We start from the raw sequence: 144,179 nt of genomic DNA, 5'->3' as shown, positions 1-144,179 counted from the left end.
GTGACTCTCAAGTACTGGGATTAAAGGTGTGTGCTACCACTGCCTGGCTATATTTCTCTTTTAAACTGGATTAATCTCATGTAGTCCAGGGTGCCTTTGAACTCATAGAAATCCAGATGGATCTCTGCCTCCCTCCCAAGCTCTAGGATTAAAGTTGTGTGCCACCACTGCCTGGCCTCTATGTTTAATCTAGTGGCTGGTTCTGTTCTTTGATCTTCAGGCAAATTTTATTTGTTAATGAGTACAAACAAAACATCACCACAGTGGCACATGCCTTTAATCCCATCACTCCGGAGGCAGAGGCAAGTGTATCTCTCTGAGTTTGAAGCCAGCCAGGAGTACATAGTGGGTTCTAGGATGGTCAGGGCAACATAGAGAGTCCTTGTCTCAAAACAGCAATAACACCACCACCAAAATCTGATCAAATAAAAAAGTAGTATTGTTACACCTAGCTTTCTTTAATTGAGGCCTACAATAAATTCCCTTTTTAAGATTTATTTTTAATTATGTGTATGTCTATGTGTTGGTGTGTAGGTATGTGCACATAGGTCAGGTGCCAGCAGACTCCAGAGACAGTGAGGACTCCTGAAGGTGGAGTTACAAGCAGTTATCATTATCAAATGTGGGTGCTAAGAACCAAACTCGGGGCCTTCACAAAATCTCTTTTAACTGCTGAGCCGTCTCTCCAGCCTCATAAAGAAAATTTTGATTTCCACACTAAATTGAGTAAAATCCCTGAACAGGCTTCTCATCCTGAATAAGGATGACGGCTGCTTATTTAAAGGTCTAAAGAGGCTTCACAGTGTGTGCAAAAGCCAGCTAAACTTGGATACGATACTGATAATGGGACCAAAGGAAAATTGGAGGTAATTGTCCATAGAGCAAACCAGAAGACATCAGCATAATCTGGAGGTGACATCTCTCTTGCTTTTCAAACTAGCTGTGTTAAGTAAGGCTCCTTACCCACTGAAAAGGGCATGAAAGCGTCTCTTTTGACAAACCTCCCCTCAGAACTGAGGAAATGAGCAGGATTGAAAGTGTCTGGTGTTTCCCACTGCGTCTGATCCCGAAGTACTGACGTCAGCAAGGTGATGACCTCTGTGCCCTAGAAATAAAAGTGCTGTTAATGAAAAAGATTCAATTTCTTTCTAAGAGGATTCTCTCCAGTGTGTTATAACCATGGTTGGCAAATTTCCAGGTAAGGTGTGTTCTCGAAGGAATACAGTACTCAGGAAAGGCTTTAAGTTCAGTAATAGGATGCTCATTTTAGTTACCAAAGTTTTCTTTAGTTCCTAGCTGAGAGCAGGACCTGAAAATGAGCCTTTAGTGTGTATCGGTCATGTGATAACAGCATGCTATTTAACAAGTCCCTCTTTGTGGCCCAAGATGGTCTTGAACTCACTATGTAGCTCAGGCCAGCCTCAGACTCATGATCTCCAGCTTCTCGTGTGCTGGATTTACAGTATGAGCCACCACACTCAGCTTGTTAACTTTTAATAAATTCATTTCTAAGTCTGCATGGGGGGAGTTAAATGGTCCTCACTGGCATTGCAAATTGTAGGTGAAAAAATACAAATGAAAGAACCTGGTAGAATTTCTGGAAGGTTCAATGGCTGGGTGAAGATTTGCTCTTTTATCCCCAAGTTTCATGATAGTGGATGGCAAATCAAGGAAGATTATATGGACAGATTCTAAAACATAAGCTTCTCTGATTTTATGGTGCCACATGCTGTAAAACAGCTTTCTATAAATAAAGGGGGAGATTTTAATTGTATAGGAAAAGACATTCTGAGAATGAGAGCACCCAAACAAGGTAAAATAATGACTAAACACAAAACTCTGAGCAAGAGGCATGGTTCAGACACAGGAAAGCTTGCCTTGGATATACAACATTCAAGCATAGTCATCAGGAAATAATTAAATCAATTGAAGAAAATATTCACTACTTTATCTTGATAGCTACATCTTTAATGAGGCTTTGGATTATAATCTTCTGGTTAACTATTTTATCTAAAGTCTTTGTGATTTTTTTATTCAAGTAGACAATTTTGTTTTAAAACTTGTGTACTATCATTATCTATCTCTATCTATTTACTATAATTCATCTATATATCTATTTATATAGGTTATATGATTATGTACTTTCTCTGCCTCATAGCAAACATGTTATTTATGTTCATTTCTCCAAAGAGCTGACTGAGATGTACCAAGACTGAGGCTATCTCTTAGTAGCACAGCACATTAATTAGATCTCTCTGTACCTGCAAAGTCCTCTTGACAACACTGTTTTACATGGATTTTAGCAGAATAGGTGGCTAAAACCAAAATCCTACCACTATTACTGTTTCTTGTGGATTACATTTAATATTATTTTTCTGTTTTCACTTTTGCTATGGTTTGAAGATGGGAAGGATCTTCCAAAGGTCCTATGTTCACAGCTTGTCCAAAGGATGTGGTAGAACTTTAGGAGATGAGGACCATGGGGATGTTCATCCTTATACCAGTGGAGACATTCCCTTCTAGGGGACTGTGGGACTCTGTCCATCAATCTTTCTCTGTCCTCTGGCTTCTCCATACATTCCCCTCAACGTCATCTATTGTCCCCACCAGTTCAATTTAGATGGGGCTGGTATGCCTGATCTTGGATGTGAACTGGCAAAACTCTAAGCCGAACGGACTGTTTCTCTTTACAAGTCAGCTGCCTTGTATATTTTATTTTATTTTATTTTTTTGGTTTTTCGAGACAGGGTTTCTCTGTGTAGCTTTGCGCCTCTCCTGGATCTCACTTGGTAGCCCAGGCTGGCCTCGAACTCACAGAGATCCGCCTGGCTCTGCCTCCCGAGTGCTAGGATTAAAGGCGTGCGCCACCACCGCCCGGCTGTATATTTTATTATAGTAATGTAAAGCTGACCACGGCCATGTTGCTTGCATTTTTTTTTTCTGTTTCACTGTTAATCGGGTTAACTCAGCTCAATAGTATACCTAACATAGGCTGAGAAGCTCCTAAGGCGAGCATAGTCCTGTTCAGAGAGTGTTATCAGAGTAGGGTGCAGTAATGTAGGGAAAAGAACTCCACATAATCAGTAGCTTCATGGCTTTATGCAGACATGGGCCCACCAGCAGTGCTCAGACCAGGTATTGAGGAAAAGAATTGGTGCCATATGTGTATGATAACCTTCTGCTCACGCTTGCCTTCAGTCTAGTTTTTAGGAAGTTATACATACATCTCTTCAACTGTCCATAGGAGCAAAAAGGTTTGCATGAAGAAGGTGCCTGGGAATCAGAGTGCATGATTCCATGGGAGGATGGGATTGAAGCATGGAAATGTGGATGAAAGAGCCTGCCTGGAAAAAGCTCAGAGCTCTGATCCTGACAGCTTATCTGGAATCCTGGCTCCTTCAAGGAGCAACCTTTCATCCCAGAAAAGGCTGACATTCTCTGAATCCCATTTCCCGCCTCCTCAGTTATGACATAAAATAGGATAACAGGCCGGGCGGTGGTGGCGCACGCCTTTAATCCCAGCACTCGGGAGGCAGAGCCAGGAGGATCTCTGTGAGTTCGAGGCCAGCCTGGGCTACCAAGTGAGTTCCAGGAAAGGCGCAAAGCTACACAGAGAAACCCTGTCTCGGAAAAACCAAAAAAAAAAAAAAAAAAAAGAAACCAAAAAAAAAAAAATAGGATAACATTTCACAAAGTTTTAGAGAACATTTGTCATCAGTCTCATACGCACGTCCTCTCTCTCTCTCTCTCTCTCTCTCTCTCTCTCACATACATACACACACTCAGTTATCTTATTTTGAATGATGGGGAGGGAGACAAGGGAAGAGATAGTAAAGGAGAGGGAGCAGGGTGGAAGGAGACTTCAATCTCAGTGCTTCCATCATTGTCAGCATCTGGAATACTCCCTCTCCTCTCTCCTGCATGAGCCCTTACCTTTGGAATATAGTAGTTCTTAAATACAAGGTCTGTGGTTGTCTCATGGGGTAAGCTGGTGGGCAGTATGTTAGCAAACCTCTGTATTTCGTGAACGACAGCGTCTGTGTAGGGCATTTGAGTTCGGTGCTCAATCCGAGGCTGAGCCGAGCCCACAACTTTGATGATCTCATCATGGACCTTTTCTGGATACAATGCAATTAGAGTTTAGCGTTCTGCCTGGGCATGGATTCAAATGATTTTACACGTTTTCTTTGTATAGGAAAGTCAAACCCAAATGTTCTCCAAGTTGAGGGCTTTTTTTTTTCAGCATCCTTCTTACTTTCCGCTTCTGTTTCTAAGGCTTCTCTGTGAATGAGCATGGGAAGATTTCAGACTATCTCAGGGGGCTTAAAGAGCAAGCCCTACTTCCTTTTAAAAGGTTTATTTAGTTTTCGTGTGTGTGTGTGTGTGTGTGTGTGTGTGTGTGTGTGTGTATGTGAATGTGAGTTCAGGTGCCCATGGAGTACAGAAGAAAGTGTCTTTGGAGCTAGGGTTTAAAGCAGTTGTGGCTGGGTGGTGGTGGCTCACGCCTTTAATCCCAACACTCGAGAGGCAGAGCCAGGCAGATCTCTGTGAGTTTGAGGCCAGCCTGGTCTAGAGAGCGAGTTCCAGGACAGGCACCAAAACTACACGGAGAAACCCTGTCTCGAAAAACCAAAAAAAAAAAAAAAAAAAAAAAAAAAAAAGCAGGTGTGAAAACTGAGACCTGCCTGAGCTCTCATCCTCTGCAAGAGCAGTATGCACACTTAATTGCTGAGCTATCTCCTCATCCCCAATGCTCCCTTTCTTATTCTCAAAGGAAACTAACCACGCAAGCTTTTGTCAAGGCTACAATTTGTAGGTATCCACTATGACTGTAGAATTCTGCATTTTTGATTCCTAGAGACTTTTGTTTTCCTTCATTTGGGCAATGCTCTCAATCTTAGAGACTTACCCTGAACCTCAGGGTATCTCATCATGAGTATAATTCCCCAGCGCAGTGTGGAGGCTGTGGTCTCAGTTCCTGCTGCAAACAGATTACTAACAAGGGGTAACAAATTTTCTTCATTGAAATAGTCAGCAGATGTATTGTTTTCCTAAAATGGTAAAATACGTCATTAGTCATGGAAGAATTTCACAAAGGTTAATTGTAAAAGATTACCATAAATTAAAAATAACAGGTATTGCATTCTTCAACTTAGAGGAATTCCCCTTTATTATACAAACGTCATACCGAACTTGCAGATGCAGAGTATATCCCAGATGCTGACAATGAACTAAATGAACTAAACATGGTAAATGAACTAAACATAACAAAACCTATTTTTGTTTAGGAAGGTTACAAGTTAGCATTTAATTGAGTTATTAAAACATTTCCCACATTTTATTATAATATTGTGAAATACTATATTAATTCTCTTTAAATTTTTTTCTCTTTAAAAAGTTTATATTTCTCTTTAAAAATTTTAACAAAGTAATCTTTCTTAGATTTATCAGCTGAAATACATTTCAAGATTGTAAAAACAGAATATTTTTAAAAACTAATATAGAAGATCTATATATCTTTTCCCCCAAAGAATACTATGGAAAATGTATGCAAAATGTAATAAATAGCATTTTCAGATTCTTTAGAGTACACACTATTAATCTGAGTCTAGTCGTCTGTCTTTTTTGAAGGAATGTTTTGCTTCTAGAAGTGATTAGTTAAATAGTGAATATTGGCTAAAGAATCCTCTGAGAAAAACACCGTTACCTCCTGCTGTCTGAGAAGAAAGGCATCAATGAGACTTCTGGGATCATTTTTGTCAAGATTATGATGGTGTTCTAGGAAGGTCATCCTTATGAAGGAAAATAATTCATCTCTGTTTCTTATGATCTTCTTGTGGCTTCTTAGGAGAAATCCCAAAACAGGAAACATATTAAAAAGCTAAAGGAATATAAAAAAATACTTTAAATATGAGCATAAACTAGTTGGGATAATGTAAGTGATAATATTATTGAAAAATTACAGAAATAACACTTTCAGTTTTTGCCTCAGCTAACAATGGTAAGCAGGATTATATAATGATGCTTTTTCATTTGTCAGAATTAGGCGATCAACAGTGAATCCTGTTACAGCTCATAATCTCTGTGTGTGCAGAGTATTTTGCATATTGTATCTGTGGGGTAATATAGTTGAAGATGACAAGGTACACCACAATAATATCAGCTTTATGCTAAGAGTGATAGACCCAGCATTTTTCTCAAAAAAAAAAAAAAAAAAAAAATCTTAAGTGAGTCCTGGTAAGCAACTGCATTGTTTTAATCCTAAACAGCACAATAAATTTACTTATGTTTCCTGTAGAATCACAGAAATACTTGGGTTTGTAATAGACATTATCTGTAGATTCTACCAATAAGTACCAGTTAGTCAAGTGATCCCCTACTTTTAAAAATGTTCAGAGAAGATTTGACAGGGACACTTCCTCTGTATTGTGTACTCTAAGGACACTCTTGAATTCCTTGATGTAGAAAAGGTCCACAAGGTACACGATATGACTAACTTAGCTTACACATACTATTACTGGTTGGTTTGTTCTCAGTTAACCACCTCCCGGCCCAGATGCTACTGGAAGAGTCCAAGGGTGATACTGACTGACGACAACTAGATTTCAAGATGTTCTCAGCTCAGATGGCCAGACAACGAGGGAAGAGTGCAAGGATGCTGACAAGAGAAGTCTCAGAACTGTGCCAGATCTCTTGACCAGAGAGGCAAGGCTGAGCACCGGGAGACTGACTGCCTTTGTCTCTCTCCATCCCCTCTTTTCCCTATTTAATCTGCTGGCTGAGGATAAGATCTAAGACAGATTTTTTAGGATGTGAATGGCTCTCTGAATAAAACTAATTTTAAAGATTCAATACTTCTTTTTCTTTTTTTTCTTTTTTTTTTCCAAATCTGCAACTGGTAGGCAGCAGTAAGCTTTGACATTCCAGGTACAACTTTACTGTTTGCTAAAATTTCTCAATATACTTATTTTTAGTTAGGTGAGATCTGATATTTAGCCACCTTCTCAAGGGAGTTCATGACTTCCCCAGATGACTTAATGAACAAAAGAGACAAAAGATCTCATCTAAGGTTGTATGAGCTAGCTACCTGTGCCTGTCCCAAGCACCAGTATTGAGAGCTGATCTGCATTTATAGTAAAAGCCTAAATTGTTCCGAAGTGAAACGATATGATTGGCTGTACTGGTACTATTTAAAATTTTACAAAACTCTTTTTCTTCCCTTGGATCTGGAAGATGAAAGATGTAAATTATATACATATCTCACATGTATGGGTTTTCATCTGCATGTATATCTGTGTACCACTTGCATGCCTTGTGCCTACAAAGGTCAGAAGAGGACATCTGATCCCATGGAATTGGAGTTACAGGTGGCTTGTGTGTCCTGGGAATGGAACTAAGATCTGAAAGAGCAGCCAGTGCTATTATCTGAGTAACCATTTCTCCAGCCCCCAGAAGACGGAACTTACAATGATAAAAGAATTGGATTGCTGAGCCACTGTGAACGTGTGTAGCTCAACATAAATATGGAGATAGTGTTTAGTTGGGCACTTTCTTTCTCTTTAATATGCTTGTTAGTTCTTCTTGTTAAAACTCTCTTTCTTAACTGAATTCTACTATACACTTCTGTTTAATTGATGCTAAGTTCATATCCCATGAGTAGTTGTTGGTGTAGGTAATGACAGATGGCTACAATTATAAGACAGACCAGAGCCATACAACATTAGTGTGAGTCACAATCCATGCATCAAGGTATTTATTGCAGTGTTTTGTGGTGACAGAATCATCAGATATGCTAAACAAACATGTTTGTCATACCATTAAACTTAGAATGCATTAACATCCTTTGCACAGTCTCTTGAACAATCAGGTGTACCTCAGAGGAACTAAATCAAAAAAGGAAAGAAGTTACCACAATTCTCGGGCTTCCAATGAGTTTCACATTTTCACCAATTAAAGATAAGAGTCTCAGGAACTGGGGGTCTTGGTAGTCAAACCGTTTCCCAAGCAGCATGGACACAATGACATTGGCAACAGAAGCATTCAGTACTCTTTTGATCTCAAAGGGTTTTCCTAGAAGGCAATTTATCAAGCAGGTCAGGAATAGTCACACTTACACAGCACTAAGCTACTTCCAGACTGTTGGGGCAGCCTATCCAGTGAAGAGTTTCATTAAAGGATTATTTGTGATTGTGTCTTTCAAGGACATGAAGTTTACAGCTTTGACTAATGCCCGGAATTTGCCACAAATGCTCAGATGGCCACAGGGAAAATTAAATGGAAATGTGAAAGAAAAGTGGGCATTCAGCTCAGCTGAAGAAAGACTAATGAGGCAGAGGCATCTTAATATTTGTATATGTACCTTAGTAGTGTAGTCAGTGTGTGGAGAGAAGGTTGGTAGTGCACAGTATGGAAAAATATCATTCACTATAGTAGGCTGCATTCAAGTTTGGGGTAGAACATTCTATACTACATTCTGATGTTTTCTGCATCACTGAAATCTACACAGCATGAAATCAGACCTGGTTTCATAGATTTGTATCCATGTTACATGGAGGCTGAGGTAGGAAGATTTAATATTCAGGGCTTCCTAGGCTGTAGAATGAGTTCAAGACCAGCCTAGACAACCTAGTGGGCTCCAGTTCTAAAATAAAAAAAATGAAAGGAAGTCTGTAGCTGCAGCTTAGTGATCATGTGTTTGCTTAGTATGCATGGGCTCAAGGTTCATTATCCAGTTACATCCTTAGTACATATATACAAAACTCTACTTGGTTTATGAGGTTATTAAGTATGTGTCAGTAGATAAACATTTATTTATTTATTTGTTTGTTTATTTATTTATTAAGAATAACTTTCAGTGCATTGCAAGAGGGCTTTATCAGGTTGGGCACTAACTAGCATGCCACGTGGGAACAGGCATAATTGTCTATTTATTTATTTTTGAGGCACAATCTCACTATGTAGCCCTGGCTAGCCCAGAACTTGTTATATGGCCAGGCTGGCCTTGAAATCACAGAGATCCACCTGCCTATGCCTCTTGAGTGCTGAGATGAATGGGTCATGACTGACAATCTTAGCTACTTTTCAATTGCTGTGAAAACACCATGAACAAAGAAAGTGTTGAATTGGTTTACAGTTTCGGAAAGATTAAAGTCCATTACCAGGTCAGGCATGGCAGCAGGCAGGCATGGTACTAGAGCAGTGGCTAAGAGCTTACCTTCTTATCCACAACTGGGAATGGTGTGGGCTTTAGAAATCTTAAAGCACACTCCCAGTAACCTTCTCCAACAAGGCCGCACTTCCTAATCCTTCCAAAACAGTTCCCCCAGTGGAGGACCAAGTATTCAAATGTGGGCCATTCACATTTAAAACACCACAAAAGATAAGTTAATGAGAGAATGACAAATTTGTTTGGTCACTGCTCTATATGACATAGGCCCCCTTAGATTGGAGACATGGAAAGAAAGTGTAAAGTATCCATTTTCCACTTTGTTTCCATGAATCAGGAGAGTTAAGTGAAAACATGATTGGTCACAAAGGGTGTGATCTCATCATAATAGACTTAGTGTGGAAACCCAGGGAGGCTACTCAGACTCCTCTTGTCCCTCTTCCTGTTGGTTCCTCCAAGGGACGGAGCAGAACAGCTTCACAAATGGGAGTTTTAGGATCTAATATCATAGCCAACTCCAAGACAGAAAGGCCAGTGAAAGTTAGAATGATATTCCCAGTTTGCCTTGAGCAAAAGGGTTTCCTCGAGAGAATTTTCAGTTTCTGTAGTGTGGCTTTGAGAGGAGACATCAGAGAAAAAAAAAAAAAAAAAAAAAAAAAAAGTGCAAAGAGGTCTGGAGCCTGATTGCCAGGCACCATTTGGTGTCTAGCTTGGCATCTGCTGGCACACCTCTAATGGCTGATAGTTGGTAATCATCTTTTCAAGTGCCTGGATGTGTAATACCTCCCCTTTACTAATGAGTACTTCCTTGTCTGGACAAAGCTGAGGACCTCCTTTGTGACAAGGCACCTTCCTATATTAAAGAAGAGAAAGCATTATAGCCTAAGGAAGATCAGGTGAAGTGCAAAGATAAAGAAGAAATATGATACAGCCGGGCGGTGGTGGCGCACACCTTTAATCCCAGCACTGGGGAGGCAGAGCCAGGCGGATCTCTGTGAGTTTGAGGCCAGCCTGGGCTACCAAGTGAGTTCCAGGAATGGCGCAAAGCTACACAGAGAAACCCTGTCTCGAAAAACAAAACAAAAAAAACCAAAAAAAAAAAAAAAAAAAAAAGAAGAAATATGATGCACTTGAGGATGACCTGGGAATCTCAGCCTTGAGGGGTAGTGGCTCTCAGGCATGTACTACTGAGCCAGCCTTCTTTCTGACTTCTCCTTTCATGAGCATAACTCTGCTACCTCCTCTATCTATCTATCACCCACCATCCTGGCAGCTGCCCAGATGGAAGGCCCATCTGTTCTGTTGCCCAAAGCACCTTTTATCGGTTCTCGAACTCTCCATCATGGGCCAGTTTTTAAATTGCTTTATGTAGGAGACCAAAAACCTGAAAAATGCCACTGTGTGTCCCCAGATGCTATGTATTATGTCAAAGTTAATTTTTTTGACATGTAAAGATTGTATTACTGTTACAAGAACATTATTGTACATTATTTGAGAATAAAAGGACAGCATATTTTCAAAATACTTTCAGTTTAAAATTAATTTTATATAAAGTGATTTTTAATTGATTCATATATGTAGGGAAAATAAGGGAAAGAGGGAGGGGGCAAGGAAGTGAAGGAGGGACAGAGAGAGAGAGAGAGAGAGAGAGAGAGAGAGAGAGAGAGAGAGAGAGAGAGAAACAGAGAGAGAGAGAAACAGAGAGAGATAGAAACAGAGAGAGAGAAACAGAGAGAGAGAGAGGAAGAAGAGGAGGAAGAGGAAGAGGAGAAAGAGGAGGCGGAGGGGGAGGAGGAGGAAGAGGAGAGAATGAGAGCAAATGTTTACTTTTGACATGAACAGTCAAATTGGAGTAGCCAACATTGGGATTTGTGTGTCCTTGGGATTTTTCTACAAGTTAAATTATGTCAAACTAAGTGACTAAATATACCTTTTGTTGATTTCTCTCTCATGAAAAATGAAATGGCTTTATTTGCTCTACACACCTTGGTGAGATTCAAAATTCTGCATGAGATGATGGCATTCCTCTATAATAGTATCTTCTATAATCTGTTTGCCCATGCCAAAGTTCCTTAAGGTGGTCAAGCTGAATCTCCTCATTGTTTTCCAGGTTTCTCCATGAGCAAAGGTGATTCCTTCCAGAGAAAAGAGTGTGTTTAAGCTACCCACAACAGTGTTAAATTTAGTGCTGAAGGACAAGTAAAAATTATAAATGAAAGCTTTGATTTTTTCCGTGCCAGAAATAAGGGAAGAATGGATTGATGGTATAGTCTAATAGTAGTTATCTAGTATATTTCAAACCCTAATTTCATTTCTCAGCAAGCTAAAAAAGAAAACAAATGAGATGCCCCCCCCACCGCCGCCCGCAAAGAGTAGGAAGTCTCCCATTTTCCATTTCCTAGAGGATTTACTGTAGAAAACATTCTAAATACTTTCCCTTCTCTTGGAAACATACACAAATCTTTCTGAAAATCAAGCCATCATTTTGTATAGACGTCCATATGACTAGAATGTCCTTTCTCAAGATCTGAAGACATGCCTTACATGATCAGGGAGGTAAGACCCTTGTTTCTCAGCTCCTATGGGAAGATAGGAGCCTAACTTTAGGGGGAACTTAGCCTAACTTGTAGAACTAGCTTTTGTCATAAATATGTAGTAAATTTACTTTTCTTGGTATGAGTCCAATTAACAAAGACAGTATCTTGAATCTTAGCTTTTTTTTTTTTTTTTTTTTTTAAATCCAGAGAGCATGCAATGTGAACATCTGCTCTAGTATGTAAAAGGCATTCTTTCCTGGTTTTGCAGTTCCTCTCTTGTAATGCTTATTCAGTAAGAAGGTGTTTTCTTTAGTCGTAACAGCAAGGACTTTTGGGTTGGGAAAACATTTGTATTTTTTTTTTGTCAATAAATTCAGTACACAATTTTTTTGGTATTTTATTCTTATATCAAGCTAGATGTGAATGAGGTGTCAATGAACAACTGTAAACAGATTCATTATTTTCCAGGGCGAAAGACTAGTCCAGAGCATAGAAAACCATCGAAGTAAAGAGATAGGAATACATAAATAAAACATAGTTGATTGAATAATTTTAACCAAAGGGATATATTTGAAGTGTAAGGGTCATTACCTTTTTCATTGAAAAGTCTTTCAAATATAGGCACTCGGGAACGCTCCCCAAACTGATTGCCGTAATTAATTAGGGCGTCTTTCACTGTCTCATAGCCAGAAAGCACCACCACCTTTCTCAGCCCCATGTGAATGCTGTAAACGGGGCCGTATTTCTTGGAGAGCTTTGGTGTACAAGAAAAAAAAAAGTAGAGAAACAACTCAAACATCACGATCTAATTAAAAGTGAAGTTGATCATGACCTTGGGACTGCTTTACTAGGGTTATGTCTCCAGTCATCAAGACACCTGGAGCTACCCTGATGACCTTCAGTTGGTGGTCCCTGGGCTCTATTTGATTTCAAATTTGAGAGTAAGACTCTTCTTTTACTACAGAAGGACTTGTTGTCTATCCCTATTATGTTTTTGTCTGAAAACAGAAAATGCCCAGGCAGAACTCTAAAAGAACATAAGACTTCTTTGGTACCATACTGATATATTCCAAATAAACATCCTGTTTCTTAGGGTATGCTATGATGTTAGTAGGGCCAAGTTAATTCTCCATTACTGCTAACATTCTTTATTGAAAGAAACATTTCTCTTTTCTTTAATAATTAAGAAGTAGCAGAAACCAATGTATGTGACATTCTGACTTATTCTCAGCTCCGTTACAACCTTGCCTGATGTAGATATGTCATCTCCATTGAATAGAAAGGTTATTCTATCTTCATGAGGTCACACGTAGGTGGTGATGCTCAGCAAGGGCCACACAATCAATAGCACACCGGCTGAGAACCTGTGGTCTTAACCCAACTGAGCTTTGGTGAAGACTGAGATGACAACTTGGAATACTCCTTTAGATAGGAAACTTGACTTATTTACAATTGCAACAGGGATCAAAGGATGGCTCAATGATTTAGAAAATTAGTACAATTAGAATTACTACTTCAGAAATTGAAATTAAAATGGGAATTTGAGAACAGAGTGTCTTATTTGAGAACTACTTTTTCATAGGATAGATTAGCTCATGTCAGAAAAACAATTTAAGGATTAGTTTAATAAAGAAGAGTATAGGTTTTTGTTTTTGTTTTTTTTTTTAAAGATTTATTTATTTATTATGTATACAGTGTTCTGCCTACATGTATGCCTGCAGGCCAGAAGAGGGCACCAGATCTCATTATAGATGGTTGTGAGCCACCATGTGGTTGCTGGGAATTGAACTCAGAACCTCTGGAAGAGCAGCCAGTGAGTGCTCTTAACCTCTGAGCCATCTCTCCAGCCCCAAGAAGAGTATAGGTTATGGAAAAGCATTGAAATCTCCCTTTTTTGTGGGTAGAAATTATTCAGAACAATAGCATATCTGTGGAAATGAGAAAGAAAATGAAAGAATATATTGTAAAGAATTTAGGCTGGTTAATACATAAGCAAAGGACAGGAAGAGTGTAGAAATAAAGGTGAGGAACACATAATTAGATGAAGGGATTTGTTGAAGAAAGATCTCATTCTTATGAGGAACTAACCTGATTTTGGATTGTAGGAGAAGGGGCCACAAAGTTGTTTTAAGTAATGATTTTGTTTCTAGAAAGTGAATTTCTGCGAAGTATACTCGTATGTAAAATGGAGATTAAAAATGCCATTTTATTTTCCCCCAGGTTAGTTAGGAGGAGTATGTTAAATCCCCATGTTGATTTATTAAATAAAAAAGAATACAACAAATTTTAAAGTGTTTTTTACTTTTGTGCTGATTGAGGTAAAATTATAGTCTCTTAAGATTTTAAAATTAAAACGTTACCAATTCTATGAGAACTCAACCCAGAAACACTTTAGAAGTTAAAGTTTAAACTTTATAGTTAATTTTCCAGCTCCAAGAGTTGACACTATCTATCCTTGTAACCAATAACTGTAGAATTTTTCAGTGAAAAACAGGAGGAATTTAGTCCAGTTCTTGCATCAGCTCTGTAAGCTGGAAGACAGTGACACAAAGGGGACAGAATCTCAACTCATTTATCACATTAATAGAAGACCTGGATCTAACTGTTGGATCAGTAATACAGATTCCCATCTTATTTATAATAGAGTTTTGAGTAGTTAACTTGAAGTTTGCAGATAAACCAATAATCAAAACTTAGATGTTTTGTCATATATGAAAAAAATCTAGATCAAAACATTTGATGTGAAGATTATATGCCACAAATACTTCAGAATAAAATTGCCACTTAACTCTTTGAATCATGTTGGCTCATCTATACACACACACACACACACACACACACACACACACACAAATTTCAATGTGTATATGCATTTTTAAGCAGCTCTGCTAATTTTGAAATCTGATGACCTCAAAACATATATATGAACTATTGTTAGCACATGTAAGCTATTAAACATCTCAGTTCAAGAATGATGTAGCAACACACACACACACACACACACACACACACACACACACACACCCAAGTGAATGATCATGTATGCCTTCATGTCTTACCTCTAGCATGGTTTGATATGGCCTCTTGAGGTTGAGGATGTGTAGATTTCCAATAACTGGCCAAGGTTTGGGTCCTGGAGGAGACTGTAGTTTGGATGATTTAGCCTTAAAGACTTTACTATTTAAAATAAAAATGAGTATGAGTCCCAGAAGTGCAAGTATAGCAGAAGAATCAAACCCACTCATTATCTTAAGCTGATATAATTACTGAAGAATTAGAGATCTTCCCGATTACAATCAGATAGACTCAACACTTCTGATGCTAATCAAAGACTTCAAGGTGTTTCAAAGTTTGCTGTAGCCATTGTCTTTCACCCATTTTATAATTAAGCCAAGATAAACCCTGTTCTGCATCCTTGCCCTGTTTTGATCTTTTACCTTTCTCCTTTGACCTTCCGGTTCAACTTGTTCTGTCCAATGAAACCTGGAAGGATTTTCTTTTCATGTAAAACTGGGTTTAATCTTATATTTCCTGATAGATAATACACACTTAATCCCGAACACAAAATCCACACTTCCACAGTGAGATCAATTGCATTGTTTGGTAAGTAGAGTGCAGCACGATCTCTGAATGGGTGGATAGATGTGACAGCCACATCGAGAGCTTCAGGTTTCTTAGACTGTTATGTGAGCTTATGTGTTCTTCCCTTTAATGCCCTGGACAGGGCACTTATTTGAAGCTTAGTAGGCACTGAGCACAGACTCTCGTTCAAGTCTTCAATAATCTCTTCTAAAAATATTTGAGAGGTTGGGGCCACTAGAAGGAAATGGAGGAAAGTAATGGTGTGTGGGTATACTCAATTTATATTATACAATGATACAGAACTTTTAAAGAATATTATTAAATATTTTATTAGTGTGTTCTAATTCTAATAATTGGCATTACTTTGATAGTACACACATAGAATACAGTTTGATCATATTCTTTTTCCCAATTGCCCGCTCTTCTTCTTCCCACCTCCTACTGGTCCCCTCCTCTTTTTAAATAGTCCCCCTTTTACTTCATGTCTTAAAAAAAAATTCAGATTCTGTATACAAAAGAAAGCATATATGATTTCCTTCAAGTCTTGTTTATTTTGATTAACATTATGACATTTTATTCCATTCACATAATAATTTTATTCTTTGTATCTAAATAATACTTTATTGTATATGCGTATTGCATTTCTTCCTTCCTTTCTTCCTTCTTTCCTTCCTCCTGCCATCCCTCCTCTCTCTTTTTTCTCTCAATCTCTCTTCTTCCCTCACCCCCTCTCTCTTTGTCTGTTTGCTTTTGCATTTTATTTATCGTGTGTGTGTGTGTGTGTGTGTGTGTGTGTGTGTGTGTGTGTGTGTAGACTGTGTGAAGATCAGAGTACTGCTAGTGGCAGGTGATTTCCTCCTATATGTGGGTCATCAGATTTGGCAGTAGGCCCTTTTACCTCCTGAGTCCTCTCACTGACCTCCATTCCATATTTTCTTTATCTATTTACATATTTGTGGTGCCTAGGGTGATTTTACAACTCAGTTATTATGAATAATGACAACAAACGTGGGAGGGATGGTAACTATTACATTCTGACATTTGTTCCTTTAGGTGTGCATCCAGGAGTGGGTAGCTGTATCATATGATCTTGCTATAGAGCCCACACTGGACTTAAGCTGGCAACCTTCCCGTCTCAGCCTCCGGAGTGCTGGGATTACAGGTGTGCACTACTTGTCTGTTTGCATAAACTTTATTGAGCCTTTACTTCTCAGCTGACACAGAAAAACATGATAACAGCACAGCATATAAGTAGTTGAATCACTTGACGGATACTGAGTATGCAGCCCCTGGTGTACATTGAAGGTCCAGTATCTGCCATCCATCCTTTTCCTTTCACTGACCAGCTCTCTGGTTTGTGTCTTCATTCTTTTCTGAAGAGGACCCTGTCTTGTTGTTACCCCATTTGTTAGCTTTCTTTGTACTTTCAACCAGAGAGAAGCTCTCTCTAGCTCAGTTGCTCAAGAAAGAAATGCACATTTTTTTCCTTTCTACATCAGAACTATGAAAAGGAAATTGGTTATCAGGCTGCAGTGACTAATCTTCTGCACATTGTTTCCTTGATGGCATTTCCTCTCATTTGCTCACTTGGTACTGCCATGGTTCATGTTGAGTTTATCATTTTGTCTTTGTATCAAACCAAAATTCTTGAAAGTGAGTATGTTTCCTTTTTTCTTTCTTTCTTTCTATCGGGGACTGGGGGGGTCCAGCCCCTTGATAGTCCCCTCCCAGGGTCCGGGAAGAATCTACAACCAGCTGATAATTAATCTTTGATGAAAAGAAATGAATCTATGTACATGAGACTCCTTAGTTCATACACTTTATTATTCTGTGATAGTTCTCTCTCTACACAGCTTCTATTCTGCTCTCATGTCTAGCTCCTTTCTTGCCTGATTTCTCTGTATTTATCTACTGTCCCCTCTAGGTTCTATCTTAATTCCTTCATCTAGTTCTGACCCTTCTAGGTTCTCATCTATCTAGTTCTTACCCCTATCAGCTCCTCTCTCATCTGGCTCTTCCTCATCTTGTTCTTCTCCATCTGGCTCTTCCTCATCTTCCATCTCGTTCCTCTAGTCCTCTCTTCTAGCCCTTCAATCTAGTTCTTCTCCATCTCAGTTTGTTCCTCTCAAGTTCTTACCCATCTAGTTTTTCCATTCTCTTTTCTCTTCTCCCTCTTGTGCCCTGGAAGTCCCGGTATATAAAGGGAGGGTCCAAGCTAAATTGTGTAAAGCTATTACTTAATGTCCACCTCTCCTAGGTGGTGTCTCCTTGTGGATTTTACCTTAAGTCAGGAGACTTGCCTGTGGGCTGCTATCATTGTTAGTCCTCTGAAGTTGGGCGCCCCCCTGGGTGGTGTCTCCCTGTGGAATTTAAGTCAGGAGACTTGAAGGTGGGCTGTTATCATTGTTGTCCTCGGAAGTTGGGCGCCCACCTGGGTGGTGTTTTTTGGAGTCCTTGAAAGTGGCTAAGGGAGATAATCTGATTCTAGAGAAAGTCTTTCCTGATGCTGTTCTCCAAATACTTGGAATGTGTATGTCCAGAGAGTGATCAGTCCACACTGTTAGCCCTTCTTAGGGAAAAGTCAATTGGGAAAACTATGAAGGCACACATGATTTTCATAACAAAATACAGCTGATATATAACAAGTCAAGTAACACCAAAAACTCCTTGGGATTTGGCTTCCTCTGGAGGAATTCCCTGATCCCTCCAGGCAGTGATTTTGCCATAACCAGCTGAGTTCTTGTGATATATTCCTGCGGCCTGCAGCATCTTTCTTTCTTTCTTTCTTTTTTTTTTTTTTGAGACAGAGTTTCTCTGTGTAGTTTTGGTGCCTGTCCTGGATCTTGCTCTGTAGACCAGGTTGGCCTCGAACTCACAGAGATCTGCCTCCCGAGTGCTGGGATTAAAGGCGTGTGCCAGCACCACCTGGCTCCTTTTTACTTTTCATTTTATTTATTTTTTGTTTTTGAGAAAGGATTTCACTTTGTGTCCCTCGATGGCCTGGAACTCACTGTGTAGACCAGGTTGGCCTGGAACTCACAGAAATCTTCCTGTCTCTGCCTCTTGAGTTCTAAGTACCGTGACTAAAGACATGCACCATCTAGGATGTTGATACATACCAGGCAGAAAATACCTTTGTTACTGGTCTCTGGCAAAATTCTGGAGCACCACAGCCATAACAATTTTGGCGGTAGACTGCATATCACAATGTTACACTTCAGTTGCTATACTAGTTCACAGCTGTGAGTGTGATGACACTAAGTCTTATGTATCCTCCTAGCAGATCACTGAACCTGGTTGTGTTCTCAGGAGTACCTGGGAAACAAATGCTGAGGATGTGTGCTGGCAGCCTTAGGGCAGGGGAAGAAGAAAGATGAGTGGGGAGGGGGGAAGGCATGTTGTGATGAAATTTTTGTTTTGATACTTCTTATATGTAGCCAAGGCAGAACTTGAACTTACTATGTAGCCCAGGCTGGTCTCAAACACATGATCCTTCTTGCCTCAGCCTTCCAAGTGCAGGAATCACAGACATGTGCCATCATATATGACTAAAGCTTAGAGATTTGTATTGGAAATATGATGTATTTTTACCTACCTAGGGCTATTCATAAAATAGACACTAGTATACTTAGAGTAGAGACACAACAACTGCTTTAAGCTGTTCTTGTTTACATTGGTATTGTAATTTATATTTAAACCGGGGTTCTGTTTTCCTTTAAAAATTGTGCATCAGTATTTCCATACTGTTACATTCTGTGTCATGGGAGTTTAGCAAACCTTTTGTTCATCACATTCTCAATACAAGACTTCACCTGTTAGATAGTAAAGTAGATGTTCATAAAACACAGGATCCTTACTCTCCATTTCCCCCCAAACCCTATTAAAACAACAGATCATTGTTTTGAAAAAGTCTACAGCTTTTATAAATATGCCATACAAGAGTGGTGTTGAGATTTTGAACATCACCCAGACAACTCATCAAAATCCTTATTTGTATTTCCTCTCAAATTTCTTTTAATATCTAGTCATTTTCCTTGTATGATTTCTTGTGTAATATATATATATATATATATATATATATATATATATATTCATTATCATGTTACCACTATTAATATCCCTGGTGGTTTTGTATTTTTATTTCCTGTTAATGCCTCACAATGTAAAAATAAACTAATTTCAACTAAAACTAAAAAGACATGCACCACTGTGCACAGCTACTTTCTATTTTAATGTTTAATGCCTCCACCCAAAGTGCTTAGCACAGGACTCAGCTCTTAATGAATATTTATCAAATTAGTAGTTAGATTAAAATTGAATGAATGATTGATGCATTTCATACTTTTTGAAGAGTCAATCTTAGTAATATTGAGTTGAGAGGAATCATGTGACTACATAAAACAAATTCTGCCATTGTATGGGTAAAGACAGTGAGCACAAAGAGATCAAGAGACTTGCTAAAAATATGGTTAGCTATTTATTTTAGCACGGCTGCAAAACCATGGTTTAGTGGCAGGATACTAAATATTTCTCACACATAGCTGCAAGTCCCTCTAATTGGGAAGACTTTGGACTGCTAGATCTCAGTCTCAGATAACCTCATTTGTCAAGCAGTGATGAAAATCTCAATCAAGTCTTGAACATTTGGACAGTTTAAAAGAGGCAGCTATAGCCACAAAACAAAGAATAGCACTTCTTTGTACAAAATATACTTTGTACACACAATATTGTTATTTATTGTGGCCATACTATGATTATTCAATGTTACACGTGAGGAAATGGAGACTTGAAGGAATTGAGTGATCTGATCAAGGTCAGTGAGAGGATTCAAGTTCACCTGATTTGAATGCTCCAGATCTCTATGACACTTTGCTAGATCCCACTCCTAATGATGAACACATCTGGCTCACATCTGGCCATGATTAATGTAGCACCTGGAGACTGGTTGTGACAAATAACAAAGAAACATGGCCATAACTGTTTCTTATTGTTACTCTGAATGTGTAGGCTAATTGCTGTATATTATCGGTATTATTTCCTGGCATATATGTATGTCAGTTAAGGAAGCTAGGTGTTTCATGTTTTGACTATTATTAACTCTCCAAAAAGAGGAATGAAATCTCTGACCATAACTTTGTATGTATTCTCAAGCCTCTGAGTCAGACAGGGTAAATGTTAGCTGCCAAGAACTGGCATATAAAGTGACAGGGACTGGTAGGAAGAAACATAGGGACATCTTGTCCATGCCTTCATGGATTCTTCCTCCATGTGTGACTGTATCCTAACCTTGTAACTCCAGCCACACTGAAATCCATAAGAGGTAGTCACAAGACACGGTCAAGCATGGAGTCATGGGAGGTCACAGAACTGCCTGGACATAAACTGGTGGACTGAAAAGTTTCAGGGCTAAATGTGGTGACTTAAGTAAAGTTGTCCAACTGTTGTTTTCATATTTTTTCTTTTTTCATTAAAAAATGTATGCAAGTGATCCCAAAATTCTTCTTGCACTTCCTTTTTATGCTTTAAAATGATGTCATACTGCTATGGAAGTCATTTTGATTATTTATTAACATGTATAATGTCTACTCACTACCATCTCTCAAACACTGTTTTCTGTATCATGAGGTATGTCCAGAAGCTTTTCTTCCTCCAAATATTATGCTTTGGTAATGGTGTTTTGGGTGTAGAAAAAGTCTGATGCAGCAGAGAGACTAAAATGTGACTTTTGACAGACTTGAATTTGAATTCAAATTCTGCTTTTTCTTAGGTCACTTGTGATAAAGTACTCAACCTGTCTGTGGCTCAATTATATAATATGATTTGTCCTTAATCATAGTTATCAAAACTGAAATATATAAAGATAATGTGATTAACTGGCCAGTTGTCAGCCTGTGTTAAGGTCTGGAAGTGTTCTATAGTTTCAGGGCATTGAGTAAACAAATTCCCAATTTAAAACATTTTTGACTCTGCATTGATTCTTAAAACAGCATTGAATCTGCATCTTGGTAGGTTGTATATTACATGTTAATTCAAATGTGCTGTAATTATTATTTTTATTTTTATTTTTTGCTTTAATTATTATTAATCTCTCTCTTTCACTACATCTAAGACTGTATAAGTCATAGAACTCTTACTTTTTCATTTAATGAACTACTTCTGTAAATTTCCTATATTATTTGTCTTACTGTGATTTTTGTAGCTAACTTAGAGACATGTACATGGTAAGCAAGCACTTTTAACTGAGCTGTATCTGAGGCAGGCTATCTGTAGGGGACTAGGATGTCAAATATTGTTAAGACTGGCAAGTGTAATTAAAGTTTGGGTTTTCCAGTAATTTTTAAATGTGAAGAATATACCCTGTTACTCACAAAAGTCAATTATCAATAAGCTGGACTTCTGTATATATTTGTTTAGCCTTGATGAAATACCTACAAGTGTAAAGGTTTTCTTTCTTTCTTTAACCTAATTCCATTAATATAAGTACACTGCATAGTCTATATAAGCTCGACATTCAACTGCATCTATCAAATTAAAAACAGATCAATATAGTAAAGTGAGATTTTAATTATAGTGATTATTATAAAGAAAAGAGAGGGATTATTGCTGCAATAAGAGGAGGGACTATTGAAATAGGAAGAATGCTTTGACTAATGGTGTACAGATGTTAAGTAACCAGGCCAGAAAGAGTTGGGTGTATAGGATAAACCAATAGAAAGATTGAAAAGTGGGTCAGAATGTTTGTTTGCTACCATGTGCCAGAATATTCTCTGGAGAGGTTTTATGTTAGAACTGCATGAGGAGGAGCCACAGTTTGGAGGAAGGACAGGGGGATTATTCTGATCGATCAGTGACTTAGCAGTTCAGCTATTCATTTGTGTGGAGGGAAATTTGGTGGGTATGTGCCTGGCCTTGTCATAGGCCAGCAAAGGGACATCTATGAAGATTATATAAGTCACGAAGGGAGAGATTTAAAACAGAAAGAAGCCATTATCTGGAACACAAAGGGTGAAGTGTTCTCCTTTATCCTCACTGTTCTCATGTGGCAATCTGTAAAATTGAGATTCAAGTCCCTGCTATCTAACCTGGGGCATGTGAGAAGCATGTTTAAAAAAAACACACAAAACAATAAAAAGTAAGTAGGGAATGAAGATCCATGTGTGGGTGGGTGTTTATTTACTAATCTTGTGTACTGACTGGAATAGTCTATCTTCTGTCATCTAAAACTTTGTAAAAGAGGCGTTATTTGAAGGCAATGCCTTGTTTCAAACCTTTAAAATCTTTAAAGGTGATAAAGAAATCTGACTAGAAATCTAAATTAGATGCCTTGTGTGATTACTGTCTTAGCTAAGAGTTTCTAATGCTGTGACAAAACATCATGACCAAAAGCAACCTGGGGAGGACAGGGATTATTTCAGCTTACAACTCTCAGGTCCAACGCCATCACTGAGGAAAGTGGATCTCCAAGGCAGGAGCTCCAAGCAGGAGCTGAAGCAGAGTCTGTAGTGGAATGCTGCTTACTGGCTCGATTCCTATAGCTTGCTCAGCCTGCTTTCTTAAATGATCTAGGACCAGCTACCACAGTGGGCTGGACTTTTCAACATCAATAATTAATGAAGACAATACTCCACAGACTTGCCAGCAGGCCAAGTTTATAGAGTTATTTTCTCAATTAAGATGCCTTCTTTCAAAATATGTGTAGGTTTGTATAATGCCACAAATCATTGATAAGAGTAAGTCCTGTTTGACTGACTCCATGAAGTCCAAATAACTGCGAGCCTGTGCCTGGGTTTCTCTTGGCTTTATCCTGAGAACATACACCCCTGTCCAAGTATTATTTAATTTGTATCCTTTTGCAATAACAAAATATGGCTGCCAATACATTATCTTTTCCACACTGTGTGTCTTTCTAACAACTTAATTGAATGCTAGAATGATCTGGACGACCCTTAAACTTAGTATTTTCTGGTGCATGCAACATAGCAGTTCTCATTCTTCTTAACTACACTAATAGAATGTAAGCATTGTATTGACTTTTGAATTTTGTACAATTCATTTTGATCATACTTACCATCCCCCAACTCTTCTAAGAATTCTTCTAAGATCCACTCCCCCATTTTCTTCCCACCCAACTTTGACACAAAAATCTTAAGTAATCATTATTTAAGAATGCATAATGATGCCTGAAAATCCCTCCTTTCCTTCCTTCCTTCCTTCCTTCCTTCCTTCCTTCCTTCCTTCCTTTCTTCCTTCCTTTCTCTCTGTATCTCTCTCTTTCTCTCCTTCCTTCCTTCCTTCCTTCCTTCCTTCCTTTCTTTCTTTCTTTCTTTCTTTCTTTTCTTTCTTGCTCTCTCTCTCTCCTTCCTTCCTTCTTTCCTCTCTGTACCCAGGACTTTTTGAAGACATTGGAGAGTCTGTTTGGAATGTCAAAATCTACAAACTAAAAATTTACATACCAGCTGCTCTAATTCAATATAGCAATTTTCACATCCACTCTGAAGGGAACAAATATACACAAACCTGTTCCATAATGCAAATGCAAGAGAAAATATCCCATGGTAATGTCACTACCTTCTATTCTTCTGCCCCAAACTGTAGTTGTTTAGCTTTCTTCACCCCTTTTCATTTCTTCATTTAACAAGACACTCATTTACATATCCAGCAATTGGGCAGGGAGGATATAGGCACAAGCCTGGTTGGTGTTGTGTGTGCCAAAGCCTGCCAAAGTATAAAGTGGCATTCACACAGGGGAAGCCTGATGCAGATGGTGAGGATCCATCTTTACTGAGAATGAGGCAGTATTAGTGATGAACGATCTGTCTTGATCAAATAATTATAATCAGAACAGTAGGAGCCATGTTTATATTGAAGATATGAGCTTCATTATAGAAAACACTAGAATGAATTCTACAGTGCTGGACTTAATTGAGACATATTTGCATGCACTTATAGTTTTTAATAGTATTAGCTCTGTTGTGACATATGCCTTAGTAAAAACCATTGTGTCATGGAAAAATCACACAAGACAATGAAGAGTTTATGGAAGAACAAAATTGGAACACAAAACGCAAATATTTCATCAGGGACACACACACACTCAAACATCCAAAATAGAGACCTAATAAAGGTGGTCATATAATTTATAAATAACATGGATAACAGATTCAAGAATTAGAAAATGTAGACCTTTACCTTACAAAGGGCCTAAAATTTTTTTGCATAAGTAAGCATCAGAAAGATTGCAAATTTGGAGTCATTTTGAGGTTGATGTCACAAAACACCTGACAAATGCCACTCAAAGAAGGAAGGCCTAATCTGGTTCATGGTTTGGGAGGATATAGCCTGGCATAGAACTGCAAGCTTGGTGGTGGGAATGTGAGGCAACAGGTCATATTGTGCCAGCATTCTGGAAGCAGAGGGATGAATGCTGGTGATCAGTTTGTTTCCTTATTTCCCCTTTGTGTTCTAGGCACCTTGGCCATTGAATGGTGCCGCTCACATTCTGGGTGGGATTCCTACAAGCAAATCTTCTCTGAAAGTACCATATCAGATAAGCCTAGAGGTGTGTCTTCCAGGCGATTCTAAATCAAGTCAAGCTGACAATGAAGATGAACCATCACAGAGGGTGGCTTGAAGGTAAGAGGTGAGCATCAGATGAGGTACGTGTGGACATGCTTCTCTCCCACACACCAGTTCTCAAATAACCACTCAGAGGCTTAATGTTACTTATAAATGCTCAGGCTTATTACTAACTAGTTCTTACACTAAAATTAACTCATAATTCTTATCTATGTTTAGCCACACAGCTTGGTACCTTTTCTCAGCACATCATTCTCATCTTGCTTCCTTTGTATCTGGTTGGTGACTCCTGACTCTGACCTTCCTCTTCCCAGCATCCTTTCTTTTTTCATTTTTCTTTATTAAGAAATTTTCTACTCACTCCACATACCATCCACAGATCTCCCCTCCTCCCTTCTCCCACCCCCAGCCCTCTTTCCCAAGCCACCCCGCATTCCCACATCCCCCAAATTGAGGTCTCCCATGGGGAGTCAGCAGAACCCAGCACACTGAGCCTAGGCAGGTCCAAGCTCCTTCCCACTGCACCAAGGCTGTGCAAGGCATCACACCACAGGCACCAGATTCCCAGAAGCCTGCTCATAGACTAGGGACAGATCCCGATCCCCCTGCCTGGGTGCCCCTCAAACAGTTCAAGCCAAACAACCGTCTTCCATGTCCAGAGGGCTTAGTACAGTCCCATGGGGGCTCCACAGCCACCAGACCACAGTTCATGGGCTTCCACTAGTGTGGCCAGTCATCTCTGCACGTCCTCCCATCATGATCTTGATGTTCCTCACCTGCAGAATCCCTCCTCTCTCTCTTCAATTGGATTCCTGGAGCTCAGCCTGGTGCCTGGCCATGGATCTCTGCATCTGCCTCCATCAGTCGCTGGACAAAGGCTCTATGATGACAGCTAGGTTATTTGCTAGACCAGTCACCAGAGTAGATCAGTCCAGGCACCCTCTGAACCACTGCCAGCAGACCAAAGTGGGGTCATCCTTGTGGATTCCTGAGAGCCTCCCCAGCACCCAGCCTCTTCCTATTCCCATGATGTCCTCATCTATCATGGTATCTTCCTCCCTGCCCTCCCACTCTGTCCCTGTTCCAGCTTGACCCTCCCATTTCCCTATGTTCTCATTCCCCACTCCTCGTCCTCTGCCACCCCCCCCCCCCAAACCCAGTCCGCTCATGTAGATCTCATCTACTTCTCCTTTGCAGGGTCATCAATGTGTCCCTCTAGGGTCTTTCCCTGTTAGCTAGCCTCTCTGGAGTTGTGGGTTGCAGTCTGGCTATCCCTTCCCTCACATTTGGTATCCACTTATGAGTGAGTACATACTATGTTTATCCTTCTGAGTCTGGGTTACCTCACTCAAGATGATATTTTCTTTTTTTTTAAAAATATTTATTTATTTATTATGTATATAGTGTTCTGTCTGCATGTTTGCCTACAGGCCAGAAGAGGGCACCAGATCTCAATACAGATGGTTGTGAACCACCATGTGGTTGCTGGGAATTGAACTCAGGACCTCTGGAAGAGCAACCAGTGCCCTTAACTGTTGAGCCATCTCTCCAGCCCAAGATGATATTTTCTAGTTCCATCCATTTGCCTGCAAATTTCATGATATCATTGTTTTTTTACTACTGAGTAGTACTCCATTGTGTATATGTGCCACATTTTATTTATCCATTCTTCAGTTGAGGGGCATCTAGGTTGTTTCCAGGTTCTGGCTATTATGAATAATGCTGATATGAACATAGTTGAGCATGTGTCCTTGTGGTAAGATCGAGCATCCCTTGGGTATATGCCCAAGAGTGGTATAACTGGGTCTTGAGGAAGACTTATCCTCAATTTTCAGAGAAACTGCCATACTGATTTCCACAGTGGCTGTACAAGTTTGCATTCCCACCAACAGTGGAGGAATGTTCCTCTTGCTCCATAGCCTCTCTAACATAAGCTGTCTTTAGTGTTTTTGATCTTAGCCATTCTGACAGATGTAAGATGGTATCTCAGAGTCGTTTTGATTTGCATTTCCCTGATGACTAAGGATGTTGAGAAATTCCTTAAATGCCTTTCAGCCATTTGAGATTCTTCTGTTGAGAATTCTCTGTTAAGCTCTGTACCCCATTTTTAAATTGCATTCAGTATTTTGAAGTCTAGCTTTTTGAGTTCATTATATATCTTGGAGATCAGCCCTCTGTCAGATGTGGGGTTGGTGAAGAACTTTTCCCATTCTGTAGGCTGTCGTTTTGTCTTATTGACCGTGTCTTTTCCTCTACAAAAGCTTCTCAGTTTCAGGAGGTCCCATTTATTAATTGTTGCTCTCAGTGTCTGTGTTACTGGTGTTATGTTTAGGAAGTGGTCTCCTGTGCCAATGCATTCCGGACTACTTCCTACTTTCTCTTCTATCAGGTTCAGTGTAACTGGATTTATGTTGAGGTCTTTGATCCACTTGGACTTGAGTTTTGTGCATGGCGACAGACATGGATCTATTTGCAATCTTCTGCATGTTGACATCCAGTTATGCCAGCACAATTTGTTGAAGATGCTTTCTTTTTTCCATGGTACAGTTTTGGCTTCTTTGTCAAAAATCATATGTTCATAGGTGTGTGGATTAATGTTAGAATTTTCAGTTTGATTCCATTGGTCCACATGTTGGTTTTTTGTCAGTACCAAACTGTTTTTTTTTATTACTATAGCTCTATAGTAGAGCTTGAGGTCAGGGATCATGATGCCTCCAGAGGTTGTTTTATTGTACAGGATTCTTTTAGCTATCCTAGGTTTTTTGTTTCTTCATATAAAATTTATGTATTGTTCTTTCCAAGTCTGTGAAGAATTGTGTTGGTATTTTGATGGGGATTGCATTGAATCTGTAGATTGCTTTTGGTAAGATTGCTATTTTTACTATGTTGATTCTACCTATCCATGAGCATGGGAGATCTTTCCATTTTCTGATATCTTCTTTGATTTCTGTCTTCAGAGACAAAGTTTTTATCATACAGGTCTTTCACTTGCTTAGTTAGAGTTACCCCAAGGTATTTTTATATTATTTGTGGCTATTGTAAAGGGTGATGTTTCTCTGATTTCTTTCTCAGCCCATTTATCATTTGTATATAGGAGGGCTACTGATTTTTTTGAGTTAATCTTGTATCCTGCCACCTTACTGAAGGAGTTTATCAACTGTAGGAGTTCCCTGGTAGAATTTTTGGGGTCACTTATGTATACCATCATATCGTCTTCCAATAATGAAAGTTTGACTTCTTCCTTTCCAATTTGTATCCCCATTGATCTCCTTTTGTTGTCTTATTGCTCTAGCTAGAACTTCAAGTACTATGTTGAATAAGTATGGGGAGAGTGGACAGCCTTGTCTTGTTCCTTATTTTGGTGGAATTGCTTTGAGTTTCTCCCCATTTAATTTGATGTTGGCTGTCAGCATGCTGTAAATTGCCTTTATTGTGTTTAGGTATGTTCCTTGTATTCCTGATCTCTCTAGAACCTTTATCATGAAGGGATGTTGGATTTTGTCAAAGGCTTTTTCAGTATCCAGTGAGATGATCATGTGTTTTTTTTTTCTTTCAGTTTGTTTATATGGTGCATTACATTGACAGATTTTCATATGTTGAACCATCCTTGCATCTCTGGGATGAAGCCTACTTAGTCACGGTGGATAATTTTTTTGATGTGTTCCCGGATTCGGTTAGCCAGTATTTTACTGAGTATTTTTGCATCAATGTTCATGAGGGAGATTGGTCTGTAATTCTCTTTCTTTGTTGTATCTTTGTGTGGTTTGGGTATCAGGGTAACGGTAGCCTCATAAAAAGAATTTGGTAATGTTCCTTCTGTTTCTATTGGGTGGAACAATTTGAAAAGTATTGGTATTAGTTCTTTGAAAATCTGGTAGAATTCTGTGCTGAAACCATCTGGTCCTGGGCTTTTTTTTTTTTTTTTTTTTTTTTTGGTTGGGAGACTTTTAATGACCATTTCTATTTCCTTAGGTGTTGTTGGTCTATTTAAATAGTTTATCTGGTCTTGATTTAACTTTGGTATGAGGTACCTATCCAGAAAATTGTCCATTTTTTTCAGATTTTCCAATTTTGTGGAGTACAATTTTTTGAAGTATGACCTGTTGATTCTCTGGATTTCCTTGTTGTCTGTTGTTATATCTCCCTTTTCATTTCTGATTTTGTTAATTTGGATGCTCTCTCTCTGCTTTTGGTTAATTTGGATAAGGACTTGTCTATCTTGTTGATTTTCTCAAAGAACCAACTCTTTATTTCATTGGTTCTTTGTATTGTTCTCTTTGTTTCTATTTTATTGATTTCAACCCTCAATTTGATTATTTCCAGGCATCTGTTTCTCCTGTGTGAGTTTGCTTCTTCTTGTTCTAGAGCTTTCAGTTGTGCTGTTAAGTTGCTAGTGTGAGATTTCTCCAACTTCTTCATGTGGGCATTTAGAGCTGTGAATTTTACTCCTAGCACTGTTTTCATGGTGTCCCATAAGTTTGGGTATGTTGTACATTCATTTTCATTGAATTCTAGGAAATCTTTAATTTCTTTCTTTATTTCTTCCTTGACCCATTGATGATTCAGTTGAGCATTATTCAGTTTCCATGAGATTGTAGGCTTTCTATAATTTTTGTTATTGTTGAGATCTAACCTTAAGCCATGGTGGTCTGATAAGATACAGGAGATTATTTCAATTTTTTTTCAACGATTTATTTATTATGTATACAGCATGTATGTCTGCAGGCCAGAAGAGGGCACCAGATCTCATTACAGATGGTTGTGAGCCACCATGTGGGTGCTGGGAATTGAACTCAGGACCTCTGGAAGAACAGCCAGTGTTCTTAACCTCTGAGCCATCTCTCCAGCCCTCAATTTTTTTTATATCTGTTGAGATTTGCTTTGTGACCAAGCATGTGGTCGATTTTGGAGAAGGTTCTATGGGGTGCTGAAAAGAAAGTATATTCTTTTGTGTTAGGGTGGAATATTCTGTAGATATCTATTAAGTCTATTTGAATCATAATGTCTGTTATTTCCCTTATTTCTCTGTTAAGTTTCTGTCTGGCAGACCTGTCCATTGGTGAGAGTGGGGTGTTGAAGTCTCCCACTACTAGTGTATGGAGTTTGATGTGCAATTTAAGCTTTAGCAAAGTTTCTTTTACAAAGTTTGGTGCCCTTGTATTTGGGGCATAAATATTCAGAATTGAGACAACATCTTGTTGGATTTTCCCTGTGATAAATATGTAGTATCCTTCCCGATCTCTTTCGAGTGATTTTAGTATGAAGTCTATTTTATTAGATATTAGGATAGCTACACCAGCTTGCTTCTTAAATCCATTTGATTGGAAAGTCTTTTCCTAGCCTTTTATTCTGAGGTAGTATCTGTCTTTGAAGTTGAGGTGTGTTTCTTGTATGCAGCAAATGGATGGATCTTGTTTTTGTATCCATTCTGTTAGCCTGTGTCTTTTTATAGGTAATTGAGACCATTGATATTGATGAATATTAATGACTAGTTATTGTTAATTCCTGTTATTTTTTTGGTGGTAGTGTTGTATGTTTCCCTTCTTTGGTATTTGTTCGTATGGGACTATCTATTGCTTATGTTTTCATGGGTGTATCTAACTTCCTTAGGTTGGATTTTTCCTTCAAGTGCTTTCTGTAGGGCTGCATTTGTGGAGAGATATTGTTTATATCTGGTTTTATCATGGAATATTTTGTTTACTCCATCGATGTGGATTGAGAGTTTTGTTGGGTATAATAGTCTGGGTTGGCATCCATGGTCTCTTAGCATATGCATAACGTCTGTCCAGGACCTTCTAGCTTTTAGAGTCTCCATTGAGAAGTCAGGTGTTATTTTTATGGGTCTGCCTTTATATGTTACTTGGCCTTTTTCCTTTGCAGCTCTTAATTTTTTTCTTTATTCTGTATATTTAGTGGTTTGATGATTTTTTTCTTTATTCTGTATATTTAGTGGTTTGATGTGGTGGGGGGACTTTTTTTTTTTTTTGATCCTGTCTATTTGGTGTTCTGTAACCTGCTTGTATTTTTATAGACTTTTCCTTCTTTAGGTTAGAAAAGTTTTCTTCTACAATTTTGTTGAATATATTTTCTGTGCCTTTGAGTTGGTATTCTTTTCCTTCTTCTATCCCTATTATTCTTAGGTTTGGTCTTTTCATAGTGTCCCAAATTTCCTGGACATTTTGGGTCATGACTTTGTCAGCTTTAGTGTTTTCTTTGACTGATCAATCTATTTCCTCTACCATATCTTCAATGCCAGAGATCCTCTCTTCCATCTCTTGCATTCTCTTGGTTATACTTGCATCTGTAGTTCCTGTTCATTTACTCAGATTTTCCACTTCCAGCATTACCTCAGTTTCTGTCTTCTTTTTTGTCTCCATTTCAGTTTTGAAATCTTGAACTGTTTTCCTCACTCGTTTAATTGCTTTCTCTTGGCTTTCAAGGGATTTACTGATTGCTTCCCATTTTTTGTTTGACTTTTCCTCAATTTCTTTAAAGGAATTTTTCATTTCCTCTTTTTAAGATCTCTAATATCTTCTTAAAGTCATTTTTATGGTAGATATCTTCTGTGTTGAGATGTTCAGGTCTTGCTGATATAGTTTCTGATGGAGCCATATTGGTTTTTATGTTGTTGACTATATTTTTGCACTGGCATCTACCCATCTCTTTCTCCACTTGGTACAAGCAGTGTCTGTGTCTGAGGGAGCCTCTCTTGGTCTGATTGATACTCTTGATCCAGTAGGAGCTCTTGGTCTAGTCAATGCTGATGGGCTCTTTGTCTCGGGGAGCACTTCTTAGTCCAACTGGCACTAGTGGGCTCTGTTTCAGGGAGTAGCTGCAGTCTTTGCACATGGTAGATGGTGGTAGTCTGACCTGTGTGCAGGAGGTCAGCCTGCCAACTGGCCTGAAACTTGGACTCTTAGTCCAATCTGGTGCTAGTGGGCTCTGTCTCAGGGAACAGTTGCAGTCTCCAAGGGTGGGTGGGATTTGGGGGAGGTGGGGCTTGGGCTACAGGGTCTGATGGGGGACGGTGGTAGTCTGACCTGTGTGCAGGAGGTCTGCCTGCTAACTGGTCTGAAACTGGGACTGCAATGGGTGGTGGTGTAGGGGCGCAGGATTGTACCCCTGGGCCCAAAGCCTAGGGGCTGAAGAGTTCGAGTATGAAGATAAAGACTCACCTCTTAGTCAAGTCAGGTGCAGGCAGGCTCTGTCTCAGGGAACAGTTGCAGTCTCCCCTTCATAGCATTCTTAGTTTGGTTGCCCACCTATACTTCCTGCCTGGCTACTGGCTAAGCAGAATTTTATTAAACCAATTCGAGTGATAAATCTTTACAGTGTACAAGAGGATTATTTCACAGCATTTCCCCCTTTTGTCTAATTAAAAAGAATGGTTTTATCTTTAACATAGTGAGACAATATACAACAAAAACATTTATTAAGTAAGAGTTACAGTAACACTATCTAATCTATTTGTAAAATTCTGGAAAATACTTAATTATCTATCTTATCTTGGTGAGTCCAAAATTTTGTATCTAATTTACTTTCTATTATAACTAAGGAAAACTATTCTGTCTTCAACTCTATTAAAGAACCAAGAAAGGTGAAATGACACGGACCTCAAACTGCCTGGATAGTTACCCAAAGTTCCTCTGCAGCATTGGGGCATCCAACTCTGGCCTACAGGCCTAACATGTCTGGTAGACTTTATTGTGAAGCAGGGAACTTTGAAGGACTGACCTACCTTGTCTTGGAAAGGTTAACAACCATCTTATTAAATAAGAAACACAGAGCCAATACAGAGATAAAAGCCAAGAGGTCAGAGCAATAGCTAAGAGCTATACCCTTCACTATCGTGGTGGTCCTACCTCCCCGAAAGAGAGCTAGTTCCTGTGTGTCTGTCTTTATAAATACTTTCTGTTCTGTCTTCTCATTGGTTGTAAACCCAACCACATGACCACCTCGTCACTGCCTGTCTGTACAGACCTCCAGGTCTTCTTTGGTTAGTATTGAGATTAAAGGCATGTGTCTCCAATGCTGGATGTATCCTTGAACACTCAGAGATCTACCTAGCTCTGCCTACCAAGTGCTGGGATTAAAGGTGTGCGCCACCACCGCCTGACTTTTGCTATGGCTTGCTAATAGCTCTGACCCCTGGACAACTTTATTAACATACAAATAAAATCACATTTCAGTACAAATAAAATATCACCATAGAGGGACCCTGAGAAAATTCATGATTATGGTCAAGTCTTGACTGGAGAATTCTGTGAGGCTGGATTATCTCAACCAGCAGTTTTAAAGCCATTCTGGATGCAGAAGTCAGAGGAAACTGCAACATAAAACTGAGAGGAAACTGCAACAGAAGTGCTTTGAAACGTTGGATCATCTGGGCCATCTGTTCCCATTGAAGACCATTTGGGGTTGATCAAACCTGATTTTTCTTAACAGAGAATAACTCCACAGTCTCTAATTTCCCATGGAAATAAAAGCAGAACCTCTTTCCCAAAGTAACACATCCTTTGACTTAAATTTTGAAGTCAAGATATTTTTAAAATATATAGGTTAGATTAATCCAGCAACATTTATAATCAAATGTCTCTTAGCAGCTCTTGCTCCTTCCTCAGCAGTGAAACAATTAAAAAACAACACAATAACATACGGTATCCAGACTCTCTGTGTATTTTCCATCTTTATTTGGATTATTTTAGCTTTTTATTACTCTATTTTTTAAGGACTTTCTATACCTTTTTTCTTGTTTCTCTCCCAAGCCTATGTATATATTTAAAGACACTGTAACCTGCTTAGATTTTTTTGTTTGATTATTTGTTTTTTGTTTTTTTGTCTGAATCTGTCTTTACTGCATATCTCTATCTTTTTCTGCCCTCATATATATTTAAACTACTAAGTGGGCATGGCTGGGACTAAAGCAGCCACCAAGTGGCATGCTCTGCCCAGCTTCTTGGTCTGTGAGAGCTTAGCTTCATGGCAGAGATACTGGTAGGAGCCACATTTACCACCCCAATTCTGGGGAGTTTTTGGATCCACACTGTCATCAAGTAGAGTGCTACTCGCTGCTCATAAACCCCATTTAAGTGTTTAGTAGCAGGATCTCCTAAAAGAGCTGTCTGCACAAACCAGGAACCTTAATCTTAAAGCTGTGCCTCTGATTACCACCAGCAAACAGAACCCATCCAAAAAAATGCTACTACCAAGAAGCTGTGCTTGACTCTGTTCTTTTGTGTGTTTAGAACCCTTTTTTAAAAGCTTCTCAGATTTTATATGGAAATTCTTGCTAAATGTTTGGGCTCCATGTGTAGACAGATGGTTCCTTCCTGCCCACCAATTCCCAAATAATCACTCAGAGGCTTAATATTACTTATAAATGATCAGCCAGTAGCTCAGGCTTATTACTAACTAGCTCTTACACCTAAAATAACCCATAATTCTTATCTATGTTTAGCCACACAGCTTGGAACATTTTCTCAGTACAGCATTCTCATCTTATTTTCTCTGCATCTGGTTAGTGATTTCTGACTCCACTCTTCCTTTTCCCAGCATTCTTAGTTTGGTCGTCAGCCTATACTTCTTGCCTGGCTACTGGCCAATCAACATTTTATTAAACCAATTCGAGTGACAGATCTTTATAGTGTACAAGAGGATTATTCCATAGCAGGTACATGCAAAATGAATTTAATCAGGGGGTAGAACTTAAAGGTGTGTGTGTATACATGTATACATATATAATATGTTTATATTTTATGTGCCATCTTGTTTGGCTAGATGCAGTTTTCTGTGTTCAGCTTTTCTTTCTTTCTTTCTTCCTTGTTTTTTTTGTTTGTTTTGTGTGTGTGTGTGTGTGTGTGTGTGTGTGTGTGTGTGTGTGTGTTTCAGACATAGTCTCTTTATATAGCCCTGGCTGTCCTGCAATTCACTATGTAGACAAGGCTGGCCTCAAACTCACAGAGATTTGCCTGCCCCTGTCCCTAGTGCTGGGATTAAAGGTGTACACCACCATCACCAGCTATTTTTCTATCTTTTTAAGAAGCTTCTCTAACCTGCATTCATGTACATTATACGGTTATATACCACACTGTCACAAAAGATATAAGCAGTGCTAACAGTTGCCATGAGCAAATCAAAAAAATCTCTCTTCCACAAATCTCTTTTTACAGGAGTCCATTGCCCTCCCAGATGCAACATTTGCCACTCTGTGATTGACTTTCTATGTATTTACTTATACATAGAAATACATAAATATATTTGTATAGATACATCATCGATTTTAATATAAATACTATTACATGATTTAAAAAATTAGTTCTTTGAGATTTTTTTTTCACCAATTTAAAAAAACAAAATCTAGCATGTGTAAACACAAATTTTGTTATACTTTCCCCCCTTAACTTGTCAATTACACTGGGAGAAATTCACATTTTTGAAGCAAATGTTGTCATAGCCTCCATTTTCTGTATGAATATTTAGATAGTCTGAACTAGTTGTAGCTGAAAACATAGGAATATAGGTTCACATGTTTACATCCTCTATTTCTGACAACAGAATAGGACCAGGAAGAACAAACACCACAATGATAATGAGCACATACATCTTTACATCCCCAGAGGTAAGTGCCACTTGAAGAACTGTTAAAGAAATGGCTGATTCCAGAGCTCACCTGGGCAAAACACGAGACAAGCACACAAAGGGAAGATGTAGAAAGTGTCATGAACAGGTGTATATTGGTCAAATCAGGGATAATTTCATCTTCACAACAATTTTATTTTGTTTTGTTAAGAACTGAGTAAGAGCTGGGAATAGGTTTGGAGAGATGGCTCAGAGGTTAAGAGCACTGACTGCTGCTCTTCCAGAGGTTAAGAGTTCAATTCCTCAAAACCACATGATGGCTCACAACCATATATGATGAGGTCTGGTGCCCTCTTCTGGCACGCAGGCATACGTGCAACTAGAATACTGTATACATAATACATAAATCTTAAAAAAAAAAAAGAGCTGGGAATGATTGCACAGGTCTTTAATCTCAGTACTAGGGAGGCAGAGGCAGGTAGATCTCTGTGAGTTCGAGGCCAGCCTGGTCTGTAAAGTGAGTTCAAGGCCAGCCATGGCTGTTACATAGAGAAACCATGCCTTGAAAAACAAATAAACTAAAGCAAGCAAGCAAGCAAGCAAACAAGCAAGCAAGCATAAATTTGTATGGGTACACGTTAACATGTGACCACACTGAGCGACTTGCAAGGGAAGAGGCAGTGACACAGGGACTGTGAGCATTTCTCATTACCTCCCCACAAAGTAATAATTACAAAGACAAAGCAAGAAACTGTTGACTTATTGTGAATGTATGCATGCATGTTTGTGTAGGTGCTAGTGTGGGAATGGGTACATGTGCACAAGTGTGTGCACATCTGTGGAGGCCAGAGTTCAAGACTGGGTAACATTCCTCAAGCAGCATCCTCTTTTTTTTTTTTTTTAAGATTTATTTATTCATTATGTATACAGTGTTCTGTCTGCATATTTGCCTGCAGGCCAGAAGAGGGCGCCAGATCTCATTACAGATGGTTGTGAGCCACCATGTGGTTGCTGGGAATTGAACTCAGGAACCCTGGAAGAGCAGCCAGTGCCCTTAACTGCTGAGTCATCTCTCCAGCCCCTCTTTTTTTTTTTTTTTTTTTTTTTTTGAGATGTGATCTCTCATTAGCCTTGAGCTCAGCAAGCAAGTTAGTCTGGCTGGCCAGTGAGATCCAGGGATCTACCTACCTCTGTCTCCCAGCACTGAGATTACAAGAGTGTGCTACCACACGTGGCTTAGGGGGATAGAACTCAGGTCTTTGTGCTTGTGTGACAAGTATTTTACTATGTTACCTGACCAATCTTCTCCAAACAAGAAACTTTAAGGTAGAGAGAGAAAAAAAAAATCAACTTCATCAGTGTTCAAAGAACAACCATTAATGATGAAACAAGTTCAAAGCCTGTTCCATCCAAGAGGATGCAATTCAGTGCAGAGTCTCACCTTTGCAATATTGGCATTAATGTCGCATAGCGTGAAGGCAGGTTTTGGGGAAACACCAGATAAATCCAAACTGGAGACACTGTAAGTGGCCTGTAGTTTTCAAAAGTTTCAAGATCACGAAAATCAGAAAAATACGGAAGGAACTGTTAGATGTTGAAGGACTGAAAAACTGGATACCTGGGGGAGGTGGAACGGCTTAGTGAATAAAGCCATTTTCTGGACAAGCCTGGGAACCTCAGTTCAACCCTTGATTTCACATAAAGGTGGAGGGAGAGACTCCACAAAACTGCCCCCTGCCCTCCACAAGTGTCCTGTGGCACATGTGCACACCCACATCATATACTACATGCACAATAATGATTACTTGGGATCCATCATGGGAGTGAGATACAGCTCCTCAGTTGTGTTTTTCGGGTGGTAGTGAGAATTTTGATCGTTTGTGAGGCTCGGGAAGGCTAGTCAGGAACATTTATTCAGACTTGCCTTCTATAGGACGCGTACAGTCTTTTGCTATTGAAGAACACAGAGATCTTTTTCTTCAGCTGGTAATCCAGAAGACTTGCACCCTGGGACTGGGCAGATATCTGACTTTTTAGGAAGAGAGTTCTTTTGTTCTTCACATTGTTTTGTGGTTGTAGTTGTTTGAGCGAAGGGTTTGCTTTGTAGCTCAAGCTGGCTGAGAACTCATGATCTTCTCACCTTGTCTCTTGAGTGCTGGGATTGCAAGCATGTGCCACCATCCCAGGTTGCCTCCTTAACTGCCATTCAAGGTACCTCAGTAGTGTGAACTTGACCTCTAGGACATAGTTACATCAATAAACTCTGCCTAAAGCAGGTCCCCCACGACACACCAGGGAAGATAATTAAAATAGGCTAATGTTTATTCTGAGTAAAACTAATTGGAACAAAGTAGAAGTTTTGAGAAAGCCCCCAACCCCAGCTCATTCAGCAGCTCTTTCTCATCTTCTGCAAAACCCAGCTTAAAGGCTATGGAAACAAGAGCTGGGGAACACTGATGATATCTAAAATTTCACAAACTTGTTTGAAATTGCTTCTAATAATAATGGGTCAGTCCTTCAGATTTAGTCAAGAACAAAGAATAACAAAGGTTTCCTGAAACCTAAATAGATCTTGAAATTTTATTCAAATCCATGTACTGGTGCAATAGATTTGATATATTGAATTTTGTTTTGGAGTTGACATGAAAGTGATGTTACTTAAGTATTAAAAAAAAAAACAGGGTTCAGACTTCAAACAAGTTAAAAAACCACTCCTACAAACAAACATCATTAAAGTAATTAAGTTTTCAGTATGTCACATATACACTTGTGCAGAACCAGACTACCTTCACATAAAATTTTGTTGGATCTACGAAAATGGACATCCTTGGGGTAGATGAAGTGAACAAATATGATGAAGATGGGGATGGGAAAGACTGGGAGAGTAGACTTTCTATGTGAATGTCAAGATAAACGCAGAGCAGGGTTACAAAACAGCAAAACTGAATTTACTTGAGTTTTGAGTAGGGAACACAAATGTTCAGAATAAAATAATTTGCTAACTTTCAGAGAAAATAGATTTAAAAGACGTGTACCACAACTTTGATCTCATTTATTAATATGGTAAAGGTTCCCCCCACAAGGTGAGAAAACAATCATTTGTTTCTATGTATTACCCATGCAATCCCATCAAAGACTCAGAAAGTGATGGAACTTAGCTTGTATTGTGCCTTTTCCCCCTCCCTGTAAACTTTACAATGATAAAGGAAAAACTAAACAAATACTAATAAAGTAGTAATTATGAAAGGGATTCACTACAGTAACTTTAAATAAATTTGTTAAAGACTATGCTTTGTTATTTGTTCCCAATAAAAATACTCTGTCTATCAAAAGAAAGGCAATGAACTACTGTGAATAAGAGAATGTTAACTCAGAGTTTAAACAAAGAAAACTTTAGTGTTCTAAGAGCTGTATTGAAGAAAGGTAGCTAAGAGTGTTCACAAGCCAGACCTGGATGCTGTCACAACACGCTTCCAGAGAAGTCAAATCAACTCTCTTATAATTTAGTGTCCCCAGACCCTTCATGATTTTCCTTATGATCTGTAGAGCTTGAAGGAACCTTGAATGCCACTGTAATAAAGATGTTCCTTTGTGAAGGTCATCAGAGGAGGGGACAGTAGATTTTGCTTATATGACACATTTGAAAAGCCTGTTTGAAAGAGAACCTGGTGCAAGAAGTCTCCTGCATGACACAATGTATTTATGACCTAGACACATTTTAACCTGAAATAAAATATTAAGTAATTCACCTTTGTCTGTAGTTTTTAAATGCTAACCATTAATTGTGGCAGGGCTCACAGCCTTTTGGCACCTAGGTGCTTCCTGTTAAGATTTCAGGACTGGGGGATAAAAAAAAAAAAAAAGCAAAAAAAAAAAAAAAAAAAAAAAAAAGCAAAAGATCCCAACACGGAAAAACATTACTTGATTTTTATAAAAATGGTTTAATGTGACTGTGCCAGCCACCATTTCTAAACTCAGTGCTTTAAAAGTAATACTATGCAAAGGCCACTTGATTCTTATAGTGAATATTTAAGTCATATATTTGAATTAGGTATGCATTAAGTATGAGGTGTGTGTATATGTACTCATTATGAAAATGGATTTCAATAATCATATAAAAGCAAGCTAGAGACAAATACCTTATTTAATAACAATATTTAATTATTCAAAATTTTATACAGATAGCTTTTAAGTACTTACTACAAATAATAACCATAAAAAGAAATTAAGAATAAGAACACACAGCAACAGTGTAATATTACTATGACTGTTTTTAGGATTTAAAAAGGCTCTAACTAGAACATTAGTATTATGTTTTATTTACAAAAACTTCATTTTTCTAGTATTGATTCTTTAGTATGTCATTTTATTGACTTCACCTTTATACTTTTTGGCACTGAAGACATGGTATGTACATTAAGAAGCTAAAGGGATGGTGATGGAACACATTTAATAAAACGAGTCATATCTAACTGAGGGAAGAAAGGGACCCAGCTGGAGGGGTAGGGGGAGTAATCACGAGGAGTGCAGCAGGTAATGGAATGAACAAGAGCAAAACAATGACACACGTGCATAAAGACGCAGTGATGAAAACTATTATTTTATGCTAACCTAAAAAGTGGATGAAGGCTTACACGATTAAGGAGTGTTAGTTTCTATGTAAATCTATCTCTTTTGCATAATATCAAGAATGCAAATATTTCCTATGCAACTAGCCACGTGCAAAGTCATTCTTAGAGTCCGGGATAGAACCCAATTGGTGGTCTGTTTTATGGGCAATTTTTTTGTCAATTGAGAAATCATTTGAACATCAAGGAATAATGCCCAATATAAAGGCATTTCTACACTGGCCATTTGGAGCCTGGAATGTATCTATTGATGGCCCTGTGTCTCTGGATACTACATTTTGTTTGTTTCAGCTTGACTCTTCTTGATAATAATGCCGAGGACGCAGAGTTTCAGAACGGAATTTAGACTTCATGCTCCAAGTGATTGTGATTCATGTGTTGAAAGAAGAGATGGTCAAGTTCTCTGAACTTGGGAACCTTGAAAAGCAAAAGCGACAATGTGACAACACTTCGTGGTTCTTTCACTGGGCCTGTCTAAAGTTAGTACTGAAGCAAAGGTGTTTTCTGTAATTATTATCTAAACTTAGAAACACTGAGAATAGAAGTTATTTGAATTAAAGAAAAATATACAAGCAAATAATTTATCTCACCAGCTTTGACTGCATTCCCCGATTCCTGACCCAGTTTCCCTAACAATCTGTTGAAGCACCTATCCCACTCAGAGAGTTCAGGAAATGGTTTGGGAGAAAGCAACCATGGAGTCAAAAGGCAGAATGTGGGGCTGGAAAGAAGCTGGAGTTTGCTACTTATAGGACCTTTGGATGTGTGCTCTCTGAGAGCTATTAGCCTTACACATTACATTTGCCTTTTCCTACTTGTATATCGAATATAATACATCATGTTATTGACCAGTCTTTTTTTTTTTTTAATAAAAATCCTTTAAAAATTGTTATAAACAACATAAGTGGTATTCGCTGGTTAAACTCTATGTTTGTTTAGTTTCTGCTTTGGAAAGTATCTTCCCTTTTGATGTGTATTATTTTTCACTTGTTTACCTTAATTTATGCATATATGTGTGCCCACACACGTTTAGGTGTATCATATACATGCAGGCACCCATGGAGGTCAGAAGAGGGGGATGCCTGGGAACTGGAGGTGGCTGTGAGCCAGCTGACGTGCGTGCTGGAAACTGGACTCAGGTGTTCTGCAAGAGCGTTAGTTAAACTCTCTCAATAGCTGAGCGTCACTTTAGCCCTTAACTTCTTTATTTTTCCCGGCTAGATGCATTGCCTTTCTTCCTATCTGCGAGTAGAGAGTCCATGTAGTTTTAGCACACATATGCTACACAGTGTTGGGTCGTAAACAAAGCTTTCCTCAGTGGAGTTGAGATGGGTGAGTGGAACTCACTTCTTCCTAGGCCCTGGAGAGGTACTAAGCACTGTTTCACATTGTGAAAAAGCTGCTAAAAATTTCTGTTAATGATAAATATTTTAAGGTTATTTTATAAGAATTCCTGGTGTTTACTTTTCTAAGTAAGCAAATACACTAGGGATAATGAATATGAGTCTTAATTGGCAGCTTTTAGGCATCATCATTATTATTATTATTATTATTATTATTATTATTATTCATAGTGTTCTGCCTGTATGTTTGCCTGCAAGGCCAGAAGAGGGCACCAGATCTTATTACAGATGGTTGAGCATCATATGGATGCTGGCTTTCTTTTTTTTTTTTTTTTTTTGGTTTTTCGAGACAGGGTTTCTCTGTGTAGCTTTGCGCCTTTCCTGGGACTCACTTGGTAGCCCAGGCTGGCCTCGAACTCACAGAGATCCGCCTGGCTCTGCCTCCCGAGTGCTGGGATTAAAGGCGTGCGCCACCACCGCCCGGCTGGATGCTGGCTTTCTTAACCACTGAGCCATCTCTCCAGCCTTTTGGGGCTCTCTCTTAACTGGCTAGCTCCCTTAATCAAAAAGACTATCAATCTAACAGGGTTATTAATGAACCTAATTTCTCATGCACCAGCTTTCTCATGCATGCTACAAGGTGCCTTGAAAAAACTACAGAAAGGTTGTTGTGTGGCCCCAGCCAGGGTTATTAGAACCAGTTTGTACCAGGTATTTTGCTACCAAAAGGCACAATAAATTCCTGGTGATTCTGTGCCCACTTCTATGCTGGCCAGAGGGGAAGCCTTCCTTTGGTGTTGGCAGAAGGAACTGTATGGCTGGTGTTAAGACGTAAGGCTATGGTTTGTCCAAAACTCAAGCCTCGGTGAGTGTGACTGTTGCTGGACACAAGGCTGCGTGCGATTGAACAAAAACGGGGCTGTAACTGGTTCAATTACCGCTTTCTCAGGCTGTGTATGTGTGCTGCTCAGCCTCACCCAGGGAGCCTGCTGAGAGACACTGCTGCATTGCCTCTCCTGACATTGTGTATCAGACCAACAAACTGCTTCTCTTGATCCTTCCTTCTTGCAGTTAGTTCAGTGCAAGCTGAACTAATATGAAAGCGGCAGCCGAGCCGGCAGAGGGCACCGACAGCCGAACAGCAGAGGAGCCGTGGCAAGCGGCACGGAGGATTTTTTTTCTTTTCTTTCACTTTTCTTCTCTCTCTCTCTCTCTCTCTCTCTCTCTCTCTCTCTCTCTCTCTCTCTCTCTCTCTCTCTCTCTCTCTCTCTCTTTGAGACAAGGTCTCTCTCTCTCCACAGCCCTGGCTGTCCTGGAACTTACTATGTAGACTAGGCTGGCCTTGATCTCACAAGAGATTCACCCGCCTCTGACTTCTGAGTGCCCGGGTTAAAGATGTGTGCCATCACAGCTGGCATGGCCCTGAGAATTTAACAGCTGGCACTCCAAGCTGTGTAAAAAGCTGCTGGGAGGCTGGAGATGCAGCAGTGGGCCCAGCAGCAGATCCAGAAGTGAACCTGGGGGAAGCGTGGGATTGGTAGTGCTAACCTCTACACGGACCTCAACCCCCTAGAGATGTCTGGATTCTGCCAAGTGACTGGTTCTCAGCACCCAGCTTCCAAGATGCTATTTTGTGTCTGGTGTCTGCTTTCCGAAGCAGCTTTGTTTCCAGAATGACCCTAGCAGGTACCAGAAATGAAATGCCAGAGGATGACACTCTGGGAACTCACTCCAGTGGCAGCCAAGTTGTTGAGAGAGTGTGCCAGCTGATGAAGGAGTTGGATAGTTCAAAAACAGCCACGGTAGAAGAAGGTGGCCACCAGAAGTACAGAGAGAGAGAGAGAGGGGGGGGGGGGGGGGGGGAGAGAATGACCAGAAAACAGAGCTAAGACTAAAGAAGGAGAAAAGACTATGAGGAGCCAGAGAAGGGGATCTAAAATTTCTGGTCATTATAAGAGTGAAAAACAAACAAACAAACAAACAACCACAATCAAGTCTCCTGGGCCAAGGGTCTCAGAGCCCAAAATGAGAACTGGACTGGCCACTGCCAAGGGTAGGTGATTAATCCCAATAAAGGTCTCAAGACTCTAGCCCCACGTAAGGCCTAGAGCACTAGAGGACACTACTTGCCGTTGTTTCTGCCTAGCGGCTGTCCCTGCAGGTGCTACCAACCAGAGCAAAGAGCAGAAATTGCTAGAGACCAGCATTTGAAGAGCTCCTCCTTGCCTATCCATAATTTTGATCTGGAAGAGCGAAGGAGTCCTTGGCCATCGGAGCTGTGACAGAACCATCATTTGTATTCTCTTTTTGAATTCTGTACGTTACCTTCCAATAAACAGAGTCGTCGTAGCAGTCCTCATCAGGGGGCTGATCACCGCTACATAACTTCATAAGTAGACCTGTGAGGGCAGAGGGAACACGAACACTGATGAGGGCAGGCTACTTCCTTACTAAGTATTAAAACGCTGTTATGAAAATATCTCTTTTAGCCAACAGAGCTCATCGCCAGAACCTTAGCCCAGTTTGGAATGTGACCAACAAATTGTGTCTTTTTTTTTTTTTTTTTGGTTTTTCGAGACAGGGTTTCTCTGTGTAGCTTTGCGCCTTTCCTGGATCTCTCTCTGTAGACCAGGCTGGCCTCGAACTCACAAAGATCTACCTGCCTCTGCCTCCCTAGTGCTGGGATTAAAGGCGTGTACCACCACCGCCCCGCGAATTGTGTCTTAATCATCTCTCCGCGAAGTAAATGGAGTGACCGGGCACTGGTAAGAGTTCACATGGCTATTATCCCTACTTTTTCCAGATCATTTTGCAATGATCTGGAAGTCTTAATCTTTCCGTGTTAATCTCCCAAGCAGCCATGGTTAAAAGCATGTACCGCGAAACCCAGCTAAATGTTCACTTTCGAAGCAGACCTGTAACCAAGCCTCCAACAACTGCGGAGCCAACGGAGGAACCCAGTGCTGCTGCCTGCATAGCCACCGCAGACCTAGGGAAAGCAAATGTGTAGCGTCAGTTATGCCTTTTTTCTTTCCCTTTTAAAAACACTTACTTGGTCATTCATTCGTTATGGTTAATAAAGAATTCTTCAGAAGGCATTTAGAATTTTCAAAAAATTGATCCTTGATTTGATTCACTCACTAAATGTTCCTGAACCTCTCTTCCAGATAAGCTAGGTGGGATAACGTCTAAAACAACATGGCTACCATTTCCTCACCACTTTAAATAAAACATTGTAGTGAAATTAGGTTCATCAATAACATCAGAAAAACTAAGTGGGCCTGTATGTTAGGGAGAAGGCAAGGAGGACATTGGAGAATACACGTGTAATGCCAGAGGCAGTCACTTTGAAATAAAGATAATAAAATATCACTGGTTTGGGGAGACGTCTCAGTGCGTAAGGAAGCTTGCTGCCAAGCCCTACGATCTGAGTTGGATCCCTGGCTCCACGTGGAGGAAGGGAAGAATCGATTCCTGCAAGCTGTCTTCTGACTTCCACATGCATACTATGACATGTGTGTGTTCATCTGCACACACACACACACTCACACACACACACGGTAAATAAATAAATGTAAAACTTTAGAGAGGACATTATAAGTTGGGGGTGGAAGCATGTGATAAATGGCTTTGAAATGTGTAAGGCTGCTAACTAAACAGCAGGTGAACTTAGTATGTAGTTGTATCATTAGCACAGTGCTTCTCTCAGAGAAGACAGGCAATAGAGTTTATGAAAGATTAAGGGAGCAAGTCTGTGAAAGGAGGCAACTCAAAAAGATTCATTAATGGTATTCTCTCATTTATGTCTCTTGGAGCCTCTAATGTTAACAACAACAACAGGGTCCCACCCTCATCACTGTGTATTTTCACCAACGCAATTACAAAGCACAGGATCAGAGGCAAGAAACACCCTTTGGTTTTTACTCACAAATTAGACTTTTCCCAGTAAACAACCGCAATGCTGACAAGGCCTCCCAACACACCAGGTAAGCCGTGCAGGTTATGGACTCCACATGTATCTCTGATCATGAGTTTATTAGCTAACAGTGGCTGAGGTTGTAAAAGAGAGAAAGGTCATTATCTTGTAAGGCACACAGAGCTCCATACTGAAGCAAAGAGCTGTGTAGAAGAATATATTCATAAATCCTTATCATGTACATATAAAACACAGTGTGGTATTACACATTACAAATACATGGTTAAGATGTTACTATAGTGAGCCAAATTATCGGCTCCATCATATCCACATTTACTCTATATTCATTTGTTAGCATGAATTCAAAACACAGTGTATTAAAAACCTAGTTCACATACATATTAAACCTCAAAGTTTTTTTCCCCTATAGGTCTGCTCTCTGCTGCCCTGCATTCTTCTACCTCATCTCTCCATTTGCGCCTCTACTCAGAAGAGGCAATTTTATCTAAGGCTCAGTTTTCCTTTGATATCAAAATGCACCCATGTCAAACACTTTAAATACATTGGTTATCATTAGTGGCTGGATTGGGAGGAAGTGACTTCACCTTCTAATAAAATCTCAGATGCCCTGATTAGAACACAAAGTCCACAAATAAACAAACAACAAAAATAAAATATTCTCAGGAACTTCTCTAAAGGAATCAACATAACCCATGCCAAATTACTAATAACGAGTACCAGATTCTCCCCTTTCACACAGACATCAGGAAAGAGGAGAGTCAGTGCACGGCGCAATGTGAGTGGTATTTCTGAAAGGAAGACAAATGGCCTCCAGTGAAAGGTATATAGGGAAGGAAACGCCACTGATCCCACGTGAGAAGACAGTGAGTGATACAGATGTAGGGTTTGCGTCACTGCATTTATCATACATACACTAAGGAACTTGTATCCAAGCACTGAGATGATGCCTGCAACGCTTCCAATAGTCATAGCAGCATAGGGGGGGATTTTCATGTCTGCACATGTGCCCACAGCGACACCTCCTGCCAGAGTAGCGTTCTGAACATGAACCTGAATGGAGGCAGAACCATGAGTGAGGAGTAGGGAATGAGGCAATGTCAAAAAGTCAGGAGGGAGGCAGAGTCCAGTGGACACCTGCGTTAGCCATTAGTTGAAAGACATGCTTGCGCGCGCGTGCGCGCGCACACACACACACACACACACACACCCTTTTTCCCTTTTTCTTTTTTTTTTTTTTGAGACACAGTCTGGCCAGAAATGTTAGAGGCTGGAGAAAGAGAACTAATTTCAGTTTGCAGGAATTCTCAGAAGTCACAATCTGTCTGGTCTACCCAAAGAGTAGGACATCTGTCATTTTAAAAAGTAAACCTGTTGAGTATAACCTTTTTTTTTTTTTTTTTTTTTTTTTTTTTGAGACAGGGTTTCTCTGTGTAGCTTTGCGCCTTTCCTGGAACTTGCTTGGTAGCCCAGGGTGGCCTCGAACTCACAGAGATCCGCCTGCCTCTGCCTCCCGAGTGCTGGGATTAAAGGTGTGCGCCACCACCGCCCGGCCCGAGTATGATCTTTTAAAAAATGTATTTGCAGTTGTCTCTTATGACACAAATTGTAAAGAGCTGAAATATATGGTCTCAACCTTGCTTTAAATATGTACTACAGGGGTTTCAGAGATGGCTTAGTATTTCAGGGCACTGGCTGTTCTACCAGAGGACCCTGGTTCATTTCCCATAACCCACAAAGTGGCTAATAGATATCTGTAACTCCAGTTACAGGGGATCCAATGTCCTCCTCTGGTCTCCATGGGCACTGCATGCATGTAGCACACAGATATGCTTTCAGGCAAGACATCCATAAACATAAAATAAAAACACATAAATCGTGTATACATAAATACAGTACAGCATTCATTTCCTCCATGCATTGGAAAAGAAGAGTGCTTGATCTGAGTTTTTATTTTTTTCCCCATGTGACCATTTCTCTAACTCCCAGGCAAGAAACTCAAGGCAAGCTGGGTTGAACTTAAAAAAAAAAAATGTTATGTTACTTTTTGGGCACATAGAAGTTACAAAAATTACTTCAGAGAATTTCTAGATGTCCCTTGTCTGTACCCCTCCTGCATCAGCATCTCACACAAACAGTAAAATAAAATGATCATTACTTCAATACTACTAAGGATCTCATTTGGATTATTAATACTCAAATTGCCATTTTCTTTTTCTAGAGTTATATTTGGGATTATTGTTTATGTTTTTAAAATCTTCCTTAAAAATCATACATGTCTACAGTGAAATATAATCATAACTACCTCTTGCTCTCCTCCTCCAACTCTCCTATATTCCCCTAACATGCACCCTCCCTACTTCACATTTTTTCAATATCCCACAAAGTCCAGTTGGTGCTGCTCAAACATGCGAGGGTGTGGGGCCATCCTCCAGAGGAATGAACTTTATCAGTGACTACACAGCATAGTTATCACCTTTGAACACTTGCAGTTGCAAAATAGAATCAACACCCACCATCTTACTCCCCTGTCCTACTTTTTGACAAGTTAAGTATTGAGGGAAAATTTCTATGGAGTTAAGAGCAGTTAGTTTTAATATGAAAGAAAAAAAAAAAGCCTTTTATGTCTGAGTTTTACATGACTGCATACCCTACAAACTGCAAATTCCTTGACTTCAACTTAGCAGATTAGATAGTAAGTGAATGAATGAAAATTATTTTCAAAACATTCTTTGAAGTCGGCTGTTTTGTGGTTTGTCCTGGTAGCCCAGCTCTGATGCCTAATTTATTATCCAAGCAACTGTTGATACTTAATGAAGCTTTAATATTGACACTTACCATATCCAGCCTTCCTCGGCGTTCAACAAGGCTGGACAAGGCATAGGCTACGATCACACAGGCAGCAAGGGACAAGTATGTGTTGATAATGGCCCTGTACTGCTTCTCTCCAGGTTCAGCAATGGCTGAATTAAAGCTGGGCCAAAATATCCAAAGGAAAAGTGTTCCTGTAAATCATAAATGGTATTAGTTATTATTAGAGAAGATCATGTTAGAGGGTGTTTTGCTCTGGAAATTGATGTCTGTGATTTTAGACATCATCATCATCAGCCAGGAGAACAGGGAACACTGACCCACCATAAAGCAAAGCGATCACCAAAGAGAGGCCCTCTGAGCATCTTCGGGTACGGACAAGCATCAGGTTAAGTTTATTCTACTCACCAATCATGGCAAACAAGTCAGAGTGATACACAGACTCCTCGTTTTTGTGTTCCCCGCGGAGGCCAGGGCGATATAAGACGCCTGCTACAGCTAAGCCGAAGTAGGCTCCAAAAGCATGGATTGTCATGGACGCCCCAGTGTCAGAGGCCTGCCGGGACAAAGTGAAATTTGCATACATGGAGGTGAAAATGGGTCTCCTTACAGGCAGAAGGACATTGAAATAATTGCTTGGGGGAGATGTTAAAGAAAAGATAAAATGAGGTAGTAAAATAAGAAAAAAAAATACGGCAAGCTCTTGAGACATGCAAAGGTGAAGTACTTCTTGGGATGTGGTGCTAAAATATTACTAAACATCCATGAACTTTAGGTTTTATAAAACTGTAATATATTATCCACTTAATAGAATTGTGTTGGTGCTTAGGTTAGACCATATTCCTATAGAGCTAGGAATTTACTGTGCTAGGCTATTTCAGGTTTAAGAGACATTCAGTGACCTACGATGTATTTGCACCTGATACAAAATAAAAATGATCCACATTTATTTGGCTTTGTAGCTAAAATTCATTTAACTATAACTCAGACTTGAACCTTAAAAAGGCCAGTCCTCACCACATGGTTCTACATTTTGTTATATGCTACATGAAGACTAGCTGAATTCCAATACTGACTTGAAGAGAGGCATTTTGTTCCCTTTTTAGGATCTGATATGAATTTAATCAAGTATTCTCTATTTTATGCTTCTAGAGAGAAAATTCAGAGTGCTAAGCCAGGAGCAAATTCTTATGCAAACTAAGGTAGGAAAACATCACAAATTTATTTAAGATTTTCAAAGTGGTGCAAGTAGAAGAATCTCCTGGTTTGCTCCATATTTGACTAGACAAAAATCCAGTGCCCTTAAAGAGTAACTTCATCCATTTGAGTTCAGTCATCACTGTAGCACATATATGTCTTCAACTTTCAGCCTTGCTGAACACTTCCATATAAAAACCTTTCTTCTCTTTACCATATGTTTCCAGGAGAGAGATAGGTGACCATTAATTATATTTGGACTTTACAAACACTACGTAAGTCTGTGTCCCTCCATAGATGCTCACATATTTGTAGCAAAAGAACCCTTCCCATTTCCTTCTCGGAATCTATCAAATTAGTCTTCACTTAAGCAACACATTGAGCATGCAGGGCTTCTCTCTGTTAATCTCATCTTCTTACCATGGTAGCTACACCAGTGTCTGGCCAACTATGCTCATCTGTTGTAACTCAAGCTCCTCCTGTAGCTGTCCCCTACCAACGAGCCCCTGTTCTTGAGCTTCCTTTGGCATTAAGTGCATGTCCCTTCCTTAGTGATCTGTAAAACTCTAACAAACTAGTGTTGCTATCACTTCCTCAGAGAACTCCTTCCTTGCTTTTCAATCTATACTCAATAGCTTTCTCATAACCCCCATTTCCTACTATTTATTTTCTGTGTCTTTGAGTAAGTGGGCATGTTGCAGTTTAGGTATGCAATGTCTCCCAAAGGCTCATGTGTGGGGGGACTTGGTCCCTAGTGAAGTGGTGTTCAGAGTTGTGGCTTTGGGAAAGTGATTGTAATATGAAGGAGATTTGGTATCTTCAATGAATGTATTGACTGAAGGGTCTATAATTGAGTAGGCAATTTGGACTTGGTGAAAACTGTAGGAAGCATGTCATTAGGAGAATGATTTTATCCCTAGTCTCTTCCTCCTTGTTTCCTACCCACCAGGAAGTGAGCTGCTTCACTCCAGTGCATACCACCAATGTGAGGATCTGCCTCCCTATGGGCCCAGAAGCAACGGAGCCAAGGGCCTATTGATTCTGAGCACATGAACTAAAGTGTATCTTTCTTCCCTTAAGTTTCTCACACAATTTGTCACAAACAGAAAATTAGCATAGAATGAATGTATAATTATTTGATTTTTTTGGTCTAACCCACTATGCTTTAAGCTTTGCAAGGACAGAAACCTTAACTAATTTTGTTTTGTTGGTAAATCATCAATACTTAGAAAGTTAAAATATTAGCTCTTGAATCAAATGTTCAATATAAACAAATGAAAATGTACACCAGTGTAGTCAGAAATAGCCTATTTATTATCTTTGAGGGAATCAGTAACATTTTCATGGAGAAGAAAAGAAAATAGAGCCTATATAAGGGTTTATATGGTGCTATTTACGTAGTCATTTAAATATAAGTGGGAATTAATTATTGATATGCAACACAGCGTAATAAAATGAGTGACAGAGTTAAAAAAATGTGGCTTAAATTCAGACTCAGACTCGGGTGAATCATTTAGCATCTGTGATCATTTGACTGTGGATTAATAGTAGTAACAGTGACGCCTACCTTCCATGGTTTTGTAAAGATAAAATAACATGCTACTCACCCCACCCCATTTTACAATAAGAAATCCAGAAAGAGTGGTTATTTTTTTTTTCACTATTTCTTCTAGTGGCCCTCCTGTAGAGATTTGCCCTTATTTAGAGTGGGCACCCATAGCATGTGGTGGCCAGTACCGATAGTCAGAGCACAGTAGCTCACCCTTACCTCAAATATTTCAGTAACCAGATATTCATTGCCAGCAAAGGCAGCAATTTCTAGAACTGTCATGATCAACATTTGGACGGGGCTTGTCTTTCCGAGGACAGCGCCAAAAGAAATCAGAACCGTGGCTGTACTGAAGTCTGCATTTATCATACTGAGGGTGAAAGAAAGAATAAATTGAATAAAGAACGAATTTCACACTGAAATAGTGCAGTAAGTTGTAGCTTTGAATGGGGCACTAATCCCACAAAATCATGAGATTTTTTTTGCCTTCAGATTTAATTGTCTCTCGATTTAGGAGTTAAGATTTCAACACATGAACTTGAAGGCAAGGGCACAAGCATTCACATTCAAAGATACTCACGTTTTGATTCCAATGTGAAATTTTGTTGCTTTGCTGTGAAGGAATCTTTGCAGAATCGTACCCCACTGAAGGCCCAGAGCAGCAAGAAAAAGATTGAAACCAACACCACTGAAACCATATTTCTTCAGGAAGGTCATGAGGAAACCAAACCCGACAAATATCATGACATGTACATCTTGGAATACTGAAAAAGAGAAGAGGGGGAAAGAAAAAGCTTTGGATAAAAGAGCCCAAAGGGTCCTGTTATAATAGTTAGAAAATGCTGTCATCTTTGTATAAAACTGCAAAAGGACATCACTAACTGTCTTGGTTGGGTTTTTGACAGCTCAACACAAGCTTGAGTTATCTGGGAAGAGGAACCTTTATAGAGAAAATGTCTCCATGAGACTGAGTCAAGTCTGTAGGGCATTTTCTTGATAAATGATCAATGTGGAAGGACCAGCTCACTGTAGGCGGTGCCACCCCTGAGTAGGTAGTCCGGGATGGTATAGAAAGCAGGCTGAGCAAACCATGGAGAGTAAGCCAGTTGGTAGCCATCTCCCAATGGCCTTGGCTTCAGTTCCTGCCTTCAGGTTTCTGCTTTAAGTTCCTGCCATGACTTCCTTCAGTGATGACCTCTGAGATGAAATAAAGCCTTTCCTGCTATTTCTTGACTCAAGGGGTTAGGGTGTCTTTATTCTCTGTTTCCATGAACTTGAAGTAATGACTCCACATATAAGAGACAGAGTAGTAAGAGTCTGATGAAAAAATAATATTTGAATGAGCTAGTCTCCATCTTTTGAATTTATATAATAGTATAACTTTTTGGCAATTTCAGCCAAACAAGAAAATAACTTTGTAGCATTTTTAAGTCCTCTCAAAGCACTGATTCAAGATGCAGGCTTTTGCCTCTTGAAGAACAAATACTTGACTTGTCCGGAGTTCAGAGCTTAGCCCTCCCAGTTCTATTGTGTGGCTGCATGATGTTGCACAGGTTATGTAATGTCTGGGAACTCCAGTGTTTCGTCTGCTAGGTTGAAAGATCCTACTTTACAGGCTTATTTCCAGTGGGATGACTTGTTTTCAGAAGACTCATACAGTTCAAATGAATCATGATCAAATAGAATATAGCCAACATCCAGATTTTTGTCCTCAAGAAGCTTATAGGTGGAAAACATAACATTTGAATGAACCATATAAAATCAATTTTTAGCAATGAAACTAATATTGCTATAGGATTTTTTGTAGACTTTTTGTTCAATATTGCTTTGTTTGGGTATTTTTTTTTTGTCGTACTGGTTTGCTTATATATTATCGTTTCTGATTTTGTGCTTTTGTGGGGTTTGTGTGTGTGTGTGTGTGTGTGTGTGTGTGTGTGTGTGTGTATTTCTTGTGTTTTTTTTTTGGTTTATTTATTGTTTGCCTGTTAGTTTGTTTTCTAAAGAGAGAAAAAGAAAGGGAATGGAGTTGCACGAGAGAGGAGTTGGGGAGAACCTGGAGGAGTTGGGAGAGAGGAAAGTGTGACCAGAATTTATTTTACGATTTTTTTTTTCAAATAAAAGAAGAAATGACATTGATAATGTTAGGAGTATTGGCAATTTCTTACGATTCAATTTTATGTATACAAAATAAATCAATTAGATAAAATAAAAAACATGCAAAAGCAGAAAGAGAAAGTGAAATGTTTAAGTGATGGATGGGCATGAAACATTTCAGCCAAGATTCAAACAGAAATAGGCACACAGAGAAGATGTGTCTAGAAATCATGTCTCAGAGAAAGCTGACATTAGAGACCAATTAACTTACAAAAATGATAGAGCCAATATTCGAATTCAGGTCTGAGTTTTCCCATTGCTTCATTGTTTGAGCAAGGTAGGAGTGTCAAGATACCCAAAGCAGAACACTGGCTTTTTAGGAGTGCAGAGATTCCTCACTGGATGTGTCTCTTTTCCTCCATTCTACAATCAAACTTAGAGACTGACAGTGGGAGAGCCCGGTCTCCATGCAGGCTTGCCTACTCTGTTGAGGTTGCTAAGTGCTGTCAGATTCACCCTTTAGAAAGGCTTTTATCTCCCATTTCCCCTGGCTCCCTTGACAGCAGCCTTACAATCTACATTCACTCTGGAAAATGCTCTTATCTTGTTGGAAGTCACAGCCCTTTCCCAGAGCAGTGTTCCTGAAGACTTATTCAGGAGGACATTCTTTCTTCTTGGGAGGGAGCAGACTACCTGATGCTGTATGAGTCCTATTTTAGAGCCTGCTGTGTGGGATTAGCCAAGGCCCTTTTCTCCCCAAATTTGTCTCCTGTTGTTACTGATCTTTTCTGTACTGATCTCACTCTGTACTTTTCTTAGGAGCACCAGAACCTGGATAAGACAATTACTGCTAACCAGCTGTCAACGAGTATCACTCTGTGAAACATTTGAAATATAAGTGACCGTGTGTATGCATTTTTTAAAAGTTGTCTTACCACCAGTTAACTCTTCTTTATATTTGATCATAGACTCCATTGGAGGGCAATTAGAAAAACAAAATAAATCCAAACCAAACAAACAAATAAAAAACTTGCATGACTCTTCCTAACCATGACTTTGCCAGATCATTCTGGAACTATGTTACCTCCTCTTTTAAAAAGGGTTTCCAAATGGTCTTCTAGTCCTGCACTTTATTTATTATAGTTTGGTTTGTGATTAGGGGTGCAAAGCTCAGTTAGATTACTTGTTTGGAATTGTAGTGCTAGAATGAACCAATCCAGGTTTATTTATTTAAATGGTTCATTGGTAAGTGCAATGTGAATACAACGTATCTAAGCCATATCAGAACTCCCTTCTTTATGTGTTTTTTTTTTCCTCCTCCTTTTTAAATAACCCATTGAGTCCCAATGTTGTAGGGCATTGCCCTCTGGACCATGGACAACCCACTCTGGGTCACAAACAAGAAGAAAACTGACCCTTCCTCTCCCATGTACCATCAACTGTGGGTAGCTCCTCAGCTGGAGGTGGGGGACCCTGGGTCCCCTCCCTTTTATGCTGTAGTGTTGACTGGCTTAATTTTATGTAGGTCTGTGCAGGAAGCCTTAGTCACTCTGAGTTCAAAACTGCAAATGTCATGTCCTGAAGACACTGTTTTGAAGCAATCTTCTCTCCTTTCTGGCTCTTATAATCTTTCAATCCCTTCTTAGGTGATGTTCCCTCTTGGGGAAGAAGGCGTGTGATACAGATGTCCTATTTGGATACTTTACTGGTGTTTTAACTCAGCATTCAATGTTTTTCAACATCTCTTATGTTTTTTTTTTTTCCTTAGAGTTCTTTTGTTCCCTTCTGTAATCTACTAGCTTTAAAGTGTTCAGTAACCAACTCATTAAAAATATTTTATCCAATTTTTTTAATGTCTCCCGTTGGTAAGAATTATCCTGCAGGTTCTATTTTCATTCCCTTCTATGGTAAACTAGACATTTTACGTGTGGCAAAGGATTTCACGTTTGGCCTCGAATTTGTGTTATTACTAGTTCCTGCCACAAGAGGGCAAAAGCACCTTGTCTGATACTGAAATCGCAAAAGTACTAATGGGATCTGAAGACTGTAGACAGTACTTGTTTGATAGGTCCAGATCAAAGCAGGTTAGGTGGTTAGGATTGCATTTAAGAGCTTGAGAATGGAAACTTAGTTTTATGCAGCAAGGTTCTGCCTTTAAAACAATAAAGTGAGCATTCTGTGGCGGCGGATGGGGGTGGGATTTATTTAGGGATTTGCAGGTTGGGGAGATCATTTTCAACACGTTTTAAGTTTCCTAGGTATTTCTCAATCAGTGGCTGTCTGCATAGGTCTGATTTTGCACTGAAAGAGCACTGGTCAGTATTTGGCGACATATTTTGGTTGTAACGATCTAATAGGGTTCAGTGAGGTACAGTGAAGGCGGAGACTGGGATCGCTGCTAATCAAGCTACAAGCACAGGACAGACCCACCACAAGGAATTTTCTAGCTCAAAATTCTAGATTGTGCCATTGTTGAGAAACCCTCATCTGAGTCAAATCAGATAAAGGGTGGTGGTGCTGTAAAATTTTCTTCCTATTTAAAGCGGGGGTGGGGGGGTGGGGAGGTGGGGGGTAGGAACAGGGGGGCAGCACTGAGCAACTGAACAAACTGATTCAAATCTCCCCATTCCCATTTAATAAAAATAATGTTTTAGTTAGTTTACGAAATAATATATATATATATATATATATATATATATATATATATATATATAACTGTACTTTGATTCATAGTCACCCCCACTACCCTCCATCCCTCGCCCCCACACTCTCCTACCCAAATCATCCTTTGGCTTTAAAAAAAGGACCAGATTTCCCCTTGCTCTCTTCCCCCACCGATTCCTGTAACCTGAGACCAAAACACAGTGTTTTGCTTTTAATTTTAAATATTTTCCAGAAACTAAACAGCAGAAAATAGGGAAACTGAAAGCTTATTTGGCTTACACTTCCATATTGCTGGAAGGAAGTCAGGACAGGAACCCAAACGTGGCAGGAACCTGGAGGCAGGAACTGATGCAGAGGCCATGGAAGAGTGTTGCTTACTAGCCTGTGGTGATATATTGTGTACCCTAATAAAGCTTGCCTGAGGATCAGAGGACAGAGCCAGCCACTAGATTAGACATAGAGGCCAGACAGTGGTGGCACACACCCTTAATCCTATCACTCAGGAGGCAGAGATCCGCCTGGATCTCTGTGAGTTCAAGGCCACACTGGAAACAGAGCCAGGCAGTGGTGGCACACGCCTTTAATCCCAGTACTGGGAAGCACACGTGCCTTTAATTCCAGAAAGTGACTGGGGCTGAGAAAAGTATATAAAGCATGAGGAAACAGGAACTAAAGCAGTTCAGCTGAGACCCTTTCGGGTGAGGACTCAGAGGCTTTCAGTCAGAGGATTCGTGGAGTTGGTGAGGTCATAGGTGGTGGCTGTGGTTTGCTCTGTTTCTCTGGTCTTTCAGCTTTTACCCTGATATCCGGCTCTGGATTTTTTATTATAAGACCATCTAAGATTTGAACAACACTGGCCTGCTCCCTGTGGCTTCCCCAGCCCACTGTCTTATAGAACCCAGGACCACCAGCCCAGAGATGGCCATATTCAAAACGGACTGGCTGGGCCCTCCTCATCAATCACTGATTATGAAAATGCCTTACAGCTGGATCTTATGGAAGCATTTTCTCAGTTGAAGGTCTTTCCTTTCAGATAACTCTAGTTTGTCGGTGAAGCTGACATAAGATCAGTCAGCACAGATGCTAATATCTCATGTTACATTTGAATTTCTTACTAGCTGAATGCCCTTGCACATAAATTTTCCTAAGCCCAGGTTTCCTAATCTGTAAAATGGGAATAATCTCAATTTATAAGACTCTGTATGGATCTGGATTTGGCTTTTGCTTATCTCCTGATGTCTCCAGTACTTGAGACACATCCCATGTTAAATACTGAATGAGCAAGTTAAACTCGTGAGTGCATAGGACAATAAGCCTTTACACTTCAACACTGATCTGTATTAAGAAGATACTACTCCAGGGTCATCCTTAAAGGAGACTAGAATATTCAACTATTTTTAAATAATGAAATCTGTTTCTTTGTCCTGATACATATACTGGTGGAGATTTTAATGAGTCAATTCCAGTAGCTGCACTTTTTTCCCCCATTGTTTCTGTGACTTTAAGCTGACAGTGATTTTTTTCATGGGTATCTCCCGCAACTGCTTGAAGCTCTGTTACATTGTTCAGAATAAAGGGAAATAAGACATTTCATCATATTTTCATGGAATAAACTTCTTATGCCATGGAGAACCCCTTAGAAGTTGGTTGACCCCCGGGCTGGAGAAGATAGCACAGTTGACAATGTGCATTCTCTACGAGCACAGAGACTCGAGCTTGCTTCCCCAGAACCCACATCAAAAGCTGGATGGAGCAGAATGTGCCGATAAACCCAGTTCTGGAATGGAGGAGACAGGAGATTCTTGGGGGCTCACTGGATAGCCAGCCTCATCAATGATTCAGGGAGAGACCTTCTCTCAGAACATGAGGTGGAAAGAGACAGGAGCAGGAGGAGACAGCCAATGACAATGCTTGCCCCCAACTCTTCCTTCAAGAGGACGAGGACTGATGCTGGTGGAAACGAACATTTTGTTAATAACTTTGTTGGAGACAGTAGGCTTATGTTGATAGATGAATCCTGCATTCTAAATTGAAAATTAATATTGGGTATATAATGTGGTGGTTTGATCATAAGCTTTAAAGACAAAAGCAAAACAAAACAAAAACCCAGGGTTTGATCCCAATTAACCTTCCTTCTACCAAACATCTGACTTTGGGAAAACTGCTGAATAACTTTAATCTCAATGTTATTAAAGGCGTTTCTTTGTAACATGTATACTAAGGGTCGTTTTGAAGATGAGTGAGTTAAGTGCTAAGTTGGCTCTATACCTTGGCCAAATTCAACTTCGTTCTGGTATTACTATTTGACATTTACTGATTTTTATTTTATGTGTGTGAGTGTTGACCGTCATGTGTGTCTGTGTACCACATGCAGGCCTAGAGTCTGTGGAAGCAAGAGAGGGTATGAGATGCCTTAGAACTGAAGTTGAAGAAAGTTCTACACTGCTCACAGGTAGCTGCTGGGAATCAAACTTGGGCCCTTTGCATGAACAGGTGCTTTTTGAAGTTCTGTTGTGTGGACTTTACAGGTCACTGTTATGACTTAAGCTTTTTCTCTAAGGAAGATGGGACACCATAAGGGGTTCTGAGCAGAAGGAAGAAATGCTCTGGCTTTTGCTTCAGTGGTATTATTCAGGCTTCTGTGAATAGATCTGAGGATTGGAAGGCAGCAGAAAGAGGGAGGCCAATTCAAAGGTTCTTTCTACCAGATACAAGAAGTGATGGCATCTTTGACCAGATCCTAGAGAGACTCAAAGAACTCCTAGGTGGAAACCAGTTGGTGACTATTCCACTCTTACCATGACAAGTGCCTGGAGCATTAAGTCTACTACAGACCATTCATCTGTCACAGCGCCCTTGCTACATCACTCTTCTATTGCATTAAATGCAGTTCTCTTGCCCCACATCATATTTCCTTGACCATCCCATCTATTAAATCCATTAACACCGCTAAGGAAATGAACTCTTCATTATACTGTTTCATATTATGATTTTTTTCATCTATTCATATTTCCAAATCTTGAGTTTTTTATTTAATTTTAAAAATAAGGTTCCAAATGAAACTGTGTTGACATACTAATTGTATCTTGTATCTTTTAATATTTTAATATGTTTTTCATTTAACATCTGTGACTTTCTTCATAAAATTAAACTTTGTCATTTGCATTTAAAAAAGAACAAGTGCTTTTAACCACTGAGCAATCTATCTAGCCTCTATTTACTACTTTTTAATAATTTGAATTTTGGAAGTCTATACATTGCTTTAAATGAAGGGTTTGGCTTTGAGGTTGGCACCAAAACCTGCCAGAATACAGCCGTCATCTTCGTCACCATCATCTCCACCTCCATCCTTCCAACCACAGTCGTCACCATCACTATCACCATCATCCCTATCACTCATCATTAGCATCACCATCATCATCAGCAGCAGGCACAGCAGCCTACCTGTCATTACTATTAATTTAGCAGAGTTCTATTTATTTTGTTAATTTTGTTCTATTTTACTTCCATGTTCCTCTTGCAATAGGATATCTTACAAACCCTGATAATCGAACAATTTAAAAATGGAACTTGTTCTAGCTAAACCTGTACCACCCAAACCAAACAAGATGAACTGAATTCCTCATTTTCCTTAATTTATATGCATTTATTTTTCTTCTCAGAATATCCCCTTTGTTCCACACTAAGCATGTCTTTTCCTGGAAATCTTCTAGATACGACTCAAGAGTTAACCCTTTTCTCAGTGCAAGGGTGCACAGTTATCACCATGTACATATGCTTTTTACTGTATCTGTTTTGTTTATATTATTCCTATTTTTCTGTTCTGTATGTTCATTTATCATTTTTCAAATAGTCAGAGCACATCCAACTACATACTCCTTCAGGAAATGTAAGGCAAGTCTGATTATAAAAACGATGGAGTGAAATCTTAAACAGATACAGAACACCAGGGACATGATATAAAAAAAGAAGCAAAAATTTCTTCTCTAGGGGTGGGGCAAAGGGGACCAACAGAAAGAAGGAGAACGAAAAGGAGACCATGTCCATCCCTGGCCTCACTACCCCACTACACACATGTGAATATGTACTCCATCTATGTGCATATGTGCATACATCCACACAAACATGATTCTCAAAGTACATTATACACTTGTATGAAAATGTTCTTCTGTTGTGGGAATATGCTGAAAATATTTCTTGCCTTCATAATTTGAATTTGCAACCTAGTTAATAATGTGCTTTGGGACTTTTTAAAATATTTACTTAATCTGCTATCCTAGCGTGTTCAGACTATTTAAATTTAATTTGCCTTTAAGGAAACATTGTGGGGCTGTGCACTCAGGAGGTAGAGGTAGGTGGATCTCTGTGAATTTAAGGCCAGCTTGGGCTACAAAAAAAAAAAGACTGCCTTGGTTCCAGGGCAGCCAGAGCTGTTACAGCAGAGAAACCCTCTCTTAAAACAAACAAACACCCAACAAACAAACAAAACAAAACCCTAAAAACAAACAAACAAAGAACATTGTATTCAATTTTCCCTGTAATCAGCTTTAACAACCTAAGTTAAATGCATAGCTTTAATTTAAAAATATTTTTTTCCAGGGGCTGGAGAGAAAGCTCAGAGGTTAAGAGCACCAACTGCTTTTCCAGAGGTCCTGAGTTCAATTCCCAGCACCCATATGGTGGCTCACAACCATCTGTAATGAGATCTGGCACCATCTTCTGTATACATAATGAATAAATAAATCTTTAAAAATATATATATATATATATATATATATATATATATATATATATATATATATATATATATATATTTCCATGCTACTGACCTGAAATAATGTATCTGCGAGTGTTACAATAATCAGTTGCTGTAAGTTCCAACAATTTCAAAGCAACTTTAAACAGATAGCCCATGGATATAGGTTGATAATATCTGTCTGAAGTTTTGAATACTATTCTGAGTCATTTGGGGTCAGTAAGGTAACCTGTTGTTGTGTTGGTTTGAATGAAAATGGCCCCACAGGCTCTTCTATTTGAATGTTTGGTTCCCAGTTGGTGGACTGTTGGGAGAGACAGGAGGTGTGGCCTTGTTGGAGGAGGTGTGAGGCTGCGGGTGGGCTTTAAGATTCAAAAGCCTAGCCTTTCTTTCTCTGTCATCCTGTCTTTGTCTTTGTCTCTCTCTCTCCCTCTTTTCCTCTACCGCCTTTGGATCAGGATGCAGCTCTCAGCTCTTTCTCCAGCACCATGTCTGCCTGCCTGCAGCCATGCTCCCTGCCATGATGATAATGAACTAAACCTCTGAAACTTTTATCAAGGCCCCAATTAAATTAAATGTTTTCTTTTTATAAAAATTGTCTTGATCATGGTGTTTCTTCACAGCAATAAAACACTAAGACATTGGTTAAACCCTGTTAAAGATTTCTGTAAAAAACAAAAAAACGTTTCATTCCCTTCCCATACCATGCTTTCTGCAGACAGACTTCAGACATACACAACAGACAGACAACAGACAGGCTATGAACCATAGAGAACAGAAAGACAAAGGACACAGTGAGAGAAGTAGAGAATTCAAATTTGGGCTTGCTCTTGTTCTAAAGTTTTCCAAGACTTTAGACCAAACTGTAACCAAATAAAAGCGTGCACCCCCCCCCCACAGAAATATGTGGAGTCTGTTATACATTGATCAATTATTCCTGAACATGAGGCCTGGCCCCAAGTGGTTAATATACCCAGTGCCACTCCATTGAAGCAAACTGATTTTTCTTTTCCCAGCAGGTATAACTGACTGTTCAGTTGTTAACCTTTTACCCTAGTGATTAGGTTTTCATTCATTCATTCATTTAAAAGATATAACAAAATAAAATATAGTAAGATAAAGCAAAAACTATCACATCCAAGTTGGACAAGACAAACCAAAAGAAGCAAAAGAGCCCAAGAGATGGCACAAGAATCAGAGACCCACTCATCCACATGCTCCATGAACTCCTCTTTTCTGAGTGAATAGCATTCTTAAAGAATTATCTTCCAATCACCTCCAGATATTACATTTCAAACATCTCAAATATTTAAAAAATATGGTAAAATGAATATACATATATGTATATATATATAATTAACCTGAATTTATGTTAGTAATATTCTCTAGATTTGGTTTTTGCTAATTCTACAAGTAGGGGTATATGTCCTTATTCTCAAAATCTTAAGCATTAGTTTTCGTGTCTCTCTATTTGTGTCTCTCTCTTTTTTTTTTAAAGGTTTATTTATTTATTATGTATACAGTATTCTGCCTGCATGTGTCCCTGCAGGCCAGAAGAGGGCATCACATCTCATTATAGGTGGTTGTGAGCCACTATATGGTTGCTGGGAATTGAACTCAGGACCTCTGGAAGAGCAGTCAGTGCTCTTAACCATTGAGCCATCTCTCCAGCCCTATTTGTGTCTCTTTAGAGCATTTAAATTTTGAGTAATCATCTCACATACCTTTTATTGGTGGTTTTATTTAGCTGTTCATGTAGCATACCTCATAATTTGGACACATTTTGGTATAAACCATAATTAAAACCATACTAAGTATTTTATCAGTGATATTATGTAGGTGTACACTACTCATTGGATCCACTGTAAGACAGCATTTGTAATGGTGAGTTAGATCACATGGTTAAGCATATACTGCCAGACCTTTCTATTATGCATACTCCTTTGTCTTGTAACTAGCAGGAGATCTTGACAATGATTCCTCAAACTATGTGAATAGAGTACTCTCCATCAACTTTCACCCAGTGGCTTCAAAATTCACTCATGGCTTTGGTGGCATATACTAGCACAGTGGTCATGCCCAAATTGTGGTTTTCTGTATATCACTCCTTAATACCTTTTAAAGTTGCATTTTCATTTATCTAATATTCTCTCTCTGTTACTCTCTATCTCTGTCTCTTTTTGTCTGTCTGTATATCTATCAATCTATCACCTGTCCCATTGTGTGTGTGTGTGTGTGTGTGTGTGTGTGTGTGTGTGTGTGTACTATGTACTGTGTACATGCCAAAGCATGCACGTAGATGTCAGAAAATCACTTGTAGGAGTCAGTTTTCTCCTTCCATTCTGGCATGCCAATCAGTGGTCAGACTTTAGGGCAGGCACCTGCCTGATAGAGCATCTCTCTTGCCCCGCGTCACTTTTTATTATTTAGGTGGTATTCTCCCTTAAGGCAGTGGTTTTGTCTTCTTCACTGTCTTCCTTTTACAGAAAATTCCAGTTTGTTTAATGCAATCCTCTTTCAGTTTCTACTCCATCTTACTACTTCTACCATCCTATTTAGTCTTAATTGGAACAAGTTGGTACCCAGTTAAGAAGCTTTTAGGTTTCTTTGACATGTCCCATTTGCCTCTGTGCACTTGCTTACCTTATGCTATCATTGCTTCAGTTTTTTTTCTTTCATAATTTAATCTAATTCTACATATCAGCCATGGATTCCTTTGTCACCCACCCCTTCCCCCCAGCCCACCCCCCATTCCCATCTCCTCCAGGGCAAAGACTCCCCTGAGGATTGAGTTCAACCTGGTAGATTCAGTCCAGGCAGGTCCTGTCCCCTCCTCCCAGGCTGAGCAAAGTGTCCCTGTTTAAGCCCCAGGTTTCAAACAGCCGACTCATGCTCTGAGTACAGGACCTGGTCCCACTGCCTGGATGCCTCCCAAACAGATCAAGCTAATCAACTGTTTTTTTTTTAATGAACAGTTTCATGAATGAAGCTGGAGGAAATAAATTATTCTTCAGTTAAGATTTGAGGTCTACTTGTGCCTACTGCTCCCAGCCCTTGTGTGAGGATGGAACTGTTCAATTTAAAGGCGGTACTCAAGTTTGGCAATATGGCACCATATTCTTAGGTCATGTATGACCGACTGTGTACATTCATAACAGTTCCAGTAAAAGACGGCAATGAGTAGTTCTCTGGGAGTAGTTAATATTGGATGAAAGAGGTGGGAATAGTTAACATTGGATGAAAGAGGTATTTGTTGCTTGTGTTCTGCTGGTGGAAAAGGGAGTGAATCCTCTCAGAATAAATGTAGGAACAAATTACAACATGTTTATTTTAAACCAAATCACAGTTTTATATCTTTTACTAGTCTGGAAAGTTAGAATAATTTTGAATGCTGTGTATGTCCTTTGGTACTTTATACCTTCAGTGCTTCCCAAGGGTGATCCACAGACATCCGAGTGCCTGGGAGACAAATTCTGAGAGGCTGAGGAGGTAAAGCTCTTCTTGCCACAATTTAAGATGCCATTTCCCCACATACGCTGCTCCCTTCTCTCCCTCGTGGGCTTGAATGCGGAGTCGGACCCAGGCGGAAGAACAGCCTTGACTGTACCTGGGACTTCAGGACTCTACGAGAAATCTCCCGTGCTGTAGTGAGTCTTCTTCCATAATAAATTCCTTGGCCCTTTGAGCAGACTCCTTGGATTTCTTGTAATAAACTTCATAAACTAATGACCCCCTCATACATGTGGTTTTAATATTTTATGTGAATCGGTATGATGACATGTAAATATTTGTAACACATCCCTGAAATGTGATGGCAGAAGACACAAAGTACTTTTGTGATTGTTTTGATGTGAGCTGAATTAGCTTCTAATGAAAGAGAAGCTAATTGTTATCTGAAAAGAGACTGTCCTGTGATTTATAACTCTTCCTCAAGTACTTAGCAGGTTTTTTTTTTGTTGTTGTTTTTTTTTTTTGGTTTTCTGAGACAGGGTTTCTCCAGGCTGGCCTCGAACTCACAGAGATCAGCCTGGCTTTGCCTCCCGAGTGCTGGGATTAAAGGCGTGTTCCACCGCTGTATTTTTATAAGTGAAATGGTAGCTACCATTTCATTGAATAAGATAGTTTTGTTGTTGCTTTGACATAAAACCTTTCAAGTTCCTTGAAAAACTAGAATTCTAAATAAAAATTTGGGAATTTATATCTGTTACTTTAAACTTATTGATTGCCCAGGACTGCTCAAGGCCTTCCTAGTAAAATTGTTGGTAGTGCTACTAATAAGCAAATGTTGGAAGGCCCTGCTGATCAGAGGTTGCAGCCTACCATGGCCTGGCAGCTTTCTCCAAGCTCTGCAACATGTACAATTCCCTCCCCGCAGCAAAAGCTTCCTGTTCGCTGCCCAGCCTTATGTGGAGGACGTCTCTAGGCCCAGGATGCCTGACTTTTCACAAGGGTGACCCTTGACACAATTACCTGCAAACTCTCTTCTCTTGATGGCAGACACAGTAATTAGGCAAGTGCTCTAGACATTTTGATGGGACCCCACTGCCACATACAAAGTCTTGTGATAGGAGTGTGCCACTTAATGCAAATTAGGGTTTGTCCCCAGGCTCTCTAATTCTATATGTTCCTTATACTCTGGAATAAAGTTGAGCTGATTCACTGAAGTCTGTCTCCCAGAGGCCTGTCTCCATTCATGCTCATGGGCAGCATACAAAGCTTTTTGTCCCCTTTCTGCCTCTTTCCCATCTCAGAATGATGGCTGACAGGCTGAGAGGGAAAGAGGACCTCCACTAGTAAATAAGTATGTATTTTATATTTTATAATGAAGTGTGTCCACATTTGTATAATATATGGAGTCAATACATATTTCAAATGAACAATGCATTAAAATGGAGAATGTTCAAAATGACCCACAAGTACTTAATTTACTAAAAGTGAAAGTAAAGGACTTTAGTGTAGCAAAGCAGAAAAAGATCACCTGTGTGGTTTAAATGTCAATTAGGCAATAAGGCCCTAGCACTTGCAGAGTCTCTAAATGAAGTAACCAACCCTCAAAGGCCCCTGCCTTTTAAATTCTAGCTTTCACTACACTGTTCCCAAGCTTGACTTACCAATTTATGTCCCTTGACAAAATGACCGACACTTCTTTATGTGTCTTAGAAGCCCAACATACAGAATATATAGTATTGCAAATTAACATATCAGAAACATGACATTCAGATGTGTGACACACTTCTGCGGTGTGTTTCAGAGGAATATGGGCAAAATCAGAGGCTACTCAAAAATCCTACCATGCACAAGTCTGGGGAGAGGAAAATATGCCCTCCTCGCTGTGCGCTTTACTAAAAATGCAAATTGCCACCTTACCTCACATATTTGTGAGGAATTCAGAAGCTTGCAGCACTCTGACTGAGACCTGTAGAGGAGCTTAGTCGGTCTTACGTAATTCTGCTTTCTCTGTCTTAAATCCTAGCACTTGGTACAGCGCATCATACCAAGAGAGTACCCAAGTGTTTATTGATTTGACTTGAATATTGTTTCCTAACAATGGACACTGACAATTTGTTTTCTAATGAGTGACATTTATGCACAAACCCTGTAATGTCAGTTGTTTGAAATTTAGAGAAAACGTGCACCACAAATCATGCATTTTCTCAGACCATTCTGTGAATTATTTTAACAAGGGTCATGTAGCTATTTGAATTTGTTAGAATCTTGGAATGTGAATCGTCCATAGAGAAAAATAGATTTAAAATTGCATGTCAAACAGGGAATGTACAAAGACTGTCGTCTAAGATAATTTATATAATTTTAGCTAGGCATTTCATTAGCATCTAAAATACACACACACACACTCAAACACACACGCACACATGCACACATGCACACACACACACACACACACACACACACACACACACTCCCCTCTCCCACTGAGACAAACACTTCATGAAGATACAGATTGTCCCCATTTTGTCTGCACATTTGCTTCCTGGTTCCTAAAGCCTAGAAAATTCTGTACAAAATCAGAATAATACTAAATATTTTCTTAATGTATTATAATACTAATGAATTTCCCTGTTCTCAACAAATGAGAATGTTGTAATTGTTAGTATATGTTTTAAAAATAACATTTTTTTGATATAACCAACATACATAAATACACATTGCATATGTATTAAGGTATATGTGTTACATGATAATGGAAATCAAGTCAATCAATATACCAGTTACCGCTACATAGTTGCAGTTATAAATATGTATGTGGTGAGGTTTAAGATGTAGGGGCTCAGAAAATTGTAAGTATAAGATACAGTGTTAGCTCTTGTTGGCAGACAGTACACTAAACTGCCAGAAATCAATCATCTGTTATTAAGCAAGGAAATAATGTTCTCAGTTACTTCCTCCACCTTGCCTTTTACCTCATTTTGAACTGAAATTCTGCTTAGAATCTTTGACACCAGGCTTACTGCTTCAGCTTGAGTTGTGGAAATTACTGTATTCCTAAGATCTTGATACAATTCTATTTGAACAACCTTAGTCTGGGAGAGTGTGCTTGGCACCTTGTTTTGTGTATTGTCTTGCATCCCCTCACTCCCGTATGCAGTAGGGTGGTGCTCCACTGGAATGGGGTTGCAATTGATTCATCTTTGAATACATTTGTATAGTGCATTCTTGCTCCTTACAATATTTATTCAGTGAACAGATGACTGAAAAATACTATGTCTACTGGCACAAAAATTTGAAATAATTTCATCTCTTTTATTTGTCTCTAAATTGAGAAATATAAAATTTAATCAAGAATACTATCAACTGTCTGTGAGTATAAAGGCAGCTGAGTTCAGAATGTTGCCTAGGATCCTAACTCTACTCTGAAGTTTGAATTTTACAGTTTGCTAAGTCATCCTTGGTCACAATTCATGAATGAGAAAGCTTCTACTATATTCACTCCTGAAAAATACAGGCATGAAAGCATTATTTTAAGAAGTTTACACAGGTGTTATAAACAATAGTAACAATTGCTATTTTAAATGACTTAGAAAATTAAAGTTGCTTGAGCTTCACTTAAAAATGTAGAAATAATGGTGTACTTTATCTCTCTTGGAAGATGAGCTAGTAACTGTATCAGGCTCATGATAACCCCTCAGCAAATGGTGCTTACTTTATATTAATTATTTTATAGTCTGCTTTTCCGAACTGGAAGCTCAGTTGTTCTTTTTCTTCAGTCTCTGTTCTCAGTGAAGGATTCTATTTTTAAATCAAATGTTCACCATTTTCAATTAAAAACAAAACAAAACAAACTGTCTTTTTGATGATCCTACAAAACCTAGAATACATGAATTAAAACTCCTGTAACCTCCTTCATCTGCCTAAATATCCCTTCTTATATCTAAGGACCTAAGGTGAATTCTGGCTTCCCTTTCTTCACTCCATTTTACCTTTATCTCTGTCTGATAGCATTTGCCTTTGACTTTTTTTATTTGAGGGAAGGTGACCAACACCTTCATTTATTACAGATACGTAAAGAAACCCAAACAAAAAGAAGATTATTTAGTGTTAAGGATGCAACGAATTAAAAAAAGACAGAATGTTAATTTTTAGCTTATTATTCTGACATTTGAATAAACACAGATTCTGTCCAAACACTTTCGTCATAAACAGAAGACAAGAATGTCCTGATGGAGACATATAATTCCCATGACAGTCAAAATACTAGACAATTCTAAGAGTACCTCAAAAATGTATAATGTGTTAGTATTTAAATATTTACATTCTGAGACCCCAAGGAACCCAAAGGAGTATAAGAAGTACATTGTTTACTCACAGGGATACAACTGAAAAAATTCGTCCGTCTTTGTTGATGTTGTAGCATTGACCTGCTGGGTTGTCTCATATTCAACAAATAATACAAATAAAACAATCATAACAACTTCGAGGCCTATGGCCAGGAGAGGGAATTTGTACCTCATGACTGTGGCAAAGCACGTAGTTGCAGTGAGGGCTTCACAGGCTGTGTTGGGTTGATAAGAGCAGAGGACAGCTCTGTGTGTGGAATTAGGTTGCACATTCAGAGCTCAGATCACTCCAGAGACAACGCACACACACACACACACACACACAGGCACACACAAGGGGCAAGACTAGCTAAAATGCCCCACCCACTGGAAACATATTAAGTTCTGTAATACAATTATTTTGAATGTTGAGGAATATATTACATAGATTGGGAGAGGTTATTGTCCCATACAATGTACAATGCAGGAAATCAAGTGATATATTGTATATGTATCTAGAACTGTATTTAACCTAAATTGATAGACAGTTCTTTGGTGCTTATTATGTGCTAAATACTCTCCCAGGATCCATAAAAGATATAAACTTAAACAAAATATAGAATGGGCTTACCAATTTCCCAGTTTCCTTTAAGAAACTGGGAATTTACTTGAGAATGCAGAAATATAAGCAAGTGATTGTATGAAAATAAATACAGAACAAAAGAATAGTTACATGATATATTTAAAAATGACCAGAAGAGTTCACAATTCTCATCCCATTCAGTGAGTGATAGACAAGACTTGGAGATACTTAGTGTCTCAATTGGATTAATATATATAGCATATGACAATTGTACATGCATTGAGTTACCATAATATACCCTATAAAGCATAAAATAAAAAAATAAAGAATGTAAAGGCTACTGTTACATTTAATAATAAGTAATATGTCTATGGTTAGCAAAATATTTGGAGAATATATATTCTATCAAAGCATAATTTTACTTCTAGTATACTTTATCTTAAGCTAAGATCATTGTCTTGTAAATCAAAATTGGTATGGAAACTCAATAATAAATGGGCCTTTTCTGTAAAATACAGATGGGACAGAATACATCTTAGAAAAACATGGCATATTTGGCATACAGGAATTTGCTAAGCAAACTTGGAAAATACTGGGATTGAGATGGAAGAATGGGGTAGCTAGGATTAAAACTGTCTTGTTGATTGTCTTTGTAATCAAGGGCCCTGCATCCAACATTGAGAAAGCTGGGTGTTGTTTAGTATCTTGTTGGCTACAAGAAATATATAGTGCAATAACAACCAGGTTTGCTGGATGATAATTTTTCTTTACCCCTTACACTGGGTTTTAGTTACTGTTTTATTGCTGTGAAGAGACATTATAACCAAGGCTAATCTTATGAAATAAAGCATTTAATTGGGGCTTGCTTACAGTTGCAGAAGGTTAATTCATTATCATCATGACAGGGAGTAGACAGGCATGATGATGGAGCATTAGCTGAGACACATACTGAGCCTGGCATGGGATTTTGATATCTCAAAGCCCACCTCAGTGACACACCTCCTTAACAAAGCTACACCTATCCCAACAAGGCTATGCCTCCTAATACTTCCCAAATAGTTCCACTAACTGGGGACCAAGCATTAAAGATATGAGCCTTTGTGGGCCATTCTCATTCAAACCATAACACACTAATTTGCACAAATGTCAACACAAAAGATACTAAAAATGTTTTAGAATGTATATTTTAATCTTATGATAGGAGGGAATATACTTAATCAGAGCAATAGCTGATCTATTATCTTGATAAATCAGTAAGTTGATAAGTAATTCAAAACTACCATGTGGATGGGAGACTTTTCCTCCTACTTGTGATTTTTCTCCTAGTGTTATAGATCTTTTCTGAGAATATAGAGATAACCATTAAATAAAATTACTGTCTGTTAACCCCATTTCAAAGGTTTCTATGGAAAATATGGAGGAAAGTACAAATGTCTGATAGATCATTCATGTCTACATCAGGACAATTGCTTATTTTTTACAGAGCATCGTTTGGGCTGCTGGAAGATGGTTCAATGGATAAAGCATTTGCTTTTCAAGTATGTGGACCTGAGCTCAGTCTTCAGCATCCACACGAAAAGTGGTACATGAAGGCATGCACCTACAATCCCAGCACTAGTGAAGAGGAGGTAGGTGAGTCTCTGAGGCTTGTTCATCAACCAGTAAGCAAATACCAATCACTAAATTCTGTGGGCAATCCTCTCTCAAAATATTAGTCAGAGATTGATGAAAAATGACAGTTAAAGTCCATTTCTGGCATACCCTAGCACACATGTGCACACATACATGAACAGATACACACAACAGAGCCAATACATGTTTGTGCATGTGTATATATCCCTTTAACTACTGTTTCTATGGTAGAACATGAGATCTCAGGACTAAATTATTTTTGAAAATTTGTGAATGTCCAACTTGAAGACATGGAAAATATCTATTTACCTTTTACATTACAGAAATCACAACAGAACTGTGTCACGTGTCTGATTATGAGAATATATGTTCACCCCACACTTTGATTTCTGATTTTGTGACGACCTTAAGAGTGTTCATGAGGCCGGGCGGTGGTGGTGCATGCCCCTAATCCCAGCACTCAGGAGGCAGAGTCAGGCGTATCTTTGTGAGTTCGAGGCCAGCCTGGTCTACAGAGCGAGATCCAGGAAAGGCACAAAGCTACACAGAGAAACTCTGTCTCGAAAAACAAAACAAAACAAAACAAAAAAAGAGGAGTGGCCAGGCGGTGGTGGCGCACGCCTTTAATCCCAGCACTCGGGAGGCAGAGGCAGGCGTATCTCTGTGAGTTCAAGGCCAGCCTGGTCTACAGAGTGAGTTCCAGGAAAGGCGCAAAGCTACACAGAGAAACCCTGTCTCAAAAAACCAAAAAAAAAAAAAAAAAAAAAAAAAAAAAAAAAGGAGTGTTCATGAGATCCCAGTGAGTAACAAACCTGAAGTATTTATGCTAACAAACCATAAAATTGCTTTTGTAAACCAAGTAACAAATTATACATCGTAAGGATGTATAAATATCACATATATAAATATAGTGTGGTTCTAAACTATATAACAAAATGGAAAAATTGTGTTAAATAATCCAGCACCCATCATGATGTTCATTCTCATCTAGTAAAAGTTCAGAACAGTGGGAACAAGGCCTTCTACCTGCACAGTGCTGTGAAGGATTTGTCTTCAGTGGTTTACCTGGAGGAGTTCCAGCTTGCTGCCCCTGCTCTGTATGCTGTGCATTAAAATAAACTCCGTCATGAGCCGCCTGTGGGAATCCCCTCACTCATATTATACACATGACCTTTCCTTTAGTTGATAAAAGGTCCTCACAGTATTTCTTCTTACCACTCAGGTCATTCTTCCACACTCAGGTTTCAAAATGTTACTTATTCAACAAAATCCTCACTCTGGTATTTTTTTTCCTTTTTCTTCTTTTATTTATTTATTTAACACTTTTTCATTTATTTTACATACCAACCACAGTTTCCTCTCCCTTCTCTCCTCCTGTTCTGCCCCCCAGTTCCCGTCTACCCCTTCCCATCCACTCCTCCTCTGTCTCCATTCACAAAGTGGCAGGCCTCCCATGGGCTTCAGCAGAGTATGGCGTATCAAGTTGAGGTAGGATGTTGTAGAATATTATTTTAAGGTGTGTTACTTTTGTTTATGTTGCATTTGTTTAACTCTGTGAAGCTATGTTACTTTGCCTGTCTAAAACACCTGATGGCCTAATAAAGAACTGAATGGCCAATGGCGAGGCAGGAGAAAGGATAGGTGGGGCTGGCAGGCAGAGAGAATATATAGAAGGAGAAATCTGGGAGAAAGAGAAGTAGCCAGAAGGAGAAGGACTTCGGGGGCCAGCCACCCAACTACACAGCAAGCCATGGAGTAAGAGTATGGTTTACAGAAGTAAGAGATCAGGAAAAGCCCAGAGGCAAAAGATAGAGAGGGTAATTTAAAGTTGGGAAAAGCTGGCAAAAAACAAGCCAAACAAGGCCAGGCATTCATAATTAAGAATAAGCCTCTGTGAGTAATTTATTTGGGAGCGGGGTGGCGGGCCCCCCAAAAGAGTAGAACAAATGAACAATAGTAGGACCACGCTCCTCCCCCTGCATCAAGGTTGGGCGAGGTAATCCAGCACGGGGAACAGGGTCCCCAAAGCCAGCTAAGCCCCAGAGACAGATCATGATCTCACTGCTAAGAGCCTTGTAAACAGACCAAGCTACGCAACCGTGACACACATGCAGCGAGCCTAGGTCGGTCCTATGCAGGGTCCCTAACTCTTGGTCCAGAGTCTATGAGCTCCCACAAGCTCAGGTCAGCTGTCTTTGTGGGTTCTCACATCATAACCATGACCTCTTGGCTCTTACAATCCCTCCTTCCTTTCTAAGGGAGGACTCCCAGAGGTCTGCCCAGTGCTTGGCTGCGGATCTCTGCATCTGCTTCTACCAGTTACTGGATATAGGATCTCTGATGACATTAGGTGGTCACCAATCTCATTACAGTAGGTGGTCAATTCAGGCACCCTCTTCATTATAGCTAGGGGTCTTAGCTGGGGTCATCCTTGTGGATTCCTGGGAGTTTCCCTGGTACCAGAATGCTCCCTAACCCCCAAATGCCTCCCCTCCCCATCAAGATTTCTCTTTCATTACTCTCTCCCTCCCCTTCTGGTGCCCAGCCTGCTCAACCAGCTCCCTCAAGTTCCCATCCTCCAATCCCCCCTCCACTCCCGCCCCCAGTTTACCTAGGAGATCTCTTCTACTTCCCCATCCCAGGGAAATCTATGCATCCCTCTTTGGGCCCTCTTTGTTATTTAGCCTCTCTGGAGCTGTGGATTTTAGGTTGGTTATCCTCTTTACTCCTAATATCCACTTACGAGTGAGTAGATACCATGTTTGTCTTTGTGGGTCTGGGTTACCTCACTCAGAATGATTTTTTTTTCTAGTTTCATAGATTTGCCTGCAAATTCATAAGGTCATTGTTTTTTACAGCTGAGTAATACTCCATTGTGTATATGTACCACATTTTCTTTATCCATTCTTCAGTTGAGGGGCATCTAGGTTGTTTCCAGGTTCTGGCTATTATGAATAACGCTGCTGTGAACATAGTTGAGCAAGTGTCCTTGTAGTATGATTGAGCATCCTTTGGTATATGCTGAAAATTGGTATAGCTGGGTCTTGAGGTAGATTGATTTTCATTTTTCTGAGAAACGGCCATATTGATTTCCAAAGTGGCTGTACAAGTTTGCACCCCACCAGCAGTGGAGGAGTGTTCCCCTTACTCCACATCCTCTCTAACATAAGCTGTCATCAGTGTTTTTGATCTTAGTCATTCTGACAGGTGTAATGTCAGAGTCATTTTGATTTGCATTCCCTGATGACTAAGGATGTTGAACAATTCTTTAAGTGTATTTCGGCCATTTGAGATTCTGCTATTGAGAATTCTTCTGTTTAGGTCTGTACCATATTTTTTAATTGGATCATTTGGTATTTTGATGTCTAGTTTCTTGAGTTCTTTATATATTTCAGATATCAGTCCTCTGTCAGATGTGGGGTTGGTGAAGATCTTTTCCCATTCTGTAGGCTGCTGTTTTTTCTTATTGACAGTGCCCTTTGCCTTACAAAAGCTTCTCAGTTTCAAGAGGTCCCATTTATTAATTGTTGCTCTCTGTGTTTATGCTACTGATGTTATATTTAGGAAGTGCTCTCCTGTGCCAATGCATTCAAAGGCTACTTCCTGCTTTCTCTTCTATCAGGTTCAGTGTAACTGGTTTTATATTGAAGTCTTCGATCCACTTGGACTTGAGTTTTGTGCATGGCGACAGATATGGATCTATTTGCTTTCTTCTACATGCTGACATCCAGTTATGACAGCGCCATTTGTTGAAGATGGTTTCTTTGTTTAATTTTGACTTCTTTGTCAAAAATCAGGAGTTCATAGGTGTGTGAATTTATGTCAGGGTCTTTGATTTGATTCTATGAATCCATGTGTCTGTTGGAGAGATGGCTCAAAGGTTACAAGCACTGACTGCTCTTCTGAGGGCCTTGGTTCAATTGCTCTAGTATTCTAAGCTAGGTTTGTATAGTTATTTTTTTTAATATTACCTGATTTCTGAGATATCTTGCAGGAAAAGAGGCTTATCTTGGCCCATAGCTTCAGAAATAAAAAAAAATTTATGGGTCTGAGTGTTTTGGCTACATATATGTTTGTGTACCACATGTGTGCCCAGTGACAAACAAGACCAGAAGAGGGTCTCTCCTGAAACTGGAGTTACAGAGGCTGTGAATACCCATGTGGATGCAGAGAACTGAACCTGGAAGAGCAGCTAGTGCTCTGAACCACTGAGTCATCTCTCTAGCCTAAGTTTTGGAGGTTTTAGTTAAAGACTGGGTAGACTTACTTACTGCATGGTGGGGGAAACTGATTATCTTGTAGCCAAAAGCAAATCCCAGAAGGGAACTCACAGCACTGCGAGGGTGAGCTGCCACCAAAAGAACCACGGTTCCCATATAATGAAGCTTTTGTTGCCTTCAAGTGCTGTCACTCTAGGGGAAAAAGCCTTTTTAATACATGTGGCTTTTCAGATTATGGTCTTTTCTGTATGTACTATGTTTACATAAAAATTTTAATGGTCTTTTTGTTGTTGTTTTTTTAAACACAGAGACTCACAACTGAACAATGTGCAGAGTGAGAGAGACTTTGTAACACTGGGTCCTAAATGGGATATCTTCACCAAATATCTCCTTTCAAAGCCCAGGGATCTAAGTGCAAGAGAAGGCAGAAGGACTGTAAGCGCCAGAGGTATTGGAATAGTCGGCCAACAAAAGACAAGACTGTATGGTGGTTCCCATTTTTGTGAGCTTTTTGTTCTGTTTTATTGTTGTTTTTTTCAGTTTTATTGGTTTATTGTTTGTTTGTTTTGATTTTCACTTTCTTTTGGAGAGAGATGAAGAGATGAAAGAGATACAGGTAGATGACAAAGAACATGAACTTGGGTGGGTAGGGAGGTAGGGAGAATCTGTGAGGAGTTGGGGAATGGGAAATGTGATCAAAATATATCGTATTTTTTAAAATAAAAACTACAAGAAAGATACTGGAAAAACAAACAAACAAACAAAATTAAAAAAAAACAAGCACACAAACAAACACCAAACTGGCCTCTTTTTTTTTTTTTTGTTTTTGTTTTTCGAGACAGGGTTTTGAAAAGTAGCTTTGCTCCTTTCTTGGATCTCACTCTGTAGACCAGGCTGGCCTCGAACTCACAAAGATCCACCTGCCTCTGCCTCCCAAGTGCTGGGATTAAAGGCGTGGATCTCTGTGAGTTTGAGGTCAGCCTAGGCTACAGAGTGAGTTCCAGGAAAGGCGTAAAGCTGCACAGAGAAACCCTGTCTTGAAAAAAAAAAAAAAAAGAGAGAAAAAAGTGAAAAAAGAAAGCAGTCCAAATGGCGTGAAGAAAGGAGATAGGGATAGACTGACCATAATGAATTCAACATCAGATTATCGATTGTAGCATTTCAGCAGTAACTTGAATATTGTAGACTCTGTCACTGTTCCAACAGCAAGGGCTTGTCATCATAATCTTCATGCCTGGACAAAGCTGATCACTCAACTCGAGTAAGGGTCCTTGGAAGGACCTGAGATCTGACTGGAGGCTAATAGGATAGTGTGGGTCTGGAGACACTGACGACCTTTTACAAAAACTCTCTCTGAAGATGTGAAGAGAGCAAGGTGGAGGACTGGGGTGTTTTTCTGCATCCCATCTTCTGAAACACAGAATTGTTCTCTTCCGATGCTTTTTAACACATGAGGTAAAACTGCCAATTTTCATTAGTAAGTAGGCTAGTCCCCAGCTAGGGAAGACTAGCCTTCACCTGATATGTGACTTTAGGAAAATGACAGAATTACTTCATCTCAATTAATGAAAGTATGGAAACTGCATTAACGGTGGCTGTTGGAAGTTTAACTATCCTAAATTAAATGAAAGGATAAAGGGGGAGGAGAGGCTAGAAAAAGAGAAGGTGATAGAGATGGAGGGCAGGCACAGACACTTGCTTCTGGGTTCCAGAGATACCCACCTGATTAGAGGCCAGGCAGTTGGCTCCTGGGTGTATTCATCTTACCCAGGGGAAGCCATATACGGCAGAGGAGACCTTGCACAGCTGCTTTTCAAAGATAAGGGAGGGACAGGAGGGCTTCTTGGAAAATGCCAGGTCTTTAATTTAAATTTTGTTCCTTCTGAAACTTAGTTTCATTCTTCATTGCATTTCTCAATGTGCTTCAGCTTGCGAGTCTAGGCATGGGCATGGGTTAGACATATGATGAACTTACAATTGGGCCATGGGCCACTGATTGCTTGCTAAAGTCTGTTGCCAGCTCAGTGATTCTACTACCTAACTTCAAAAGCCAATCTTTCTCGTTCTAAAACTGACTGTCCTTTTTTTTTTCTGGCTAATTGAATTTGGAGCTTTTCTATGAAGTGTTTCAAGTACTATATCACAGAAACACCAATTAAATGCATAAGTGAGTTAAAAAAATTTATAGTACACAAAATAAATATAGATATCTACTCATTCTACACTTGTGGCAATAGTTTGATATCAATTTTTCTGGTTTCCTGATATGTATTTACACACAAATACGTTGTCTCATACATTTGTCTTGTTTTAAAACATTAAAATACAGCATTTTTCAGTATCTATTAATTTTGCTAATTTTTCCCCCCAGTCTAATCCTCCTGCCTCAGCCTCTTCAGTAACTAGGAACAGAGGCCTATATCATGACATCTGGCATCATGTGTATATATGAATCAAACCCAGAAGGCATGGTGGGTAGACACTCTCTCACCATGCTATATCACCTGGGTACAGCGTAACATGTGGACTGGAGAACAAGTATGGGCAACTCTCAGGTGATGAAGAAGAACTGGATGCATGTGGTGGGCACATGAACCATGAAGGAGGATATGAAGCTATTTTTTTTCTAGTTTTAACTCTGTCATGGAGCTTTTTTTCCCTTTGGTGGAAGCTAAATGTATATCAAATGTATATTTGATAGTGAATATATAAAATCCAATGTGAAGTTTCAGCATGGCTAACTGAAGTTCATTGAGATTCATAGACTTTGTGTCTGGTTAAAATCATGGCATGATCTTCTTTTGGAAGTTCTATAGCACAAAAAAATCCCACAAACAACTAGCAACTTAGATGTCACTGAAGATTTTTATTGGAAGATTACGGCTCAAGGGATAAAAAGTTGCATTTTGAAACTTCATGAATTCAAAACTACGTGGAAGGGTACTTTGGAATGTGCAGTACAGAACAGAGCTGAGAACGGTAACCCTGCATCCAGATAGCAAAGCCCCGCTTCAATCTCCATATGGTATGTGGACTTGGGTGTGTCACAGTTTCTGTCCGTAGAATTTTTCTCTAAAAGTTGGAGGTAAAATTATTGCATACTGTCAAAATTGTAAACACCAAAATATTGGTATACATTGAAGTCTTAACAAATTACAAGATATATGGGGAACAAGTCACTTTAAGCATTAGCCTTACATTTGTCATTTTTGTCTGTTCATAGCCAAGATTATTATGAAGAAATTTTAAAACAAGGCATTTGCTCTCAATATGAGCCATCAGGTTGGGACCCACATCTCCTATCCTTTCTCCACTTGGATTTTTGTCTTGGTCAGTTGAATTCTTGGGTTTATAATTTGGAGAATTTAAGGGGAAGCTATACAAATGCTGCAGTGACATGACATCAAATGCCTTGGTGGAACTTTCCTTCCTGTCTTCAGCCTTTGGTTGGTTCTGTGAGCTTCGGAGTATCCTTCCAAAAAAGTCTGCTTCTTCCTCAGAGATAATGTGGTTCCTGTAGCTAGTGACTGAGGCTCTGATGTCATAGCATCCTCCCTGCATCATTTTTTGACTTATTATTTATCTATAGCATTGTTGAGGACTTCCCATGTACTGACAGAAAGCTACATGAGCTGTTGTATCTCCCTGATACATTTGGAGAGATGCCCAGATTCAGTGCATCTCTTCTCATTTATCCTGAGCAGATGGCCAGAAATTACAGGATCTGACATTGAACTCAGAGGGCTTTTATAAGCCAGAATCATGTTATTATATCCACACAGACATTATTTCTGGGGCAAAAAAGAAATTGCAATCACCCACCCCCTTTGGCTCTTACACTCTTCACATCTCTTTTCCAAAATGATCCCTGAACCCTCAGGACATTATATATATACATACAATGTATATATATGTGTGTGTGTGTATGTGTGTGTGTGTGTGTGTGTGTGTGTGTGTGTGTTTGTGTGTTTGTGTGTGTGTGTATAGTGTGTGTGTTCCCTTTAGGGATGAAAATTCTTTAGTCTCTAATTCTCTGAACTTTGGCCAGTTGTGAGTCACTGTATTAATCACCATCTACTTTGAATAGAAACTTCTCAGATGAAGGTTGAATGATGATTCTATTTATGCATTTAACCATAAGCCATTAGGAGCTGGTTTTATATTATGTTCATTTAGCAGCATAATAGTATAGATACTCCTAGAGCCCAAGACCTGTGAGCATAGGTTTCTAGTCCTATAATGGTACCAAGTATGAATTTCATTTTGTGGAGCAGGATTTAAATCCAATTAGAAAGTATTTGGTTACTTTCATGATGTTCATGCCACTATTATACCAGTGGACATATCTTGAGTGGGTAGATGCTGGGAATGAATATGGAAACAGTTGGGGGAGGGGGCTGAATATGATTAAAACACATTATATGAAACCCAAAAAATAACTAATAAAAAATAAAATTTGCCAGTGGCCATATCAGAGGAGCAGCAGGTAGCAATTGAAGTTTGAGGTGTCAGCCTACCATAAGGCGAATCTCTGATGAGTGAATATTGGATAGGCAAGGCCCTGAGACCACAGACTACAGGATGTCTTTTGCTTCTTTGTGCCTTTATGTTTGCCACTGCCATCTTTCTCTGGTATCTGGCATGGTGGTGTGAATGGGTGTGGGGAGATACCCACTGCCTGTAATGTGGTATGTTTACCTCATGGAAACATCCCATTCTACTGGGCATTTTTACCTGTGGATTATTATGAAGATGATTTCTTCTTAAGCAGTACTGTCTAATTGTTAACAATATTGTTAGTTTAAATAAAGTTTTGGTGATTAAAAATAAATACAAGGAAGAGTTTGCAGCTAGGTCCTGTGAGTTTCACCTAAGGAGCTGGGTAGATCACCGTTCAAGTTAATGATTAAGGAAAACAATTGAGTCCCAGGAGCCAGGCTTTTAATCTTAATGTTGAAAGATGCATTCACAGGTTTCAGTGTGCACCATAGCTGAAACAAAGCCTTAAAATAACCTCAGATTAGATTAGATATTTTGATAATAGACTTGAGATGAAAAAATCCTAGAAAACAACCTAAAGTTCACAAGGACACATAGCTGAGTTATAGATTGTATAAAAAATACAAAGCAGCCCAATTGTTACTAGCCAACATACTTTCCTTGCTAAGATTGGTTGGTGATCAAAAGTTAATTCCTTGTGCCTATTTTTTGCCCTCAGTCTCCTGATATAAAAACTATCGATGAGTGGGTATGTACCCAAAAGATTTAAAGTAGAGATGACTGATATAAAAATTATTGATGAGTGGGTATGTACCCAAAAGATTTAAAGTAGAGCTGACTGATTGTTTTTCATGTATAAAAGTTTAGATTTGTGATTCTTTTAAGATTTCTTAAGATTATCTTTTGAGATGAGATAAAGTGATTGGTCCTTTCTTTGTAACTGTAAAACATAGCCTGCCAGTAAAAGAATACCTTGCCTGCCTACATTGTTAATCTATAACAAGCTGCTTAGATGTGAATGTACTTGGGTTCTTGGGATGACTTTGTTTTAATCATGTAAGGGAGAAGAAAACCATGTTTTTACTTGTATTCATTGTAATCATTCACTTGAGAAATAGAATGTAACCACATTGCAATTTTTATATTGCTTGAAGGATTTTGTCAGGGTATGTAAGCCACAGAGGAAAAATAAAGAGCATAAAGAAGGATGATAGAGTTAGAAGGAAAACATCAAGAGAGACAGAAGGGACATTTCTGGATAGAGATAAGAAGAGAAAAATGGAGAATACAGAAGATGAATAAAGAAGGAAACCATCATGACAGTGTGTGAGTGTCTTTCCCCCTTATCCCCTCAGATAAAAAAGTCACAATATGCCGACTCTGGGGTTCCCTTTGAGCCCTGTGCTGCTGGAGCCTGACCTCCCAGCCAGTGGAACAAAAATGCATTGCTTCATGGTAAATAAGAATCTAAATGCCTATCAATCTGTGTTCTGAAAAAGTATTCTGAATCCAATATGTATTATTATTTTTTTTGCAATCATTTCTACACACAGGGAAAAGAAGATCAGCAGGGAGTGTCTAAGTATAAATAACGTGGTAATTTCTATTTATGCTGAGTTTTCTTTTTGTCTCACTCAGGCTTTGATCACCTGGGTCTTATTATGCAGCCCAGGGCTTTGAACTCTTGATGACATTCCTGCCTTTGCTTGCCCAGATCTGGAATGCCAGGTGTGCAGCTAGCTTTTCTAAGGATACCCTTCTAAACTGCCATTGGATTATTATTATGGCTAAAGAAGTCTTTCACTCACCATAACTTAAGCTTTATGAAATCCATCTGTTTACTTGTTCTGACCTAAGTCAAATCCAACTTCTTAATGCAGTGGTATGTGACTTTGCTTGCTTTGGCTTCAGATTCCAGCTTGAAGGATCAGCTCACTTAGAACCTAACATTTCACTAAGATTAACTGATCCACCCAGTTAGGTGTGTTGAGACCTCAGATGAACAGCCTAGCTTCTTGTGTTCTGATTCAGAAATGACTGTAGTGAGAAGGTAGATTCTCACCACGCCCCTATACAGTGCCCGCAGGCAGAAAGAAGCAGGCTAATGAACACATCCTAAGCTATTAAAATTATGTATTGTTACAGATACAACTCTATTGACATTTTGGCATGGGTAGGGTGATTAATTTAAACACACCAGTTAATTACTAAAATTCTACTATAATGAACTGTATTAAACAAACTGGCTGAATGTTTCAAGACGTGGTGATTGGTCTATGACTCACTGTTCTTGCCACAGGCTATCTGGAAGAAGGAAATTGGTCTTGAAAAGCAGGGCTTAGGGAAGGAAAAAATGGCCCAGTACCAAGTACTAGGAAAAAAGGCAAAGAGAGGAGAGGAAGGGAGAGAGACAGGGAAGGGATTCAGAGAGGAAAAATGATCTTTTGTGGCTAATAACATGCCCATTCTTTAGAATACATAAACATTCTAAGGAAAGACGTCTCATTTTATTGAGTCTCCATAATTCATCCCAGTGTCTACTTTGCAGTATAGGTTCAGTTGCAATTTGTCAATGTTTAAGACATGTGAGGGAAGAGAGAAAATACAAACAAACCCAGATGATCACACACCACGGGCATTATTATATCACCAGATCCTGAGCTGAGACTCTTAGGTTACATGTTAAAGAAACTTTGTGTTGGTTCTCTCATAGTAAAATGCCTCCAACAATCAAGTGGCTCGGGGAACCATTTATATCTTGACCAGGTGTAAAGCAACACTGACCAAAATGGCTTCCTTGCCTGACTGTGCTCAGGGCTGATTATTGCATTATGAAGTGGTCTGGATGATGATAATACTGCTTGAAATTGGCTTTCTTCACCTTGCATTGTGATTAGACTTTTACATTATCACATCACTACTACATTATGTGACTACTACATTGATCCTGACATCAAAATTCCTGTATGTGTGGAGTCACAGAGGATTTTAGTTACATTGTGTATTTCCCTTATTCAAATTATTTGCTTCTGTGACAAGCTGAGAGATTTCTGGGACCCATCTTTTATTGAGGATCCTTCCAGAGAATATCATAAATTTCTAATTTCCTAAATTGGAGCATAGCAAGATATTAAATGTGTGATTATATTTTGAATGGTGGGGCAAATTCCTTCAATCTGGAACTGATGTTTGACATTTTGCTTGGATTAAGTGTAGCCTTGCACTACTTTATAAACGTTCTATATGTTTTTGCATTTAAATGTTTTCACACCCATGCAGTGGCTCATTCAGAAAATCATTCAAATCATCTGAGTCTATTTTGAAACTCATATTCCATTAAGTTAGAAAATCTACAAGAAATGGATAAACTCCTAGACATATATGATTTACCAGAATTAAACCAATTAAACATACACAAGGAGCTGGAGAGGTGGTTTAGCTGGTAAAGTGCTTCCTTCACAACAGTGGGGATCTGAGCTCAATCCCCCAGAACCCGTGTAAAAAGATGGGCATAGTGGCATACATTTATAATTCCGTTACTGGGGAGCTGGACAAAGAGGGAGCTCTTCCATCCTCTGGCAGACCAGCCCACTCCACTAATTCCAGGCCAATCAGAAACTCTGCCTACAAAAAAGGTGGCTAGCCTCTGAGAAATGATACTCAAAGCTATGCGCACACATGTGCACCCACACAAACACCACACACACACACACACACACACACACACACACACACAAATGAGATAAACAATGTAAATAGAGTAGGAGCAATAAGTGGTAAATCTCCCAACCTCTTCTCCATGAGACACAGAGAAACAGGTGTGAGGGAACTTAATTGATTTGACATCTTTGATCTCTTCCTTTAAGTAATGAGCTAACTGTCCCCCATTTTTATCCACTAAGCATGTATCATTTATAGTCCTGTTGTGAAGACCACACATGGTCCACTAATAAAAAAAGCTAGCTGCTCAACCCGAATGTACCGAATGTAGAAACCTTTGGTCAGGAATCTCAGGTATTCAAAAGTTGATCCAGCTCTCTTGAATTTTCTGACCACAAAACTTCTGCCAAACACAGATAATGATCAGGGAGAATTTGTAAACAAAAACGCAGAATGCTAGCTCCTTGGAACTGGATGCATTGTTGGCGCCACACCGCCACGATTCTGAAATTTTAAGTAAACCTTCCAGTAAGGCTTCCCCGATCTTAGTTGTTAATTCTGAGGCTCTTCACTCAGGCATCCTGGAAATGAAACACTCACTTCTCTGTCTTTCTCCCTGAACGTTCAAAATCCTGATGTATCTCCTTTTTTCTCTTCCTAGAGCCCTGTTGTGTTAACAAACATTGAATCCCCTCAACTCCCAACAAATGACAATAACGAAGTAGAACTTCACTTTTCACAGGGGAAAACATTCAAGAACTTGTCCGCGACCTCCTACAGAGAGATGGTTGAGGGAGGGTTGGATTCTATGAAGAGGAACACTTACTCTGAGGGCATAAAGCTTCGTGACGTCGCCCCCACGTGGCGGCAGGAGGCAGTTACCATCGCCCACGGAGGGAAGGGCAGCGGGAGCCCTCTCTGGCTCCCTCCAACAGCATGAAGACCTGTGCTGTGAAGTCCTGGTAAATATTAGTGTAGACAGGGAAAGTGGATGAGACCAGGGAAAATGGGTGTATCTAGTGTAGATAAAGATGTGTGAGGTGAGGGGCCGTCGGCAGATTCAGGGACAATTATTAGCTCACTTTCTTAGCAAGAATCGGCTAGAGATTTCCCATGACCTTAAAAGAGATATCGTCCTGTCTATAGGATTTCTACAGAGTCACGGAGGGAGCTTAAAGCCATGTCTAAGTCTGGCTTTTCTGCAGTCAGATTTAAAATGTCAGTTTTTTTTTAATTGTGTGAGTGTGCATTTATATGACTATAGCAATTAGATCTGAGGTCATTCATTCTTCTGAACTTTCTGTTACTGACTTCCAGAAGAAAGATGTAAAGCTATACTGACCAAACACCGACACATATAATTAACACTGTTGGAGTTATAGACAACATCTTTTGAAGAACATGAAGACTGCGTGCTAGATCAAAGGGGGCACTTTGTACAAACTTCAGTTTTCTAGGGTGGTAGCCAGCCAGTGGTTACTGAGTTTCTTAAGAAGTAGACTTTTGGTCTAGTGTGTGAAGGAAATACTAAGCCACTGAAGCATAGTCTGGCCCCCAAAGCATATTATAGTGTTAGTAGTGACATCAAATATTGAAGAATTAAGATGACATTAGTGAACAGTCAGGTTTTAAGTTTATGACAGAGTATTGACAATATCTATAAGGCTCTCTTTATATCGTTGTTTCCATCTTCTAGAACAATGAAAGCACACATCATGCCCTTGACATCTTAGAAGAACCATGTCATCCTGATCTTAGCACATTAAAAAAAAAGGACAAGGTATTGTTCCATTCACATGTAGGAAGGGTAAAATGATGGTCTAATTTTCAACTAAGTATGAATGTAGGTGTCAAGAACAAAGCACAAAGCGAGGGGATGCATACAACATTTTTTTTTCTTGAACACATTTTCAGCAATGGTGCCCTTCTTCAGACTTTACGAAGATGACTACCATTTGGATTGGCAACAACATGGGAGTGGAATGTGTGGCCTCCTGGTCTACTAGACTTTGGAATTATGGATCATACAATGCAGACACACTGAGTGACTTAGCTGTATAAAATCTGCAGGCTCATGTATATGCCTTTTTCAATGAGGATGTAGTTAGTCATTTTTCCTTATGTTAAGGAGGACCAGGTTTTTAGCATTTGAATTGACATCAGGAAGAAAAAAAAGTTTTAAATAATTTTGAAATTAACATTCAATCAGATCACAAATTTTTATGGAAATATCTGATGGGGTTAAGCCAAATTTTAGATACTGCAAAAGATAATAAAATGCTCACATTATCCATTTATGGTTATACATATTATATTATATGAGGACTATATTAGGATTTTTACAGAGTTATGTCTTCTTTTTTTAAATAACACTATAGAAATTCACATTTTGTGTAAGAGAAAACTGAAGCTCTGATGGATTTCCCAAGCCTGATGGTTTCCAAAGACTGTATCTTAATGAACATTAAGCTACAGATAGGAAATAAAAGTCATAGAAAGTTGATGCATGAATGCGTTCAGCTTTAAGATATGCCCTACTTATCTTCTCAAGAATAAAATAGTCTTGGATGGTCAATATAGAAATACCAGGCTCCAAAGACATTGTCTAGATTGTAATGTGCTTAAGAACTTAACTGTAGTTACTCATGTTAGTAGTTTGGATGGGAACCAAATGAAAGAAAGCTGGAGGTGAAATTTGAGTATGTTGGTGTGAAAAATGCCATTTGAGGGCCAGTGTTGACTGAAACTGATGTGTAGATGCAGAATGTGTCCAGAGACAGTTGTGATGTGTAATCTATCCTCTCCCACCTTCTGTCTTGACACAGGGAAGGCAGATATTTCAACTGTCCAACCATCAGTAAGTGACAGTTCTAATGTGAGCATTTTTATCATGACAATAACTCTAATGTTGCCAAGAGTAAAACGATATACTTAATATATCTACTTGTGGTATGATATCAACAAAACTCTTTAGCAATGCTATTACAGAAACAATGGTATCAATTTTATATGTATATATGAACTTTCTGTATGATTGCATAACTAGATAGCATTGCTAATTCTCATGTTTTTAATTTGTCTTCCACATTAGAACTATGTTTATTGGGAAAGCGAAAAATGTGGTATTTGTGTATATGTTTCATCTCAATATGTGATTATATGATAAGAATTATTAAGATAAGGATAAAGGGGCCCCATGAAGTTGCATTAATGACTTGCTCTTCCCAAAATGAAACTATTTTTTGTTTTTCTATGAACAATGTATTTGAAGTCATGACTGGTGGGTAATGATGGGAAGGTAAGTATTTCCCCAACTGAGCTGCTTTTAATATTATCCTAAGGACCCAAGGTGTGTCATCCTATTTAGAAGAAGCAATATGAGGATGAGCAAGGAGGCCTTTTGAAATACAATGATAATATTAAACATCCTTTGTACCAAATCGTAATCAGGACTGAGAAGAATAGGCTTTTAATTCATTAACTGTATATTTGTTTTTCTATAGCACAACTTTTGACAATAATACAAGCATGAGAAAAAAAAGTTTCTAATTTCTCTCTTTGAGAAATAACCACTTCTAAGGTGTTTGATCATTTATGTTGGCATAATCTCAACCCTGAAATCTTGACTGAATTTTATGTAGATAGATAAATAGTTCTCTCTTTATTGAGAGTAGCAAGTTGAGAGGAGGGACACAGAGATAAAACTGAACCCTTTCCCGCACAATGAGATGGATGATAAGTGCCAGAAACCTAATTACCTAGGAAGAAATCTATTTGTTCACATTTCCTTTTAGATGAAGAAAAGGAAACAGAAATTTGCAGGAAGATGCTAGGAATTCCCGAGTCACTGCACATACAAGTCAAGGACAACCATCAAATTCTTCAGTTCATGTCCCTTTTAGAGACAAGGGGGTTTCACTGTGATTCTATTTGCATCATATAGTGACTCTTCAGCTGTTACATTGCTAATGAACTAGAAGTTATAGGTGTTTGGCATACCTTAGATCGCCCAATTCCCCCCCCCCCCCCCGAGTCCCTGTACTACTGACTTCAGTGAAGACGTTTTTTTGTTTTGATAGCTTCCAGCCATGGCTTCCTTCCAGGTGATGCTGTTTCTCTTTGCTTTGCTGCATCAATCATTGCCCACTGAAGGAAAGGTAAGGTTAAAGGGAAAACATCCTTTCAGAGCACTCTGACAGCTTTGGAAAAGGGCAGGCTACTTTGAGAGCAAAGGAATCTAGAGTGCCTGACAGGTGACAAAGTTCTCATAGCATTTCATATGGAAACGGAGATGGGGACTAAGCTTATTTGCTCCATCATTTGTGGCTGTGGGGGCTGCCTGTCCCATGTGCCTATTGGATACTTGAAAAGACAAAGTATATTCCAAGAAGAAGGTTCACAGGCATCAACAACATAGTACAAGTTAAACAACAAACCTCACTAGTATTCTTTGTTAAATTAACAGATAACAGTATTTTCTATAATTGGTTAAATAATATATAAAGTTCAGAGCACTGTTGTTAAGAATTACCTAAGACTTGCTGGCTGAACACAGTAGAAATGCTTTTTCTATAGCTGTCAGGGCTAGAAGTCTGAAATTGAGGTCTCTCTGGCAGACTTAGGAAGGGACCGGTCCCTTCCTTTCTATCTTATAGTGACTTCTGCCAATTGTTGTTGTCCTTCAACAGATGACTGTGTCTTTCCAACCTTCATCTTAACATAATCTCATCTATGTTTCTCATGAAATTGCTTGGCCCCAAATTCAGGTTCCACTTGGGTTCTTTAGGATAATTTTGTGTCAAGATTCTCAACTTGATTCTGTAAAGACCTTTTCTTTTCAAATAAGACTATATTTAAAGATCATTTGAATTAGGATATGGAAATATCTTTAGGGGGCAATTATTCAACTTATCATAAATAAATATATTGCCGGAATTCACTTCTTTTACATTTTAATAGGCCATCTCCAGTTTGGATTACATATCACTCCCAAATCGTATTTTAAAAAGACAGCATGTTGTATGTGTTTAAAGAGATAATTAATTAAGGATCTTCTGCTCAAAGTATTTTCTACGTCTTTATTTTATCCCATTTCCATATGATTGCTTTATTTTATCCCATTTCCATATGATTGCTCAGAAATGTAAGAATATGTAATCTTAAATTTGCCCTTTCTTTGCCTCTGTCACTACATTTATCTCTTGTTATTGTTTACAAATACCTGGACTTGTTTCTAAATTGAAAACAAATCTGATTCTAAAGTCTTTTTTGTGTTTATCAATGATCATGGAATTAGCACATAAAGCATTGTTACTGTGTGGAATCTTGAATTTAGACCCCCCCTCTTTCACATATGATTTTAATGCTTTAATGATCAAGGCCAGTCATTCTTGTCAGTGTGTGTAAGGCTCACACATGGAGTTCACCTCCTGGCCTGGAAGCCCATGAGTAAGAAGTACTGCTGTCACTGTTGTCTGTTCTCATACTCTGATCTGACTTTTAAAACTCAGTGCTAGCTAGAAATAAAGAGTTTGATATTTGTTCAGGCCTTATTAGGCATTCATAACTGTAACCAGTCTGTTATAATAGTCAAATTCTCATACCAGGGAGAATTTGTTTTTCACTCCCCAGGGCTTTATTATAACAGTTTTCCATCTTTTCTCCCTTGAATGATTTTTCCCTGGACCTTCACAATTCTCCTTCTACTTCCTGGTACAACTCTTGGCCTTCATTCACAGAAATCATTACAAAGTGAGATGTTGTTGGTTTTAGGCACCACTAAATGCTTACTGATTACCCCTCCTAGCATGACTCTCTATGCTGCTCAGCAGTCCTGTGAACACTGTAAATCTTTTCAAATTCCAACCCAGAATCATCTTTTGTGAACTCTTTGTTATCCTCAATAAATTGATCTCTCCTCATATAGACTCCACCTATCAGGTATGAGGAAGCCATATGTTTTTATTTTTTAATGCATTATGAGCTCTGTAAGGATAGATTCTGTTTTTTTTTGTTAACTTTAGACTTTATACATAATCTTACTTCCTGACCTCACCAATAAAAAAAAGCTCCACTGATACTCATCTAAAAAAATTACATGTATATGTAGAGTTTTCATGTATAAAACATAATGATATAAGAATCAGAAAATAATTTCATATCCTAAGAAACCAACACTTTTGTGTTTTGAAGTTACTTTAAGTGACAGTTTGAGGATAATAGAAATGTGGGAATGTCTGATAATTCAGGGATTGGTCATTGCTGATGCTTGTCTTGTGCATCCACTGTGCTTTAGGAATCTGCAACTGTGCTACGCCTATTGGTTGAGGGCATTATATAATAGTCTCTGTTCTTCGGAACACAAAGCAGGAGACAGACATGGACAGAGAGTAGAAAATAGCCAATGCTGTGTGATCAGAACTATGAGGGGAGAAAGTTGAGAGTCTTGAGGGAACTCAGGTTGGTGGGGAACAGTTGAGTAACTTATCTCAAAGTATCAGGAAGCCTGCTATGAGCAATGTGTCTATTAGAAATACTTCAGAATCTTGCTCACACCCATTGGACATTGTACTTTTGTATAAATTTAAGCTTAGAACCTGTCCAACAACCAAAAGCCCCATTCTGCTCCTCAGCATTAGCTGACATATATACATAATCATCAAGATAAGCTGAAAATATGAACTCTGTACCGATCACATTTTACTGCTAAACTGGGCAAAGTGAGGAGTATTCCATTCAGTAGATGAATGTGTTGCCCTTGAGTTGTGTAGAAAACATTTAAAAATATTTAAAAAGTATGTATGTATTGAGCAACCTTGGAAAATATTCTGCCTCATGGTTTTGCTCAGGTTCTGGATGGGAGATATGAATTTAGACTAAATCTGAATGTTCTGTCACCAAACGCAAATGCCACAGACAGCAATTTTCTCTGTGAAGCCTAGGATGAATCATGGGATTTCCTCACTTTACCTTATTGTGGCTTGATCATACGTGAATGGATATGTCTTAGGTTTCCTGTTATGAGGTTTTGATAACAAAATTCTATCTAATTTTTTTTAATCTAAATTATTTTTCATGCGATATATATTATGTTTTTCTCATCTACTTGACTCCACTAAGATCCTTCCCATCTCTCTATCATACCAACTTCATGTTCTCTCTATCTTGCTGTCAAAAAACAATACAAAAAGCAACCAAAACCCAGAATACAAAAAGCAAAACAAAAACAAGGCAAAAAAAATGCCAAAACAAAGCAAAATCAATAGAGTCTGTTTTGTGTTTGCAAACTATTCTTGGCGATAGTGCCTGCTCTGGAGCATGGTTGATGTACTCACTGTGGTAGTTTGAATGTAATTGCCCCCATAATCTCATAGGGGTGACGTTATTAGGAGGTGTGGCTTTTTGGAGTGGATATGGCCTTGTTGAAGGAAGTGTGTCACTGTGGGGGTGGGCTTTGAGGTTTCCTATGCTCAGGATACTGCCCAGATACTCAACTTCCTGTTGTCTGCAAGCCAAGGTGTAGTCAATACTATGTCTGCCTGCACTCCATCATGCTCCCTGCCATGATGGTAATGGACTGTACTTCTGAAAGTGTAAGCCAGCCACCACAATTAAATGTTTTCTTTATAAGAGTTGCCGTGGTCATGGCGTCTCTTCACAGAAATGGAAACCTAGTTAAGGCGGTCACTGACACTCCACTGGAGAAGACTGGATTTTCTCTTTGCCAGCAGGTATTATTCACAAATAGGTTCTCAGTTAGGGGTGGGACACCATGTCAAGTTTCCCCAGTCGGGACTGGGATTTTTGTTTGGCGAACCTCTGCAGGTCTTTTGTGTATTGCCATAGTCTCTGTGAGTTCAGATGTGCATCAGTCTTGTGCCTAGAAGACAGTGTTTCCTTGGAGTCACCCATCACTCTGGACCTTAGCATCATTTTGTTCCCTCTTTGGCGTAGACCCCTGAACCTTGAGGGTGGGGCAGGGCTTTGATGAAGACGTCTCCTGTAGGTCATCTCACCTAGGACTGAGTGCTCCAAAGTCTGCCACGGCTGCATGTTGTCCAGTTGTGGGTGTCTGGGTTAGTTCCCATCCATTGAAAGAAGAAGCTTCTCTGCTGAGGCCTGAATGACGCACCGATCTATGGCTGTAGCAATATGTCATCCGGAGTCATGTTATTATTATGTTCCTTTAGCAGAAGAATAGTAGGTTTTCCCCTAGATCACATGACCTATATAATCTCAGATTCTTTGCCACTTTAGCATTGCCAGGTATGGTTTCCAGTTCAAGAGTAAGGCTTAATCCCAATCAAAAAGTGGCTTGTTATTTTCATAATATTAATGCCTTATTGCACCAGTATAACATGCAGGCAGATCACTGTTTTAAGTCTCATGGTTTGTGTTGGGCTGATATTGATTACCTTTCTTCTCTGGTCAAATGCAGAGTCGCTCCCAGAATCACCTCTCTTAGGACTACATTAAAAAAAAAATGAAAGCTGAATTAAAATCAGAATCTAGCACTTGTGGCCTCAGAGGGATTTTTACCTTGCAGTGAATTACTCATCATTTCCAAGTCTTCCATCTACTCGTTCCTATTAAAATTAAGTGTTGACTCAGATTTATTGGCATTGCCAAGCAGCTAATATTTTCCTTTTCTATTTGTGTGATATTATGTGATAATAGTTTTAAAACTGAAGTTATTTCTTCAATGTCTGTGATCTACAAAATTGTTAAAAGTTATTTTCCTTTAGGATCCAGCTTTCACTGCATTGTTAACCAACCAACCGCAAATTCAAAGAGAGATTGTAAATAAACACAATGATCTGAGGAGATCAGTTAACCCCACTGCCAGCAACATGCTAAAAATGGTAAGAGACTGTGTTGGAAATGATGTGAACCAGCAGTGGAGGGAGAATCCAGTTGTATGGTGGGGGGAGGATCCAGCTGTGAAGGGGCAGCTGTGAGGGGAGGATCCATCTGTGTGAGGAGGAGCAGCTGTCCTGGGGAGGAGATGGATGTGGAGAGAGGAGAAGCTGGTGATGGCTTAACATTATGGTTTAAAATATTCCCTGCTGCTGTAAGGACCAGGCTTCAGCAGCTCAGCAATTGAGGGGGAGCCACAGAGTCAGTGAATTAATCACTCAGTTTTACTTTTCTATTGGAGGGGGTAAAACTTAATTCTCTGGGGCCATCCAGCGAGACAAAACTTAACTCCCTGTGGCCAGTAAAAAAGGGAAACACACACACACACACACACACACACACACACACACACACGCACACACACACATAACACACACACACACACACACACACACACACACACACACACACCCCATTAGGAACTCTCTGTTATCTCTGTCTCACCTTTTTATTTCTTTTCTTACCTCTACCCAGATGTATCCCTTCTGTGTATTTATTTTTTTCCCTTACAGCTTATATACCCCAGCAGACTACTTCAAGCAATATAAAAAATTACAGTGTGGTTACATTCTATTTTTTAAGTGAATGATTACAATGAATACAAGTAAAAAACAACATGTTTCCCATTTCCCTTCAGAACTAAACATTTTACATATTACAGGTAAAAAACAAATTATCCCCAAGAACCCACATACATTGATGTCCAAATAACTTGTTATAGATTAACAGAGTGTAAGCAAGCAAGTTATTTTTCTCAGCCAGTTCTTTTACTGGCAGGTTACATTTTGAGGTTACAAAGAAATGATCAAACATTGTGTTATTTATCTCAAAAGGTAATCTTATAAAAATGTTAAAAGAATAACAAATATAAACTTTTATATATGAAAAACAATCAGTGAGTCTACTTTGAATCCTCAGCGTGCATACCCACTCATCAACAGTTGTTTATATCAGGAAGCTGAGGGCAGAAATGGGTACAAGGAATTAATCATTGATCAGCAACCCACCCTAGCAAGAAAGGCACATCAGCTAATAATAACAGGGCTGTTATTGTTCTTGTTTCTTGATGTCAGAGTCCCTCACTGAACTATATGCCTTCCTAAACTTCAAATTGTTCCCCAAGACTTTCTACCTCAAAGTCATTAACAAAGACATCTTAACTTAACCTTAGTCGCTATTTAAAACTTTGTTTTAGCTATGGTGAACACTAAAACCCATGAACATATCTCCCAATATTAAGATGAAAAGAACTTGAGCTAGCCTAGTTTCTGGAACACAATTGTTTTTCTTAATCATTAATGTAAGTCACAGTCCATATGGCTCCTCAAGAGAAACTCATATGTCCTAGCTGTGTGACACTTATTTTCTACCCTCTGCAGCCCCTGCTTTATCAAGGGTGGTAGCAACACCATATCCTGCCTTTACTCACATTAATTTTCCCACTAAACTAACCTCTATAATAATCTCTTATTATATTTGTTAAAAACCCTTAGTCATCAAAATTCTATTTAAACTAATACTATTATTGTATAAAATCATTGCTTCAGTTAAGTGCAGCTTAAGAGGAAATCATCTTCACAATAATCTATAGGTAAAAATGTCCAGTAGAATGGGATATTTCCATGAGATAATTACACTACATTAAGAGCAGTGGGGATCCCCTCATACCCATTTATATCATGCCAGATACCAGAGAAAAATGGCAGCAGCAAACATGTAAAGACACAGCACTAGCAAGAGATATTCTGGACCCGAAGCTCATGGGGCCTTGCCTATCTGAGATTCACCTATCAGTGTTGACAAATTGTCACAGCCAGGGGATACGTGACTGTACCTCGGCCCACCATGAGTGTCATGAATTAGAAAGGTGCTTTTAGCTACAATTACAATCTCTTCTTAAGCTCTCTCAGGTTTTAGGTGGAAATTCTTGCCACCACGTCTGGGCACCATTTGTAGATAAATTGCTAAAGGTCTTATTAAATAAAAAAAAAAAATGGAGCCAGATATAGGCGTGAAAACCTGAGAGATCAGGGAAATAGGAAAAGCCACAAGCTAACCTCACCTCAAAGACACCTCAGTCTCAAAGAGACCTACTTCCTGTATACCCACGACTATATTCCTTTCTGTTCTGCTCACTCATTGGCTCTCTCAGCCCAGCTACATCACTTCCTCTTCCCTCCCAGCTCTGTCACTTTCTGTCTGTCTGTACAGACCTCTAGACCTCTATGGTTAGTGCTGGGATTAAAGGCAAGTGTCACCATGCTTGGTTCTGTTTCCCAGTGTGGCCTTGAACTCACAGAGATCCAGACAGATCCCTGCCTCCCAAGTGATAGGATTAAAGGCGTGTGCTACCATTGCCTGACTTCTATGTTTTCTTATAGTGGCTGGCTTTTTCCTCCTATCCTCAGATAAATTTTATTGGGTGACACAGTATATTGGGGGACACAATACATCACCACACATCAGTGCTTTGCTTCCATTGGCAGTTCTTAGTTTGATTTTGCTATTTTACTAAAATTTTTATGCTGGAAAGACTATATTATTTTCATTTTTAACATGATTAAGTGACTTTTCAAGTTTTGGGTCTAATAAGTTAGAATCAGAAACCAAATCTTGGAGCATCCTGTGTGAAGCATTTTGTTCACAGTCTTTCTTAGTCATGTATCAAGGCATTTTCTGTCTTTTAGGGTCTTACTTCTTGAAGAGGATTTTTTTCTGTGTTTCTGTGTGTGAGTGTGAACATGTACACATGTGTGTGGGTGCCTGTGAAGACCAGAGGCATTAGATCTCCCATAGAACTTGGTTCATGGACAGCTATGAGTCAATTGGCAGGGGTGATGGGAATCAAACATGGGACCTCTGCAAAAGAGCAATAGGTTCTCTCAACCACTGAGACATCTCTCCATTCTTAATACTATACCCTTCTTTTAAAATTTTTTTATTAAGAAATTTTTATTCATTCTATATACCCTCCACAGATTCCCCCCATCCCTCCTCCTACTCCCCTCTCTGCAGCCTTACCCCCTCCCCCAGCCCAGTCCCCATTGCCTCTTCACAAATGGTATGGCCTCCTATGAGGATTTAGCAAAGCCTGGCACATTCAGCTGAGGCAGGTCCAAGTCCCTCATCCTGCATCAAGGATGTGAAAGGTGTCCCACCATAGGCAATGGGCTCCAAAAAGCCAGCTCATGCACCGGGTATTGATCCTATTCCCACTATCAGGGGGCCTTCAAACAGACCAAGCTACATAACTGTCTCACCCATGCAGAGGGCCCAGTCTAGTCTCACAGCTATTGGTCCAAAGTTCATGAGTTCCCACTAGCTTGATTCCCTTGTATCTGCATGTTTTCTCATCATGGCTTAGATTACTAGCAGTGGTGGAGAGGGTGCCTGAGCTGGCCTACCCCATTGATCAGATTGGTGAATGAACTGTCATCATAGAGCCTTCTTCCAGTAACTGATGGAAACAGATGCAGAGAGCCATGGCCAACCACCAGGCCAAGCTCCAGAAGTCCAATTGAAGAGCGGAAAGAGGGATTCTATGAGCAAGGGGCATCAAGACCATGATGGGGAAACTTACTATACCCTTCTTTTTTTTTGAATTTTTTATTTTATTTTATTTGACAATATAATTTAATTCTACATATCAGCCACGGTTTCCCTTGTTCTCCCCCCTCCTGCCCCCTCCCCTTCCCCCCAGCCCACCCCCCATTCTCATCTCCTCCAGGGCAAAGACTCCCCCGAGGATTGAGACCAACCTGGTAGACTCAGTCCAGGCAGGTCCAGTCCCCTCCCAGACTGAGCCAAGCGACCCTGCATAGGGCCCAGGTTTCAAACAACCAACTCATGGACTGAGCACAGGACCCAGTCCCACTGCCAGGATGCTTCCCAAACAGATCAAGCCAATCAACTGTCTCAACTATTCAGAGGGCCTGATCCAATTTGGGGCCCCTTAGCCACTGGTTCATAGTTCATGTGTTTCCATTCGTTTGGCTATTTGTCCCTGTGCTTTATCCAACCTTGGTCTCAAGAATTCTCGCTCATATAAACCCTCCTCTTTCTCGCCAATTGGACTCCCAGAGCTCCACCCGGGGCCTAGCCATGGATCTCTGCATCCAGATCCCTCAGTCATTGGATGGGGTTTCTAGCACGACAATTAGGTGTTTGGCCATCCTATCACCAGAGTAGGTCAGTTCGGGCTGTCTCTCGAGACCATTGCCAGCAGTCTATTGTGGGGGCATCTTTGTGGATTTCTGTGGGCCTCTCTAGCACTTTGCTTCTTCCTATTCTTATGTGGTCTTCATTTACCATGGTCTCCTATTCCTTGTCCTCCCTCTCTGTTCTTGAACTAGCTGGGATCTCCCACTCCCCCAAGCTCTCTTTCCCTCCACCCTCGCCCTTCACTACCCCCACTCATGTCCAGGCTGTTCATGTAGATCTCATTCCATTTCTCTGTCATTGGGCGATCCCTGTGTCTTTCGTGGGGTCCTGTTTTCCAGGTAGCCTGCCTGGTGATGTGAGTAGCAGTCCAGTCATCCTTGTTCCACATCTAGTATCCTGTTATGAGTGAGTACATACCATGTGATAATTAGAAAATATTTCCACGGGAGTTTTATCGTTTTGCTAGCCAATCGAATTATATGCTTTTATTATGGTGGGATCATTAAATTTAGTTTTCTCTTTCTCTTGCTATTTAGGAGTGGAGCATAGCAGCATCAGGAAATTCTCAAAAGTGGGCTAACAAGTGTATTTTAGAGCACAGTAATTCGCAAGACCGAAAGATCAGTATGTACATTATATATGGCTACTTAATAAATGAATAACTTCAATACTAACAGGCCTTTGTAGGATAGGATATAACATTAAGAATTTGCACATAAATGCTATTCATGCTGTCTTTCAAAGTCATTTATTTTTGATTGAGATATAATTATAAAAACAATGTGGTTCATGGTTGTCTATATTATGCAAATGTTTCATGCCATGTATCATTTGTTCTCTCCAAGCTCATAAGCAAAGAAGATCATGGGTCATCCTTTTTAAACAAAAATTCTCAAATTAGAATCACAACATTAGGAAGAAAACGGCCAGGCCAGAGAACACACCAACGTCATGCCATACTAGATGTTTTTTTTTCATGATTTATCAAATCTAATCACCTGCCCCCTCATTTTGATAATAAACAACTGTCCAGTGTTTTGATATCTATTTTTAGGATATATGTAATTGTGTTCAGTTGTTGCTTAGTTTTGCCACAAAATACTTAATGTTTTGAAATAATATTCAAAATCCATATAGGCTGAATATTTTGAGAATTATTTTAAATTATGTAAAGCAATGAAGTTTTTCTTTTCTTTCTTTTTTTCTTCCCCCCTCTCTCTTTTGGTTAGGTGTGACCTCACTATGCAACTGTTGTTGTTTAGTTTTTACTCTTTTGGGGGGCCCACCACCCAGTTCTCAATTAAATCACACACAGAGGCTTATTCTTAATTACAAATGCCCACCTTAGCTTGGCTTTTTTTTTTTTTCCGCCAGTTTTTCTTAACCTAAATTATCCGCTTACCTTGTGCCCCTGGGCTTTTCCTGCTGTCTTACTTCTGTAAATCTTACTCTTACTCTGTGGCTTGCTGTGTAGATGGGTGGGTGGCCCCTGGAGTCCTTCTACTTCTCTGGCTTCTTTTATCTCCTCCCAGATTTCTCCTTCTATATAGTCTCTCTGTCTTCCAGTCCCACCTGTCCTTTCTCCTGCCTCACTAATGGCCATTCAGTTCTTTATTAGACTGTCAGGTGTTTTAGACAAGCAAAGAATCACAGCTTCACAGAGTTAAACAAATGCAACACAAACAAAAGCAGCACACCTTCAAATAATACTCTACAACATGTGACCCTGGCTGCACTAGAACTGGCTGTGATCCTCCTGTCTCTAACTCCCAGGTCTGGGACTAAAGGTGTGCAATACCAAGCCCAGCATATGTTTTGTTTTCTATGTTCTGAATTTGACGGATGTGTAGATTTGCTGTGGTAGACTCTAAGGAACAACAGGACCCATTTTATTGTAGAGTACAGATCAATGAGGGAGGAAATTTGATTCACAGACCTCCCACAGGATGTTCACTAGTATATTGAAGCATGTAGAGAAGCCTGCTGTGGAAGTGGTTAGTCATCCTTGCATTGTTTCAGTTGATCTATTGTTACTGTATCATTGCTGCTATAATAATAAAATAATTGTGAAGAGATGATCAGAGTCAGTAGAAGCCTGAAGCAGTCTTGGAGATCAAGTGGACTATTAGATTGTTACCTTTACCTTCACTATTAATGGAGGTATCTTAGCACATTTGATATTCATTGTATGTAGTATAAACATGGCCTTTCAAGCTCACACAGATTAAATGACTTGGCTGTTGTAACACTTGTCCTGGCTGTGTCTGGTTCTCCAAGGAAGAGGATTAAGCCTGTGAAATCATCTTTCCTGCTGACTGTTGTCTTTTAAAACAATCTGTCAAAAATGCCTTCGTCTTCCTTCACAAAAAATCCATGAACTTTTCTTTGGGGTCTTCTTTGTGGAAACTGGTGAGTGTGACAGAGGAGAAAACATGCAAGTGTTGGTTACTTGTCTTCACTAAGCCTGCATCACAAAGCACATGAGACACATACACATGGAGAATTTAGTGCCTAGATGAGTGCAGTTTTGACAGTGCAAGTGGAGAAGGCCTTTGAAAGAACGGATTATTCACAATCTCTTCAAGTATTTGCATGCTTAGGCAAGCTTGGTGTGTCAGATGGCTGTCTTCTCATCTGATTAATCAATCCATTAATTAATTAATTAATCTAAGAAGCAGGCACCCTGCTCCCACCTCAACCAACAGTTACCCACCATAGGCCGTATGGCTGAAGTACAGCATTTTGCATTCATGTAGTCAATTTATTTTGCGATTGAAAGTTCTATTGTTTTCCTCATTAAAAAATGTTCCTTTCCAGATACAAAATGTGGTGAGAATCTCTATATGTCAAGTGACCCTACTTCTTGGTCAGCCGTAATTCAAAACTGGTACGATGAAAGTGAGTTCTTTACTTATGGTGTAGGAGCAAAACCCAATGCAGCTGTTGGACATTACACTCAGGTGAGCAGATGCATGAAGATGCTGGAGTAATAAACACTGTAATGCAATGACCAAAGCTTTGCCAACCACTGACCCATTCCTATGTTCAGTTTGAGACAGACTGAGTAGGTATTGTATAGTTTTGTCATTTGAGTGATAAATTAAGATATATTAATCTATTCCCAGGATCTGAAGAATTCTTGATAGGAAAGCATACAGTTTATACTTTCATTATATATGGAAAAAATAGTGATCCCACATGACATGTTTAGTTTTAAAGGGTATTAGGAATAAAATTTTATTACTGTGATTCCCAAAATGGAAATTTTATAAGGTAAATGTTATAGACTGTAGTAGCCACATATTTATGTTATATATATTAATATTTATTTTTGAGTGTTTTACCAGTTTTTCTAATAAACATCCATGCTTTTTATCTCCCATGGACTTATAGGTTGTTTGGTATTCATCTTACAAAGTTGGATGTGGAATTGCTTACTGTCCCAACCAAGACATCCTAAAATATTTCTATGTTTGCCATTACTGTCCTGCGTAAGTATGCACTTCAGAATTAAATGTGTGTCATTTTACCTGCAAAATAATATGGGAAAGCTCTTATATAAAGCAAATCAGAATCACAAGGGTATTCCCACCAAGGGAAGAGCGAATGTCAGGGTTTTTATTTGAAGATCTAGGCAACGTTAATTCGTCATAGAAGAGTACAGTTCCCCAGTTCTGAATGTAAAGATCTAAGATCTCCATCTTCACTTATGAAATGATGTGGTTTCTTTCAATTAGCCTTCCCTAGGTCCCTCATTTAAGGACCATTCATGCTGTGGATTTTTTTTTTTTAAGATTTCACGTTATCTATTTTGATAATTTTGCACTGCAGGACTGTACAAATTTAATGCTAGGACAAATGACCTAAGCTGTTGGCTTGCAAATGGGATGATATACCTTGATTGAAGCTTGTTTTCTATTCAAATATTTCAATTGCTCGTTACCTACAAAAGCGAAGAATCTTACATTGTTCCCACAAACTTTGCTATTTTACGTGTGCAACTACAACATAATTTTTAGTCTTAATTATATTTACTTTTTGCAAGGGGTGAGGACCACCCTTCCTGTCAGACTTGCTGAGAGATGGTTACTCAGGTGATAGAAGACTTCAGCAGGAGAGCTGTGAACTCAGAATTTGTTTTTCTGCAACTACACTTTTAAGCATTTACTAGAGAGAATTCATAGAACAGGGAGATATATATCTAAATCTATTGCTTGATCATAAAAACATCCCATGGGCAGGCACAAGAAACAATATATGGAATGGATAATGGGAGGAAGCTGAGGAATGAACCTACAGAGCGTTTCTAGAACCCTCATGGCTTGTTTTTCTAAGTGCTCACTCAATACACCGAGACTCAGCTGTGTTGCCGAGGGCTCTTTTCCCACTTGCACAATTAAGATTTAGATTCCTTCATATTTTCAAGTTCATAACTGGCCCATGTGGTAATGATCATCACGAGTCACATATTAATTCCTGTAGGATAGTATACCTTGGATGTTGGCACAGATCAAAACTTGGGAAACTGGCATTCTTTTCTTAGTAACCATAACATTCTCACACATTCTTTAAGTACTAGCTAGAGTTGCTTAAGTATATGCTACTAACCACGCACAAAAAATATTAACTCGCTCTCAGCAACAAGAAACAAATGTGGAAGCTTTGCTTTCCATTTTAGAGGAACTGTGGGATAGCTCAGCTTTCAGATAGAATATATTTAGTAATGAACAGTTTTCCATTACCACTACCATTTATGAGATATTCTTTCTTAGGAGTGATGTGCTTCTGTAACCCACACCTTGTAGGGTCTTGCCTTAGTAATTATTTCATCTATCTGGCAACAGAGGGGAAAATTCTAGATGCCAGTTCCCTCAGTTTCCTTACTTAATTTGGTGAATTGTAGTCAGAGAGATGGCATGTCATTGCTAACCTTGGTTGTCACCTTGACACAGCTGGAAAGGAACCTCAAATTAAGGAATTTCCTATGTCGAATTGGCCTGTGTCTGTGAGGTAATTTCTTGACTGCTAGTGAATGTAGGGGGCCCTGGTCCACTGCTGGCCACACCATCTTTAGGTGGGTAGACCTGGACCATGAAGGAAAAGCAGCTGAACTTGAACCTGGGTGCAGCTTGTAAGCAGCATTTAAATCTTCACTGTGTCTGCTTCAGTTCCTTCCTCCAGGTTCCCGCCTCAGCTTCCCTCAGTGATGGATTATAACTTGTGACCTAAAATAAACCCCTCTCCTCCCACCCCGCCCCTCAAGTCACTTTTAGTCAATGTTTTATCTCAGTCACAGACAGCAAACTAGGACAAATGTGTTCGTGTCTGATGTGCTTGCTTAGTTGTTATTGTTGTCAATAACAAAATTGAAAACCATGCACAACCATGTATGTATGTTCACTGATGCTTCAGTGCATAAAGCAAGCAGCTAAGGGGGAAATAATGATATGTTTCACATTGCAGGGGTAACAATGCGTTGAAAAAGAGCACTCCTTACCAGCAAGGGGAAGCTTGTGCTAGCTGTCCCAATAACTGTGACAGTGGACTATGCAGTAAGTGTGAAGGGGACCACTGGTGGTTCCTCGTACAGTGTTTTATTTTATTCAGTGATCTGTAAAATCAAATAAATGATATATTCTTAGAAGAAGAAAAACAATCTACTCAAGAAAAGCATTAAAATAAGTATTTTATACACACTATTAACTTACATTTTATTTACAATGAAAAGAGTTTTACCTGTGTTCCCTAACAGAACATTTATCCTCAGTGACTGTGATGTGCAGAGACTATTCACTGTGCGCTGCATTCATAAGTTGTTCCTTAAACTTAATATCAATAGGCCCAAAGTAGTATTTTAAAAAAAATCAAAACATGGTCCTGGAGAGATAGCTCAGTGATTACGAGTATTTGCTGCTCTTGTAGATGACCTGGGTTCCATTCCCAGAACTGACCTTGGTGATTCACAACAACTGTCTGTGACTCCAGTTTCAGGATATCTGATGTCCTTTTCTGCCCTCTCCAGGCACCTGAAAACAGGTGCTGGACAGACAGACATGCAGGCATACATATATTCATAACTTAAACAAAAATCAAATCGCATATGCCTACATGAATTGAAACTGTATTTTGCCTGTCTTACGTCCAATAATGCTAGTCTTCTCAGAAGAAAAGGGACTATACCAGCTTGGTTCCTGCTCCAGACTCAAATGCAGAGTTGTTGGAATTCCGTGTCCTTGAAATTGTAGGAGGGCTATAAAGAGACCACACCCATGAACAATCAACTTTGAGGGTCTGAGGAGTTCAGAGAAAAACATGGCACACTGCCCTTGATTCAGTCCACCCACAAAGGGCAATTACTCCTGAAAGTGTAAAGTTGGGTTTCCAAAATGCAAGATGAGAGGAGTCTCTATAACACTTGTCTTAGCACATTAGCCATGAGTATGGCCTTGGGGACTTGAAATGGGCTAGTTAGGCTAAGAAGCTAATTTAATTTATCATGTACTAAAACAGCTACATTTGCCTAGTGGGTACCACATCAGACTCAGCAGCTAAAGGTACGTTTACATCCTTTTCTTTCTCTTTGACTGCCAGGGGATATAAGTAAGTCAATTCATTTTAGAAATATACCATTGAATTGAAAGTAAGAAAAAGTGATGGGTGAACCAGCAGGCTTAGCCAAGTTTCCTACCCGGGTTTCTCAAGACCACCACAGTGGCAATGATGCCAGTGTGTTTCTCCTTCCTACCTCTCCATGGATGTTTTAATGGGTGGACTTTTCTGCTGCTACTTCAGATAATGGCAATAAGATAACCAAATCTGCTTTCATTGCAGCCAATAGCTGTGAGTATGAAGATCTGCTTAGTAACTGTGAGTCCTTGAAGAACTCAGCAGGCTGTGGACATGAGCTGCTCAAGGAAAAGTGCCAGGCTACTTGCCTGTGTGAAGGCAAAATTCACTAACATGTCCAGTGTGTGGCATGAAGGACTACATGAAAAGGGGATGCAGCCTTTAGCTGAGACATGCCAGGGAAACCTATAGGAGATTAGTGACAAGTCGGATCCCAAATGACAAAGCTTCTTCCCTTCCAAGATTTATACAGAAATCTCTTTTATACAGCCATTAAAAAAAAGTGTCATTTAGGATGACAACTTTGGATTATGACCAACTTTGGTGCTTTAAATGTAGTGAATTGAATTGGTGGAGAATTTTGAAAGTTGTACGAACACTTTGAAAAAAAAAAAAAGAACTGTATGTGTCCTAAAACAACTTGCAATGGAATAATGGACTGTAGAAATATCACCGTCAACCTACTCTACAGTGTCTACCAGGATGAAGCTAGACATCTGTATTTGTCTTATGTCCTTTTAATTAAACACAAGTAATCTTTTTCAATAAAGAACTCAAGCAACTACATGATTCGGTTTTCATGTAATATTTATATAGCATGTCTTTTTAACTGACAATAACTAAGCACAGGCAAATAATTATATAGGGAAAAATCTATTAAATAGATTACTAAAGTTTAAACAGAAAACATAACAATTACGTCTTGATTTTATTTTATGGGTATGTAAGTAATCACTATATAGAGGATGTGGTTCAACGTAATATACAAGCCTAGTCATCTGATGAAACAATTAAGATTAATGAATGTCCTAGAGAAGTTAGCATTCATAATTCTGTACATTTCACTCAAGATTGTTTGACGATGACATGTAAATCAACTCATTTTTCATAAGATTAAATGTAAGTACATTAAACATCCTAAACAATGAAAAGTTACCAGAAATAGTAAAAAACTAGGTCTGATTAGATAGATGGTGACATACCATGAACTACCAATGTCCCTAATATGAAATAGATATCTGAATTTTTCTGCACCATTGAAGAAAATGAACTCATAACTCTAAAGCCTCTAAAAGAAAATTTACAGGCCTATGTGCTTTTACCACAGAATTCTGCCGGAAAAATAGAAAACTATTTAGAATAGCTGTACAAGTCTGTTCTAGAAACCGAATAAAGAAAATATTTATCAATTCATTCTTTGTGATTATGTCATCCTAATACTAAAACAAATTTAAGGTGGAAAATACAGATGTATAACTATCGTTTGTGTGGAAAAATCGTAAAAGAACACTTAGTAAATTGTCCAGTAGTAACAGTCAAGTGGATGTTGAACTAAGACTTGAAACAAGTTTCTAGAATAAACAGCCTTATATTGAGTATCAAGAGGATTTATGGCCATTGTTGAACACATTCATTCTTGTCTCAGACCCATGAGTGTCTGTGGAAATCCACAGAAAGAATCTTTATTCATTGTAGCTTTGAGAAATCGATTGTCTCATGAGCTGTTTTCTGTCAATTCCCCTTTTCAAATTATTTTATTCAGTGTCATAATCATGGACTCACAAAATTAAGTTTTAGTTTTACTTCGCAGAAAATCTTGTATTAGTCAGGTTTCTCTAGAGGAACTGATAGAATGGATCTATAGTTATTAAAAGGCGGTTTATTAGATTGGCTTATAGGTTGTAGTCTAGTTAATCCAACAATGGCTATCTACCAAGAGTCCAAGAATCTGATAGTTGTTCAGTTCATAAGGCTGGGTGTCTCAGCTGATCTTTAGTTTACTTTAGAATCTCTAAGAAATAGGTTATAATATCAGCAAAGGAATGGCTCAACAGTATTTGTAGATGAATTTTCCAGCATGAGAGTGAGGGCAAGCAGGCAAAAAGCAAAACTTCCTTCTTCCATGTCCTATTATGTGGGCTGCCACCAGAAGGTGAGGCCCAGATTTAGGATGGGTCTTCTGAACTCAAATGATCCAGATGTAGTGTGAGTCTTCTTACCTCAAATGATCAAATCAAGGAAATCCTTTACAGTTTTACATAGCTGCTTAGGTTTTAGTTGATCCCAGATGTAGTGAAGTTGACAACCAAGCTTAGCCATCACAGATCATATTTAGAAATGTCTCCAAGCTTCTTTCATGACTCAGTGGGAGTCAGGGAGACAGGATGATTTGTCCTTTAATTTGGTAAAGACTTTAAATACACGAAACATGGAAAGGCATGTTGCAAGTCTATGAAAGAGCTGTGCTAAGTAGGAAACATCACTACCAGTTGTTCTGGAATCCCTTGAAGCCCTCTCACTTTGCATATCCTTCTCTCTGTTTGCTAGGGGAACTCCATAGACGGTATTCTTGCATCACATGTATATACGTGTGTACTTCATTCTGAAGGCTGCTTGAGACCGGAACACCCTTGTGTTTCTGGACAAGAAATTTGACAAGGTGCTGCCTAGTAATTTCGTTTGGGGGCTTTCCATTTCCCAGTTCCAGCACTTTCAACTTCACAGAACAAATTGAGTTTCTGTGTTCTCTGGTTTCAATCCTGAGTTTAACAACCTATCTTTCCCACAGTTAAAAAACACCCTTCCATTCTTTATTAAGTAGATGATGGCCCATTCATCCCTTCCATGGTCTTCTAGAGTACTGACCTGTTCTGATTTGTCTTCCTAGGTTGTCGCCCATGTGGTTCCTGGTCTAATATACTTACCTGTTTTGACTTATAAGTCAGATAAAAGGCATCTTATATCTGTAAGGCATCTTATATCTTGTAAGTCAGATATAAGGCATCCATCTATTTGGCTTTGTCTTCTGGGTTTCAGCTTGTGGCTACAGCTTTCTGACTTATTTCAGTTCTGATTGCGGAAATAGGTTACACAGACTCCATTCCTGGAACCAGCTCCATGAAGCATGTTCTGGTAAATCAGTCTGCTTTGCTTGTGATAATATGAAGAATCAACTCTTTGCTATCTCTAAATGCTTTAGGGGAGCAGATTCCGTCATAGATAAAACTGTAATTGTATGGCTTAATGGGTAAATAACATAGGGGTTATGTGTTTTTCTCTTTAGTATGCTTGTAAAGGTCTGTGTTTAAGCTATTATATCCCATGATATTAAAAAAAAAAGAAAGAAATCCAGAAAGCAGAACAGAGAGAATGGTTGCAATGATGTAAATATGAAGATATATTTTTGTTAAAATGGTTAAAGGAAAAAGAAAGACAACTTAAAAAGATTAGATTAAAAGTCAGACTTGTCTTAAGACAGAATATTCTAAAAATGGTAAAGATAAAAATGCAATTAGGAAGTCAAACTAGCTTGTAAAATGGTTATGAAAATGAAAACAGAAAGAGTTATTAGTATATTGATGATAATTACAAGATTTTTAAATTCTTCAGATCAAAATTCAATACACTGATATATACCTAAAATGTGGTCCTGTGTATGTCACCTATATTCTTTTAAGATAATGATCTGCTTTGGGCAACACAGACAAAGGTACAATTTTTTTTTACTTATTTAAATGACATCTAGAAAGCTCAATGGTTGGCTCAGCGGTTAAGAGCATTTGCTGCTATTCCAGAGAACCAGAGTTTGATACACAGGAGGTCACAACCTCCATATTACAGTCTAAAATAACTAATCGATATTTAAATTTCATACATCGAAGATGCTTCTTTAGATTTCAAAACACCTTTAACCATACCTCTTTCTTGTCTCCTGGTCCTCATGAGCTATACTGAGACAAATCTCCCACTTTGCTTTCTCTATATAAATACGTATGTATAAATATAATTAGGTAAAGAAGTTCTTTTTAAAAACATTCAGGAATACCTCGGAATTTAGAAATAATCTTAATGCATTTTATTGTATGATGGACATAATTTCTCTTTTGCAGTATAGTTGGCATAATAACTAACTTCTGTGATGCAATGTAATCTACCAAGTTTTATTTGTAATATTATTTATTTTTGAAATTTATTTGTGTGTTGGGGTGTGTGTGTGTGTGTGTGTGTGTGTGTGTGTGTGTAGTGATTAATATATTCCATACTATACATGTGGATGTCGGAGGACAATCTGGATAATCCATAGTTTCCATAATGATTTGAATAAAAAGGGTCCTGCTAGGCCCATAGCGAGTGGCATTATTAGGAGGTGTGGCCTTGTTGGAGTGAGTGTGACCTTTTTGGAGGAAGTGTGTCAGTGGAGGTGGGCTTTGATGTCTTGAATGCTCAAGCTAGGCCCAGTGTCTCAATCTCTTCCTGCTGCCTGCCCATCCAATCAGAATGTAGAACTCTCAGCTCATCTCCAGCACCAGGTCTGCCTATATGATACCGTGCTTCCCACTATGATGATAATGACTAAACCTCTGAACTGTAAGCCAGCCCTAATTAAATGTCTCCTTTTATGAGTTGCTATAGCCATGGAGTCTATTCACAGCAATAGAAAACCTGTAAGACAGTCTCCTTCCACACGTGGTTCCTGAGGATTGAACTAAGGTCAACAGGCTTGGCTGAAAGCATCTTTACTACATGAACTATCTTGCTGACCCAAATGTAATTACTTTTATTTACAAAAAATATCAAATGGAAAAGATATGTGGATATAAAGCATGTGTTTTTGATAAAAGAATGTTAGTATGAAAGAAATATTTTTTTTTCTTCCATTATTTTTTTTTTAATTTTTATTTTGCAATACAATTCAGTTCTACATATCAGCCACGGATTCCCTTGTTCTCCCCCCTCCCGCCCCCCCTCTCCTTCCCCCCAGCCCGCCCCCCATTCCAATCTCCTCCAGGGCAAAGCCTTCCCCACAGACTGAGATCAACCTGGTGGACTCAGTCCAGGTAGGTCCAGTCCCCTCCTCCCAGGCCGAGCCAAGGGACCCTGCATAGGCCCCAGGTTTCAAACAGCCGACTCATGCAATGAGCACAGGACCCGGTCCCACTGCCTGGATGCCTCCCAAACAGATCAGGCCAATCAACTGTCTCACCCACTCAGAGGGCCTGATCCAGTTGGTGACCCCTCAGCCATTGGTTCATATTTCATGTGTTTCCGTTCGTTTGGCTATTTGTCTCTGTGCTTTATCCGACCTTGGTCTCAACAATTCTCTCTCATATAAACCCTCCTCATTCTCGCTAATTGGACTCCCAGAGATCCACCTGGGGCCTAGTCATGGATCTCTGCATCCAGATCCCTCAGTAGTTGGATGAGGTTTCTAGCATGACAATTAGGGTGTTTGGCCATCCCATCACCAGAGTAGGTCAATTCGGACTGTCTCTCGACCATTGCCAGCAGTCTGTTGTGGGGGTATCTTTGTGGATTTCTGTGGGCCTCTCTAGCACTTTGTTTCTTCCTATTCTCATGTGGTCTTCATTTACCATGGTCTCCTCTGAGATACCACCTTACGCCTGTCAGAATGGCTAAGATCAAAAACACTGAAGACACCTTATGCTGGAGAGGATGTGGAGCTAGGGGAACTCTCCTCCACTGCTGGTGGGAATGCAAGCTTGTACAACCACTTTGGAAATCAATATGGCGATTTCTTAGAAAATTGGGAATCCATCTCCCCCAAGATCCAGCTATACCACTCTTGGGCATATACCCAAGGAATGCTCAACCACACCACAAGAGCACTTGTTCAGCTATGTTCATATCAGCATTGTTTGTAATAGCCAGAACATGGAAACAACCTAGATGCCCTTCAACTGAAGAATGGATAAACAAAATGTGGTACATATACACAATGGAATACTACTCAGCAGAGAAAAACAATGACATCATGAGGTTTGCAGACAAATGGATGGACCTAGAAAAAATCATCCTGAGTGAGGTATCCCAGACTCAGAAAGACAAACATGGTATGTACTCACTCATAACAGGATACTAGATGTGGAACAAGGATGACTGGACTGCTACTCACATCACCAGGCAGGCTACCTGGAAAACAGGACCCCAAGAAAGACACAGGGATCGCCCAATGACAAAGAAATGGAATGAGATCTACATGAACAGCCTGGACATGAGTGGGGTTAGTGAAGGGCGAGGGTCGAGGGAAAGAGAGCTTGGGTGAGTGGGAGATCCCAGCTGGATCAACAACAGAGAGGGAGAAATATTTTTGATTAGGAAGAATTTATAAATCATTTTTACTGATAAAGGGAAAGCTAGATTGTTTTAATAAGTATTGTGAGAATTGAAATTAAACAGAAAAATAAGATGACTACACCCAAGTCATCATGAGGTACTTTATTTTCCCTTTTTATTTAACATAGCTTTTTTTCTAATATAATATAATAAATATAATATAATAAAAATACTATTTCCTCTACTTCTACTCATCACAGTTCCTCTCCACATCCTCTTCCATTCAGTTCACTCCCTTTCTGTCTCTCTGTAGAAAAGAACAGTCTTCTAAGAGATAACAACAAAACTTAACAAAATATAAGTTAGAATGAAAACCATCATATCAAAGCTGGACAAGACAGGCCAAGAGAAAAATAGAAGAGCCCCAAGAAAAGGGACAAAAATCAGAGACTCACATGTTTGCACATTCAGGAGTCCCATAAGAATACTAACTAAAAGCTATCTTATATATGCAGAGGACCTGATGTCTACCTATTTCCACCCTATGGTTCCTGTTTCAGTTTCTGTGAGTTCATATGAGCTTTTTTTCAGTTGTTTTAGAGGGTCTTGTTCTTCTGGTGTTCTCTGTCCTTGTTAGGAGGTACTTTATATAAAATAACTGAATTTTCAAAATTGGTTACCTTTCACAGTAAATTCCTGGGAAATGAAGTAAAAAAGATACTTTCCTTAGTTAGAAAAGATTCCCTCAAGCCTAGAGTGAAAGACTCTACTTGTAGGATTCTTGAATTCTTTGTATATTCTTAAATGGTAAAAATTAAACTAATTTCAATTAGTTTAGCTACAGGTGAAGATGACATTGTGTCTTTACATAATTTGTGGTTTGGTATAACTGTTGACTTACCCAGACATCCTATGTCACTAAAGACTAGCCATTGTCTTTATAGGATCTTTCCTACCAGGACAGAGGAAGAAGGTTAACTTGGCAATGTGAATTCCAATCCACTTATTCTAGTTGGAGAATACCCAATGGTTTTAAAATAACTCTTGTTAAGTCAAATTTAAAATTCTTACTTCCTTTATCTGCTACCTTTACTTTTAAAGATATACTGTGATCTTGATTTATTTTAATTTTAAATACAGTACTTCAATGATGTCATATGTTATTATAATAGATACAGAGTATGAAACAGTAATCATTCTACATCACGATGGTTAGCAGATCAATATGGTCCAAGTACTTCTTTCTTCATTGTTTTGGTAATCGTCTGTTTCTCCCACAGATCTACTTTCCTGTTGACGGGCTGTGAGAGTATACAGCAGGTGATAACTGGTGTTCATATGTCAACCCACGAAATGAATGACTCTTTGATGGGAAGCCCCACTTGGCAAGGCCATGAAGTTACTGACTATAAATGACCAGTTTCTCCTTGTCTGTGTTTCTTTCCTGTGCCATTTCATTTCTTCCCTAAGAACTGCATTCCTTCCTTAAGAATAGAGTGATATCTCCCATTTAACACACATTTCCACATAATGTGTACATGTAATCTCTTGATTACATCTTAATCTTATGGGCACATATAATGGTGGATGGTCAAGAAGATGGTTTCTTATTTAACTGAATAATTTTGATGAATAGAAACATACTAAAATATGCTTCATAACTAGATATATTGTTCCATGTGGATTGTAGACACTTAGAGGTCTTGTTCTCCATCCTTAGCCACTGACAAGGCAAGCTGGCCAACGAAGTGTCTTGTGGAATTTTTACAGAGTGGAATTGCAGGTGCCTGGCCTTGTTGGATTAAAACCCTTCAAAAAGAATTATAGCTAACTAGAAGTGATAGGGTAGGTGTCCGGCCTTGTTTTGTCTTAGTCTTTCAAGAGATCAATAACACCTATGTTGCCCTCAGCTTCCTCCACTGGCACCTCCCTACTCTGCTTCAAAAATCAATTAACACTTTGTATTTATTTGTACACCAGTTTATAATGCAAGATTTCAGGCTTAGTAGACTAACTATGTTTAGGTCCTGAGATTCAGGTGATTAACAGAAAAAAGGCTATTAACCGACTAACAATGGCCAGATAGTATTAATCACACTTAGGAAATGTAAAATAGTATACATATTCTTTGCCTTTTTCTTACATCTCTCATTGGCTCAGTTTCTTCGCTTGTACCCTTGTAGCTATCCCTTTGAGAGATGAGCCAGAATGATCTGCCGCTGTTGTCAATCATCAATTAACCTCACCAAGTCTTGGCCAGGTGTGACTCTTTTCAGAATGCTTGTCCCTGAGAATTTACTATGTAGTTTTTTAAATTATTAACAAGTTGTTAATGAATGGATACACACACACACACACACACACACACACACACACACGCTTAGGAATTTGTAATGGGTAGAAGAACAAAGATGTAGAGAAGAATAAAAACGAAGAGAAGAAAAAATATAGAAGAATAAAGATGGAAGAAATAAAGAGCACATAGAATGAAGAGCATTTGCCTGTGTGTATGAAATTATTATAGAAATCTTTCCCTCGCTTCTGAGAAGCATTTCCTCAGAGTCCCAGGTCAGAGGCTGAGAACCACCAAATATTTGTTGAGAGAATCATTTATCCTGGACACTATTACAGAATCTTGATACTTGATACACATGACTCACATTTGATGGCTTATTGTCATCAAGGTCTGGGAGAAATGTAATCCAGTTGAGGAGTTGAGGCATATGGAAAAAAATCTGAAAGAGAATTTTAAGATATTTTGTAGACAAAACGAAATGTTTTTATTGAACTAAGAAAAATATTCTGAGTTTTGGTTCATTTCAAAATTCATTTTCATTCTAGAGTATTCTTAGATTTACAGGGAATTTTCCAACATATTATGCCGCAATACCAAGTGCTCTCTTTCATTGCCAGTTTTTTAGGTTAGATAATTGCACTTTAGCTTGGCATATCTGCTAAGAATAAGTATCCAACACCGAAGCTCAAAGGATTTTACATTTCATTTGTATTTCATCCCACATGTCATCTTTTTTTTCTTTGAGAATCAAATCAAGAATTCCATTTTATTCTCTTGTTGCCTGCAAATTTTTTCAGACTTCTTTATTTTTCTGAAGTTTCAGTGTTTTGTGCGGTACCCACATACTTCAGTACTAATGTGAAGAAGATCTCACAATTTGAGGATGACTGTTGTTTTTAAATTATAATTAGACCCACAGTGCCTCAGTTTGCTAAGTACCTGGAATTACATAGGTCAGCACAAGGGCTTGGGCTTGAGAGGGGAACAGTGGGATACAGGAGATAAGAAGTGGGAATAAAAAAAAAAAAACAGGGAGGTGAGCTCTAACTAGTGCTGGGGGGTCAGTACAGAAGGAAACAGAGCACAAGGAACTCATTACACAAAGGCTTACTGATACAGTGTCATGGTATTATATTTTACATTTAACTAGAATTATGCACAATTTATATAAGTGTATGTGTATGCATATATATCTGTATGTATATATACAAACATAGAGGGTGTGTGTGTGTGTGTGTGTGTGTGTGTGTGTGTTAAATGAAGTTATGCCTCCAAAGAACCATAGACTAACAAAGACTGCAGTGCCAACCATAAAATATCTTTTGAATGGTTGTTCCTCCCAAGGAAACAAGGACTGTTGGTGAGTCTCTTGGTTGTCTCTAAGATATTGAATGTGAGATATTTTCTTTTTCGAGACAGGGTTTCTCTGTGTAGTTTTAGTGCCTGTCCTGGATCTCACTCTGTTGACCAGGCTGGCCTCGAACTCACAGAGGTCCGCCTGGCTCTGCCTCCCAAGTGCTGGGATTAAAGGCGTGCACCACCACTACCTGGCTTTTTTTTTTTTTTTTTTTTGCCCGCGGGAATACATGCAGGCAGAACACTGTATATGCAATAATTAAATCTTTAAAAATTATATAAAAAAGAGACAGTGTTTTTGAAGACACCTCATACTTAGGACACAGGACTCAGATAATTTGAGTTGGATCAAACTTGAAAGACTTCATCCTGCAGTCTAGCTTTCATGGTACCAGGCAATACTGTACAAGCTTCTAAGGGAGGTTAGGCAATCAATAGTCCTACCCAATTTCAACACCTCCTTTGAATCAGAAACAATTATCATCAGGGAAAAATATCCGTAAAGGTCCAATACGTGGTGCTTACATGTTAGTGGTGGCAAACAGTGGTCTAACTGGACTTGAGGCCCTCTCAACAGGAGGGATATCATGCCTAGACATGTAGACAACATTCCAGAAGTAGTGTGATTGTGGACCTTAGAATCGACTACCTCTACTTTGTTAGACTAGCACAAATTCTTACTGTATTCTAAATCTTATCCTTATATCTACAGATAAGTTTTATAGCAAATGGATCCTATCACAGGTCAGCACAAGTGGATTCAATACAGGGATCAAAATATTGTGGGGATCCCAGCCTCAACAGATACATCTACACTAAAGATCCTGCGTATACAACTCAGAGAGCAACACAGCATGGAGGGGCAAAAAGATTTTAAGGTCAAGAACACCAGGAAGCCTGTTGTGATCTAAATTATAGGATAGGGCATTCTAATTCATTTCAGATACCAAAGGGAAACTGTACTTTTCGTAAAAAAATATAATCCTCTGGTTATCTTTATGTTTTACTGTTGTCACATCCTGGGATAACATCTTACTGTAACTTCTGAAACCAGCATGAAGTACATACAGAATGGCTTTTCAAGAATGAATACTTGGAAGTTTGAGTGAGAAGTTAATTGACCAATAAGGAAAGGTTTGAAACCCTCCTAGGATATAGTTAATTTAATTCACAGAAGGTTTTAATCTTTAGGAGGAAAATTATTCCATTTGGCTTCTTACAAAGCAGAGAACAATGACTGCTCTTCGCACACAAACCGTTAGTTATTGGCTTTGATTTCCTTTTGCATGCTTGGAAACACCACAGGACCACTCCAATCCAGTTTTTTTTTTTTGATTCACAGAGATTAACATTAATATGTAAAATATATTGTCACAGTGACCCACAATGTGCCATGTTCTACGACTCTTAAAGACACTGTAAGGTTCGAAATAAGGAAGGTGTTTGGATTGAAATTCAATTTGTAGAAAATGAGTCAAATGAACCATTTCTCAATTTGCATTTCCAGATTTTAGTTCGCTTTCACAGAAAACTTAAAAATACCCAAGAGCCCTAGTTCTCATGATTTGAGGGCCAGACTCACTGGGCTGTGTTGGCTTATCTTCTCAGCAGAGTGGTGGGATTGCAGTTCCTCGTGGCTTCTGTACCTCGCTGACTGAATATTTAAGACAATGACATTGGACAGCAGCCCTGAGTAATTTTCCAGCGTCTGTTTGTTGGGAAAACAATCTACTCTTTTGTGTTTGCTCCTAGAGATTTCCCTTTTCTCTTTTTCAAAGAAAGAGATGGGAAGAGGAGACTAGGACTTTTTCTACTCTTGGTTTCTATGATAACTCTAGTAATCATTATTTCTGCATTTTATCCATTCTTGCTTATTGACTACAATGTTCACTTGCAATTCGGTGCTTCTCACAGTTTGATTACATGGATTATGGATTTTTTTTTTTATTTGTGGAGACTTAGTAGAATATTGCTTATACTAGTTCTACCATTGTATTGATATCAACAAATATTTGTTGAAATAAAGAATGAGTTCTACCTTATATTAATGAATAATATACATTACATGTATAATATATGTAATTATGTATGTAATTACATGTATAACTACATGTAATGTAATTCAGATATGAGAGTTCATTGTTATGATATGAAAGGTCCATGGGAAATATAACAGAATAAAACAGCAATTCAATTGAGGAGTTGAAGCACATGGGGAAAAAAAAGTCTGAGAGAAAATAACAGAGTATTTTATAGAAAAATAAATAAATGTTTTCATTGAACTAAGGTAAATATTCTTATTTTTGATTCATTTAAAAATATCACTTTCATTCTTGATTAGTCTTAGATTTAAAGAGAATTTGCCAACACATTACAGCAAAATCCCAAATGCCTCTCATTCACTGTCAGCATGTTCAGTTACACGATTTCACTTTAGCTTGGCATGTCTGTTAAGAATAAGAAACAAACATCAAAGTTCAAAAGATTTTACATTTTGTTTGTATTTCATTGGTTTTCACATATGTCAGAATATTAATGTGTTGAACCTGGCCTCAGGGTTGAGAGAAGGTGAGTACAGGACCATGGCAGCCACGGAAGCAAGGACAATACCTTTGCAGGTGGACAAACGCTTAGGGACCACAGTTAAGGTGGGCTGTCTGTGCTATGGGTATGCTCCCTGGTCAATTCTATTATCTAATATTCATAGGCTATTTTCCATTGCACAAAGGTCAACATCATAAAGTCTGCTGATGGTATGGATACTTCTAGAATTAACTATAGTTCTGTATAAATGTTTACGTTTTCTTATAGGTGTTAGTATTGCCAAGCCAAGGGCCAAAGAGTTGACCTGACCCCAAAGATAAGTTCAGCTCCAGAGAGGAGAGTCCAAATGTAGGTGGATGATTGACAGCTCTACTAGGCCATGTCAGCAGTGGGGACTGATATGAGCTAGAGTCCCTAGGACAATCAGGAATTCTCTGGATTTCTGTCTCAATGTACACATGGGGACCCACACATCTCAATGCTGTGTCTCCTCTTTTTTTTTTCCTGTTAACATTTTTATTTTTCAAGATAACAGGAGTTGTATACAAATGACAGTAGACCCTTGCTTCTTTATTTTTATCTAAATAAAAGATAACTCAAGATGAATTCTCAAGAAAAAAAAAGCTATATACATAAGGGACTATATCTTCCTTCATCGTCTACTTGGAACCAGTAGTTGTGTTGCTGTCATAGAATCCGGAAAGAGGTTGTGGTAAGTTGGAAGAGGTACATACGCTGCAGTTACCATTTTAGCAGCAAACCATCTGCCATGCAATGCATTGACAGCAGCAATAGATGGGCACTTCACATACACATTGCCCTGAGCTGAATTTTTGTCAACATAAATATGAGTAACTCCTCCATGTTTATTACATTCTTCAATCACATCATCTTTAATCTCTGTATCCCATCCAACTTCTTCTTCTGTTTGAGGGTTAAACATGTTAGAAAGTTGGAAACACTGTGTTGCCAGTGGTTGAACAGATGCAGCTGCAGCTAAAGCTGAGGCTTCAGTCTGTTGGGAAAGTCGTGTTTGCAAATCTGCCACAGCACCAAATGCCAAAGAGCCACTCATTTGTAAAGCTTGCTGTGCTGCTGGTGGAATCTGCAATCTTCTACCCTCTGCAAGTCTCGCCATCAATTGGAGACAACCAGTTGTTCCCAAGTCAATTCCAGTCCTTTCTAGTTCGTCTCTGTCCAAAAATGAACTAGCACTAGAAGCATCAGTTCGTTCAGTAACATGATCAACTTTCATTGGCCTCCCAGCTAGTTCAAATCCATTAAGCTGCTCCAGAGCTTTTTTGGCACATTCTGAATCAGAAAATGTAATGAATCCATATCCCTTAGATGGACCTGTTTCACTATCCATCATGAGCTGAATACTTTCAATCCTTCCAAAAGGCTCAAAGATCCCCCGGAGCATATCTTCAGTTATGTTAAAGTGAAATGAGCCCACATAGAGCCTCATAGGTCCAGCACTTCCCTTTTGTAAATTGTTTGCCATTGCAGCCGCTCTGTTTTTTTCTGCCTGGGATGCTTGTACTATAATTGGCACTCCTAAAACATGCTGGCCAGTTAATCCAATTGCTAGAGGCACTGAACTAACATCAACAAATTCCACATAAGCAATTCCTTTGGAACGTCTTGAATTTCTATCAGAAATCATCCTCACATCTCGAACCTTTCCTACAGTAGAGAAAAACTCTTCCAAATCCCTTGGCCGAATTCTTGCTGCAGTTGCATGCAGGAAACTGTCCTTGCATCTCTGTCCTCAGGAGTTAGATTATCAATAGGTTCCCTCACAGGGCTCTTGTCTTTTCTGAATGAACTTTTGCTTCGGGAACGTCTTCTGCTTAATTTGATGCTATGAGGCAACCCAATCTTTCCTCGGATGGCACTGTTAAATTTTGGTCCGGAGTAGGGACTTCTGTAGCCACCTCGGAATCTTCTATCTCGACTTCGTGAGCGGCTTCGTCTCTTTTTTTTTGCTTCTACTGCGTTTCCGTTCCCGGCTTTTGCTCTTTTTCCTCTCTCTATCTCTACTTCGCTTCCGTTCCTTACTTTTGCTTCTCTTTCGCTCATGACTACAGCTTCTGCTCTTGCTTTTTTTTTTTTTTTTCCTCTTTTTGCTACGTTCTTCATGGCCGTTAGCACTGCTCAACTTGTTCTCATCCTTCTTGTAAGGGGCCGCAAGCATTGCTTCAACATCAATATCGTCTGTCATTTTCTCTACACGCCTGTGCGGGCTTTGGAGCGCCTGTGCTCCATTCAGGAAGTCTGCTGCCGCCGCCGCCCGCCACCGCCGCTTCTGTTAAGCCCCTAGACCCAGGCCGCGGTACCGCCCAAGCCAAATATCGGGCCCCGAGGGCGTCTAGGCCCAAGCGAATCTAAAAGAAACAATGAGATTAAAGGAGCCCGCGCGGGTGAGCAAGGCAGCGGCTTTGGCAGCTCAGGATCCACCCCTGCGACAGCGTCGGCTAGCTCTCTGAAATCGCTGTGTCTCCTCTTTAGAATAAACCAGGTGAGGTTGCTCTGAGTTTCTTGATCTGAAGTTCTTTGGCTTTGTTTTCCTGACATGTTTTGAAAACTCTCATGTGCTCAGATGGTTCCAATCAATTTTAATGAGTTTATAACTAGGTATTATTTTACTCAAGAATAAACTATTATCATTCTCTTCCTGAAGGGCAAAAATGGTTTTCATGTTTACAAGAAGGAAGAGAGTCAGTTGAACTTTGTATTGATGTCTAAATGAAGAGAGATACTACGTGTAAAATTAAGGCCACCAGGGGAGTGATTATCATGAAAACCAGGTCTTTACAATGAGGAGCATCTTTGGGCAGGGCCTAGCCCATGATGTCAGTGGTAGTGTGGGCAATGAGTAGAGAAAGAGAAGGGGAGGGATTGGAGAGCATCTTCCTTGCTGCTTTCTTCCCTTCAACAGAGGGATGCAGGTGCTCTGCCATTGTTAAGCAAGTGTACTGAAACTTCTGAATCCATGAGTACAAATAAAGATTTACTTATTTCTTCTAAAATGATGTTGTGTATTTATCTTAGTGAAAAAATTTATGACTACTTGTTTTTCATTACCAATCAAGAAGAATTAAACCTAAAACCCGAGAACCCAAGAGGGACAAAACATACCCAGGGGTTTAGAATTTTACTAAAAACGGACTTTAGTTTTGAGTAACAAAGAATGGATACTGGAACAGACAATGATGCGCTTTCACATGACCAAAGTGATGTAGCTCATGCCTTCAGAGAAGACAGGAAAAAGACAGTTTCAATAACAATAGTGTTACAGATTAGTCTGCTTTTATTGAACTGGAAGGTGAAAATTCATGCAATCTGAAGTGTAAGAGGTTTTAGAACGAGAAATGTCTCCCGTGTAATTTAATTCTACTGATAAAACTTTATTGCTTCATATTTCTTTGAAGGAAGCCACTGTTAGCAGATTTAAAAATCTTTGATATTTATTTCTCTATTTTATTCCATTACATAAAATAATGTGAATGGCTACGTTAAGAATTTAAAAATGCATTTGAAGCTACAATTTAAAATACAAAATTAAAAGCTGATTTCACTGTTTTCCAATGTATAATGTGGCTTGGTAGTTGATATCCTGCCCTGCCAAGTTGAAAAAACTCAAGCAAAGTAAAAAGTAAATACGTCAGGGAAAAATCACTGTCTAAGAATTGGGCACAAGATGCAGACCATAACAAATTCAAATGGCAAGGGCTCACCATCAAAAGCTTTGTGGGAAGCAATACCAGACTATGAATCCTTCATCTGCTTTGAGGACTTTATGCTGTAAGAGTGTCAAGGAGATCCATTCTCTGAGGAAGACCCTCAACACGTTCAAAGCTTTCCTTTAAGTGTTCTACTAGGTGTTCACAGTGAAGATTTCAGGGGCATATAACCCTACCAGGCCTCCAGGAGAAGGTGGTGGTGGTGCAGGAGCAGCCATTTGTAACGTTAGAGTGAAGGCTGTTCTACTTACAAAGGCCAGTCTTCAAAAACGAGCACATTACCAGTCCCTTATCTGAGGTCTGTAAGAACCTAACTGACTTGAGTGGATATGAACATCCAGCTCAGACTTAAGACCTCCCCACGCTCGCCCACGTGCTTGCGTTCTTTCCCGTTCTTCTCCGGCTATGGAGTGTACTCATTGCTCGCACATACGCCGCTCTTGGCTGCCCCGGTCCTCGGGTTGGGTCCATCCCGTCCCCAGTAAGAAAAAGTGTCTTCTCTAGCGATCCGAGGTAGGGATGTGTTTTTGCCATCTCGTTGGGGTTCCCTCCCGCATGTGACGTCCCTGTCACCGTCCTCCCCGGGTGTTCCCCCACGCCCGTCTTCGTCTTCGGAGGATCCCAAGTGTCTGTGCTCCTCTGGCCCTACTGTAGCTGGCGCCTCCGGGGAGGGATCACGCGGGGCAAGAGCGGTCGTCATGCAGCGTGCTTGGAGCCCGGGGGTTCTTGTGGTTTAGGGGACGAGGGGCCCGCAAGTACGCTCGTGTGCCGACTTTTCTTTTCCACATGGAGAAAGGGACATAGGATTGCAGGAACAGGGCCTGGACAAGACTGGGGTTGTCAACATTCAGTTATAGACGGGGGAGGGTCTCATAGGCCCTAGGCCCTCTCTAGGAAGGTATTGGCAGTTGGTGGTTTCTGGAACAGGGGAGTCATTATCTTCAGAGATTGAGCCATTGGTGATTTGTCTTTGCCCCAGGGATTACTATACACAAGACCGTATGTGTAGCTCAGATCAAACCCAGTGGTTCACTACCAACCAAACAAAAAGACATGAAGCAGGAGAGTGAGTTATTGGGAAAAGAGTTTATGATTCATGGGAATATGAGGGAAATAAGAGATTCTGAGGTTGTCATCAAAATCTATCAGATACGTGTATGAACTTATCAAAAAGGAACTTAAAGGGAAAAATCATGATAGTTAATAATTTATAAGCACAAAAGTTCAAAGTCTGAAGCATAAAACGTTTCCACTCACTTTTGATTAGACACCTGTGAGGAAAAGTGAGTGGCCCATGATGATTTTACTGGGAATCCTGCCATGAAATAACATGTTCGTTTAAAGAAAGAACAAGGTTGGGCCATTAGTTGTGAAGTGATGCTAATTACTAGCTGCCTGCTTCTTCCACAGCCAGTTCTGAACACGTTCTCTGCCGCCTCTGGCCATTTTTAGAATCTTACTGGAAGGAAGAGAGATTGATTTACTAATTTTATTGTATTTATTTAGAGTCTCTACTATCCTTGTGTTTCGGTGATTCACTAAATATGATACAGGCCTTGAAAGAGAGCCTAATAAGAGACACAGGTAGGACACTAGGGGGCTCCTAGTTAAACTCAATGGGAAACCAACACATTTCCCACTAAGTCCAAGAATTCGTCCAGCATGTTGATGTATTTCTGTGTGGAATCGTCTTGTTGGTGCCCAACTCCGGCCCCTTCAGGCCTATGGGCCATGCTACTGACGTTTACTGGCTCCACTTGTTGCTTGTGAGCACAACATGTTCTCAGGGAAGTCAAGACTGTAGACAGGTCTAACATGTTTTGATCAGCATTGGCCCGGTCTCCAAATGATGTGTCAACTTGATGGGAGGCACAGAGCATCTTCTCCAAGGCTTCTACGATATTTTCTTCACCTTGGCAGTCAATCTTGTCCAAAACAGCCTTGATATTTGCTTTGTAATCAGCAGATGTGGTGGATTCTTTCTGTGTCTGAGTCAGAATTTGAGGTAGAGATAATTTTTTTTATAACAAGGTTTACAGTAAGAAACATAAGACTTATCTATTTATATTTGTGCAAAATGTAATAAAATGGGAAGAGGGGTTGAGCTTGTGACTTATCCTAGGCCACAAAGGGAGCACAGGCTCCTTGTCACCTGTAGTTACAGAGAGTTTGGCTCAGCGCATGAGCCATAGTCCCACTGTATTCCATCAGGATTATTTCACAGGTTTGGAGCACATTCTCCTGGGCTGCTTAACATCCAGCTTTCAGATAGTAAGACAAAAAAACTCGCCAACAATTTGGGGATAGTAAATTGATTATTGATTGACTGAAGGGGCTGTTTCTCAAGTTTGTTCAAGTTAGTTGTAGAAATGCAACTGGTGAGCTATTAGCACTGGTTCAAAGTGGCACATTATCGCTCAGATGTGTGTATGTGAGGATCAAGTGTAGGTGTAGAACAATGCTTGTGAATTGTCTGACCAAGGTCTAAGGATGATTTTCCACAACAGTGTGGGGTCTTATGGGTAAGAGAAATATTTTAAGCTATGTGAACATAGTGTCATTATATTTTTTTTCTAGTATTTGGAGGTTTATTCACTCCTCCATGACCAAAGAATGATTTTCTTTTAGAGTATCAAAATTCTTTTCTCACAGACCTTACCATATATAGTATGGCAATTGTCTACTCTATGTCTATGTAGTGGGTAGCTTGTTCCAGCTTTGACCTGGAAGTGCTACCCCCATTGAGGCTTCCGGTAACTGTCACGCCTATGAGGCAGGGCCGAGAGATGAGCCCTTAAGACCCGAGATCCAGAAGTGCTGGTTCTCTTGGTTCCTGGATCTTGGATGCTGGAGGTAGACCTAGCAGAGTTCTCCAGAGAACACCGCTGGACTGCACTACACCTTTCCCGGGCTGTAACCGATTCCTTTACTTGTAAGTTATCCCACAAAATAAACCTCCCTTTTTAACTATGTAGGGTTGCCTTAATACTTCCACCAATATCTACGTCTATCTCCTGTTTTACATTTCCATGAACATGAGCCATTAGTGAGTGCTTAAACAAATAGACTAAACACACTTACCAATTCTTGGTAGAAAGAATGTACTTGCTAGACATCTGTAATACTGAATCACTGCATTTTTTAAACTCAAAATCAAGTACAAAACAAGTTTATATCAAAACTCAAAATGAGTTTTCTTAGAGAAAAATAATAGTAATTTTCTACCTCTTATGCTATGCTTTTATTTGTATAAAATTCTTCTGAAGAGATGTGTTTTCTAATGAGTATCAGTTGAGTTTTTATTAGGAGGGCAGAAATTTAAAAATTTTTTCACAATTATGTATAAACTATAGCATCTTTCCAGACTTCATCTTGATTAAACAATATGTAATCAAATGGTTAGCAACCATCTGTATGACACAGAGGAAGGAGGGGTTATATCTATCTCCTGAGATTGCAGGAAACTTCACATGCTATAGAGTTTAAAGGATAATTTTTGCTGTTGGTACTCAGATTCAACTTTATTTGAGACAAGGTCCTTTTTTGGTTGCTAGATTCTTCTGCCTGTGCCTAGTATTTCAAAGTGGGAGTATTGCCATTGAAAACAAGCTTTCTATCTAAACTCAATTTTAATGCTTTACCGACTGACAGATATCTCAAGCCTCTTGTTGTGCATCTTTGATGTCTGATAAGGACCATGCATTTGTAGTGCATTTCACTTTTCAAGTGTCCACTTCCCATATGATACTGATGAGTACTATACCTGCCAGGTAGAGAGTGCATCCTTATTCTCTTATCTAGAAAGACTTTTAAGTGCTTCAAGACCCCAGTGAGATTGCGACACCCAACAGATCCTCTGGATTCCTATACTCTCCAAGCAGTGTACCATTTTATAAAGTTGTTTGGTAGATCTGAGATAATTAATGCATTTTAAACTTACCTCTCCCTTAGTGAGAATAGATGACAGCAACAGAGTTGTGAGAAACAACATCACTGGGAAGGAAGCCATGACTGAAACTCATCAATGAAAAAAGTTCTGGTTAATTAAGCATGGGTGGGACACAGAACTAACCAACACAGTGACCGAAATCATGCCAAAGCAAGTATGTATGGCTGACAAATTCATAACAATATAAGGGAAGAATTGTCAGGTGGGGTCCTGTAGTTTCATTGTGCCCACTTTGCCTCTGTTAGACACAATACATAAACTAAAGGACTTGACTGATGTCCCTGATGTGAACTTGCAAAGGCTAGAGAATTCTTTCTTTCTGTACAGGTCTATTCCTCTGTTCTTAAAAGGAAATGTAGAAAACAGATCCAGTTTCAATTTTCTTTTCACTTTGTAACGCAGCAAGTTTTGCAATTCCCTGTGTATATTGGACACAAATCAAAATGCCAGGGTTGTGATTATGCAGCTATAAACATACAAACATCTCAGAAGTGTCATCTTCGAAGAACCATTGAAAGTTATGCCAATTTTGACTTATATTCCTATCAATTTTCACTATTTTCCTTCAATATGAAAATATGAACACAAATAATAATTGTATATCTATTCTATTTAATCTCACTTAATCCAGGTTTTGTTAGGTGAGCTGTTTCATATTTTCATTAAGTTTTAAATACACCCCACTCCTTGCACAAAACATCCCTTCTCAATGAGTCACAAAGTTCTACATCCTTTACATGCTGCTAAAAGACCACTAGTGTGGAATGCACTCACCTTCTTTCTGGAACTCATGCAAATGGCTTACATGTAAATTAAAGGTGTGGTGTCTCGCTTTGTATATTTTGTGTACTTTCAAAGTCCTCAAAATCTTTTCTTTTTTTTTTAATTTAAAGTATGTAATTTGCTCAATCACAAGGAAGATCCATTATCGGCAAAGATCTAGAACACTTTACATTTTTATACCATTTCCCCTTCCCTTTCTTCCATTCAAGCCCTTCCATACAATCCTTAATGCACTCTTTCAAACTCACTGCCTGAATTTCATTGCAATTCATGACTAAAATTTTAGTCAAAGTGTCCCCACAGAAATCTGTTATGTCTTTTTCCTTGGTCTTCCCTCATAGACACCAACAACTGCCCAGGATCTAGAAAACATTCCAGGTTACCCTGGATCTCCACACACTCAGTGCCCAGACCTTCCAGAATGACAACCTTGATTCTTCTTCCTGGTGGGCCAGTAGGAGTCAATTGCAAAGAATGCTTCTGCTTTCTAGGACACTTACTTTAGGGCCTAGAGTGTAGGCAAAATGTGACCTCACTCTTTTTCATCATGGGCAGATGAGGAAGTTCATTTGAATTGACCTTTCTAGTCATGAGTATGGTGTGTTGCTCTATATTACTCTACAGCTGCCCAGCTGGACAGTCCCTCCATTTCCCTGTCTGTTTCAAAGTTGGAGGCTCTGATGTGTCACTAACACCATAATCTTAACCGTGTAAATAATGTCATCCTACCAGGGAGATTCCTTTCCTGTGCCACAGTCTTGGATCGCGTTGCTTGTCCCATAGGCTTTCAGTCAGGTCAGCTCCTGTTGCAGGCTCCTGTGCTTCTATGGTTGTCTAGGTCTCCTCTTTTATTGGGTAGAGGGCGGGTCTTTAGAGATTTGTTTCCAGATGTGGCCATGCTGAATTGGCTGCTGATCCCAGCAAATCAATTTGATTGCAGATTTCTCTTGCTTTTTGCTTCTTCCTCATTAAATGTTTAAGAGAGTGACATTGGACAGCAGCCCTGAGTAATTTCCCATTACATTGGCTGTCTTTGCTCTAGAGGACCTTTCTTAGCTCATTTTTAAAAACAAGATAAGGGGAGAGGAGTTTCACACTCTTCTCTACCCTTTGTGTCTAGACTTGAGGTACCACTTTGCTTTTCCCATTATAAATGAATACCCAATGCTTGTATCTAGTATTTCTTATTCTGTAAAGTATTTTTTGTTATTCTTCCCTCATAGAAACCAATAATTGCTCAGAATCTGAAGAAAAAATCCAGTTCACTTTGGATCTTTATACACTCTGTGCCCATACCTTCCTGAGTGACAGCTTTTAATCCAGTTTCTGGTGGATTAGTAAAGAATGAGTTATGAGTAATGCTTCTGTTCCCTATGACAATTACTTTAGGGTCCAAATGTTAGACAAAATGTGGCCCCACTCTTCTCAATCATAAGGAAATTAATTTGAATTGAGTTTTACTGTCATGTGCTAGGTGTGTTGCTCTATATTATGTCTCACCCAACAAGTTTCATTTCTCAAGATTGCTGGGTATTTCACAGACTGAGGCTCTGATGTGTCACTGGCCACTATACTCTTAATCTTAACATCGTGAATACTATCCTTTTACCATGGAGCTTGCTTTCATTCTCCACAGTCTTAGCTTGAGTTACTCGTTCCATAGGCTGTCAGTCAGGTCAGCTCAAGGTGCAGCCTCCTGTGCTGCTGTGGGTCTCTGGGTCTCTCTTTCACTGGGTAGAGGGAGGGCCTTTGGAGTTTGAGGCCACACATGGTTGTGCTGCACTGGCTGCTCTTCCCAGCAGGCTGGTTAGATTGCAGAGTTTCTCTTGGGTTCTGCTTCTTGCTCATCAGAATATGTGAGAGAGTGACATGGGACAGCAGCCCTGGGTAATTTCCCAGCATCTGTTAGGTGGGTCAGTGATCCACTATTTTACTTTTGTTGTATTTGCTCCAGGGGATTTTCCTTTACTCCTTTTAAAGCAAGATATGGGGAGAGGAGAGTCTCCCTCATCTCTTTGCTTTTTATCTAGCATGCTGGGTCCCAGTTTGCTTTCCCCATTATAAATGTATTATCCAGTGTTTGTGTTTGTTTCTATTCTTTCTTATTCTGCTATTTAATGCACTGTTACCTTGTCTTTCAATGATTCTCACATGTGTGATTACATTGTTTCCTTTTTCAGACTTGTGAGGATTTAGTAGGAGATTGCTTGCCTCTATTCTACCATCTTTATCAGCAAATGTTTGTTGAAGGGAGAAATTATTTACCCTTGTCATTATTAGAGAATCCTGATACTGCATAGACACACAATTCATATTTGACAGTTCATTGTTGTAATATGAATGGTCCACAGGAAAAGAAAACAAAATAAAACAATTCAATTGAGATATTTGGAGCTTATGGAGAAATTCTGGGACATAATTAAAAAATATTTTGCAGAAAATAAAGGAATTGTTCTCATTGAACTAAGAAATATATTCTTCCTATCGTTCATTTCAAAAAAATCATGATCATTTTAGAGGTTTCCTAGATTTTAAGGTAATTTGGCAAGACATTCCATCAAAATTTCAGATACTCCTCATTCACTGTTAGCTTATTCAGTTGTATGATTTTACTTAGCTTGTTGTGTTTGTTAAGACTAATGCTCCAACACCAGAACTCAAACAATTTTACATTTCCTATGTATTTCATCAATTCTCCCACATCCTCTTTTTTCTTCCACAGTCTGTTTCAAAATGCCTTGTTACATTCAGTTGTCACATCTTAGTCTCTAGTTGCCTGCAAATGTTTCTCAGATTTCTTTATTTTTCATAAGTTTCAGTGTTTTTGCAATGCCCAGTCACTTTAGTAGTATTTTGAAGAAAATCCCACAATTTGATGACTTAAATTTTTAGCTTATAATTAGACCCACAGTACCACAGTCTCCGAAGTCCTTGGAATTATAGCCCAAGTAAACTTTACAAAACATTTGCTTTCTATATTATCTCCTACATGGGCTTCAGGTCTTTGCTTAAAACACTTGCTGTACTGTAGAGAAGGGCAAATGATGAACTCATGCAACTGAATAAACAAGCCAGTACAAAAAGCATTGGAAGAACAGATTAGAATAAAGTGTTTGAAAACCTGGTAAAGCCAGATGTTTCAAACCATTATCTGTAAAGTTAAATAAACAGAATTAAAAGCAGATTTCACTGTCTTCTACTGTAGTGTTATAACAGTATTATGCATGTGTTATACATGAAGTAGGAGAATAGGAAGTGAGTTTATAGTTCATGGAAGATGGAGGGAGATAACAGTCTGAGACCTGAGTGTGATCAAAATTTACCATATACTTGTATGCAGTTATCAAAACAGAAGTTAAAGAGAAAACATCATGACAGTAAATGTTTTATAACCATAAAAGTTTTTAGTTTGAAGCATAATAGGTTTCCATTCATTTTTGATCAGACAAGAGTGAGGAAGTGTGAGTTACTCATGATGAGTCGACTGGGAGTCTTGAACTGAAACTGTGTGCATTTAAATAAAGGAGAGTTAGGTGATTAGTTCTGAAATAATGCTAATTACTAGCTGCCTGCTCCTTCCACACCTAGTTCAGAAGACTTTCTTTGCTGCCTCTGGCCATTTTTATCATCGCACTGGAAGGAGAAGAGAGGAAGTTTTTGTGTGTCTTCATAGACTCCACTCTCCTTGTACTTGGGCAGTTCACTAAAGAGGACGTATGACATAAAAGAGAGCCTAATAAGAGGCACAGCGGGAAGGACACCAGGAGGCCCCTGGTTAACTTTAATGGAGAAGCATAGTTATTATTGCTACGTTTATGCAGTCTTCCAAAGGGTAGAATAACAAATTTTCTTGTTGGTCTCTGTTCCTGTGGAGCTTATGGGCTATGTTACTGAAGTTAATTGAGTTCCCTTGGTTCATGTAATCACAACATTTTCTCAGGGAATTCAAGAGTGTAGACCAGTCTAACTTGTGTAGGTTAGCATTGGTCAGGTCTTCAAATGCTGTTCTGTATTGATGGTGTGCACAAAGATTACTCTCCAAGGTATCTTTGTTATTTAGTTCACATGGGCAGTCAACCTTGTCCAAGCCAGTCTTGACATTTGACTTGCGATCAGTAGATATGATGGATTCATTCTGAGTTTGTTTCAGGACCTGAGGTAGAGACAATTTTTTATAACATAGTTTAGAGTAAGAAACACAAGACCTACCTGTTTGTTTTGGTGCAAGACACAGTAAGAGGGAAAAAGGCCATGAGCTCATAACTCATCCTAGAACACAAAGGGAACCCTGTCTCCTTGTCATCTGCAGTTAGAGAGGATTTGGCTTAGTGTAAGAGCAGGCATCCCACTCAATAGTCTACTATGACTGTTTCACAGATTTGGAGCACATTCTCCATGGCTGCTCAACAACCAACTTTCAGATATGAACACACACATGCACACGCACACGTACACGTGTACACACACACACACACACACACACACACACACACACACAAACCTTCCTCTATTTGGGGAGAGTAATTGATTTAGTGAAGTGACTATTTCTGCATTTGTTCAGGTTAGTGGTAGAAATGCAACTGATGAGCTATTAGCACTGGTTCAAATTCACACATTATCTTGGAGATGTGTCTGTTTGGGGATCAAACGCTATGGTAGTACAATGCTTGTGAATTGTCTAAACAAGGTCTCAAATTGTTTCTCCACTAAAATTGGTGGCATATGGGTAAGAGCAATGCTTTAAGCACATGTAAACAGACAGTGTCGTTATGTATTTCCTGTTATTTCAAGGTGAAGGAATTGCGGAAAAAACAGATCCAGTTCAATTTTTTCTTTCTTATTTTGCTAGTCCATGTTTATAGCTTTCGTCTATACTGGATATGATTCAGGGCATCAGCATTGTTATTTTGCAGACATAAATACACAGACACCTTAGAAGTGGCATTTTGTGAATGGGGATTGCATGTTATTCTATTGTTTCTTGTACTTAAACCAATTTTTATTTTTTCTTCAGTAAGAAAATATAGAAACAATTAATGAATTGTATATTTAGTATATTTAAGCTCAATCAGTTCATCATTTGTTAGATGGATTGTTCCATATTTTCATTAAGTTTTAAAGCCACTCCACTCATTGCGCAGAATGTCCCTTCTCTATGTGTCACCAAGTCCTAAATCCTTTAGATGATTCTAAAGACCACTTGGTGTGGGATGAACTCACCTTCCTTCTAAATTAAAGGTGTGATGTCTCATTTTATATACTGTGCATATGTTTTAAATCTTCAAAATCCACTTTTTAAGTATATACTTTGCTTCAAATTGTTATTTAGCTGAATGACAATGGAGAACCATTATCAGCAAAGACGTAGTTTATTTTTTCTTTGTTTGATTCATCTATTTCTCATGTATACAGTGTTCTGCCTGCATGTCAGAAGAAGGCAACATTTCTCATTACCACTGGTTGTGAGCTACCATGTGGTTGCTGGGAATGGAACTCAGGACCTCTGGAAGAGCAGAGCCTTTGCTCTTAATTTCTAAGCCATCTCTTCAGGCCCAATTATATATTTTTTAATACCATTTACCCTTCCCTTTCCATTCTTCAATTCCTCCCATGCACTCCATAATGCTCTGTTTGAAATTGACTCCGTGTTTTTTCATTCCGATTCATGACTAAAATTTGACTCAAATGTCACTACAGAGATCTGTAATGTCTTTTTTGTTGGTCTTCCCTCATAGACACCAATAACTCCTCAGGATCTAGAAAACATTCCAGTTCACTCTGGCTCTTCATACACTCAGTGCCCATACCTTCCAAATGACAGCCTTATTCTTGTTCTTAGTGGATCAGCAAAGAATGAATTATAAGTAATGCTCCTGTTCCCTATGAAATTGCTTTAGGGTCTAAATGTTAGGCAAAGTGTGGCCCCACTCTTCTCAATCAGGAGTACATAAGGAAATTCATTTGAATTGAGTTTTATTGTCATCTGCTTGGTATGTTGCTCTATATTACTTCTCATTAGACCAGTTTCATTTTTCAAGATTGCTGGACAGTCTCTCAATTCTCCTGTATATTTCACAGACTGAGGCTCTGATGTGTCACTGGCCACTGTAATCTTAACATTGTAAATACATTACTTTTATCATGGAACTTGCTTTCATCCTCCACAGTCTTAGCTTGAATTGCTTGTTCTAGAGACCTTCAGTTCAGGTCAGCTTCTGTTGCAGGCTCCTGTGCTGCTGTGGGTCTCTGGGTCTCTTTTTCACTGGGTAGAGGGCAGGTCTTTAGAGTTTGAGGCCACACATGGTTGTGCTTCACTGGCTGTTACCCATGATGATTTGACTAGGAATCTTGCAATGAAACAACGTGTACATTTAAATAAAGGAAGGTTAGACCATTAGTTCTGTAGTGACTAATTATTAGCTGCCTGCTCCTTCCATTCCTGGTCCAGAACACTCTCTTTCCTGCTTCTGGTCTTTTTAAGAGGAGAGGAGTTTATTGTGTTTAATATGGTTTCCACTCTTTTCGTATTTGGGTGGCTAACTAAAGAGGACATAGGACTTGAAAGAGAGCCCGCTAAGAGGCACAGCGGGAAGGGACACCAGGAGGCTCCAGGTTAACATTATTGGGAAATAAACACACCTTTCAGTAAGTCCAATATAGTTTCTAAAATATAGAGATTTTTGCATGTGAAATTTTCTTGTTGGTGCCTAACTGTACTCTCTAGAGCCCTATGGACCATGCTCGTGAAGTTTACTGGGTCCACTTATTGCTTCTGTTCACAGGATTTTCTCAGGACTATCAAAACAGTACACAGGTCTAATGTGCGCTTATTTTCATTGGCTAGGTCTTCAGTCTATGTTTGATTTTGAATGGAGTCACACAGCATCCTCTCCAAGGCCTCTAAGATATTTCCTTCACTTTGACAATCACTCTTTTCCAAGACAGCTTTGACATTTGTCTTGTGATCAGCTGATATAATGGGCTCTTTCTGAGTCTGAGTCAGAACCTTTGGTAGAAGTAAATTTTTATAACAAGATTTATAGTAAGAAACATCAGACCTATCCATGTGTATTTGTTCAAGATACAGCAAGATGGGAAGAGGCTGTGATGACTCACCCTAGAGCACAAAGGAAACACTGGCTCCTTGTCACCTGCCCTTGGAGAGGATGTGGCTCAGTGAAAGAGCAGGGGCCCCACTAAGTACTCTACCAGGACTGTTTCTCAGATTTGGAGCATATTTTCCAGGCTTGATTAACTCTCAGCTTTCACATATTAACACAAATTTTTACAGGCTACTTAGGGATAGTAAATTGACCTAGTGAAATGACTATTTCTTGAGTTGTTCAGGTGAATGACAGAATTGCAACTGATGAGCTACTAGCCCTGGTTCAAATGGACACAAATTATCTTGTAGATGTATGTATGTGAGGATCAGGTGCAGGTGTAGAAAAATGTGAATTGTTGGAACAAGATCTAAGGTTGATTTTCAGCAAGGATGTAGTGAGCTATGGGCAAGAGCAATACTTTAAACATATGTAAACAATCAGAATGCACAGTGTCGCTACATATTTTCTCTGATATTTTGAGTTGAGTTAGTCATTCCAACATGACTTAAGATTGATTTTTTAGAGTCTCAGAGTTCTGTCCTCACAGACCTCACCGTACAGTATGGCAATTATCTACTCTGTGTCTATGTCTATCTCCTGTTTTATGTTCCCATGAACAAGGACCATTGGTGAGTGCTTGAACAAATAGACCACACACAGTTACCAATTCCTGGTAGAAAGTATGCGCTTGCCAGACATCTGTAACAGTGATTCACTGCATTTTATTTAAGCCAAAGTTCTCATCCCCATACAATTCCTACTAAACTTGAAATCAAGTATAAAGCAAATTCACTTCAAAACTCAAAATGAATTTACCTAGGAGAAAAGATAATAGTAATTTTATACTTCATATGCTATCTTGTTTTATATATGAAAAATTCTTCCATGAATAGCATGCAGAATGTCACCTCTGCAGACTGGAATCTTCAATTTAATAATATGCATGCAATACTCTCTTATATTTTCAAAGCCTGAGCACTCAATTTGTTTTAGCACTTAATAGCATTCTGTCGTTTAGACTAGTAGCAGTTCATTAAACCATTTGCCCATTGAAAGACATCTGAACTACTCCCAGGTTTTGCCAGTTATTAGGTAAGATATTACTAATAGCTATAGAGAGGCCTTGTTGTAGAGATGATATGAAAATTTCTTGGTTGTATTCCAAGAGGCATGCTTACTGGATCATATGTTAAGACTTCCTTGATAAATTCCATTAGAGATTGCCAAACTAAATCCCCAATGGCCTTATGTTTTACAATATCATCATAAATGAATTAGCTTTCCTGTTCCACTATGTCCTTCATGGCATTTAGTGGGGCTGTACTTGGAATTTTTTTTTTTTTATCCAAACCTGTACGCTATTTCATTTTATACTTTCAATTTCCTATGGCATTTCCTCTGAGCAATATTCTCTAAGCCTTAGGCGTGGGACTGTGCTCCACAAAGCTTCATTTGATTGGTTGTTTTCTGTAGCGGATTCTGTGAAGTGAGAAGTTTCATTGATGGAGAGTGAACCCCATTCTTATCTGTAATTATAAGAACTGATGTTTATCAATTGTCTTTAGGGATTATGTTGTCCTGTCCTTGGATGCCTTTTAATGATGGTTTGCGATTTGTGTATTTTTTGTTTCAACTTTTTTTTAATTTACAATTCAAATTTTGTGTGCGTGTGTGTATGTCTCTCTCTCTCTTTGCCTGTTTGGGATAGCAGTATTTTATCAAAATATATGTTAGACATAGTTTCCGGAGATGTACAGAGTGCCTTCCTATCCTTTTGAACTAGTGTTTTACACAAGAGGTTTAGTTTGGTGAAGACCAGACAATCATGTACATTTTTGTGAGATGATACCTTCTGTTTGAATCAAGTAAGCAAGATCATTCTGGCTTCCTTTGATGTCTTATTAAAGATCTTTTAGACTGTCACAGTTAGTATTTATGATTTGATTTGAATTAACTTTTGTGGAGGATATGATGTCTAAGTCTAGATTCATCTTGTTATGCACATGTACACACAGTTATTTCAGTATCACTTGTTGAGAAGACTCCATCCCTTACAATAAATGGCTTTTGTTCTTTTACTTAGACATCAGTCTTTGTTAGTGAGTCTTTGTACCTGGGCTATTTTGCTTTGTGTTCATTAACTTCTTCTTTATAAATGCATAGTAGCAAAGAGTTCACTATAGTCATGTGTTTTTCCAATGTAGAAAACTAAAAGGGTATTTCTGGGTGTTTTATTTCACCAGGTAAGATTGACTTTTTAAAACATCTAGTATACCGAGCTCTATTTTTTAAAATCTTTTTAGAAATATACTTCTTAAGTAGAAAAAAGCCTACAAAATACTGGATATAACACACCCACTAAGAGGAAACAGGGAAATACAAAGGTGAGCATATGATCAGCTTGATTTCTTTACTTCATGCAGTCCAGGATCACGGAACAGTCCTGCCTGTAGTCAAAATATGTCTTTCCTCCCTCATCAATTAACACAGCTAAAATAGCTTCACCCAGGAATGTTCAGAGGCTTATCAGCTGGTGACTCTAAAGTCTGTCAAATTGACATGAACACTAACTACACAGCTTCATTAGTTTTGACATGTTAAAACACTTGTCCTTCTTGGGAATGAATCCAAGTGGATCACAGTGTATACTCTTTGAAATGTGCCACTCAAGTTGGTTTGCAAACATTTTATTCTAGATAATCCTTCCAAGTTCTGTGAATGGATTGGACTGTTTCTTTTGTTATTGTTGTAAATTATTTTTGAGAACTTCACACATGAGCAATGCATCTGTATCATTCTTGCCTTTCAACTTCCTTGGTGTCCCCCTCCCCTTTACTTTTTTTTCAGTGAATATACAATTGAGTCCATTTAGCATTGGTTCTATTGACATGTGTCCAGGCCTGACCACTTGAAAGTAAATAACCTGTGCAGGAGCTCCTTTCTGGAGGACACCGACTCTCTCTCAGCCACTACTAACCACATGTAGTTTTTCATTTTCATTCTCTTCCATCCTTTCTTACAAGGTTGGACCTTGTGGAAGTTCCCCAACCCTTGCCAGCATGCCACCTAGTAGTATCTTTATGTTGGGCTTATTTGGGAAATCATGTTGTTGAGACTTTGTGGCTGCAGATCTTCTCTCATGTCTGGAAGCAGGAGATGCTCTGGTGTTCTGTCTGTTATAGTCTTTTTGCTCTCTTTCTGAGATTTCCCTTGAGCTTTATGTTTAGTCTGAGGTCATATTAAACATGTGTCAATTGGTGTTAGGTTCCTCATGGTTAGTTCTATGCATTCTAAACTGTTGTGGATCTCTGTAATGGCTCAATCTGTTGCAATAAGATTCTTCTTTGTCTATGGGTGATGCGATACTTACAAGTGATTATAAAGATAAATATTTAAAATATAATTACATTATGTTAGGAAAGGGTAGTTCTAGGTACTCTTCTAGGGTCTATCAACTCTAAATTCATAAAAGGTGGCTAGCTTACACTATCAGATGTGAATGCCCTCTCATTTCCGGTGCCTTATGTCCAATTAGACAGCTGTTGGTTAATCCCAAGATAAAAGTGTCACTATTGTGTAGCTAGAGTTTTCCTGCCTGGCCCACGGTCAGGGCAAATCTCTCTCACCCGCCAGTCCCACAGCCACTCAGACCTGATCAAATAAACACAGAGACTTATATTAGTTACAAACTGTATGGCCGTGGCAGGCTTCTTGCTAACTGTTCTTATATCTTAAATTAATCCATTTCCATTAATCTATACCTTGCCACATGGCTCGTGGCTTACCGGGATCTTCCCATGCGGCTTGTCATGGTGGCAGCTGGCAGTGTCTCCTTCTCAGCCTTCCACTTCCCAGAATTCTTCTCCTTGTCCCGCCTATACTTCCTGCCTAGCCAATGGCCAATCAGTGATTTATTTACTGACCAATCAGCAACACACTTGACATACAGACCATCCCACAGCACTATTGGATTGTTGGGTATATCTTGACGAACCAATTTTTATTGTGGTTCAGCTGGGAAGGACAGTTGGTTTGTTTTCTCCACTTGGTAGCTTGCATAACACCTTCATATGCTTGAAGAGATAGTCCTCAGAGAAAAGGCAACCAGGTTTAGTTCCAGATCAATTCTTCTGAGTTCTGTGTACAAAGAACATAATATCTTCAGAAATACCAGTCCCTTTAAGTATTTGATAGTCAACCATGCAATGACAATAGCCCATATTGTTTTGGGAGACAACTGTATTCTTCCAATCAAGAACCTGAATGAAGGTTTCCCATGACTGACACTGGCATTTTCAGTAATTAGCCCATGGCCTTTGGTGAGAGTACCTTATGAAATGTAACTCCTATTTTATATATATATATATATATATATATATATATATATATATATGCATGCATATGTCCATATGTTATCATTACTGTTTGTCTACACCATGTGAGAGTTTGAATGATAATTTCCTCCACATGCACTGGCATCTGAACACTTACTTTCCAGTTGTTGGTATTCACTGGGTAGGTCCACAAGATGTTGCAGTGATGGAAGAAATAAGGTCCTCAGGTTAGGATTTGAGGCTTCAAAGATTTGAGGCTTCAAAGACTTTCATCATTCCCAGTGAGCTTTCTCTGCTTCCTGCTTCAGTTCCATCCTCCATGACTCTTGCCTCTGCTCTGCCATCATGGACTCTTGCTGCGCCTTTGTAATTATGAACCCTAACGAACCCTTTTTATATCTGTTGCCTTGATTGTGGCATTTCATTATCAGGATAGAAATGTCAAAGGTACATATCCTTGTGTTATTTATCTCTCCTCCATTCCTCTCACCCTGAGTTTCCCTTCACACCCCTCCCTGTTAAAGTCTTCCCATTTTCCCATTATCCTCTTCATTGCACCTGTATCATCTCATCCCCTTATCCTCTCTAGATCTCCTCCTCCCTTCTTGTCCTCAAGGTCCTTTCTACTTTTCTAGCTTCTTCTGTTACTTCAACTTATATACTTAAATCTAAAGATTAGAATTAGTATCTACAAATAAGCAAGAGTATTTTAGCATTTGTCTTTCTGTGTCTGCATTGTTCTCATTTGGTAAAATATTTTCCAGTTCCATCCATTTACCTGTAAATTTCATGATTTCAATTGTCTTTACAGCTAAATATTAATTACATTACTTGTAAATAACATATTTAATGTCATTTTGATGTCTTCAGTGACCAACTGATCATTTCAAAAGACACTGCTTTATTTCTCTGTGTTCACATATTTTATACAATTTCTCTTACTAACTTATAGTTTCATTCATTGTAATTTGCTTTCCGTCAAAAAGATTTTCTGTTTTGGAGACAGTTCTGAGTTTCTGATGGATGTATTCTGCTGTTGCTAGGTAAAATATTATGCCAATACTTACTGGCCAAGGTATTTATATGGTTAATTATAACTGTGTGGTGGTCCTCACATCTAGTACTATGTGTTCTGTGGCACTGGTTGGACCACCATTCATTGCTTTCCTACCCTGTCACCAATCTCCACTCAGCTCCTTGCCATGTGATCCCAGCACTCAGCTCCAGTGGAATTGTTTGCTTTGTTTTGTTTCTTTTGTTGCTACCTTAAAAGAGAACTTCACACAAGAGCACTGTATCTATGTTGTTCCTGCCGCTCCCACTCGCCCTTCCCCTCCTTACTAATTGATACACTCTTTCAGCAATGAATATACAACTTACTGAGTCCATTTATCATTGATTCTATGAACATGTGTCCAGGGCTGACCACTTGAAAGTGAATAACTTGTGCAGGAGATCATCTTTGGAGGACACTGATTCTTTCTCAGCAGCCATTGACCACCTGTAGATTTTCACCTAGGGTTTGGAACTTGTGGAAATCCTGAAATCTGTGTCAGCATGTCAACTGGTGGTACCATTAAGTAGGTCTTGTTCATGCAATCATAGTGTTCAGAGTTTGTGGCTGGAGTTTTTGTCATGTCTAGAGGCCAGAGATGTTCTGGTCCTCTGGCTCTTAAAGTCTTTCTGTTCCCTTTCTGTGATTTCCCCCCAAGCCCTGGGTTTAGTGAAGTGTTATATTAAAGATTCACCAACTGGGGTTAGGCATTTTACGGTTAGTTCTCTGCATTCTGACCAGTTGTGGCTCTCTGTAATAGTTCCCATTTCTTGCAGTAAGATTCTTCTTTGATCAGGAGTGATGTTATACTCATCAGTGTGTATAGAAATGAATATTTATCTTTCGATTATATTCTGTTAGGAAGGTAGTAGTTCTAGTTTCTCTTCTAGGGTCTATGACTTGTAGAACTATGAGGAGTTGGCTATGTTACACTATCAGATGTGAATTCCCTCCCATCAGTTGTGCCTTATATTCATTAGACAGCTGTTGCCTAATCCCAAGATAAAAGTGTCACTATTGAAGCCGGGCGTTGGTGGCGCACGCCTTTAATCCCAGCACTCGGGAGGCAGAGCCAGGCGGATCTCTGTGAGTTCGAGGCCAGCCTGGGCTACCAAGTGAGTTCCAGGAAAAGGCGCAAAGCTACACAGAGAAACCCTGTCTCGAAAAACCAAAAAAAAAAAAAAAAAAAAAAAAAAAAAAAAAAAAAAAAAAAAAAAAAAAAGTGTCACTATTGGTTTGTAGTTATATTTGCTGAACCAATTGTTATTGTGGTTTATGAGCTATCAAGCTAGGTAGGACAACTGATTTGTTTTCCTCACTTGGCAGCTTGCATAAAACCTTCCTACACTATGAGAGATAGTCCTCATAGAGAAGGCTACCAGGTTTAGTTCCAGATCAATTCCTCCCAGTTCTGTGTACAAAGAACATGATGTCTTCAGAAATACCAGTCATTTTCCAACATCTGAAAGTCATCCATGCAATGACAATAGCCCATATTGTTTTGGCAGACAACTGTATCCTCTAATAAAGAACTTGAGTGATGGTTCCCCATCACTGACTCTGGCATTTTCATTAGCTAGTTCATGGCTCTTGGTGGGAGTATCATGACCTCATGTAATGTATCTCCATTAAATATATATGCACATATGTGTATGTACTTATATTATTAGTATTTTTTTTTTGCCTGCACCCTGTGCTAGTTTGAATGATAATTTCCTACACAGGTTCTGGCATTTGAATCCTCGGTTTCCAGTTGTTGGTACTGACTGGGAAAGTGCTGTAGTAGGAAGGAGTCATGCCATACAACAGGGCCCATGTGGGAGGTTTATTGATGGGAAGAGAGTGAAAGGGCAGAGAAGGGGGCATAGACTGGTCCCTGGGGATGAAAGCAAAGGAAGAGAAAGAGAGAGAGATGGGAAGTGTACAAGGCCCACCTTATAAGGAAACATAATGAATGCACACAGGGGGTGCTTTTAGTGGCTGCAGCTGAGGTTTTTAATCCTATCAGGGCTCTAACAGCAGGTCAGCACAGATGCCCAAATGCTAACATGAAGTCTAGGAGATATGGCATTGATGGAAGAAATAAGTGAGTGGGTTCAGGGTCTGAAGTTGCCGAGATTCAAATCATCTTTTCTCTGCTTCCTGCTTGAATTCCTTCTCCATGCCCTTTGCCTCTGCTCTGCCATCATGGATTGCTGTGCCGTTGGAATTACAAGCCCTAAGTTGCTTTTCCTCTAAGTTGCTTTCATTGTGTCATGAAATAGAAAGGTAAAGGATGCACATCCTTACAGTTATTTCTCTCTCCTCCCTCTTTACTCCTCTTCAGTACCTCCTGTCCTTCCCCAGTTAAACTGTCCCCATTTCCCCACTATCCTGTTCTTAGCACCTGTGTCATCCTTTCCCACTACCGTCGCTAGAGCTCCGTCTCCTTCTTGTCCTTGTGGTTCCGTTTTCTTCCCTACTTTCTTCTGTTACTTCAAATTGTACACCAAAATCTAAAGACTTGGAATTAATGTTTACAAGTAAGAGAATATACTGGCAGTTGTCTTTCTGGGTCTGGATACATTCACTCAGTATATTATTTTCCAGTTTCATCCATCTATCTATAAATTTCATGAATTCAGTGGTTCTCACAACTGAGTATAATTCCATCGCATGTACGTATCATACTTAATGCCCCTTTGTTGTCTTTTAAAATCATTTAAAAAAGTCATTGTTTTATTCTATATGTTTATATATTTTCTATAATTTCTCTTGTTAATTTGTGGTTTCATTATTTTTTTTTCTTGTAACTTGCTTTCTATTTAAAACATACTCTAATTTGGAGAAAGTTCCGAGTGTCTGATAGATGTATTCTTCTGTTGCCGGGTGGAATAATGTTTCTATACTTACTTGATAAAACCATTTGATTTATAGTGTAGTTTCACCCTGAAATGTCTTTGTCATTTTTTTGGTGTCAGTACTAAGGTATTTACATGATTAATTATAGTTCCGTGGTGGTGCTCACATCTAGAACTGTTTGTCCTGTGGCCTTGGTCCATACCACCATTCATTGTACACCTGTTTACTCTCATTCTTCTTCTTGATGTGTGTTCTTTCTAATGACGTATAATGGCCTCTAGCTTTGCTCTGCTGCTTATGAGTAAAGCTGCTCCTGCTTGCTTCTGCTTTCCAGTTGCTTAGAAGACAACGTCTTCATATTCTCTGTGGGTTCCAGTGAATGGTGCTTATTATAGAAAGTAAATAAGTCAGGGTCTCCTGTTGGTCAGCACAGCTTCCAACTCACTTTGTAACTAAGGCAGTCCTTGAATTTCTCATCCTCCTGCTTCTATCTTCCACCCACAACTCCCACAACTCCTCTGCTCCACCAGTGTCCAAGCAGGCAATTAGAATCCCAGGTAAGCCTTCCTCCTGTAGACAGTCAACACTCCTCCAATGCCTGCCCGGCCTACCCCTATAAGTACCCTGGCCCACAACTCTGGCGAAAGCCAACTGTCTCATCAGAGGCCATGACAATTGCCAGAACCCCAGGCAGGCCGGTTGCATGTAGACTGGCCTGACTTTCTCAGTGTTTCTACAGCCTACCCCCAACTGGCTACCCTCTCTTTGTCACCATATCCAGCAGAGGCACCCTGCTGGATCAGAGTATAGTTCAGTCACTAGAAATGCAGGTAGCCAGTAAGTACTAAAACTGTCCCCACTCAGGTCTGATCAGCATACCCCCAGTTACCCCACCCCTCACCATCACCATATCCTGGCTTCCAACTCTTGTGGAGGACCCTCAGCTGGAACAGAGGCCATGCCAGCCACAAGAACTTCAGCTCCCAACTCAGGCAGAGACCCTATACTCAACCACAGACCACTCCAACCAAAGAATCAGAGAGGAAACAGAAAACAAAACAAAACAAAAAACCCACCCACGTAACAAAAACAAACTCAGAATTCAGACCTTAGACCTATAATTACTCCAAAACCCAGAGGCCTAGATGCCAGTGTAAGAACACAGTAAACAACAGCCAGGGCAATATGTCATCATCAGAGCCCAGTTAGCCTACTACAGCAAGTCCTGAATATTCCAACAAAGCTGTAGCACAAGAAAATGACCTTAAAACAAACTTTATGAAGATGATAGAGGTCCTTAAAAGGGAAAAGAATAATTCCATTAAAGAAATCAAGGAAAAGACAAACAAAAAATCAGAAGAAATGAATTGATCCCTTAAAGAAAGCCAAGAAACCCAAGAAAAAAAGAAGAAACACTTGAAGGAAATGAATAAAATTGTTCAAGACCCCAAAATGGAAATAGAAACAATAGAGAAAATACAAACTGAGGAAAACTGGAAATGGAAAACGTAGGGAAGGAAATAGGAACAGACACAGGCATCCCCAACAGAATACAAGAGATGGAAGAGAGAATCTCAGGTGTTGACAAAGCAATAGAGGAAATATTACACATTGGTCCAAGAAAAATGTTAAATCTAAAAACTTCCTGACACAAAACATCCAGGAAATCTGGGTCACTATGAAAATACCAAACATAAGAATAGTAGGAATAAAGGAGAATAATCCCAGTTCAAAAGCCCAAAAAATATTTTTAACAAGAAAGAGGAGGAGGAGGAGGAGGAGGAGGAGGAGGAGGAGGAGGAGGAGGAGGAGGAAATTTCCTAACCTAAAGAAGGGCATGCCTGTAAATGTACAAAAAGCTTACAGAATGCCAAATAGATTGGACCAGAAAAGAAAGTTCCCTCACCACATAATAATCAAAACACTAAACATACAGAACAAAGAAAGAATATTAAAAACTTTAAGGATGAAGGTCAAGGCCAAGTAACATATAAAGGCACACCTATTAGTATTATATCTGGCTTCTCTATGGAGACTCTAAAAGCCAGAATAGTCTAGACAGATGTTTTACAGTGCCTAAGAGACCACAGATGCCAACCTAGGCTACTATATTCAGCAAATCTTTCAATAACCATAGATGGAGAAAACAAGATATTCCATGATAAAGTCAAATTTAAACAATCTGTCTTTATAAATCCAACCCTACAGAAAGTAATAGAAGGAAAACTCCAAGTAAAGGAGATATATCATATTTGTGAAAACACAGGAAATAAAAAAAACTACTCACACCAGCAAAACCAAAAGAAGGAACACACACACACACACACACACACACACACACACACACCCAACGTATTACCAAAACAACAACAACAAAATAACAGGAATTATCGATCATTGGTCATTGATATCTCTAAGTATAACAGGATTCATTTCCTAATAAAAAGACACAGACTGGCAGAATTGATGAAAACAGGATCCATCCCTCAGCTGTGTACAAGAAACATATCTCAACATCAGAGATAGACATTGCCTCACAATAAATGGTTGGAAAAGATATTTCAAGCAAATGGATCTAAGAAACAAGGTGATGTAATAGCTGGGGGATGTCTTTCTGTACACTGTTAATATATGTTGTTCCCATTGGTTAATAAATAAGCTTCTTTGGCCTATGGGAAGGCAGCTTAGAGGCAGGCAGGAAATCAAAGGAGAAAGACAGGAAAGAGAAAGGTGGAATGGGAAAGATGCTAGCCTGTTACCCAAGGAACTACATGCCAGCAGACCGGTAAAGCCACGGAACACATGGCAAAACATATATTAATAGAAATGGGTTAATTAATAGAAATGAGTTAATTTAAGACATAAGAGCCTGCCAAAGGCCATACATTTTGCAAATAATATAAGCCTCTGTGTGTTTACTTGGGTATGAGCGCCTACAAGACTGCAGGTGAGAGAGATTTGTCTGGACCGTGGGGGTCAGGTGGGACCTGAGAAACTTTTGACTACATGTAATCATTCTAATATCTAACAAAATAAACTTCAAGTCAAAATTAATCAAAAGTGACAGAGGAAACTTGATACTTCAAAGTTCACGAAGATGATCTTTCAATTCTTAACACCTACACCTCAAAGGCAAGGTCATTCACGTTTGTAGAGGAAACACTACTAAAGCTTAAATCACACATTGACCCTCACACATTGAGAGGGGAAGACTTCAATACCCCACTTTCACCAATAGGTACGCCATTCAGACAAACACTAAATAGAGACATACAGATATATAACAGATATCTACAGAACATCTCACTGAAACACAAAAGAATACACCTTTTTCCTCAGCACCTCACAGAACTTTCTCCAAAACTGACCACATACTGTGTCACAAATCAAGTCTCAAGAGATACAGTAAAATTGAAATAACCTTCTACATCTTATCAGACTACCACAAATTAAATCTGAATTTCAACAACAGCAGAAACAACAGAAAGCCTACAAACCCATGGAAACTGAAGAACCCTCTAATGAATGACTACTGGGTCCAGATAAAAATAAAGAAAGTAATAAAAGGACTTCCTAGAACTCAATGAAAATGAATGCACAACACACCCAAACTTTTGCAACCCTATGAAAGCAGTGCTAAGAGGAAAGTTCATACCTCTAAGCACCTGCATAAGGAAAATGGAGAGATCTCATACTAACAACTTAACAGTGTACCTGAAAGGAACAAAAAGAAGCTAGCACACCCAAGACTAGGAGACAGGAGGAAATAATGAAACTGAGGGATGAAATCATTAAAATGGAAACAATAAGAATAATACAGCTGGGCGGTGGTGGCGCACGCCTTTAATCCCAGCACTCGGGAGGCAGAGGCAGGCGGATCTCTGTGAGTTCGAGGCCAGCCTGGGCTACCAAGTGAGTTCCAGGAAAAGGCGCAAAGCTACACAGAGAAACCCTGTCTCGAAAAACCAAAAAAAAAAAAAAATAATAATAATACAAAGAGTCATTAAAACAAAGAGTTGGTTTTTTGAAAAAAATCAGCAAGATAGACAAAACTTATCCAAACCAACTAAAAGACAGAGAAGGAATATCCAAAATAACAAAATCACAAATGAAAATGGGACATAACAACAGACACCAAGGAAACCCAAAGAAATATCATGTCATACTTTAAAAACCTATACTCCAGAAAATTGGAAAATCTGAAAGAAACAGGTAATTTTCTCCATACATACCACTTACCAAAGTTAAATCAAGATCAGATAAACAGTTTAAATAAACCTATAGCCCTAAGGAAATAGAAGCAGACATTAAAAGTCTCACAAGCAAAAAAAAAAAAAAAAAAAAAAAAATCCCAGGGCCAGACCATTTTAGTACAGAATCCTACCAGACTTCAAAAAACAGATAACACCATTACTACTCAAATTATTCTACAAAATAGAAACAGAAGGAACATTGAGGAATTCCTTTTATAAGGCCACAGCCATCCTGATACACTAATCACACAACAATTCAACAAATGAAAGAGAATTATAGACTAATTTCCCTCATAAGTGTAGATATAAAAATTCAATAAAGTACTCACAAATCTAATCCAAGAACACATCAAGAATATCATCCATCATGATGATGGATGCAGGGATGGTTCAACACAGGAAAACAGTAAATGTAAACACACAAACAAACTGAAAGAAAACAACAAAACCTCCCAAAACAAAACACATCTCATTGGATGCTAAAAAAGCCTCTGACAAATCCCATATCACTTCATTGTGGTGATTCTCCTGCAGGCTTTACAGTAGGTAGGGAAAAAATAATCAGTGTGAGGTAATAATGAGTCTCTGCTCAGCCCAATTTTATTTTAACTGGTACTGGATCAGGACTTCTAGAGTCTGGCTCAGATCATTTTACTTTAGCCGTATTCAAGCATAGCACAATTTTGGAAGAAGTATTCAGGTACTAATTAACTCAGCCCCATGAGTCGAGCAAAGCTTAAGGCATGTTTACATTGAAGCTCTTAGCAAAGTACATATGACTTCTTTCATACAAATGGGAACTATTGACTCAGAGATAACACCCAAGATTTACGGTCTAGGGATATTCACTGAGGTAGATATAATGCCCGTGGGAGTCAGGATTTGCCTGGACCTAAGATAATATAGAAATCACTTAGACTGTTTTTTAAGTGCAAGTGACATCTCTCACAGGGATTTATGGTCTAAAAACAATGCACAAGATTTAGGAGGAATGGGTCTGAGATAAGAAAATACAAAAATTCTGGAAGATATAGACAGAGCCTGTCTCATCAGACAGTAAAGGATCAGCAGGATATAAACTACATCATTCCTGGCATTTCTGGAAGAACAGCTGAACACCTCATTCCACTGAAG

General features: G+C 39.2%; 5 protein-coding genes across 5 annotated transcripts in view; 1 reads left to right on the top strand and 4 right to left on the bottom strand.

The window, feature by feature from the left end:
* LOC131926148 (cytochrome P450 2K6-like) overlaps positions 1 to 14,948 on the bottom strand; it is a 17,827-nt gene extending 2,879 nt beyond the window's left edge. Inside the window, exons 1-8 of the mRNA XM_059281431.1 lie at positions 14,763 to 14,948; positions 12,295 to 12,457; positions 11,152 to 11,301; positions 7,910 to 8,070; positions 5,708 to 5,881; positions 4,910 to 5,051; positions 3,934 to 4,118; positions 964 to 1,105 (exon numbers count right to left, since the gene is read on the bottom strand). Of these exons, the coding sequence (XP_059137414.1) occupies positions 964 to 1,105; positions 3,934 to 4,118; positions 4,910 to 5,051; positions 5,708 to 5,881; positions 7,910 to 8,070; positions 11,152 to 11,301; positions 12,295 to 12,457; positions 14,763 to 14,948 (1,303 nt within the window). The remainder of the gene's footprint in view (positions 1 to 963; positions 1,106 to 3,933; positions 4,119 to 4,909; positions 5,052 to 5,707; positions 5,882 to 7,909; positions 8,071 to 11,151; positions 11,302 to 12,294; positions 12,458 to 14,762) is intronic.
* A 25,461-nt stretch (positions 14,949 to 40,409) lies between these two features.
* Positions 40,410 to 68,385, bottom strand: Rhag (Rh associated glycoprotein). The gene is made up of 10 exons (XM_059243826.1): positions 68,241 to 68,385; positions 51,482 to 51,665; positions 51,121 to 51,271; positions 48,564 to 48,711; positions 48,183 to 48,349; positions 46,260 to 46,397; positions 45,339 to 45,460; positions 44,326 to 44,399; positions 43,736 to 43,809; positions 40,410 to 40,484 (listed from the first exon to the last, which is right to left on the bottom strand). The coding sequence occupies exons 1-10, from the start codon at positions 68,383 to 68,385 to the stop codon at positions 40,410 to 40,412; spliced, it is 1,278 nt and encodes a 425-aa protein (XP_059099809.1).
* Positions 68,386 to 85,606: 17,221 nt separating this feature from the next.
* Positions 85,607 to 103,027, top strand: Crisp2 (cysteine rich secretory protein 2). Its single transcript, XM_059282036.1, has 8 exons — positions 85,607 to 85,642; positions 86,865 to 86,942; positions 91,530 to 91,646; positions 96,399 to 96,486; positions 98,680 to 98,822; positions 99,256 to 99,353; positions 101,326 to 101,414; positions 102,694 to 103,027. Exons 2-8 carry the CDS (start codon positions 86,874 to 86,876, stop codon positions 102,819 to 102,821), a joined length of 732 nt encoding a protein of 243 aa, XP_059138019.1. The 5' UTR covers positions 85,607 to 85,642; positions 86,865 to 86,873; the 3' UTR covers positions 102,822 to 103,027.
* A 12,466-nt stretch (positions 103,028 to 115,493) lies between these two features.
* Positions 115,494 to 117,238, bottom strand: LOC131926422 (RNA-binding protein 39-like). The gene is given in 3 exon segments (XM_059281826.1): positions 115,494 to 116,716; positions 116,719 to 116,965; positions 116,967 to 117,238. Coding segments are annotated over 3 exon segments (1,569 nt in total). The 5' UTR covers positions 117,204 to 117,238; the 3' UTR covers positions 115,494 to 115,631.
* Positions 117,239 to 119,871: 2,633 nt separating this feature from the next.
* Positions 119,872 to 122,737, bottom strand: LOC131893903 (hemoglobin subunit alpha-like). Its single transcript, XM_059244019.1, has 2 exons — positions 122,666 to 122,737; positions 119,872 to 120,713 (listed from the first exon to the last, which is right to left on the bottom strand). Exons 1-2 carry the CDS (start codon positions 122,732 to 122,734, stop codon positions 120,339 to 120,341), a joined length of 444 nt encoding a protein of 147 aa, XP_059100002.1. The 5' UTR covers positions 122,735 to 122,737; the 3' UTR covers positions 119,872 to 120,338.
* Positions 122,738 to 144,179: the final 21,442 nt, after the last annotated feature.

This window comes from Peromyscus eremicus, chromosome 16_21, assembly GCF_949786415.1.
Source record: "Peromyscus eremicus chromosome 16_21, PerEre_H2_v1, whole genome shotgun sequence".
Taxonomy (NCBI): domain Eukaryota; kingdom Metazoa; phylum Chordata; class Mammalia; order Rodentia; family Cricetidae; genus Peromyscus; species Peromyscus eremicus.
This window is presented reverse-complemented; position numbering and strand designations above follow the sequence as displayed.

What these genes read in the sequence shown, in the direction of transcription:
- Rhag (XM_059243826.1), bottom strand. Translation starts at nt 68,385, where the DNA reads ATGAGGTACAAATTCCCTCTCCTGGCCATAGGCCTCGAAGTTGTTATG. An exon ending in TTTCACATTGGAATCAAAAC is followed by an intron (nt 51,272 to 51,481) that starts GTGAGTATCTTT and finishes TTTCACCCTCAG; the next exon opens with TATGATAAATGCAGACTTCA. An exon ending in TGGTTACTGAAATATTTGAG is followed by an intron (nt 48,712 to 51,120) that starts GTAAGGGTGAGC and finishes TTGTCCCGGCAG; the next exon opens with GCCTCTGACACTGGGGCGTC.
- Crisp2 (XM_059282036.1), top strand. Translation starts at nt 86,874, where the DNA reads ATGGCTTCCTTCCAGGTGATGCTGTTTCTCTTTGCTTTGCTGCATCAA. An exon ending in TTCGCAAGACCGAAAGATCA is followed by an intron (nt 96,487 to 98,679) that starts GTATGTACATTA and finishes GTTCCTTTCCAG; the next exon opens with ATACAAAATGTGGTGAGAAT. An exon ending in GTTTGCCATTACTGTCCTGC is followed by an intron (nt 99,354 to 101,325) that starts GTAAGTATGCAC and finishes TTCACATTGCAG; the next exon opens with GGGTAACAATGCGTTGAAAA.
- LOC131893903 (XM_059244019.1), bottom strand. Translation starts at nt 122,734, where the DNA reads ATGGCTTCCTTCCCAGTGATGTTGTTTCTCACAACTCTGTTGCTGTCA. An exon ending in CTATTCTCACTAAGGGAGAG is followed by an intron (nt 120,714 to 122,665) that starts GTAAGTTTAAAA and finishes ATTCTGACTCAG; the next exon opens with ACACAGAAAGAATCCACCAC.